The 115343-nt window shown below is 43.7% G+C and overlaps 1 protein-coding gene across 3 annotated transcripts; it reads left to right on the forward strand.

Annotated features, from left to right (window-relative positions):
- The first annotated feature begins 49504 nt into the window (after nucleotides 1-49504).
- nrp1a (neuropilin 1a) lies at nucleotides 49505-114024 on the forward strand. Of its 3 annotated transcripts, none has more exons than XM_080865835.1 (18): nucleotides 49505-50047; nucleotides 51283-51742; nucleotides 53010-53184; nucleotides 70460-70641; nucleotides 80003-80230; nucleotides 83688-83843; nucleotides 86375-86541; nucleotides 96183-96338; nucleotides 98372-98516; nucleotides 102215-102546; nucleotides 103828-103972; nucleotides 106985-107095; nucleotides 107801-107851; nucleotides 109723-109866; nucleotides 109959-110236; nucleotides 110319-110415; nucleotides 110540-110590; nucleotides 110690-114023. In XM_080865835.1, the coding sequence occupies exons 2-18, from the start codon at nucleotides 51676-51678 to the stop codon at nucleotides 110971-110973; spliced, it is 2769 nt and encodes a 922-aa protein (XP_080721961.1). In that variant the 5' UTR covers nucleotides 49505-50047; nucleotides 51283-51675; the 3' UTR covers nucleotides 110974-114023. The 3 variants fall into 3 exon arrangements, with proteins under 3 accessions (XP_080721961.1, XP_080721962.1, XP_080721963.1); XM_080865836.1 differs by having other exon boundaries at nucleotides 106985-107074; XM_080865837.1 differs by lacking the exons at nucleotides 49505-50047; nucleotides 51283-51742; nucleotides 53010-53184; nucleotides 70460-70641 and adding an exon at nucleotides 70820-71016 and having other exon boundaries at nucleotides 110690-114024.
- The last annotated feature ends 1319 nt before the right edge of the window (nucleotides 114025-115343 follow it).

The raw sequence follows: 115343 nt of genomic DNA on the forward strand, positions 1-115343 counted from the left end.
TATTATGTATTATGCTGCCTAAAAAAAAGTTTAAATTGTTTCTGCTACTTCAACACTAAACATTTGCATAGACCAGGCATAGAAATGTCAGGCTATTAATTGTAACTATCATGGCTGTTTCACATTTCCTATACCTGAGACCCGGCATGTCAGGGTAACTTTAATTGATTTTTCACTGGGTCACTGAGAAAGGCAAGCCAGATATGGGCCTGGGTGACATAATTGACATTTGAAGTTAAAAGTCAAGCACCGGAGGAAGCACATTCCACAGCGAAAAAGTTCATTCAGCCGGCACAACTGTGTGACATTATAAGTATTATGTGTTGGGAATGAGAAAACTGGCTGCCAGACTGTGATTCGTAAATAGCGTCCCTTTGGGAAATGCTGAAATAGCTGTCATTATATCAATTTATTAATTACAGAAAACAGATTTGGCAACAATTAGGCAGAAAAAAAGAAAGACTGGCTGCCAGTCTTTCTCTCTATTTTCTTTTCCTGTTGGTACTCCCTTCTTCCGCACACACCTGTGCCTACTGTCACATGTTTGTGTCCTTTCACTAAACCATCCCTCAGGTGTGTGTGAGTGTGTGGGTGTGTATATGTGCATGGTGCCTGGGAGCTAAGTGCCCATCTGTGGGCTTCCTCCTGAGACTCTTGAGAGGGCCACCAAGGCTTCTAATTATCCCTGACCTTCTGGCTCTCCCTCTCTCTGCCTCCCACTTCGGGCCCCTATGGCCATCTCGGGTCTCCTTTCTCCTCACACGCTGTTTCCTTGCTCTGTTTGCCCCTGCCGCACGTTCAAAATCACCCATCCACTTGGCTCCAGCAGCTAATTGCTGCCATTTGAGAGACAAAGACGGTGTTTGGTACGAGGCGGTCCCCGAAGGTCAGTCAAGGAGAAGGACTCCAATAACACCTGCACGTCTGTCTTAGGTGGGCAAGTGTTTGGAATCGCTTTGCTTTGACAGGCACAACTCTTTGTTCCAAGGTGCTCCATTTGTGAAGGAAATGAATGCTTCAAAACTGGTCGTTAACAGCTAGTGAGACAAGGATAATGTAGGCCCTGACAAGATTGCTTTTGCTGCTGAAAACTGATAATTATCAAGCTCTGTTGATTTTATTTGCATATTTAGGGGTAATTGTATGAAGACAATGCTTCAAAAAAATCTAATTAGAAAAAAATAAAAATATTATCATTCTTTATACCACATAACCATGGGCAACATCTCCTGTATCAAAATATGTACTAATATCACACCGGCAGTTTTAAAATGATAAAACAGGATCTCATTAATTCAGCCATCCGTCTTTTACTTGTCTAATTCAGGTTTGTGGTTGGTTGGGCAGGAGCCCATCCCACCTGAGGTGGGTTACCCACTGGATAGATCACCAATCTGTCACAGGGCTAACACAGAGAACTGCTCACACCTGTGGCCAATTTCGAATCACACTTTAACCTAAAACCTTTGGGATAAGGAAGGAAGCCCGAGGATCAACACAGGTAACATGAAAACTCACACACAGAAAGGTCACAGCTGGCCAGTGGATTCAAACCCAGGACCTGCTTGCTGTGAGGCAACAGTTCTGACCATCACACTGCCGTGCAACTGTCAATAATTAATTCACAGTTACGTCATATTCTGAGAAACGTTTTCTAAACATTTTGTAATCTGGCTGTAATCTGTAAAAGTTTTGCTTCACCCCCAATTTTGTTCCAGTGCTCATGGACCTATGTTAGCCCTGTGCAATGTTCACATTTGACACCATCAGTTAAGTAAGGCATTTTCTGATTATAGCATAGAGTAGCTTTCAACAGAAGCTCATGAGCCGATTTTTGTTTAAAAATAACATTTATATGGTGACCTAATGTGAATGCTCACTTCACAGCTGATAGCATCACAGGTTTCCCTCAGCATCCATGCCATGGCTAACTGACTAATGCAGCATTATACAAAGAGTGTAGATAGTCCCTGTTTGAAAGACAAAAAACAAAAAACAACAACAACAACAACAAAAATCCCAATTGGGTTTGGATAGATTTGCATCAAAACTCTGTTAGCTTAAAGAAAAAGTAGTAATTAACCATATATACTGGCAAAAGACGCATAAGGGGAATTCTGCAGACATTACTGCTGAAGAAATATTATCAAATTCAGTCCCAGTGTGTCATGGTACCATGCCATTCTGTCTTACAAGTACTCTTACATCAGAACGTTGCTGACCCATCTGCACCAGCTCTGCTTTGAATTCAGAGTCTATTTTAAGATTCTGGTTTTGACTTCTAGAGGTTTTTCATCCATACGTCCTCAGCAGGTCATGTGATCAGAGCCTACTGCCTTTGCATCATACAAGGCTAAAACCTAAAGGAGACAGAGCTGTTGCAATAGCCGCCCCAGACTTTGGAACTCTCTTAGCTTGAGATGTGTAGACTCAATGGGGGTGGCTGTAGCTCAGGGGGTAGAGCAGGTCATCTACTGATCGGAAGGTTGGTGGTTCCCCCTAGTCTGCATGCCAAATATCAAGATATTAACCCCAAGTTACTCTCTGATGCATCCATCGGAGTGTGAATGGTAGTTAGTAAGCCCTTGAAAGCACAGATGACAGTGCATGTGTGAGTGGGTGCATGTTCTAGTGCTTTGAGTACTCAGAGAGAGTAGAAAAGCGCTATATAAGAATCGGTCCATTTACTATTTTAAAAAAACTCTTCCTTTTCATACTTGTGTTTATTTGACTCTTTTTTTTTATGCTCTAGTATTTTGTTGTGAAGAACTTTGTGATCTTGAAAGGTGTAAGGTGGAACCAATGTGGCACCACAGTTTCCTAACTAAGCATTTATATATGACAAGCTGAAAGTGAGACCAGGCTTGCTATTACAGGAATCAGAACACTACAACCTGACTCCTACACTCCCAGCAGAGCTGATTGTGCCAACTAAAAACAATGCTGTGATTCTCCCAGATGAGTGGCAGTGCATGGGGCCCCAGAAGCTCTCTGCACCGCTTTGCTAACAATAGTGTAGAGTCAGTTTTTTTTAAAGAAAGTCCCGCCAAGAAGTACAAAGTGAATTTTGAGGCCATGGGGGATCTGGTCAATTTTCAAAATAAAAGCCATGTGCAACTTTGAAGCTGCGTGACCAAAACCATGCCAGAGACAGAACATCAAAGACACCCTGTGTTCCCGAGGTGATATCCTTGGGTGGGTATCTCTGAGACACCACGAGCTCTGGCAAAACATTAGCATTTACTGTATTGAAAACAAGAGCAGGCTAGCCAAACACGTGAAAGTGCTGAATTTCAAGCATATGGGTAAATTATTGTTACACTCACTGTCTTGTAGCTTCTAATTGTTAAACAAAGTTCATAAGGTGCTTACTAATGAAAGCGAACTAAGATTGCTGTGGTCTTGACAGCTCATGATGTATGGGGTTTGGGGACAAGGTGAACTCCATTTGTTTCTCCATGTATACCCTGGCCGCTCAGAGTGCTCATGTTCAGTTTATGGTCATGGATGAATGGAGAAAGTGAACATGGGCAGTAATTAAGGGCCCGGCTTATTGAATTTCACACTTTTCAAATTTAGATTTATCACCCAGTAGAAGGTGGCCTTGCCGCCTGCCTTACCTCATTGTGAGGACGTTGAACCAGCAAACACTGATTAGCACATAGAATAATTCTTCTAATTAGCCTTGAAGCATATTTTTGGAAATGAACTTCAACAGTATTAAAGCCCTTTCAAACCTGTATCTTTTTTAATGTTAACGTATAATATTTTCCACCTGCCACAGACCACAAACAACAAGGGATTTGTCACTGTTTCACTGTTTTTCATAATAGATAATTGCTGCATTCAAAAATGTCCAGTCAGTAACCCGACCAACTGCATCGCCATGGAGACTGCAATTATGTACATCCTGATGTGAGGGGTGGAAATAGACATGGAAGAAAGGGGATGACGCTGTCAGTGAATATCAGAGCTTGAGCCCTGCAGTAAATAATGACTCCACTGCCGCACTCTGTCTCCTGCTGAAACCTTGCTGGTCTCTCAGAGAGAGTTGCCAAGGAAACAGTGAATGAAATGAATCTACAGTTTCATGTCAGAAGGTTGAGGGAGACTTGAAGAAGCAAGGCAGGAGACCAGCTGAGTTTGCAGGGCAATTATTATTTGGATCTTCTAAATATTTGTGCCCGGCACACTCAGACTCAAGCGGAATAGTGACGGGTGACGATGGAGCTCAAAGAGAAGACAGTGCCTTTTCAGGAAAGTTGAAACAAAAGAAGTCAAAGAACAGCATCAAGAAATGTGAAGAAAAGCCCCTTTTCCCCTTGAAATTCCTCAAACAAATTAACAAGGCAGAGGTCTGAGAAACTGATCTTTTTGAGCGATATCAGCAAAACATGCAACCAAAAAGCCCGGCTGAAAACCGGCATCAACCTTGTTAGCATCTCATTTGTGTTCAGTCGGTGTATCTGTCAGTTATCTGCCTTGCGTTGTTTTACGTCCATGTTTCACATTGACAAGTTGAAAGCTGTTGCCCCCCCCCCCCCCCCCCCCCCCCCATCCCTAATCCTCCCCACCGGCATTAATTAAACATCCCTCCCCTCTTCTAATTAACGGAGCATTACTAGAACAACAAAATAAATCAGCACTCTGCATACATTCAGCTTGATGAAGTATTCCAAAGTATTTATCAGGCAACACAATTCTCTCTCTCCTGTGTAATTAGACAGTGATCAAAGTATTGCTTGATTTGATAAGATGCAAAATAGTTTAGTTTAGTGTATAAATTATCAGGAAAATAAGGTCTGGGATACAGTCTGATCACAAGTACAAGAGGAGCAAGGAAAAAATAATCCAAGCAAGTTTAAGATTAGGTTATAAAACCTTTCAGGGCTTGTTTTTGATGTGTTTTTGTGGTGATGCACAAAAGTATCTGAAGACGTTCACAAAACTGTTATTCTCTTGCTGGATTTTGAAGAATGGGTCTTTGTGGTCATCTGTTGCCACCGCGATCAAAGGAGGAAGCTCCTTCCATCCTTCACTGCAGTCATACTTCAGCCAGATCACATTTGCACTTTCAGCGTTTGCGTAGGTGGTTAGCTCTCAAACGCGAGGACAAACACTCCAAGGACTCTACCTTAACAGCTGCACATTTTGAGCTCCTAAGAAGTGTCACTTTTTGTCATCCACCCACCCTTTCGTGTGTCGAGTCTTGAGTGGTTGTTGCTCAGACCTCTGTAATGCTGAGAAATGATACTCAATTGTCTTGTCTGCAGTGATGTGTGTGCGTGTGTGTGTGTGTGTGTGTGTGTGTGTGTGTGTGTGTGTGTGTGTGTGTGTGTGTGTGTGTGTGTGTGTGTGTGTGTGTGTGTGTGTGTGTGTGTGTTTTTCAGGGCTTTACAATATGAATGCATGATTGCACCTTTGGCATGTGTTCAACTTGTATACATATTTGTTCTTTGTGCACCAGTGTTGCCACATTGCTTCCTTCAATTACTCGCTTACAACTTGCCAGCAAATTCCCAACTTCATCTATAATGGATCAAGGGATGTTCTGGCTCCTGGTACTGGAACACCTCAGTAAGCAGGCCTCAAACAGGCTGGCATGTCCTGGCGCTTGTCCCAGCACGAGGAACGGGGACCCCGATGACATAGATGGGGTACTCAAGCAGTGCCGAGCTGCTCAAATATTGATCAGTGGAGCTGTCTTTGAGCTGGTTAGTCTCAGCCAGCCAGTCACCCTTGGGAATTGGTGGTGGGTGGAAAAGGCTGCACAACAAAGAGAGAGAAAGAACTCGCAGGCTTGTCCACATTCTGCTGGCAGATGCCGCTGCTTATATCACAGCAGAGAGCAAGAGTGAAAGAAGAAGAGGAAGGAGAGCATCACCTTTGTATTGACATTCTGTTCAGCTCTGCCAGATGATGTGTCCCCAAGGATTGACCCGGGGTGGAGGGTTGATCAGTCGGGTTCAGTAGGCCACGCAAGAGCGTTTTGTCCAATTTCAGTGTTGCCATACACAATATGAAAGAGGAAGTGAATAAAAGACACAAAACCAATACAAGATGCACTGCATGAAAGAAACCTCAAAGCTCTCGTGAGCTCTGTTTCTTGTCCGCATGTGTGTTTTAATTTGAAGCTTGAAGGGAAACAGCAGAAAAGTAGAATGTGACACTTACTGAGATGGGTGTATCTTATACCCCCCAATCTTCACTGCAGATTGGGGGTAGTTGTTACATATCAGCAGGTTTTTTCCTCACCGCCAACCGGTCGCAGTGGCAGATGGCTCCACCTCCCTGAGCATGGTTTCCTCCTGCTAAAAAGGAGTTTTTCCTTCGCACTGTCACTAACTGCTTGCTCATAGAGGGTCGTCTGTTTGTGGGATGTAATCTCTTGTTTTTATCTTACAATATAAAGCTTGTTGTGATTTTGTTCTATATAATGGAACTGAAATATTACTGATCATTTTTGAATATTATATAATTTTATTTAACCTGCACAACGTCACAAAAATTGTAGCAGTATGGATAAAATTTATTTACGTCTTATATCTTCTATACTGATGTCTACTCATATGCAGTATACCTGTGAAATAATAAAGGAGAAAAGGGGGTGAAGAAAAAGAGTGGCATTGTCCTCATATGGAGCAATAATCTCCTGTATGAATCCAGGTCTATCCTTGTCTATCCCCACCAGACTCCACAGGATATACACAGATATAACGTGACAAATTCAATCGCAAATGTCATTTCATTTGAGAGGCAGCAGTAAAATGCCATGATATATCAGTTACCACTCCTTGATTAATTATACAACTGTATACACACTTTAGTACACCCACGCAAAACCAGTTGTTGAGTGGGAAACTCCTATAAGCTTGTTCTTTTCACTTTCATCTAAATCCCACCGGCATTCTAGCAATTCACCTCTCCAAATGCCTTCCTTCATGCTGAACAAAGTCATTTAAACCCTGCCAAATCACATCATTTCCCAGGTTTTGAGGCCTTTGTATCTGATAATATATGTGATATCAGAGGACTAACCAACAGATTCAGATCAATGCACAGATAGCACTTGGGGATAAATGACGACTAGCAGAGATAAGGAAAAGAAGCTTAGATGTTAAAGTCAACCCATGCTCTATGATGCTGAGTTTTCAAAATAATATGCCTTTGGCACTGAAACCCACCCAACCAAGTCTGCAATGAAACTGAACTTTTTGATGAGCTTTAAATTTCACCTCACCCAGGTAGGCCGTCCAGATGCCAAAGCCAATCTCATTTCGTCTCATGTCCATACTCTCAGATCCTGTTTGGATGACTGCCACTGATTCCCTCCACCAGCATCAGGTGCTTGCATTTTGACTCATCTCTTGCCCAGCATGAATTTTCATACTCTTGACTGCGGGCTTCTGAGTAGCAACGGCTGGCCGAACTTCACCGCCCTGCCAGAATCCTGACACAGGCTGCAGATGCACAGAGTGGCACAGGGTCCCCTCATTTCACTGGCATGGGTCCCTGCCTGGCCATCTGGTGTCTCCAAAGCAGGTGCCAGTCACTCATCACACCCGCCCTCATGCCTGCAAGACACGGGCCTCCACTGAGGGCTTTTTGGTGGCTTCTTCGATAGCCCTGCCCACACCTCCTCACCTACCCCTCGCTAACAGTAAGCTATCTGCTGCCCAGAACCAAACCCAAGGGGACAGCAAGGAGCCAGCACGCAGTTGTAATTGCTCAGAAGCAGTTCAGACACACTCACACAAACACGATGAGGAGCTTGTTAATTGGCAAGAACAAACTGGGATGCTGAGAATAAGTGATATGCACTTAGATAAACTGTCACACTGTCTGAGACAAAGAAGAGCATCATAGAAACAGTGACTTCATCTTGTCTGTTCCGAGCAAACTGTTGCAGAGGATGTGCCAGCAGCACAAGCCAGCTCATGCAGAAGCCCTCATCAATCAGTCCACTGTCAATCAATGCTGGACTCCTGGTTGAAGCAGCTGGGGGCAGGAGATGAAAAGGCTGATTTGACTGATGACATTTTGGTGGACATTAGCGCTTTAGCCGCTCCAGTACAGCCCATCAATGTGGCCGCCTCCTCCTTATAGACAGGCAGTACTTTTCTCCAGCCGTAACTCGTTCTGCCTTTCATTTCAATAACTCAGATGTTGGCTGAAATGAGCAGCTGTTATTTGCTTGTTTTGCTTGTTGACAAGCCTTTGACAGGGATGATATATTAGAGCGCCCATAATCTCCATCCATCTGAATCGCTTTATCACTTTATTTATTTATTCATTTTTTGACATGAGTTCCCACTAAATCCATAATTCCCACAGTTTGTCAATGACTCTGCAAATAAGCCAAAAAATAAGGTGAAATAAAAAAAAGGTGTAAACGAATATTTGAGTTACAAACAAGACACTCATATTTCAATTCCTGAGGGTCTCTTTGAAAGTCAATCACATGGTGTTCCACTTTTGCTTTTCTTTGAAGCGCTTTCATTAAAAAAAACAAATCAAAAGACATTTGCTTAGGAGTCTCACAGCCACATTGAAACTTCTAAGGAAACTTAGTTGAAGACAGTTTGTGAACCTGGGTTGTCTCTTACACTCGACGGTGTGTTCTGGGATTGCGGGGGATGTTGTTTGGGCTATGTAAATGCTGGAGTTGTTTATGGAGCGGGTAGGAAGCCATAATGATAAATGTGTGTCAGTAAGGCACGGGGTCTCTCACAGTGAAGTTTTAATCTCAAGCTAGAGCTTTGCTGAGTTGGGCTGTCTTCAAAGGGGCAAACCGTGCCCGACAGCACGTTTTGCAAACCACAGCAGCTCTTATCTGGGAAGCCCTAAGCGCTTCCAGAGGTCCTGTCTGCTTTATTGTGAAGAATTAATCAGAAACTGGTGAACATCCTTGTGGCTGACATTGATTTAAGCTCTAAATGAGTCCAAGTCTTCTGCTCAGGACTTCCACGTTTGCACTGCTACATTATTATACCATGTTTTTCTTTTTAAACCCAAACTTGGCAAACAAGTCTTTGAATGGCCTCACAGAGCACACGTCTACATCTACATCTACAGAGGTAGGAGCTTCCCCACCGTGCTCAGCAGCAAACCCAGTGAGATGTCAGCATTACAGCTTCCATTACTATCTTCTTCTTCTGCTGCTTTCTGACACCATGCGTGCATCCAAACCCACTCTTCAGAGATAAAGAGAAAGGGGCCATATTGCATTCGCACGCACGCTCACGTACCAACACGGCGATAAATGTCACAGCACTCCCTGTCCTCCTCCTCTTAGATAAAGGCAAGCACAGATGAAAGCCTGTAAGAAAATATAACAGGAGGACGCATTTGTTGTGTTTGATAACATCAGAATGAAGAGGACAATAGAGACACATGAGGAGGGCTCAAGAGGAGCATTCGCCACAAATGCATTAGTTCAGAAGGAGCACAAACACACCATTTGATTCACCACGCTGAAAACATCCGTGCCTCGAAGCTCTTAAGTCGAAGGGGGGAGGTTGTATTTATGTTGAGAAAATGCTCAATATACGTGCGTGATGTTCAACAGTCAGGGTGAATTACAGATTTTGCAGCTCGAGAAGTCGTTTCAAGTCAGATCCGATTTCGCTGTCTGACAAAGAGGTGTTTGAGAAGTTAGCATCACTTTCTCATTGGTTATGTGCGCAGTGTGATAAAAAGTCTGATTTAGCCGTGCACTCAGAAACCACCATACTCGTAGGCAAGGTCGAGACTATTTTCTCCATTTCTGTCACTTCTGGAAAAGCCAGGGAAGGAAACAAATTATAATCCTATGTAGTAACTTAAGCAATCATCCACTCTGCTATGCAGGTGGAGCTGGCAGGAGTTTTACTGTGTTCAATACTTAGAGGTGAGTGATTACTCTCCTAATAAAAGCTCTTAACGCAAAATCTGAAGGAAATAAGCAAAAAAGTGGAGGTTTGTGTAGCCGAAAGACTTCATGAATCACGCTGACGGAGAGCCCACTCCTACCTCTCCCACACCCGTAGGGATTTTAGTGAGTGTTAGGCTGCTGCACACAGTGGACACAATAAAGGGCAACATTTTTGTAAGTTGGCCAAGTTCTTATCTTATCAGATGTGATTTGTGTGTTTACGTCTGGCAGAATTTATTAAAAGCTCTGAAATTTTAATTAAAAGTAAGGAGCAAAATCTGAACAGAGATTGCAGGTGTGCACACGAGTGAATGCTGATTTTATTTTTACTAATTCATTTTTCTGCTGCTCCCTTTAGGGGTCAGCAAATCAGTTCACTGGCCTTCATCTCACCCTATCCCCACCATCCTCCTCTGTCACACCAACTTTCTGCACGTCCTCCTTCCCTATAGCCAAGACTCTTCTCTGCAGGCTCCCTCTTTTCCTCCCATCTGCAGCTCCATCCTCAGCATCCATTATAATTACTATCTCTCCTCCACACATGTCCCGACCATCACAGCCTCACCTCTTTGACTTTGTCTCCAAGCTGCTTTCTAATCCTATTGATTTCTGCTACGACAATCGGATGATCAGAATTTGGTGTAAAAGCAAGAAAGCATGAATCCATCTTACCATGATTGGTTCAGGATATTGTAATAGTGTAAACATCTGGAGGAGGATTTCTTAGTACACTTTCACAGTGTGGATCACTTGGTACCAGTTGAGCATTGTTTTAACTATCCGGGCGATCGTGGCTCAAGAGTTGGCAGTTCATCTTGTAATCGGAATGTTGCCGGTTCCGACAGTCTTGGTCGTTGTGTCCTTGGGCAAGTCACTTTACCCGTTGCCTACTGGTGGTAGTCAGAGGGACCAGTGTCCGGCAGCCTCGCCTCTGTCAGTGTGCCCCAGGGTGGCTGTGGCTACAATATAGCTTGCCATCACCAGTATGTGAATGGGTGGATGACTGAATGTGTAAAGGGCTTTGGGATCCTTAGGGACTAGTAAAGCGCTATACAAATATTTACCATTTTAAATGCTACAACCTACTTGTGCTTGCTGCTGACCATGTCCACGCCTTTGTGCCCACACTATACTCGTTTTCTGATGGCTGCTTCCAGCAGCTTAATACAACATATTCACTGTACTCAAATGTCTTCTACAGTCACCAGAACGTAATTGTATCTAACACCTTGGGATTGTCAGATTGGCATCCATGGACGCTCGTCCATCTATTTTCTTAACTGCTTGTGCGGGGAGTGGAGCATGTCCCAGAAAGACCCCACCAAGCCGCACAGCCTTCTTGCTGTGAGGTGATAGTGCTAACCACCATGTCAACCGTGAATGTAATAAATCTGCAGTTGACCTGTGATGCTGTCATCTCAGCCAGAATCACTGGGGAATCTTTGCAGCTCCAGTTTGAATCTGTACTGCAAAGAAATAAGGCAGCTCTGCAAGACAAAGGGGGTCTAATCCCTGCTTGGCTCCAATGCAGGCTGCCTCTTTCTTGCTTTAGCCCTGTCTGTCTGTCTTTCTCCCTCTCTAAGCATGAGTGTGCAGGTTTCACCTGTGAGATCCTTCCATAGACATGTCCTCCTGTCAGTTCCTGCTGGTTCTCTAGCTGGCCCATCTGCACTCCATCAACTAATTGTCCACCTGCAGTTCTCTGGGAGCAGTTCAGCCATCCACTGTCCAGTAAGTTGTTACAGCCATAAAATGACACCATATTCAGGATAATTCATGTGGCTAGCTTTGTCTTTGACCCCCCCAACCCAACCCCCCTACTCACCTGGACCTCTCTTTGCACCATAGACTCCTCCTGTGTGTGTGCCTGCAGACCAAACTATCTGAAATCTGTCAGTCTAAAAACTCACCACCGGGAGCCGTCCTCTTGGAATACTCACCTGCCTGCTCGCTGTTTGTTGCTCCTTGCCGCCACTACCTGACCATGGAGAAAGAACTCCAATGGTCCAGCAATCTCCCATAAACCTGCACTTTGAAGAGACCTCCTGTAGAAGCAGGTTTTTAAAGGGACGACCTCCTTCTGGGACCAATTGGAGATTGAAGGAAGCACAGAAACGCAAAGAGAGCTAAGATAAACAAACTACTGCAATATTTGTAGTTTAAATATAAATGCATGGCACGTTAATAACCAGTGTTGGGTAAGTTACTTTAAATTTAGTAACCTAGTTACATTACTAGGTACTGCTATCAAAAGTAACTCAGTTACTTCAAGTTACTCGTTACTTTCAAAGTAACTAGTTACTAGGGAAAGTAACTTTGGTTTTACTCAGAATTCCTCTTGTTAATGTGTTGCCATAAATCCTTTGAATGAAAACAAACGCTGTTGTGACAGTGATGTACACTGTCTTGTTGGTATATATGTATCAATCTATCAATCGTTTGTTGTAAGATTCAGATAATTATTTGTTAAAAGCTAGACATTTTAAATGAGAAAAAGAAAGAAAAGTATTTCTTTGTGCCCCCCTTTCCCTGTTAATGCCCTACCTGGCCCCCACGGCAAAACTTTGCTAGACTGATGAGTCAGTAAAGACATCTCCTGGTTTCATCTTGATGTTTCCCTCTCACCACATATCCATACCGATATCATGACCAGCAGCTTTTACAGCTGTGGCTCCAGCAAACATCCGCTGATACTAGAAAGTAATATTAAATAAATTCTAACAACAGCTGATCAAGCTTAAACGTGCTGCTGTTGTTTAACGCAACCTCCGCTGGGTTCCTCTTTCTGGCGCAAAGTGGGCGATAAACAAACAAGAAAGACGGGACTTGTGACAGAAAAGCCAATCAGCTGATCATTGATCAGTTTCATGATTGAAGTAGCAACAGGAGAGGGAGGGGGAGAGAATGAGAGAAGAAGAGACAGCTGCAGCGTAAAGACGCAGAATAACTCCAGCTTTGTGTCTTTTTTTTCATTGTAGTTGAAGTATGGGACAAATCACGTTCCTTTTCACCTCAATATGAACCGCGTAATATTTTCTCTGAATACAAGACGATTCCGTTTTTTACAGGACGGTTGGAAACTCTACTAACTAACTTTATGAATAAAATAAAGTTCAACATCAGTAACATCATAGCACCCGCCCAGCTGTATAGAAACTCCATCATGCTAGCTAGTATGCAGCACGAGTTATGAGTAACTGACTGTAAAAAGTCAGCACAACGAGAATAAACTACACCTAAACTTGGTTTATATCTGACCCAGATAGACTGCAGGTCATAACTTCTTACCTGAAGTTCAGTTCATCTGACACTCAGACCGGCTGCCGCCTCGGGTCTCTCCTCCTGCCTCCCGTTTCCCTCATCCACCTGCTGGCCTCCACCACTTGCTAATGTTACTGAATATGTGGAAGCGCCGCAATGACACCACCAAACAGTTGAGTTATTTTTTACACATCTGCCAGCATCTAGCCAATCCACCACCTTTCATTGTTTATACCGTTACGGAAAAAAAACAAAAAAAACATCGGCACATCAAAGCAAAAAAATCACCATCGGTCCACCAAGTCCAGCTATGGCTGCATATGTGTTTAGTAGTAATTTCTTTTAGGCGAGGGGTAGCAAAACAACCGTTTTCGATTTCCATTGCCATATTGGAATGCCGACTTCTCTGACGAGGCTAACCAGAACGCCGTTTACTCGAGTGTGACATCATTCCCAGGTCCGTGTTCCAATTTACGAGGTAAGTCGAATGCAACACACGAATTAACGAATAACGAGCCTATCTAAATCCCAGTAACGATTAACACATTCCTGATTTTGGCATAATAACTAGTTACCGTGCTCATTACCACAATAATAACGTAGTTACTGTAACGCGTTACTGTAACGCGTTACTTAATAACGCATTAGTCCCTACACTGTTAATAACGGTCCTTTTAATATTGAAATTTATGAATAGGGATGGGTATTGATAAGATTTTCACGATTCCGATTCCATTTTCGATTCTGTTTAACGATTCGATTCTTTATCGATTCTCTTATCGATTCTTATTTTTAAAAAAGGAGAACACTAAGGTCGATTAGCTTAGAACTTTGTTTTATATCTTCTCTTTGAACAAGACAGACATTTAGGAGTAACATGGCCTTACAAACCCAACAGTGAGATCTTAAGAGATCCACAGCCTACGGCTCTTCAATGGGGTGTCACAGGGCACGATCTGATATCGTCGTGTTGGTGTTGTTCCCAGATCAACATAGTAAATGTTGTTCCAGGATCAACATCGCAAGTGACCAATCAGAATGTTGTGACGTCATACTTTTGCGACTTTGGGAAAAACCGCCGTAAAACAAAAAACTGTACTTAAGCTGTGAGAAACCGCCTCTGTCCGCTAGATCAACGGACCCTGACCCTAAACCTTTAATAAACGGTAAGCAGAATTGATATGATTGTCCTTGCAACATTGGAATTTCATAAATGCACGAATGGCTTGGCGCGCCAAAGAATAACGTCACAACAATGTGATTGGTCACTTGCAATGTTGATCCTGGAACAACATAGTGAATGTTGTTCCAGGATCAACACTAACACGACGATATTAGATCATCCGTGTCACAGGGTCCCCAGGAAAAATTGTAAATGTAAAACAATAAAATAAATATTCTTCTGTAGCAATAACAAAGTATAACATAAATTTTTCTGTAGCAATTACACACGAATATTCAGTAATGTCCCTGCCTACAATTAAACACATTCACTTACTGAAAATCGGGGGCATCTGCTGTGGCAAATGGGTGCAAGCCTTTTACCACAAACAGTCACTGCTCGGTGACATTCGTCTATCCTGGCCTGAAAGGAGATGCTACCAGTAGACTGCAGTGAGAACTGCCAGCATCTGAGCCAGACTCTGTCTGTCTCTCTCATCATGGTCACCTAAATGGACAGTAATAGCAGGTTTTGTAATAAGGCAGATCGCGCTAACATAATATGCACTGTTAGTTGATTATTTATCTGCCACATTAACGGTAGAGGACAAACGTGCAAACCTTACTGCTGCTGCTGGGTTGAGATTCACGAGTCCGGAGCAGAATTAAAAACACGACATTCATTTAAGGTTATCGCGTGTTTTGTGAGCAAATGCTTTTGCATATTCGTAGTGTTTCCTCCCTTAAATGAAATATCTACTTTGCAAGTTGCCCTGTTGTCATCCGTTCTCGTAAAGTATAACCAAACTTTTGAGCGTTGAGCTTAGGCGCCGTGTTTCCTGCCTGGTAAGCGACGCTCCGCAACGTGGCGACGTCATTCGGGGCGACTGAAATCGATAAGGGAATCGTTTGTAAAAATGGCAAACAATTCCAAGGAATTGAAACAGTGGGAACCGGTTTTCAACAAGAACCGGGTTTCGATACCCATCCCTATTTATGAAGTTGTGTTATTAATGTGTCCACATTTTTTGCTACTACGTAGATTTAAAATTTTAGCTTAAAATAAAATTACCAGTTAATTTATTTTAATATTAACATCGCAATTCCCAAAAAGTTTGCATCTTAAGATTCATTTTACATTTGTGGTAGAGAATCTTTTGGACTTTTCCCATTTGGAAAATGCTCTCTTGACTGTATATGAATGTTAACGTATCTTTATCCCTGTATGTGACTGCCGAGGGGATAATAGCCTATGTGATTTCATATTTGTTTTAGAAGCTGTTGTGTGAGTTTGTGTTCTACACACTTTGTCATTCAAAGTGTCAGTCAGCTAAAGGAATATAGGACGAGCTCAAGATCACTGACTTCCATGACAGAAGCAAATACATTTTATCCTTTGTTTTTCAAAAACAGATTATTGTACTGGGGTTTAAAAATAGGTTTGCATCCATATTAACTTTGCTGCTTGTTCTCATTTTGTTCACTATAACCAGGCAGAGCACCGCAGACCACACTACAAAAATGATACAGTCATGGTTTTGTTTCCCTTTATCTCCACAATTGTAGTGGAATGTTGTAAGGCAATGACCACTGACCAGATAACCACATAAATACACTTAGTCATAGTCTCCCCACTACATTATCCTGGTCAGACATTTTAGTAATCATTATTCATGTGTACAGCTGGAAATTCCAAAGAAACCCCGCATTTGGACAGTAAGTTTTGCAGCACAGAACAATGTGAGAAAGAATAACAAAGTATCCAATGGCAGCAAAACTTTAGTTAGAAAACTGGAGGTTCCTGACACAATATTCTTAAATCAAAACGCTCTCACGAGCAGCTCTGATTTTAGGAACAGAAGCACCAAAAACAGACAACACAGACACACAAGAACACAAACAGATCAAACAGTTTGCTGAGCTTTTGATCTGTTTGATCTACTTGGCATCTCCTGGCTGTATATTTACACTTAAAGGCTAGATATCAACTTGGAATTGTCTGATCTAAGTCTCTGCAAGAAAGTGCAATATAGTGTGATTCCCCAAATACAGAACTAGTTTCTCTGGGGGATTTTTATTTTAGTCTGAGAGACTACGGTTTCTGAGATAAGGATACATCCAATCGTACGACCCCTGTGACTGCACATTTACAGCAAATGAGAACATTAAGGATCCAGTCACACTGGCCTAGAGACTAGTCAGCAACCATCTGGTTACCAGTGGTTGTAGGGGATTAATCTGTATCCCCCAACTAGTTTGTAAATATTTGCTAGCCGTCTCAAGTCAAAATTGGTCTCAAAGTGTAGCATTGTACTCTCCTAGCAGTAGTTAAACTGTGAAAAATACAACACAAACCAAAAACAGAGATGTTTGCCCTCAAACTAAGAGTTGTGCCTTTTGAAATGTGTTGGCTGAGGCACTAACAGACTAAGTCAGCATCTTCCATGCATTCTGTAGGTGACTGCAAAAGTCTATCAAAGCAATCATGAGGGGGGTTTTGGTACCGCACCCTCTTTGTGATTGATTTCACTTTGGGACAAGAGGTTGCCAAAATGGGCCCGAAAGTACAGTATTTAAGATTGTTGAAGTTTAAATACATGTTTGGTTTGTGTCACAGTGATTTCTTCTGACATTATCCTGGAAACCAGCCAGCACTGGTGAGATACTCATACAACAGCACTTTGTAGGAGAGTGAGTTAGTGTAACATCCAGTCAGCCAGCATGAAAAAAAGAAGTAGAAATCCCCAGTGGTTCTTCTGACCTGTTCTCAGTCATTCTGAAAAATATAATAATGTAATAATGCAAGTGAAACTGTAAATGCAGCAAGCAAGCAAGAAGGACAATTTGGACCTAGTTTGCAGACCACCATAAATTGATGGCACTTATTCTTCCTTATAAATCCCATCTACCCCCTATCTCCAACATTCTCCCATATTCTTGTCCCGTAGAGATAAGGAACTTTTGCAAAAGGAGCACAGTTCGAGCTCTGAAGAGGCCATGCACACATGAACACAACTCATTCTAGAGAGGTTTAGGTAACAACTTGGGTGATGTTAGGAAGCAAACATCAGAAGAAAGCACTGTCAGCTGTTGGAAGTACATCACAACACTGTACACGATTGTGATTGGGGGTGTAACAGCAATCAGCTAAGAGTCTTCTGAGTGTTGTGTTCTTCAAAATCAGCTAGCCTATCACTTAGGCTCCCTTTCATCCCTTCTATGCGAAACAATATCTGCAGAAAACACACTCAGCAATCAGCTTTTTAAAGCTTGATGTCTTAAATAGCCAATTTGCTCTTTGTTTTGCCTCTCCTGTATATCAGCCGAGACAGGAGTCATCCCGGTTTTGCATTTTGATCATAAGCGGCAGTCAAGAACACTCAATTGAGCGTGATGATTCATGATATTATGCTCCTATATTCCATGAATAAACATCAGTAGTAAACACAAAGAAGGTGGGCTCTCTGCTTGCTGGGTTCTGCCTCGTATTTAATTCGCACCTATTAAAATGCATAATCTCCTTTACCTCTTCACAATTGCGGAGAACAATTGCAGCCTGAGAGCCTTGTATTGTATCAACACTGTGATAGCGAGTAACAAAGGCCTAATTACTACCTGCTGGATATGATGAGGAATAATTAGCTCGATCGTGGAGAGCCACTGATGACAAGTTTGCAAGGAGCTCACTCGTGCCCCTTAATGGAGTGAAATCCATGTATTATCTCCGATGTTTGCACATGAGCAGTCAGTTGGATGTAATAAAAGCAAATATTATCGGTATAGTTTGTTTATTTCTCACATGTTGCCTCATTCAAATTGCTCAGAAGACAGTTGCATTCCTGCTGAAGCTGTTTGCTGAAGCAGATCTATTAGGGAAGTCAAAATGGAAATATTGTAGTAATGCATCTAGTTGCTGGAGCTCTTCAGTTGTAGCTGTGTTAAAAAGGTATAAATCTCACTGCCATATGGTAAGTCCAACTTGAGAGCTAACACTTGCCAATCTACCCACCACATTTACACTGAGTAAATTACGACCGATGCACAGCTAATAAGAGCTCTCTGTGCTATCACTGTGTTAAAAAATATCTCTGTTTCCCCTGGCCCGTTCAGGCCTTCCCTGGTCCTGGGGTTAACTCTCCTCACTGCCGGCCAGTTGATGCAGCATTCCTAGTTCTTGGACTGACCAAAGGTTACTGTGGACCATTAGCATTGAACAAAAGGAAGCAGACAAAAGAAGACGACAGGGAGAGGGGGCAGAGCAGAAGCAGGTGCCTTTTAATGATGGTGGCAGTCCATGTTTCTGTGTATCGGTGCGTGTACAATCCCTGAAAGACTCCAGTAATGACTCTGAGACACTGCTTAAGAAAAGAACTGTTCTCTTCCCAGATTCTGTCATAACCTGCTGACAGATGCCGTGCGGTTAAATGTCGGTGTGTGGCCAGCTATTTGTTTTCCATCTCTGCATGTGTGTGGCCACCTCTGTCTTTTCTTTGTCACCCAAAACATTGCGCAGAGCACCATAAATCAGCATTGGCTTTAACCCCCACCCCAACACACACACTCACACACACTGTAATTATATGTTAACATCCTTGCCTCTGTTCTTTATGGGAAACAGTGATTATTTCACTTGAATTTTCTAAAATAAGTTATTTTAACTTATAACTTCCACATTACTGCAAGAAAAGAAAAAAAAAACACAAAGCGTGGCTAAACTGTGAAGAGAGAGCAGCACTGGCAGATGAAATATGTTAATAAGCTGCCAAGGCATGAGCGCAACTTCTGGTTAATGGCACAACATTGCAATTTGGCCCTCCAGAGGAGACAGAGAGATGAGGCATCTTCATCACCGCAAGTCCCCCGTTTGAGAGAAGAAGGAGTCAAGCAGACAGGCAGCATTAAGCTGCCAACGAGGAAGACGGAGAGAGGCTGCACGTCTCCAGCTCCCATGCACATTATCCCTCCAACAAGAGGAAAAGGGAATCTGGGATAATTTCCTTAAAAGACCGTAATAAAGAGAACATGAAAGAAAGAAGAAAAGGAGTATAACAACCCTGGACAGGAAGAATGGAGTGTTGACGGGAGCAGTAGGGAGCCGGAGCGAAAGTGGCACATCAACGCGTGTCGGGGACCCCGGCCAACAGATCCCGTCCCTCTCAGCTTCACATGTTTTACCACACACACACACAAACAAAAATGTTGTGTTGTTGAAAGCCCATCAGCTGTTTGAAATCCGACAGCCAACACCTCAAAGATGTTTACAGTCGTCTCATTTCCAAACCGAGAGGCTGTTTTTGCTTTTTCTCTCCGTTCCATCAGAGACATTACTGATAGTGAATCTATGCGATTGGGTGTGACAGGCATCTGACATTAATATCCCAGCACTGTTATGGAATTATATCACACAAGTGGGTGGGCTGATTGGCCCGCTTGAGGGTGAATCCCGAGAAGGTGCACGGCAAGGTCACGGTGACAGCTCCAAGCGTGATGCAAATAAAGGAGGAAAAGTTCCATGGTGGAAATGCAATCAGCCGGGCCGTGTTGATTAAAACAACACATTTATTTTGTATAGGGGTTCCAGAGAATGGAATGGCCTCATTAAACTGGGGTCGGCGCAGAACTATCAGGGAGAGGGAGTAATAAGGGAGGAAAAAAAGGAAGAGAGACAAATTGACTACCATGTTCTAATGAAACATCTCAGAAGAGCGCAAGCGATTTGAGTGGCAGGCTGTTTGTCAATTCAAACACTCAGAGCATTCTCCAATGGAGAACAAATTGGTGAGATTTTGCCATTACATATATTGCTGCTATATTCAAGATCCAAAACAACAAAGAATCGATCCTGCTAACAAGCATTGCCTGTGGCGTATGATTATTCCAACGTGCCAAAAGACACCATTACCAATATGGACTGCTTATTTAATTACAAATTGCAAAATGCTCAGTAGTACATGTAAGTTTGTTATTATAAAACTGTAGTCTCTAACATATACATCCACCACTCATGTGTGAATGGCATTTGCTCCAAAACTACATTTCACACACACACACACACACACACACACACACACACACACACACACACACACACACACACACACACACACACACACACATTCTCATTTTGATATCTTGCTGAGGACATCTAATTGAAATAATGCTTTCCCTAGTTCTTACCCTAACCATTAAAAATGAATGCCTAATCCTAACCCTTAGCCTAAACCGAACCATAACCTAACTACCCTGACACTAAAACCACATTTTGAGCCTCAAAAATGCCTTCAAACTCGTGAGGACAGGCACTTTTGTCCTCATAAATGACCAGTGATGGGAATAACGGCATTACAAGTAACGGCGTTACTTTTTTCAGTAATGAGTAATCTAACTAATTACTATTCCTATCGTTACAACGCTGTTATCGTTACTAACAAGAAAATGCGCGTTACTATTTTTCAACAAACAGACGGTTGAAGCTGTCTTCAGCTTACTGCATCTTATATCAGTTGCGCGGAAGTAGCTGACTATGTAAGTAATCTGGGCGCTACAGCTTTAAGCAGCTGCGCGCACTCCTGCGGACAGCAATCACTTTCTGCCCAACGATCACTTTTTGGCACAACACCTGGAGCTAAGGGGGCAAAACAATCGCATGAGTGCTGCTGCTTGACTGAGGAAGAATAAAGTAGTCGTGGTAAGCCAATCACATGACCACTTTAAGACAAAGCAACAAGGTGATATATACCAGTTTTTAAATTGTGTTGATAGGCCACATACAACCAAATTCATGATAAACAATATATACCTGCCTGTTTTTTCCTCAATAGTTTTGTCACGTTTACTGTCTAAGGACAGCGCTAGCAAGCACTCTCTGCTTATGAGCAAAAAAAACCCTGCCCTTTCATGTTGGTGGAAAAATGCACCATGTCGACCAATTAAAAAATTATATGTCAACATGATATTTGGTTGTTTAGGAAGAGGGGGAAGTTTTAGGAGTGATGTGATGTCTTTTGTAGTTAGTGTGTAGTGTTGTGGATAGTTTTGTGTTGTGTGTCAGAACAATGAGATGAGTGATACACCTGCTGCTGTCAGACCTGCAGGTATCAGGCTTGTGATGTTGTTTGCAAAACTTGTGCATATAATTTTAAAATTGTCAATTTATATTTGCATTTAAAGTTATGAAATATGATTCATTAAACATGTTTAGTGGTTGTTACAGTAAAAGATATAACTTTTTCTACTCTGATTGTATGTTTTTGGTCTGATTTTAGATCAATTGTGTTAATACAGTATGTCAAAATGAAAACATAACTGTAAATTCAGACAGGTGAGGTCGTGCTGAAAAGAAGGCAAAGTAAATAGTTTTTAAAGGTGAAATGTAGGGGTCAAATCAAAAGTAGTTAAAAATGGCCAATTATACCCTGGACACCAGAGGGTTAAAAATTTCTTTTTAAAGTAACGCAATAGTTACTTTTCAAGTAATTAATTACTTCTAGAATATTGTAACTCAGTTACTAACTCATTTACTTTTTTGAAGAAGTAACAAGTAACTATAATTAATTACCTTTTCAAAGTAACTTGCCCAACACTGTAAATGACTATAGTAACATTTCAATTTTTGGTCTCCACAAAGATGTCTAAACAGGTACACACACACACACACACACACACACACACACACACACACACACACACATGCACCTCTATGATAAACTCTGTTTTAACACTGCAAGTTTTATTTTGGTGGTGCTGTTCTGAGAACTACAGGATGTTCAACCCATTGCAACCAAATTTAACCAACTAAGGTGAAGGTTCAACATGTAGGCTGCTATCTGTCATGGCCAAGACACAGTCTGCTCCTGTACCGCCATGTATACTGATCAGGCATAACAATATGATCACTGATAGGTGAATAAGACTGATTATCACTATATAGTGGGTGGATCTATCAGGGAGCAAGTGAACGTCCTTAAACTTGATGCGTTAGAAGCAGGAAAAAAGGGTAATGTGGGGATTTTTAGTGAGTTCAACAAGGACCAAACTGTGATGGCTAGAGGACTGGTCAGAGCGCCTGCAGCTCTTGTGGGCTGTTTCTGGTCTGCAGTGATCAGTATCTATCAAAAGTGGTCCAAAGAAAGAACAGCGGTGAACCAGATACTGGGTCATGAGCAGCCAAAGTTCACTGATACATGTGGGGAGTGAAAGCTGGCCTGTGTGAGCAGATCCAACAGACGAGCTACTGGGGAAAGTGAAATTTGTCAAGTAAGCATTCATATATACAGTTTTTGTGCTACATAGTTGTGAATGAGGCCTTAAATATCATGCCCTGACCGTCTGCATATAGGGAAGTTTAACATCTCACTATTGTTACACCTTTACAATACACTGCATGGTAACTGTATTTGTTTTGTGCAATATTGTCCTTGTTTTCCACATTAGAAAACAAAGACAAAAGCTAACTATGCACAAAGCACCACTGGTCTTTTTATTCTTTGTTGAAAGTAAGAAAAGTACAAAATAACACAGTTCAAATACTGGATTTTTGTTTAAAGACACAAAGTCTAAAGAAAACTTAAAACTCGCTAACTGCCACACAAACTGAAATCAACAAAGAAAGTTTTCATGCTTGCATGACTATAATTTTTGTTGTTTGCTGTCTACTTTGTTTTCTACATCCTGTTTGTATTTGCATTCTTTATTCATTTCACCTCACAGCTGCCCTCAGATTGCATACGGAAGTCTGTGTGCATGCCTTCTTTTTTTCTCATGCATATGTCACACGACACGGCATGACAACAAGGGTTTCTGTCTGTCTTTCTATTAGAGGCAGGTGATCATTTTGTCTTCCTCCTCCTCAAGACAGAAGAGGCGTACAAACAGACTGATGATACACGTTGAAGATTACAATTGCCCCGTGGATGCCTCTTTGTTCCTCCACGCTTGATGGATAAGGGATGTCACCTGTGTGTGTTTCAGTGTGCGTTTGTGCATGAGAGAGAAAGACGGAGACAGAGAGTGAAAGCCAAGGCAGTAAAATTTTAGGGCAAAGATGACATGGCTGTTTAGCAGCTAGCTGCATGTAATTACACTGCAAAATGTGTTTTGCATGCTCAAGAGTTGGCACCACTGACAGGCTTATTCCTCAACTGCACTCAGACGAGAACACGCACACACTCACACACATCCTGTTAATAGCATTTGTTAGCAAGCCAGTGTTGACAAGAAAATGTATCACAAGAGCGTTTACAATTCAGCCCTTTTTCATTTGCCTTAAGAATTACAAGGACATGTGAAATCCATGCACGGTCTATATTCTTTTCCTTAATAACATCTCATGTACATTTTCTGCACATAGTTTGGGAAGATGAAGGCAGTGCTCCTCTACAAACCCTGGCTAGCTAATCAAAAGATTGTAGCAGGCCCTGGAGTTGGGTACTCTACCCTGTGTTATGCTAGGTGGAATAGGGAAGTCTAATTATGTCCTGAGGGCTGAGAGGGGCTTCCATTTATCCACCCCCACTCCTTACAAACTTTTTTCCCTCCCAAATACAGATATATGCTAACTTTTGCTGGGATCTATCAGACATGTTAGGTCAGCTGCAGCTTGTTTATCATCCAGATCTTCTGACAGCTCCACTCCTCACACAGGAGCCCATTTGATAAGAAGCATCAAGGAGTGCTAACTGATAAGCTGGTGGACACTTTACATCCAGGGCTACAATGACGCCAACTTTTGTAAACACAGATAATCAGTGGCTCATTCAGCCCAGAGTCCCAGGACCTCTGTTGTTAAGTAAGGTTATCTCCAGCTGAAAGTGGAGTCTGAACCCCGCAGGCATGTGGACAGGATGCCAAGCTTGTGTGACCTTGTTAGCCTTTGTGTATGCAGAAACCTGAAAGCTGCCCCTGGTTAAAGGTTAACACACTGCATAGTAAAAAGGTTTTTGTAGTTGTTGACCTTCGAGCATGGATTGCATCACCCGTGTAAGTGTACAACTATACGCTCTATTTCCAAGAAACACAAGGTGAAGCTAAACGTGTGTTTACTTTTTTAAAGCCACCTAGTTCGCCAGTACATCTGTGACACTGAGAACAACTTCACAGTTACCTAGTATCAATAACATTTAATTTACATGCACTATCATTCCTGATCTATTGGAGCCATTAAAAAGTAACTGTTCTAGATTCACATATTGCAGTATACACATAGCTGTAGTGTGGAATACAGTACTGTAATAATCCATCTCGGCTATTTAGTGAAAGAGCAACCACCAATCTAATTTTTAGCAAGCTGTGGAAAAATGAGCACCAACAATAGTGACACCAGGGCTAGCTAGTAGCTATAAAGCTAGCTAGCAGCTATAAAGCTAACCAGTATTGGTGTTGCTAATGTTAGCATTTTTTTCTATGGAATGCTGCTTTTCTGATTACATTTCTGATTTTCTGTCTACTTGCAGGTCCATGGCTAGTTCTAGTTCTAGTCTACTTTCAGACAAAAAAAAACAGTCACAGGAAAAAAAAAACCAGGAAGAAAACGTCTTTATTTGGAAGAAATCTTGCTGGATAAATTAGATTTATCTCATTCATCAGCTCAATTCCGAGGCTGTGTTTCTTGGGACATATAGTGCAGAAAGCTCACAGCAACCTAGCTGAGTGTATTTCAACTCACTGGCTTAAAATTGACAAAACTCAGTCAATAAGGCCCAATGTGTGGCTCCAGACACATAGCAGGAGGCTTCTGGACTATGTGTGACCTGCTGGCATTTCAGCATGTTGCTCAACTCCCTTGACTTAGTTTATCTGCAGCGTTTCAATGAATGCTGGGTCCCACAAGCCAGGCTAACACTCTTTTCAGAGCTCTGAGTGAAATCGAGCACTCCAGATCCTATCTATTTGATTTCTCACAGTCCTAATATAACCTCTTCCACATGAGGCTTTTTATTACCGCTCAGGGAGACAAGCTTTATTTGCAAGCTGTTTGCTGTACCAAATCGTTATTGCTCCATGGCATTTCAATTGAATAAGATATCAACTTATTGTGTCATTCACTGGGCCCCAGACGTGACTCCAATAAGAAAAAAAGATATTGAAATAGGGAGTTTAATAAAAAGAGCTGACGATATGATTATATCTGAAGATGGTAGGAAATATCTAACAATAGTGCAAGAAGAATGGTATTCCCAAACTGATAGCTCTTAATCTTAAGTACTCAAAAAATCCACATAAAGACACAGTGATTTTGCTAAAAGCTCACAAAGTCATATTCCAGAATATTGTAAGATGTTTCTCTAATGCTGTTCTTCGTGTGTTTTTGCCCGTATAACACTGCAAACTTAAGGTAGAGGATAAAAGCACTGTTTAAAGGTTCAGTTCACCCAAGTCACACAATCAAATGCACACTCACACACACACACGGAGCCTCACTTACCCTTTTTTGGTATTTAGCTTCACATTTAGCTTTAACTTTTGGCTCCACTCCAGTACAATAGATGTGATTCAAATTTCATTTATGCTGCACAAAGCGCTGAAAATTGGATTTGAAAAATTAAACAGCTTTTCAAAGACCTTGGGCCTTTGTACCTCTCACTGTATAACTGCTAGAAAAGGATTTACTTTACGCTCAAGCAGATCACACAGACGTAAAAGAACCAATCATAATCAAAAGTTTTTCGCATGCAAAAATTTCAGCTTTTGAGAAGTATTAAACTACAAAGGACAAAGTAAAGTCTGACAAAAGCCACTTGAGTCGAATGTCTGACCAAACAAATCATGTTGATAGACTATGTAAAAGATGGACGTAACCACTCTGATGTCAACCATCAGCTTAATGACGACTGTTCAACTGCCATGAATCTGGACAGACTGTTTTTTTTATTCAATGCTTTTTTTTTTTTAAATTTCTTGTCCCTGTGCCTAGCAATTCAACTACTCCTGTTGAATTTAACACTTTGGGACAGATTTGTCAGCGCAAACTGTGTTTTGGCAAAAAAACCCTGCTGTCTGAAAATGTTGGGAATGATTCAATACGAACTAATAACAGGCCAGGTAGAGCAGGGCGATATGACCAAAAATATTTAACACGATATACATTTGAAAATTTGCAATCACGATGTAACTGACGATATATTTGACACTAGACAAAATACTTTACAACTCCACAACTTTATTAGTGCAAAAAAAAAAAAACCCACCAAACATCAATGTATTTTCACTTAAACAAGAAAAATGTAACAGTGCAAATGCAAATTCCTTGCTGACAGTTTGACCAAAAGGCATTTCCAGTGGAAACTGGCCAACATATCCTCTGCATAACCATGTATAATATCCACAGAAGAAAAAACCACACAAACGCAATACGGTAATATTATGTTAAAGCACACTACGTATCACTCCGCGAGGCGCCTGCCTACGATAGCCGCAATGCTCCGACAATCCATCAAGTGGTGCGGGTTTGTAGCTTAGCAAAGTCGTACTGAAACATTTGACAGATTTTCGAGTGCCGTGTACAACATAAAATCGTTTCGAGGTCAGTAAACACAACCAGAATTCATACATAAGGCACACGGGATTATAAGGGACACGGTCGATTTTCAGAAAAATCAAAGGATCAATTTCAAGTGCCCCGTATTTTCCAAAAAACACGATAATAACGACAGCCGCTAGCATGCTCTACCAAAAATAGTGCTTTGTTGTGTATCTGACGGATGAAAGCTAAAAAAAGTTCCACACCACTGAAGTTGCAGCATTTCTTACAAACCAGTTGTGGTTCATCTGTTTCATTCAACGATCCGCATTCGCCCTTCTCATTCTCCGTCTGTGCATATGAAAACAAAGGCACTGCCTCATGCGCGTTTTACCCGTATTCTATTGCGATATTTCATTTTCTTATCGTTGCCCAACATTATACCGGTATTACCATGAATGGTATGATATGCCCAGCCCTAAGGCCAGGAATGCCTATGCCGGTACATTTTACCTAAGAAGGCAGGTTTTAAAGGCGAGAGCAGTGTGCCATGACAATTGAATGACCACTATATCACTGTGATTTTTACTTTCCATAAAAATTAATCAACAAAACAAAACACAGCACAAAAAATGTGTTTTGACACTGAGTTTTTAGCAAACCTGTAATGTCAATGTGCTTGTCTTTAAAGCACTTTGGGTCACCTTCTGTTGTTTAAATGTGCTGTAGGCTAGAAATAATAATAAATAATAGTATTGATGTAATACCTATACCATTGGTATGAATGCTGTCAAATATTTGGATCTGCCCACCTCTGTTGCATATGTATTTCTGGAAGTTCCTTTCTTAAGGCGCTATATATAGATAGCAGAATATTTAAATCTACATGAGCAGATTCCACTATTCCTGATTTACAAAAATGTTTTTGTGGTTTGGATTTGTGAAGAACCCCTTGATGTGACCTGGTGGGTATAACATGGAAATTGGGGTGTCACCAAACCCCTGCACAATAAAAAATACACCCCTGGAAGCCCTGTTTGTGATCTATGTGATCTCGCTTGTGTTGCTTCCAGGGAAATATTTGACAAAATCACTGCAAAAAGGTGTTCACACTGTTCTGTGCGCAGCTAAAATGTTTGGACACATGCAGGCACTTTTCTTTATCGGCTCACTGTCGATTGTTGTGGGACACCCAGCATGACAACACACACAAGCTTGCATCAGGCAAATACAGACAAACACACAGAGCCTTTTGCTGTCCAACTGACAAACACCTCCGCACACACACGTACATGTATGCACGCACACCTTATCACTGCAGTAGGATGTGGTTCTGAAGCTGTGACAAACTGTCCAGCCAGCGGAGGCTATCCACTGAGTGCTTTTCTGTTCTGTTCTTTGATGCTGTTTTAGTAATTAACTCAGACAAAAGCTCTGGCATGTCTCTTCTGATGTGAACTTAACAGGCACTCACGGAAAGACACATTTCACATCCATCCTCCTTGATAAGATAAGATAAGATAAGATAGAATAGAACTTTATTAATCCCTCGGGTGGGTTCCTCTGGGAAATTCGATTTCCAAAAAAGCACAGCACCGACAGAAGTTACAGAGTTATACACACACACATATATATAAATACAGAGACAATATAAATAAAATATACGAAGGGGATAAATAGAATAAATAGGAATAAAAATAAAAATACAAGTGAATTGCACATTTCAAGTATTGAGTCTATTGCACCGTTGACTATTTACAAAAGTATTGCACAAAAGGTATTGCACAGTGAGGTGAAGAGGCACTACAGCTTAGTTGTTCCCTCCTTTGTCCTCCTGTTTCCCCTCCCTCTCCCCTCCAGAGAGGAGTTAAACAGTCTGATGGCGTGTGGGACAAAGGAGTTTTTAAGTCTGTTAGTTCTTGTCTTTGGGAGAAGCAACCTGTCACTGAACAGACTCTTCTGGTTGTTAATGGCCGTGTGCAGAGGATGCCTGGCATTGTCCATAATGTCCATCAGTTTCTTTAATGTCCTTTTCTCTGCCACTGTCACCAGAGTGTCCAGCTTCATGCCGACCACAGAGCTAGCCCTCCTGATCAGTTTCTCCAGCCTGGATGAGTCCTTCTTTGCTGTGCTGCTCCCCCAGCACACCACAGCATAGAAAAGTACTCCAGCAACCACCGACTGGTAAAACATCCTCAGGAGCTTCCTGCAGATGTTAAAAGACCTCAGCCTCCTGAGGAAGTACAGTCGGCTTTGGGCTTTTTTATACAGGTACTCTGTGTTGCATGACCAGTCCAGTTTATTGTCCACCCACAGCCCGAGGTACTTGTACTTGTTGACCACCTCCACCTCCTCCCCCTCTATCTGAACCGGCAGTGGACCTTCTCTGGACCTCCCGAAGTCCACAACCAGTTCCTTAGTCTTTGAGGTGTTGAGTTGCAGGTGGTTTGTGTGACTCCATGCGACAAAGTTCCTCACCAGACTTCTGTACTCCTCTTCCTGATCATCCCAGATACACCCCATGATGGCTGTGTCGTCTGCAAACTTCTGAATGTGGCATAATTCAGAGTTGTAGCAGAAGTCAGAGGTGTACAGGGTGAAGAGAAGAGGGGACAGCACAGTTCCCTGTGGTGCTCCTGTGCTGCTGACCACTGTGTCAGACGTGATGTCCTTCAGCCTGACGTACTGTGGTCTGTCGGTGAGGTAGTCGGAGATCCAAGCCACCAGGCAGGGGTCCACCTCCATCCTGTTCAGTTTTTCTTGAAGCATACAGGGCCGGATGGTATTAAAGGCACTGGAAAAGTCAAGAAACAGGATCCTGACCGTGCCTTTTCCCCCATCCAGGTGTGAGTGGGCTCTGTGTAGGAGGTACAGGATGGCATCCTCCACTCCGACACCCGCCTTGTATGCAAACTGTAGTGGGTCCTGGGCATGTTGTACCTGTGGTCGGAGGAGGTTGAGGAAGAGCCGCTCTAGAGTCTTCATAAGATGTGACGTCAGTGCCACCGGTCGGAAGTCATTCAGCTCATTGGGCCGGTTCTTTTTGGGGACCGGGACGATGCAGGATGTCTTCCATAGGGCGGGCACTCTCCCCAGTCGCAGACTGAGGTTGAAGACTCGTTGTAGCGGCTCCCCAAGTTCAGCAGCACACGCCTTTAGCATCCTAGGACACACCTTGTCTGGGCCTGCTGCCTTTCTGGGGCGAAGCTTCCTCAGTTGTCTCCTGACCTGATCCACTGTGACACTGGGAGATGTTTGGGAAGAGGGGAGGGGGGGGAGATGTCTTGCTGCTGAGAGAGGGATTGGAGGAGGGGGGTGTCATGGTGTCAGGAAGGGGGGGAAGCGAGGGAGGTAGGAGAGTGGGGATTGGACTCTGTAGTGAAGGTGAGGGTGGGGGGGTTGTGGGCTGGTCAAACCTGTTGAAGAAGTTGTTGAGTTCGTTTGCCTTCTCCACAGTCCCCCCCACTGTGCTTTTCTTGGTGTTGTGGCCTGTGATGGTTTTCACACCATTCCAGACCTCCCTCATATTGTTCCTCTCCAACTTCTGCTCCACCTTCCTCCTGTAGGTGTCCTTTGCTTCCCTCAGGCAGCGTTTCACCTCCCGCTGTGCTGCCTTCATCTCCTCCTTCACTTTGCTCCTGAAAGCCTTCTTCTTCATGTTGAGGACAGCTTTGACTTCCTGTGTTACCCACGGTTTGTTATTAGGATAACACCGTACCGTCTTAGCAGGGGCGACCGTGTCCACACAAAAGTTGAGGTAGTCTGTAAGGCAGTGTGTCGCCCCCTCTATGACACAGGCTGAATGTGTCAACATTCAGAAATAGCTTGAAAATGAGCCAGCGGGGTATCTGTAGGAATGTCTGTCTGTGGATGAATCGGAGAACGTGTGATATTTCCATCATATACAACCCTAAACACTTGCCTGATATCCTCCTGGAACGAGGATCACGTGGGATTAATTGGGGTTTTCTGCAACATCAACGTGTCAGCATATGACAAACGACTGTAAACTGTTAAAAGTGATACTAATGGTGAAAAACAGCTAAAAAACATATCTATATACAATATAAAGCAACAAGAGAAGAATGCTAAAAGAGTCCTATCAGACACGTGACTTAATTTAATTACAATAAACAAAGGGGAACCTGATGAGATCATCTGGCCAACTACACGTTCCCCAAGCAACAAGCTGCTGCAGTCTAGTTCCTGATTACACCAGATGAATACATACAAACTTGCACAGTATTGGTCTCTTCTTTTTGAAAACAAACACCACCAATGGCTGACTTTTTTGATCTTTTTAACAGACCATTATAGTATTTACAGAAGCCCCGCAGAGACATATAAACTTGTACTTTTCAAACTTCAAACCAGAGCACTGCAAAGTATTTATTTAAATCTGTGCTCCCCTGTTGTCTCGAGGGTTTGGTGGAACACGGGCTCTGCTTTCATGTTTGGAAAAAGGGTTTCCTGGGCAAATGTGAGCCACTCCTCTGACGAATTCGAGGAACGGGAATGTTGTTCCTTGGTTTAGTTGTTTTTGTCCTCTTCTGGTTTCATGTATTTGCTTTTAGATTTACAGCAGTTTTCAAATATTTACATTCAAAGTTTCTTGTAAAGTTATGTCTTGTCTACAGTTTAGCATTGCCTTTTGTGGGTACCTTAGCCATGAAATCTTTTTAACTACCCTGAATGTGGGTAGCGAGAAAGAAGCCCTTTGAGTCCTGTGTTAAACACACAGTGAAAGATCCAAGTATGAGCAAGTTTCCGCAAAACATCTCACTGAATCGTCCAATTTCCGAGCTAAACCCTCAAAACCCACCTGGGGCTCTCAGCTGAGCTTCAAAATGCCCTCGCTCACAAAACCATCGCCCACCCTGAAAACCCAAATAAATTCCAAGCATTGTATTGTGTTACTGAGCCAAGTGAAACATTCCACATGTTTTGATATCAGAGGAGCTTTGGGAGGGTTCAGCTTTGCAGACTGTCAGAGCCATTTCCAAAGCAGCATCATATCTAAGTGAGGTCATTTTGTTGAATCACCCCCTGAAGCAAACTGCCTACCAAGCCTCTAATAACTTTATTACCACATATATCATGGCCAGGCTTTGGTCTTTTTGCTTGACTTTGTGGGGGACTTGGAAGCCATCTGCAAGCCGCTGTGCTGCTCTTCTGCTCTCTCCTCATTCATCTGACCTGCAGTCATCGCCGCCATTGTTTTATTTTTTTCTCACCCCCCCCCCTTCCTCTTTGTTTCCCTGCCTGTCTTCATTAAACTTGTCAAGTTCCTGCCGCAGCTATGCCAGCCCTGTATTATGCTCTGCTGTTCTCATCACCGTGCCCTTCAGTTGCCTGGAAACTGCCGAAGAGATGTGAAGAGGCAGAGAACACCTTCTGACACAAAGTAAACACTGAAGCTTGTTATATAAAGTATATGGAAAGTTTTCAAGTCAAAGTAAAGTGCAATTTGTTTTTCAGGGTGTGGTCTTTAGCTGTTAATGTCAAATAAAAATAGGGACAGTCCTCTTTTTCTGAAAATGAAGAGCCTCTTCTTTTCTTCCTTCTTGCAAGAAGTTAGCACTAACGAAAGTAAGACAATAAGTTAATAATAATATTATTTGCATCCTTTCATTTTTCTTGCATTGTCAATTTTATTCCTTACAAAATGCGGACATTGTGCTTACAGTTGGGTTCATAAGTGTTTGGACTGTGAGACAGTTTTCTGTAATGTTGTCTCTGAAATCCAATCAAGAAAAAGCTGCGATTGAAGTGCAGACTTTCAGGGCTTAAACAAAAACTGATTAGGAATTATAATCCCCCATTTTTTGAGATTCAATAGTAATTAAACTAAAATGATTTCAAATATAACAACTATTTTGATCAATCAATGACTCCTTCGGCCACCTTCAGTTGCTGCTTCTTTATGGGTATCTGTATGTTCAGTTTTGTCTTCACTAGGTGATTTATAGTATGTTTCCTGACTGGGAAGTTAAGGATTTACCACCAGCACATCCTCACACGATGGCAGCTGTTTCCAAACGATAACTACAGCATGCTCTAGAAGCGGAGTTAAACCAGAACAGAAACTTGTACGTGTTTATCAGCAGTAGTGGTCAAAGGTGACTGATATCAGGTAGAAATCCTCTTTTGAAATCAAATTGGTGAAAGCGGTAAAGCTATTTCACTCCAACCTTAAACCTGGGGAAAAAAATCAGAAAGTGGAATTTTTTTTTTTTTTTTGTGCCCTTCTACTGAAAACAATTTTACCGCATTATGTTTCGCTATGGACTGGGCTACCTACAGGGCCACCCCTGTAGGAGTGGAAGTCCTTAGAAATTATGTGGTGATGTCATGGACTGAGCTACTGTCGTGAGATTTTTATTGTCATGGTTACAGTTAAGTTATACACTTAAGGGACAAAACTGTGTTCATGTCTAAAATATAAAGCTCCCTCGAGGCTGAAAACAGGACATAAACAGTAGTCTCCCACGTTCTAGAAATTTGGTTCACCCATCAATCCACCCAACCCCCCTCCCTGTACAGACGTAATCATGTGAAAGTTGGAAACGCTTGCTCCTCCTGCTGCATCTGCTCTGTGTGGATCTGAGTGAGGGTGGTGGACATACCTGGCATGTGATCTAAACTCCACCTACTTGCTGCCTTGGCCTGTGTTGGTGTCTGTGCCGTCATAGGTGATGATGGTGATGGCAGGCTCTGGTTTAAATGGTAAGGTCACAGATGGTTGTTGGGAGTGGGATGTTGTTGGGGATCTTGCCCACCAATGTCAAAAGAAAAAAAGAGGGGGAGGCTAATGATGTATCAGAAAAATGCACAGTGATGGATGTCTGGCACATGTGACATTTCAGTTTGCTACCAGTTTCACCTACTGGGGTGGGGTTGAGGTCAGTTTAGTTTAAACTGAATAAGGGTGTTTTATAGAAGAGCTGGTTTTATCTACAGAAGCTTTGTCATGCTGGAACAGGAAAGGGTCTTCCCCAAACTGCTGACACAACGTTGAAAGCATAAGGTGCTTTCAAATGTGCCTCATTTAGGCTTGTTGTATATGAGTAACAGATCTTGGCCACAAATCAAGGAATTATAAATCGTTTGTGGTGAAAATATGAAAATGTTCAAAACTATGGTTGGAGCAGTAAATGTCCTTCATTGGAACTAAGCTGCCTGGACTAAATCACAGCTCACAAGCATCCTGGTGTAGGTAAACCTACTTTTAGCTGTGCATGGATCATCTTTGACACTGAGGTACCTAAAAGCTCCTTAAACTGTAAAGATGAGTATTATTCATGCACAGAATAAGAATGATTTTCAGAAAAGTATCGTCTAGTGTTTTTCAGAGATGACAAAATAGTTGAAGAGGCAGATTTTTGTGTCTTGTAGGGTGATGGGAGAACTTATAGCTAAGTTTATGGCTGTTTCATTATTTATATATCAGAAAGCCCACTTAAATAAAACACTGTGCAACTATTCAGAAGTTATAAACAGCAATTTACTGTAAGAATCTACTCACATTTACTAATATGCTATCAGGGACCACTCAGTGTATTATGCCCATGGCAGTAAAGCCATTTGTGTTTGGGATGAAAGGCCTGACATAAATAAATTCATTCATCCATCTGGGGTGCTGTAAAGCAGCCACACTGACAGGACCAGGCGGTGGACAGCTGAAGTAGCTGGACGGCCACAAATGCCTAATTGACTTATTATTCCAAAAAAAGCAAGCAATTTTGGTAAAATGGGATAGCACAGCACATAAAGTATCACACAAAATGACATTAATGAATGTGACAATAATGAAAAAATTGACACTGAAGAAAAAAAAAACAAATTACTTACTGCGGCTACTGATAGCTATTAGTCACTTAAAATCAATTTTTTAAAAATGTGTCCTCACTAGCCCCGCTGAAAGGATCCGCCTGTTTTTGTGGTTCACAACAAAGCAGTCAGTCACCGCATCAGTTTGACGACACATTTATCCATCTGGGAAAGCTGCTGACACTTAATTAATGCAGTAAAAGTGCTGCTCTTTATGGTAAACAAAAAAGAAGAGGGTTTTGGATCTAATATTTTAAGGTCATTTTATGAATGAAATTACTCATTTTACAAAGTGATCAGGTCACCTTCTATTTGAAAAAGTTTTATCTATTAGTATTAAGATAATACTGGGGGGGATTGGCCTGTTTCTAGAGCAAACTGAAGCATCCTCATAGGACCATTTTCACGTTGTCTGTGATCATAAGAAATTTTTAAGAAGTCTCAAAAACACACTCTCATGTATCATATATTATACACTTGGCTTTAAAGAGTTGAACACAAAATCTCTGTAATCCTCATATAATTATGTTGCTGTAAATTCAAAGTGATGACTGAAGGCACAGTTTTACATAAACTGTCATTCACAAAAGGTATATATGACAGAACGTAGGAGTTTGAGCACATACAGTTCTCAGAAAACTGGGCCAAAATGAAATGTTTTGTTATTTTTAGGGAAATTATTTAATAGCCATTGCACAATTTATCAGTTCAACAGTCATGAAATGTGTGATAACAAGATTAGAAGCAGGATCAGCGGACACACAGGATTTCCTGCCTTTTATGAATTCAGGCAGCCCTCCATTAGTTCATCATCTCAGACAGCCAGCCTGCCATATGTGTTAACTTTTCAAAGCAGTGAAGGCACATCATATCAAATGCCATCAGTCCTACTTGTCATCCCCCTGCCCATTTTATCTTGTCAATGTGTGACATACATTACATCGCTATATCCCATCAGTTTTCCTAAAACCAAAAACAAGGGCGGCCAATTCGTGCATCACTGCCACGCGGCAGCTGACATTAAATCGATACGAGGGGCATGTGTTGGTGGGTTGCACAGTGGCTGCAGCGCTAATGACAAAACAAGACAAATTAAGTGTCTGCTTAGGCACACTTCCTCAGCTTGACAGGATGATGGGGGCGGCGTAATGGGAAAAAGAGAGGACAAGGAGAGAAGAGACCAAAAGGCCAAGAAGAAAAATTCACTTTCATATATATATATATATATATATATGCTTGTGCCCACAATATGATGTGGCACTGATTGCCACTGACATTTCAAAGCATGATAACCTCTATATGGATGTGTCATGCTTGGTATATATGTGTTTCTGTGCAGGCGCGTGTGTGTGCTCAGAGCAGGACTGATAAAACAGACAGAAGCATATCTCTACATCAGATGCCTGCAGTGGAACAAGTAGGGTCAGAGTTCAATATCATCACAATGTCAGTCCCAGTCTGCAGTTGGTATGGCTGTTAGCACTGAAACAGGGGAGCTGATAAACCAAACCCCAGAGCCGACACAGTATTGTAACAGAGCCACAGGATGGTACTGTAGCTCACAGTCTGCCATTTGATTCATATCAGCGAGCAGGGTGGGGAAGGAGGGCTGAAAAATCAGCAGAGCCTGAAATGATTGCGTGTCCAATTGCAAATTAAAGTAACAGTTAACAAGAATGCAACGTGTTGGGGACAAGCCTGTTGTTTGTGTTGTTGTGTTCTCATGCCAGGCCTCCGTTTTTTTGTTTTTTTTCTTTTTTCTTTTTTGTTTGTTTTTTTCTTTTTTCTAAAGCGTGTGCTGAAACCTTGTGGTGATTACACCCAGCCATATGTCTAGTCTGTGAACACTGTAGCTTCACAGCAATCCCATCCATTTGGCCTTTTAAAAACAGCCACTCGCATCAAACGCTTTATAATTAACCATAAAATATGACTGGAGGAGCTGTGGTGAGCTGCTGCTTTTGTTCGCTGTCCAAAAACTGGGCCTGGCTTCCTCTTGGAGGATGATTTCATGATTCTTTATTGAAAATTTAAACAGGGTAAGGGAAGCCCTGTGCCACTCTCTGTGTGTTTATTTTCCATCTGATACTATCCATTTGTCTGTCTTGACAAAATTGAAATATTAGAAAGCCATTGAAAAAAAACCTCTAGTTTAACACCAGACTGCAGTGCACTGAATATATATATAAATGGTTTTTGTGTGTTTTTAACCCACTCTACTCAGCTCTAATGCTCTTTTAAAGACCACTGAGAAACTATTTAGTAACCACTGTGACATGTGTTGTAGGTCTGTACCAATAAACATGTACTTTGCCAGACTGTGTGTCTCAGAGTGCTGATGTTCAGTGGGGATCGGGTTGGTTTTTCTTTTGGATAACAGTCTTTTGCGATTAAAAAGCAACTAAATCTGTGGAAGCAGTAGAGGTTTCAGTATTGCAGGGTTTCACACTGCCTGCTTCTCTCTATTTGTATGTCAGCCTTTCTCGACCACCAGAGAGGTTTATTGTTGTTCTTATTTTTAAAAATATTTTTCATCTTGACAAGAAAATGCCAAAAAATAAATAAATAGAACCTAATTTTCCAAAACGTTGGGATGAGGAGGAAATTACGAATGTTATATATACTCATATACACATACACACTCACATACAAGTGCATGTGAGCATACTCAGTTAGGACAGGGGCATGTTTGCCACTATGTTGCATCAACCTCTTCTTTTGACAACACTGTGTGTTTGGGAACTGAAAAGAACAACTGCTGCAGTTTTTCAAAGTGAAATGTTTTCCTATCATTCCTTGATATTGGATTTCAGCTGCTCAACACTTCAGAGCCTCCTTTGTTGTATTTTATTTTATTTATTTATAATACATCAAATTGTTTCAGCAGGTGACAGTACTGCAGTAAGACCTGTTTTGCACATATTGCCTTTGTAATATGTACTGTACCTTAACAGGGTATGGCATAGTCTTAATAACCAGCACCTTCACTGTAAAAGACATCAACTAAATGATATAGCAACACATTTTGCTCCTAAGCGTGTATAAACCGATCAGGTTTATGACCACCAAGCCTGATATAATGTTGGTTCTTCTTTTTTCTGCTAAATCAGCCCTGACCCAACGAGGCAGGGACTCCACTACACCCCGTAAGGTGTCCTCTGGCATCTGCACCAAGATGTTAGCAACAGATCCTTTATATATTTTTCTGTTGCCCCATAAAAAAAAATATAATAGTGCCCCAGAAACCAACGAGTCTCTGGAGAATATGAAGACCCTGTTAGACACTTTCCACATGTATGTGCCAAGTAAGTACTCCATCAATCTGTACCCTAAGTATTTGTTTGACATAGCCTGTCTAATGCCATGGCCATATAGTAATTGGGGTCTGATCTGGGATCAGTAATCATTTTTTCAGTTTTCTGTACATTAGGTGATGCTCATCACAGCAGTTCGCAAGCATATCCACTCCACTCTACTCCATAATGGTTGCCTCGCTGTGTAAGACTAGTGACCTGTATACTCTGCCTCTCACGCTGTGACAGCTGGGATAGCCTCCAGTCTACCCTGAACTGGATAAGCAGAAGGAGATGGATGGATGAAAACTTTCTTCCTTGCATGAAATTCCAGATTAGCATAAATTAAGGAACAGATGAATGCATTCTCAGTTTGATCATTTCAAGTGTAGTCTTTGTACTATTTTCAGTTACATTTAGGAAATGTATTGTTAGCCAAGTGTCCCATTGTTTTGGAAACGAGTACGATTTCAATAGCTCCCAATATTCTGCACCACACTTTTGTGTAATTAATTTTCACCTATTATAATGAAGTTTACAAAGACGATAATAAATTATAATCTCCCGATTCACTCCACTCTTTCTCTCTACTTGACTCTGTTGCTTGGTTTCGCTGTCTGCATCCAATTACATTTGTCTCTCTCCTTGTCAACCTCCATTTCTCTCTCCTTATCTTTCTGTCTGCATCCAGCTCCAAATCTCTTTCTCTCTCGCTCCCCCTTCCTAGTTTCCTCTCTGCTGCGCACAATTTCGTGTCTCTCTCTACATCGAGTTCCATCTCTCATTCTTGATGTATATACATTTCTCACTCACTGTCCCTTTCCTCTGCGTTCTGGCTCCACATATTTCTCCTCCTTTCCCTTTCTACTCCTGCCTCCATTTGTCTATTCCTGTCTCTTCTCCCTCTCGGACTCTGTCCTGCTGCATCTCTTTCTCTTGCTGTCTGTCTCTATTTGTCTTGGTGGACAGGTTGGTTTCTCTGAGGGCTGCACTCTGACATGGTGAAATGGAGTTAGTTTGTTCCTGCAGTGACGGAGGCACTTTGCAGTCAGGATAACAGCTCCAGATATTGACAGTGAGGAGGAAGAGGACTTCAGGGGTCACCGAGAGCTGGCAGGAAGAAGCGGTAAAGCTTCAAACCACTGCAGACATTAGCTGTAGGTACAGTTGCAGGTAAACACAGAAGCCCACAAGACAGTCTGAGGTTAAGATAAGGCTGTTCTTAGAATAATAATTATTGCTGAGTAGTTTACATCGTGACATTATTAAGATTCTTGATTGCAGAATCAATCAGTTGTGACCAATCATAGATGTCCCTGTTAGTACTAAACAGCATGCACTGTGAACTCCTCTGTTATGGGGTTAATACTGCTTAGCTTACATATGCACTTCCTGAAAAGTAGACATCTAGACCACAGCATACACATTGTGTGGAGAGCCATAAAACTGTGCCTAGGTTTGGGCATAGTGTGTTTATAATGCTGGACAACAAAAAAGCAAAAACTTAAAAATAGCTAAAGTTTTTTCACACAAAGCCATCTCCACTGCAAATATTCTACTCAACTTTCACTCAGTACCAGCCACTTATTAGCTGAAAACACAAGCAAAATATAATAATGGATTCCATTTATATAGCGCTTTTCAGGACCCCTCAAAGCGCTTTACAATACCACTATTCATTCACTCTCACATACAGCTGCCCTGGGGCAGACTGACAGAAGCGAGGCTGCCATATTGTGCCATCGGCCCCTCTGGCCATCACCAGTAGGTGAAGTGTCTTGCCCAAGGACACAACGACCGAGACTGTCTGAGCCTCGAACCAGCAACCTTCCGATTACAAGACGAACTGCCAACTCTTTGAGCCACAATCGCCCTACAAAGCGGTTTCAGTTAAACATGTATATGCATTGCCGCCACTGCTCATATTGTAAGGTGTTCAGAATGTTAGTGTAGGAGCAGCATTGCAAAAACAGTCATATACAGTTATATTTTCTTTATATATACATCACATATCACACTTCTCTAACTGGCATCTTGCAGGAGAAGCGTTGCTGTGTGTCAAATCTATCTTTGTGCTCTCATCTGGTCTGTTCTCCGTTTATTATTCTAAATCAAGGTCAAGCAGTGTAAAAACAGTTAGTTGTCTAATGATGCAGAGCAATTTAGCTCTGCAATGAAAAAAACCTCCTCAGATAACCTATACTGCATTTGCATCTGTGTCACTGAAGATGAATGTTGAAAGTTTATGACAGTAATGGGACACAAATAAGCTCATGAGAACATGTTGAAGGAATAACAAACTAGAAGGCTAATTTAGGCAGAGTTTCACTTCCCAGTACTGTAGCTGCTCTCAGGCCAGTCTGTGGCCAGTGCATCTGAAATGAGGCCAGCATACTGGTTGGGATTCAGGTGTACTGTGAGTCTGGCAACACTGAGTGCTGGAGTTGGGCTGCCATTGTGTTGAGACACTGAAAAGAGAAACTGAAACTCTAAATCACGAGGAGCCACTAAAACCACAACAGGACATCATGGTCATCATGGTCAAGAGAAAAAGGTTTTCCCAAAGTTCACAAATGGGTTCTTTGTTAAGTGTTATTACCTGTCTATAAAGAGGAAAGGGTGTTATCCGAAACTGAAACTGAAAAACATGCTCCTCTCTGGTGCTACACCTTAAAATCCCATTAAGAGATGATGGGGAGGTGGAGAGCCTATTAGTTTTTTCGGGTGAAAGCCAGATTCATTTCGAAGAATTAATATCCAGAAGTCTTGTCCAAGCACGGCCCGAGGATGATGATATATATCCTAAGCAGTGTGGAATGTGAAATGTTGTGCTTCATTTTGCTGCCAGATGAATTTCATTCCTATTAATGACTCTATCCTTCACAGTGATTGCTTTTTTTGTGGCATTTTAATTTTGCACCTTCTTGTTAGAGTCGAAATAAGTGGACATATCTGACAGAAAAATGCATTTAGGTCTTTGCTTAGGACTTGGTTACATGCTGCCAGATGACACACAACAAAAAGTTAGCTGCAGTAATGTCTTAAAAGGAGTGGATGACCTCTTAATTGCTTCTTTTATATTCAGATAAAACTGAAGTTGGCTCTAAAAATGTTGGAAACATGGTGTCAAACCAGATACTTACTGTGGGTGGCCGTGGCCTCCAATAACACTGTGAGGAATCTTAGAGTTGGTTTGTATTTACGCAATATCTCTAAAAATAGAAACATCCTGTTTCAGGGTGAAACTGAAAAACTAGTAATGCATTTATTACTTTTAGGCTGGACTGTTGTAATTCACTGTTATCAGGCGGCTCTAAAAAACTCTTTGAGTATCCCATATTGGCTTTTCTTCATTGGCTCACTGTTAAATCTAGAATCAAACTAGATCAAATTACATAAAAGGTCTAAAAGGCCTTGCATAATTAGACCCCATCTCATCTTCAAAACCTCACAATATAGAGCACTTTGCTCTCAGCAGGGAGCCATATTTTTCAAGTAACCTACATTGGACAACAGCATAATAAAACTGGAATTTCTGGTTTTAGTGTGCCACCCCAATATTTTAGTGAACTTAGGGCCACCCCTATGAAAACATTCTGGAGGTGCCCCTGGCTCAAAGTAGAATGGGAGGCAGAGCCTTCAGCTTTCAGACCCGCCTTCTGTGTAACCAGCTCCCAGTTTGAATTGAGAAGATAGACACACTTTTTACTTTTAAGGTTAAACTTAAAACTTTCCTTTTTAAGCTTATGAGTCATTCCACCATTTCCATCCCCTGGAAATTCTATTTATAAAATCTCATGAAGATTAACTGTAAAATACATTTTCTTATTAAGCAGTATTTGTCACCTGCCCTCACTCTATAACATTACACAATACAATAAAACATAATGAATAAAATCCTAAAAATATTTTGCATTTTTCGGTGACGGCTTATGCCATCTATGCCCTACATAAATTTCTTTTAAAAGAAATCTGTAATATTTTGTTAAAATAAACACCTAAAAAAATTGGAACATTAGAGAAGTCACATGCACAACAGCAAGTTGATCAGTTGGATCTTCTAAAAGACACAGGAAGACAAAATCTAAGTACATTTCACCTGATCCAGCCCTAACTGATCAGGTGACCCTGAATCGTCCCTTAGTTGGGGGCTTCCCATGATGCACTGAGTGTTTCTTCTTCACTCACTTCTATGCTGACTTACGCTGCCAGAGGAAGATTCTTGTTAAAATTGAGTTTTTTCTTCCCACTATCGCCAAGTGCTTGTTCATAGGGCATAGTCTGATTGTTGGGGTTCTCTGTTCTCTGTATTATTACCTTACAATATAAAGCTTCTTGAGGTGTAAAATTCAGATAAAATTGAAAGTGAAATAAACTGCAAATACATTTGCAGTGAAAGGTCCCTGCTATTATTCTCTGCTTTGAAGAAAACAAAACTTTTGTCTGGAAAGTACCTAAGTTCAGCAAAAACATCTTTTTCTTTTTTTATTGCATGTGACCATCTTTGGACGTTTAGGGGAAATGCAGTCTTGTGATATATCTGCCACTGTGTGCATGAGTTATCAGAACACAAACATTACTTCCAGTGCCAAACCACAGGTTTTTCCTCTGATCGTGTCTCAGCATCTAGTCACATCCTTTCAGTCTTCAGTGAATAATGCAAGAATAAATCACCAGTTCTGTCACATGATACAGTGTTGTGTCAGACCACAATCAAACCTTGTGGCAGAGACAGAAACAGCCACGTAAAATGTGCTATGTAAGGATGACAGCACACATTCTTTACACACAAACGCTGAAACTGATAGAGGTGTACTCCCTCCCCTCCAGCATCTCACACACATACACTTGTGTACAAAGGCAGGCATCTCATCTTCCTACTCTGTATCATCACAGGGCGAGCCGCCATTGTTGAGATTTCCTCTTCTTAATTACTAGGACACTGAGCATTGTTCTTACCGCCCTGCTGTTTCGGGCTCCATTTCTAACTCAGTTGTGTGTGTGTCTTTAACCCCACTGTTAGTCTTGAAGGCCAGAGGGCAGCTAGGTTTACCACCTGTTGAGGCAATTACTAACTGAACAAAGCGGAAAGGGCAGGGAGGGGCTAGGGTTCACATGTCAGCAATTTCCATCTCTTTCTGGAAAACCGTCGATTGTTTTTAATCAAAAGGTCGCTGCCTTCATTGGATTTATATTTAAAGTCCTCCTCTCCGACACGTCTGCCTGAGAGGCAAGCCAAAATTTGATACGATTTTATACTGCTGCTGACAAGAAAACACCATCCCCACAAACTAATGGTTCAATACAAAGTACATAAACAACATGGAGTAAGTGCTTCAAAAATGGGAACAATGACTGAATCACTCCACCTCCACCCTTTGCCAGCTCAAAGAAAAAGCCTTCTGAAGAAATGAATGGGTAGTTTAATGGTGTCATGTTACAAGACGTCTTAACAGAAGCTTTGTGAAAGTCATGAAGCCTCCATTGGTTTCAATGAAATATTGGCCTTTTATTTGTTTGCTCAGAGTAAAAGGCGTCATTATTTTTACTCATGAGACTTTTTTTTAAAGCGTCAGCTTTTGTTTTGAAATGTCTGAAACTCTAAATTAATATATGACACGGTTAAACCGACTTGACCTTCATAGGATTTCATTTTTCTGATATTGAAGACCTTTTCCTTATACCGTCCACCGTCCAGAGCACCACTGTTTGCTTCTTTAGTGCACCCCTAATGGAAAATCCACAAAGAATGCACTCTCTTGTATCATTAAACATATAAATAATATACAGCAATGCAAATTTGTATGTCCTGAACTGGAGGAAGACTCTTACTTCCTGTTCATTGATTTTAATATTACTTTTTGATCTCAGCATTCTTCTTCATTTTCTTGAGCTTGACAGAGACCAGAATTAAGACCTGTTAACAGCTCTTGTCGCAGCTTACAGGAAGTCCTTCACTTAGTTTGGACAACCACTAAGAAGGATGTAGACACAGGTTTTAAGGCATGTAGTTCACGAGATAATGTGTGAGAGACCAGGATTAGTTTTCCACTCACAGATGTGCAGTTTTTGTAAATCATATCCACAGCCTTTGTCTGAGCTTAACTGGACAGTATTCTCCTTAAGCACAGTTTTGGAACTGAGTATTAAAATACAGTACTGTGCAAAAGTCATGAGCCTAATGTTTTTCTCCTAAGGAACCAGATTTTTTATTTATTTATTTATTAAAGCAGTCTTGAGCAATAACTCTGGAGGCTTTCTGGAGGTTTTTTGTTGGACATTGGTTGCTTTTTCACTAACCGTGACCCTGACCATTATCTCAGGAATTCTTTTTTGGTTTTCTAAGCAGCTTAAAACTGAATAACTGAACCATAAAAAGGCATCTAACTCATGGGATGAACCAATGTTGTGTCTACACATAAAACACAACTTAGAAAAGAACCATTTTCAGGCATCTTCTTATTAGCAACCTGTTGGGGAAAAAAGTCAAACAATTTATTCCCCTTTCTTTGGTTGATTTACAAAACAGCCAAAGATAACCCACTGTGACAGGAATAAAATTGTATTTTTGCACCAACAAGACAATTCCCAAGAGCTATTAGCTGAAAACATGGTATATATGTGGGTGTGCAGTGTGTAATTAAAAGTTTTAAGTGAACTTGACAAGTGGAGGACAAATTAAGACGTAGCAAGCCTAAAAAAACTATCTACAGCAGAAGAACAGTATCTGAAAGCCACATCCTTAAAAAAATCTAGCAACGACCTGATACAGGACCTGGAAGAAGTATCTGGCCCTTGAGTTGATCAGCTATTTGCCAAAGCCTCATCACAAGTAAGGAAAGTTTATTCATATAGTGCTTTTCAGGAACAAAAGGCACAAATTAAAGTATGTCCAGCACATGTCCAATAAACCACTGTACCTGTTTGTTATTTTCCTAGCTAAACATAGGCCTTTGTACAATACTGTATAAGAAGTTTCCAGTATCAACATTCCTGTCAGGTGATGGGTTGCTTCTGTAATGATGAGCATTGCTTTCAGTTCTGCAAAATGAAGCCAGGAGGAAGTGACTACTCTACAAAAATTCTCAGCTGAATACAACTGGACATCACTAACCAATGGGTGACAGTAGCTCCTTTTCAGTAAAGTCTGTAGGTTTACCATGCAAAGTAGTAATGTGTGTCAGTTTGAAAAGTAAGTCCAGGTAAACTGATTGAGCGGAAGTCTGAAGGAACCCCCGCGTTACAGACGCTGTTTGATGAAGGTTTCTTTAAAGAATCTGGACAGATCTAAAGTAGGTAGAGTAATGATCTCAAGGTACAGATCCCCCTGAGAGGAGAGGGTTCCTACGGCAGTCACTGAGGTGATTTTAGGTAGGGTAATCTCTCATAATTCAAGTCAGATGGATTCACCGGAAATCAAATCAGCTTCCCAGACTGTGAGCTGAGGAGGCAATATCCCAGTGCAATTCTTCATTGACCTACATAGCATTTCTTCCTGACAGTTCCCTCCCGCTCTTACCCATCCCTCCCCTCCATTGGCCTGATCTCTGGGGCTTCTCCCTGCGTTTTTGATGATGAGCTGCACAATATTCATCATCTCAGGCTCCAAAGTGGAGAAGAAGAAAAAACAAGTGGAGAATCGAAAATTACCCGACCTGAATAGAAAAAAAAAACATATCTACCCCAAAAATTGAAATTTGCCGGGAGGTTTGCTCTTTAGCTTTCCAGAAATGTAATTAAGCATCAGAGACAATTGCAAATCTGTGTGTCTCCCCCCAAAAAATGATCGCTTGATTAGGTATCTAGGAATGGGTAATTTCCATCAGTGATGATGTGAAATTGGGGTGTTGCAAGAGTGAGTTGGATGTGTGTGTCTGTGTGTCCTAACTTCAAACACACAGACATACACATTTGCAACTAAATGCTGTCACATGTGCAGACACTCATACAGACGTACACACACACACAGAGACAGACAGTAGGCTCCCTCATCATTAATTCAGGAGCCATCACTCTCACCCTCCTTCTGCCCCTGAGAAGCTCTCAATGCTTCCCGGCAACATTATGCATATTTATTCATACATCCTGCCCGCTTTACTAAATGTCACTGTAAATGTTTCTACATCTAATAAAACCATTTCTTTATGTTTTTGTTCTGTTCCCCCTGTACCACCTTCCTCCTCTGTTCCCTTCCCTCCAGCTTCTGTTTAAATGACAAATATCCCCAAACATGTTTTGGGTTTTTTGTTTCTTTCTTGAAGGTCTCGAAACTTCAGAAGTGCTCGATTCTGCTAATTCCTCTCACGCTTAGTTTCATCTCCAGCAAAAGCCCCAGAGGAGAAACGCTGCCTTTGTAGCAATTACACCAGACCTTGATCTGACTGAGCCTGCACCACCACCACCACCACTGCAAACTCACCCCTCAAATGTCAGCATGGATTTTTCTGGGTCTCCTCGGTTTCCTGTGTCCTCACAAAGCTGACTTTGGTTCCTGTTTATCTCTGTTTGCTTTGTTTTTGAATTCTTTCACCTGGTTCTTTCCCACCGCTGCCTCGCACAAACATGCACACGCGTGTTCAACATTGCCCCCTTTCACAAAAAGAAAAAAGCCCCACAGCATTAGACACATTTTGAAGGTATGTCATTTATTCCAGCAAGCCTGTTTGAGAGTGTGTGAAAGATTCTTTGGCAAGTAATTATCAGCAGCTCCCAAAAGTGTGAAACAGGTACAGAAACTTCTATAGTGTCAGAGCTGTATGCCCCTTATTCACATGCACATTAACCTTTCAGCTTGAGGCTGCCTTTGGAAGCAGTTGCCATGGAGGTGAAACTGGAACACTGTATGATTAGTAGGTAACAAAGTCTTTGAAAAAGTTCAGGCTGTGTCTCTAATCCGGTCTGTACTGTGGTAAGGTGGGAACATGCATTTATGCTTTCCTATTGCTGAGGTAAATACCGTATCTGTCATCTCATACTGAACTTAAAAGACCAAAGTGTGCACCGCAGTGATATCCCCTCTGACAGTCTGAGTACTTGTTGTTTTCTTACTAAGAAAATACTTTTACTTTTTTGACTTTTTATTGAATGAATCCAAAAGTCTCGATGTTCTGCGTCATGGCATTAAGCAAGACCCACAGTCCATCTGATATCAGTGCAAGATGCATTGAAGATATGACATCAGGACAAGCATTGTGCAACCAGTTATTTAGGGCGGCAAGGAAACATCAATCCTGGCTGTGCAGCTGAAATCGGAAAATGCAGAAAGTCAGCATGTTAGGCTAAATCAGATGGCTAGGATAGTGGTCAGTTAAGTTGACATAGGAGTTCAGACCTGCTAGACCTCGTTTCCATGTCATCATGTTCACTTTGCTCATTGGTTAAGTGCATATGTAGCCAGTGTGAGGAAGCAGAAAGGTCTTGAAAATTCGAATGGATGAATTGCACTGCTCTGTGATGCCAATGTCGGGCATCATGGGAAGAGATGTGCTAATTATGCTGAGAGATGGAAAGTAAGCAACACTGGCTTCCTCTCTCTAACCGAGTTTGACATATTTCATTTTCCAGTCTCTTAAACTACTATGTATTAATCACTCATCAAAAATATTCACTCAGAGCTTGTTCTTGACATGGACACACTACTTATTCATTTTATTTATTCATTTAATTATTGAATCATTCCTTTATGTCTATAACCCCTCCCACCCCCACCTGAAATATCACAAAAAGTATGAAACCATGTCCAAATTCTCAAGCTAATCTTAACAGGTGACTTTTCAATCAGACACTGAGGTAGAGTGCTCGCTCTGACGTTGTGCCAGACGCTTTGAGTCTGTACATTTCACTTGGACTCACTCACTTTGGTGAATAAAGGGCAGGCTAATGAAATCAAGTCCACTACTCACAGGAGCCATAAGATGTCTGCTTTTGTACCCGAGCTAATTATTCATCGAGGTTGTACTAAAGATTAGTGAGGATATATATGAAGAAGCAAATCCTTTAAATTGCTCTTTTATTGTTCCTTTACAATCCCCCAGCTCATTTTAGATATGGCACTCACAGGCACCCTTGTGAAATGACTCTAAGCCATTGTTCCTTGTGTTATCCTGGAGACACGAAAGGCTAGTTAGTGCTGCCTTTGATACAGATGCCCGGCACCGTTTTAGCATTTGTGTTATCAGGAAGACAGAGAATTACTGAGGCCGGGGTGGGAATAAAGCCACTTGTTCCTCCTGCTGTGTCTCTCTCTAGGAATAAGAAATAATAACGGACAAGGTTTGCGAGCTTATTGTGCTGAATTGTTCCACAGAAACTTTTCAAACAGGAAACATCTTAATACAGTTTGTATAGCTGCACATCAGGTTTCTGAAGCAACAAAGTGCTGCTTGTGTTTCTCATAGAACAAGCAGAATATAATATACACCATATTAAGATTCTTGTGCTGCCACTAATGCTAGGAAGAAAAAAGAGAGAGCAACTTTAATGCTGACGCATGGTAAGCTGAATTTATAGTGAATGGAATGATTAAGTCTGCAAAATCCTTGAATCAGTGCGCTCTGGTTATAAACACAGCTGTGCAATCTCAAAGGCGCACAGTGAGGTGAGCCTGAGGAGCAATGGGTTGCTCTCTCTGAGCTGCTCGCCTGCTTTGTTGCCCCCTACAGGGCAGAAAACTGCCAGCCACGGACCTGCGCACGGAAACCTCCGCTTATTGCAGTTAATTGAGCAAAAAACAGCAGAGAGAGCTCCAGTGAAAGCCCGTTTGCAAGGCTTCGGGGGCAAAAGAAGCAGAATGCAGGAAGTTTAATCTGTGTGAAACAATGAAACTTTGCTTTGAGTTCCTCTTTCTGGAAAGTTGCACAATTGAATAGACCACTGATGTTTTGACAAAACTAAGTGATGAAATGTCATTAGAGGAGTTCCTTTCAATGACTTCACAACCTCATTCATGAGGAAAACCTTTGCTGTCACTCCGCTCTCCGCTAAACAATCTGTTGATCTGGAAAAGTCTCGCTTCTCATGAATTATAAGTGAATAATAAAAATAAAGGGATGAAGAAATGAAGGGACTGTATTGTCCATGATTAGTCAACTTGATCTCCCTTGTCAGTGTTGCTTCTTACATCCCTAATGTCTTTCACGACCAGCTCACAGCTTCTTTGATCACAGCAGCACAACTTCGTCGAGCCTCTATAAGCTTCCAGAAACTGTACAGGACCACACAGTGTCTATATTGTGTTAAAGCGACATTGCTATGTGGATTATAAGTTCATCATCAAGCTGGTTAACATTTTCAGGAACGAATAAATGAATGAATAAATAAATAAATATATTATAATAATAATAATAATAATAATAATAATAATAATAAAACCCCTTTTTTCATGATGGCTCACGTGCGCAGAGACGTTGTCGGTTCAGTATTTCACTTGTAATGTGACATCCCGAAGGGGCCAAGGAAGCCCACGGGCAGGTAGAGAAAGGCAGTTGAATGAAATCTGCATAAGCGTTGCAGAGACACCGACACGCGCACGCACGCGCGCTCCTCTCTCGTAAAGGGGCGTGTGTGTGTGGCTAGCAAGGGACTCAAACCCTCTGCATTTGCATCAGTGGAGGAGCCGAGAGCGGTGGCGCACGGAGAGAGACGGACGGGAAACAAGTTGAATTAAACCAATAAGGACTTTTATTTTTATTCTGTAGATTTTTTTTTATCCCACCTCTCTCACTGAAGAATTTTCAACACTGTTCCTCCACACGCTGGTCGTATTGCAGTTTGGACCGCGCGTGAATGAGAGCTAAACAGCCCGGGAGACCCAGAGACATCCGCGGCGAAGGGACCGTCTGTACGCGGAGAGGGGAGAGTGTCTCCGGGTGTCGGCTGTGCGCCTTTGCGCGGTTTGGATTGGACTGCGGTGCGATTCTTCCACGGCGTGTAGCCCAGGGAGGAGTTTTTTTTTCTTTTTTCGTGGGGGGAGGATACGTTGGCTTGCTTCTTTTGGAAGCTCGGGAGAAGATTTGGTGTCATTTTAATAGGATTTGGGGGAAGCCTATCGGATCCTACACTCCGCTCCACTCGTGTTGAAAGTGGAGAGGGGAGGGTTGGATGCCTGCAGGTTTGCGAGTCCTGAAGAAGCAGGTGAATGCAGGTTTTTTTTCTTTTCTTTTTTTTGTAAATGTATTTAACTTGTGTGAGAGACTGAAAGGAATCTTCTGCTTTGAGTCCACTTAATGTAATACAGTTTTTACACATTTGGCTGATATGACCATCTTATTATCTTACCGTCGATTTTATTGTTATTCATACACTGGCTTGCTTTCTTTTAATGCAGGAATTTAGAGTAGAGCATGCTGTGTTTGCTGAGGTTCGTTCCTTTTTGTGCAGTGTGACCCAGTAAGGGCAGCCTTGAGTAACCGACTCGAGGCTACACCGTAATTTATGCTTTAATTGATTTCTTTTTAAATTTTCAGGGTGCCAGCTAAATGGTGTCACTGATGTGGGGTGGTTATTAAGAACAGTAGCGTTACATAGCTCCTGGTGGATAAAAGGCATGCAAATAAAATAATAATAATAAAATCAAAATAAAAGAAAGATGGAAACACTTTGTAGAGAGAAAAAATAGGCCCACGATAAGCACTTCGATGTAAATTGGCTTACATCTGAGCTCTGTTTTCTGTGTTTTTTAGGACTTGCACCCACAAAGGGGAACTTGGGATGAAAAGATCAGGTTTATCCGTTGGTTTATCACATAAAGGCATCGGTCCCACACACAAGCTAATGACCACATCCCGGGGAAATGCCCTCTACAATACAGCCTAAAATCCAGGCTTGAGTGGTAGCTTGTCCTCCAGGAGTAGCATTCTGCTGCTGCTGCTGCTGCTGTTGTTTATGGCGAGATCTCAGATAGTTGCGGGGGGGGGGGGGGGGGGGGGGGGGGTAGTGTTGTGTCGCTACGTTTTGCATTAATGTCAGACTGCTTGTTGTCACAGAGAGCGGAAGAGAGCGTGAGTGAGTAAAAGGGAGAGAGAGAGCAAGAGAGAGAGAGTAGTGTCACTTAACGGACCGCTGGTGCTCTGACACTCAGTGTGCCGCTCTCCTTACTTATAAAGACGCGACGCCTCTCAGACATAGGTTGGCTATTTGTAATCAAGCCAATCACCAACCTCTCCCATTCTCTACTCTAAGCCTATTGAAGCAAAGCGGGTCACAATTTGGGGGAAAGGGGTGTACCCGTGCCTTCGGAGTCTTAATTGTGTCAGATAAGGCGCTTTTAGACACTTTTGGGGAATGTCCAGTGAGCACGGAGGCGACACGCTTTCATAGTCTGCTCACCTCTCACGTTTGTGCTGTTTTGTTTTTTGTGCACTCCACAGACAAGGATTACATCCTGCCCGGGCACCTTCTGAAGGGCCAAGGACGCAAAAGACAGGGTTGGAGTGGCTGATTCTTCGTCCGCCTTGCGCTCTGGCTTCTTTTGGAGAGGATATGGCAAGGTCGGCACTGGAGAGTGGAGAGCAGACGGCGCAGGCGAGAGGAAACCGGAGCTGAATGACAGGATGCCAGCGACCTGAGCCCGCACTCAGATCACTCCTAACTTCGTTAAGAGACACTTCAGCTTTATTTGTTGGACAGAGTGGAGAGAAGAATACTTTCCCTTGAGGAAAAGAACATCTTCTGGAGGAGTTTATTTTCAGAGGATTTTTGTTTTTGTTTTTTATATCTATATACACGTAATTTTATTTTTTTTTCCTGGTGATAAAACAAGGATGCATTGTGGATTAGTCTTTATCCTGTTTATGGGAATCCTCTCGGTGGCCAAGGCTTTCAAAAACGGTAAGTGTGACATCTGATCTCTCTATAAATACAGATTTTATGTACACTGCAAAGCTACTAATCCCGGTGTTTTTTCTAAAGATTAGCCCTCGCTGATCTCCGGGCAAACTCACAAGGCGCTCACCTGCTCATTCTACCAACGCCTAAAGAAAACCCCTCTGATATTATTTCCACACAGACTTAGTAAAGTGACTTCACTGACACTTATCTGTAGCCTTCGTTAAAACCGTTTTTACTGCTATATGATTTCACTTGTATTTATGGGATCTCTTTGATATTCCTGTTGTCCAGCGCGTTAGGGTTGTTACCTTGTTTCCGTTCAAATATTTTCTACCAAATTCCATTAAAATACTCCTGAATACTTGCTTTCTTTGCAGATATTTTTTAAAAGACTTAATTCCAACAATTAAGCAGTTTTTAAACCAATTCAACTACTTTTTTTAGGGCACCCGGGTTCTTGTGCTCCTGGTAAAGAATTTCTAAGTCAGGATGAAGTTCAAAAAGTCAGCCCAAACGCTCGGCTTGCACAACTTTCCCGGTTTCTATTCTCGGAGGTTCTGTTTCACTTCAGCTTTTATTTTCCGCTGTGAAAGACTTCGGAGGGGGAATGCGTTAGGAAAGCACACATGAGCTTTTATAACACAGAAATAAAAGCAAAAGGAACTTTGTTTTTTAACGAGGGGGTACTTTTATATGCAAGATTAAAGGAGAATGACTGCAAATAATAAAAATAAATAAACAGTAAATAATAAAAGGGCGTCTTCTTGTTCGGTCCTTTGTGTTATATGGATCAGTCAGCAAAGGCTTATCATTTTCCCCTCGTAATGTGTGGCAGTGTAATTTAAGCGTGTGCATGTCACAGCATGAAATTAACGACTAAGTGAATTTCACTCGCTCGTTACTGATAATTTTCCATCACTGCGTTATTCTGCTGTTGACTAACCCTCACTGCAGAGTCGCAATCTGGTAAAAGATGATCATTTTTTCCACTCTACAGATAGATAAGCATGTTTGCAACATCTCGCAGAGCAGCGGTCTGGTTTTGTGGAACAACATTTTCGCTCCACGCTTACACCAAAACGTTATTTATAAGAAGAAGATGATTTGTCTACAGTGTGTTGTGTGTGAAAGAAATGGTCTTGTAAAGCTCGCTGTAGTAGTCCAAACTATTGTGTCTCTCTGAGCTGCCAGTGATGTATCACTCTCGTTTGTTTCCGTATCCTTTAAGAACTTTTCTCTTTTATTTTCTCTCCCCTCCCCGCTCCAGATAAATGTGGAGGCAACATCAGAATCTCAACCGCCAACTACCTCACTTCGCCAGGATACCCCACGTCTTATCCCCCTTCTCAGAGATGCGTGTGGGTGATCTCGGCGCCTGGTCCTCACCAGCGGATCCTCATCAACTTCAATCCGCATTTTGATCTGGAGGACAGGGAGTGCAAGTACGTGCACCGCGCTTCTTCTCTATGAAAAACACATGTGCAAATACAAACGCTCGTTCATTCAGGCAGATTTTGTCCCCGGGGGCCCCAATTTGATCGAAAGATAGGGAATTAAAAAAAAAAAAAACAGTGAGACCTCTGCCAAAAACAGTAAATGTGTGCTTTCATTCTGTTGGCGGTGGAAGAAGCACCTACAGATTTATGTTTATTTATATTTGATGTACAGGCACTGTTACAGTGCTGTCTATAACGCCAGTCTGAATCCCACTCCTCCTCTCCCCTCGTCTATTGCTCATGAAACTGCGCCATCTAGTGTCGGAGGTGGGTTCAGTGAAAACTGTGTTATTGTAATCCAGGTCTGGCACTACATAGGGGAGTAGGAATGTCTCGCTCCTGCCATTTGGTTTTGGAATGTCCTTGATTTTCATCTTTGTGGAGTGAAGTCACCAGCATTTAATACTGATTTGAACTGCTGTGTTTCTGCAGAAGACAGAGCGAGGGGAAGGGGGAAGTGGAGGGGATTGAAGAGGCCAAAACCTCAGCAGAGGCATTTAATTGCGGCTACTTTCTGCACTGCATGAAAAAAAGAATGTCTATTAAAAGTGTCTGAGCAGTAAACCAGTGACTCGAAATCCAATTACTTTCTAAACAAAGAAAGAAAAAGAAGCGATTGCATTAAAAACAGCTTGTTTTAATTAGACAACCACTTTAATAAAGTCAGAACAAAGTGAAATTATCTGGCTGACATGGGATTTTTTAAAATTTACTTTCACTAGTGCCCCTCCACCTCACCCCAAACTTACTGAAAGCACTCTTTTAAGGTGGCGCTCTCAGCGACGGTTACTTACCGATCCTTATTTGACCTGTAAGCTGTGAGCTGTTGCATCCAGCAAAAAGGCTAAGCTGTTTTCAGATAGATAGTTTAAGCCGATGAAACCAGAGACAGACAGTAATGTGATGAGCCGGTGTCAGTGTGGGTGCCCTGAGGTGAGCCTTGCCTGGGCAGACTGCCTCAGTCTGATTGTGTGTGATGTGGTGTTTTGTGTGTATGTGTGTGTGTGTGTGCACGTGTGTCGGTGCCTCTGCCCTGTCTCTGTCTCAGCTGTTTGTTTACGCTGCAGGGCTCCAGAGAGTAGAGGGCTTTGCTGGATCCTGTTACTGTATCTGCGCTCCACCCAAAACCTGGACCCTACACTTTCTTTTGTGCTCCTTGAATTGGCCCCAGTGTATACGCTTGCAGGCTTCTTTTATTTATTTATTTATTTTAATCCCAGATTTAAATCCCACTTTAGCCTTTCTTTACTGCTGACAGGGGTTTAGTGCAGATGCTGGTGTCCTTTGGAGTGTGGGTGCTCCTTTGACACTTCTTTTGGGTTCGATTTCAGCACCAGGGAGGCCATTAAGCTGTCTGAGGTCCTTAGTTAGAAACTGAGAGTGAGGAAGGGACTGGAGTAGGAGTAGGGGCAGCAGTGACAATGCTTATGTTAATCAAATTAGTCAGGAATGAATTTCCTGTGTCTAAACACATGCAGCAAGGAGAATAGAGTTGCTGTGGGAGCAAGGAAGGTTTTTTTTTTTTGAAAGGAGGGAGGACATTGAGCTTAGTGAGCCACTGATGTGTCATTTGCAAATTAGCACTGCTCTTTCATTTAGCAGCCACAAATTTGGTGGTTTCCAGTTAACCGGTCGCTCATACATTTGTCAGCAAATGAATGTTGTGCAGTGGGTGTCAGGAGCGCCTCGTTGCTGCTTCTGATTTTCTTTTGCTTCTCATTACGTTTGAAGAAGACTCAGTCTGCAGTGGTTAGGAGGCTATAACCTGCTTGTCCTGAGGAGAAAGAAAAAATTAACAGATGACTTGAGTCATTCTCTGATTCATGTGGGCCTCACAGAGATTGCACCTGAAAATGGGGTCAGCCTAACCCACAGCTTTTTTCCTATTTTTAACCCGGTGTGCCGTTTCATTTTTAATGCTGTTAATGGAGTGGTTTTCATGGGACTTTGCTTCTACTTCGTAACATATTCTACACAGACACACACACACACACACACTCCACTCCACCCTCCTTAATTTCAAAACTATGGCACTGTGCAACGTGAAGGCTGATTGCTGGCCTAATAGCTGACATGGCAATGTCCATGGGTAACTTGATTATAAGTGAGGGAACATAAGTGACTCATGTATCTGCAGACAGTAGTTGGGTTGGGTGCGATTTGTGTTGAGCCATCAGAGCCCCTCTTGGAGCCCCACTCACCAAGTCAACCCTTTACATAATGGAAACTGATGAGAGCCCAGAATGGCTTCCTTATCTGATGGACCTGCAGAGTGGGTGGAGGTGGAGGCGGTGGGGTTACAATGCATGCTTCAGTGCACTGCCTTGCAATCTAATTAGTGGGCAAATGGAACACACATGCACCACATGTTCTCCAACATGGGTCTTATCAGCAAACTAAACAAGAAGCACTCAAAGTGGTGCTCCTGGAAAAGAAAAGAAAAACAGCCTTCCCTGTGAGTGGAGCCTGGCTGCCGTGCTGCTGCTGCTGTTGTTGCACGTGCTCGCTCCCCTTGACAGGTTTGTTTGGGGAAGTGCAGGGGCCTGTATCCTGCGAGCTGGAGGAGGAAAACACTTCATCACGGAGATAAGGCGACTAAGTGAGCCCTGCGATTCTGAATGCAGAACGTGTTTACCTTTCACGCACCGTTGTAGACTTTCACAGAGTGGAGTTTTTCATGGGGGCGGGGGTTGGGGGGAGCTGGAGCTGCCCTCACTTGCCTCACGCAGCTAATGAAGTTTGAGGCAAAGGCGCAGCCCGCATCAAGGCAAATATTTGAAGTCAATTCGATCTGAAAGTCGTCGGAATGAGCGAGCTTAGCCGGAGTGAAAAGCTGGAGTAAACAGATATGCTTTCGCTCCGCGCACCTATTCTCTCTCTTTATTCACGGTTATCTGATAAGGCCTGTCAGGCTCATCTGGCTCCACTAGCTCTGTCGTGGGGAGGTATAAGTGGAGATGGATCTAAAGAAGCGATGGGAAGGTTTTATATTTGATTAACAGACTCGTGTCATCATCATCATCATTATTATTATTATTTTGTGAGATTCAAGTAAATCTGGTGAATGTTTCTAGTTTTAAACTCATCTAAACCAAGACCTAGAAATATTTCATCTGAAGCTGGAGGCTGTTCTTTCCACCTCCTCCTCTTCCTCCTCCTCCTACTTTCTTGCTGAGTCGAGGAGGGGAGCCAACTTTCTCGAGATATGATGTACTCCTGACAACATTATGAATCATTGATAGCATTGGATTTTCTGACCAAACCAAAAAAAAGCAAGAAAACAAACCCCCTCCAAAAAAGCTCTTCTGTCTTCAGCTCACTGAGAGCTCCCTTGCAGTTTGTAAGCTAGTCGAAGTCATGCTAGAACAGAGAGAGGGATAAAAACGAGAAGGAGACACAGCCTCCTCTTTCTTTGCCTTTCCCTGGTATTTTCCTGAGACCTTGCTGAAATTCCAACGTGCAGAGTAGCATGAGGAGGAGTTCAGATGACACGTATTACAGGATGGTACTAAGCGGAGGAGATATTCAAGGAATGCCTTCTCGAGCAGCTCTTTGTGCGTGAGATCGAAAACATCCCACCTCAACACAAAGTTCAAAAGTCATCGAGCTCCCCCTCAAATCTTCAGGTGCCTGTAAGCTTGGAAAAGTTTCCTTTTTTAATTATAATTTTCTCCTTTTTCTGTCCTTATGCCCCTTTGCTGCAGTCTCCTACTGAGTCCCCCCCAGCCCAGCCCACCCCTGACAACACACACACACACACACACACACACACACACACACACACACACACACACACACACACACACACACAGAGCTGCTTGGCCTGCTGGGAAGACAAACATTCTCTGTTATGTCCCTTTTATAATAGGCATCCTACCCCTTGTGGCATGGGGACCAAGTCAGAGCTCCAGAGGTGACAGGAACTTGGGGAAGTGGGGGGTGGGGGTATTAACTGACCCTGTAACCATGGCTCTTTCTTTGTCATGTGGAATCCCACTAACTCCACTCAACATGGGCACAGTGTCCAACAAAGGTGACTGCCACCTGTTTCTAGGAAGTGAGAGTGGAGGACAGAAGGGGATTTAGGGACAAGATCCTCTTGGCCACTTTCCCTAATTCCCTTGTTACCATTCCAGCCTTAATAGCACACAGCAGCTACAGTATAAAGACCAGCAGAGCTTCACGGCTGGTGGTGGTGGGGGACAAGGGCTCCTCCCTTAATCTTAGCTGCTGCTTGCTTGTTTTGATTACCCACCTCACAATCACTCTGTAACTTATCTTGCAGCTGCAGGCGAGGCGCAAAAAATGGATGTGGCATATGCCAAGGCACAAGCCTGCACAGAGGGCCACTACATGAGAGGAATGCTTCTATTTTCTATACAAGTTGTACTATGATTTCCTCATTAAAAAACAAACAAACATAACATTTACTAGATTCGTACTTAATTCTGATGCTCACATGAAAATGGATGGAAAAAATACAAAGTTATCATAGCACGAAAAATCAAATCTTATGAGATCCAAAACACACATGCATTGCTTTTCCCCGCGTGGTCTCTGGAAGAGGGCTGCAACACCTTGAAACAACCAGCCCTTGTGTTGGTGCTTGAGTGTCGCAGTCCCTGAAGCTGTTCTGCTGTTTTTCCAGCATTGTTGCTTTCATTTTCCCCTGAGCACCAGTGTCTTTTGTGCAGGGAAAGACTTCAGTTAAGCAAATACAAAAAGTTAGTTAAAAAAAACAACAACAAAACGCTGCTCTGACACTACAGCTCATACGTGCAACAAGTGTTGCTTATTCTTCTCAAAACTGGCTGTGCAAGGTAACTGCAGGCAAAGGACCACAGGTGGACTGTTTGTTTAGTAGCCGTCAGAGGAAAATAATTAAAACGGGAAAAAAAAACAGGAATGCAACAGAAATGTTCTGTTGGCAGGTGGTGATGTGGTGGTGGCGGTGGTAACTCTGAAAGGAGGCGCTGTGATCCACAGTGCTGCCAGTTGGGTCTCTAAATTGACATGGATTATTAGAGATACTTACAGCCTGTTAGAGGGCATTTATTTCTGCTGTCACTCTGTTCTTTATGTGTGTTTTTTTTAAGTGCATGTCACTGAAGCATCCATGCTGGGGTGGGGTGGGGGTAGGGGAGGTCAAATTGGCACCGTGAAATCGGTGCTGCAAAATGGAGTGCGTAGGGCGACACCGCTTCTTTTAACTAGCGGCTTTGACAAAGGCAGCTCAAATTGTGCACCTGATATTCTCTGCAGCAACAGACTCCTACAGCTCATAACAATGGAAATCAAATCAGAGGCGAAATTACATTGAAACACTGCGCCTTAGGAAAAAAAAAAAAAAGCTTGTCAGCAGCATCTCAAAGAGCAGGCAATCCACTTTGAATGTGTCTTGTTTGGACTTCACTGTAATTATACGGAGCCTTATTTTGCCAGCAAGGATTCAAAAAAAGAACTTCCCCAGACGAGTGTTCTCGGTGCAAAAAACGCAACTCTTAATGAGGCAGGTGAGCCTTTAAAGCAAAAAGCAAATGAAAGCCGCAGTTAATTAACAGGAGGGCAGAGCAGAACAGACAGCAGACAGAGATGTTGCATCAGAAAACCACTGACCTTCACTCTCATTACTCTCTTTCTTCCCCTTCTTCATCTCTCTTAAACATGGAGGGCTTACTCCCCAGCTAATGAGCGGGATTAAAGTAGGTCTGGGCACATGTGTGCTCGCACATGTATGCGTGTGCGAGCGAGTGAGAGTGACCGTGGGGTTCAGGGTCTTTTTTTTCATCCACCGGTGAAGTGTTTCACCTTGGCAGCAGCTTGGAAGGGCAGTCTGATTGAAAAGCTTTCTGGCCGTGGCATCTGCCATCCTCCCTGCTGCTCTGTCACCACGTTGATTCATGCACAACAACCTAACCACAACCGGGAGGTGAGCCACTCTGCCTCACAGCAGGAGGCAGGTCCACTTCACGGCAGAGGAGAAGGGGAGAAAGGAGGGATGAGGGAAGGAGGGAGGGAAGGGAAAGAGGGGGGGGGGGGGGGGGGGAAGGGAGACGACAAGCTCCGGGCTCATGAACAAACCTCCAGATTTCAAGTCAGCAGTCACATATCTGTGACAGCACAAAAGCATCAGCGTCTCACATGTCTGCCCGTTTTGTTTGTCATCTCAGTGTGGGAGTGAGCTCCTTGTGTTTGCCAGGGTCTACTATCCCTAAGCTGCTCCTGGCACACTGCTCAGCTCTTTCTTTCTTCTTTCCAACCCAGTACAAGCTTCCCCTATATGGAAGTTTCTTGTGGAGTGGAGCTGCGGCCCACACAGCTTAGATATGTCAGCCTTATGCTTTTTTTTCAACCTCTTTATCCAAAACAGATTGTAAGAAAAAAAGGGAGCCGAATAGAGCGACTCCTGATTACAGGAGAACATTTGGTAATCTCGGCTCTCTACATCTATTAACTGTAAGAAAATGTAAGAAAAAGAGGAGAAAAGGAAGGAGAGGAGGCCCTTTAGTTGAATAGACGAGGGACTTCTAGACGCTTTAATGCTGCGTGGCCGGGCTTGTCAGACACGTTTCACTCAGTGGTCTAACCTTGAAAGGGGGCCCGTGATTTTGATTGATGTGGCCTGCTCAGCTTGTTTGTTGTCCTAACGCCACGGTGCGTACAGATCCACAAGGAGCAGCAGGTGGGAGGGGGTGGTCTCGGCGACCACAGGGCTCTCTATTCAGACAATCAAGCCAAAGTCTCCAGAGGGGGTTCTCTTAAGGTAAAGTTTGTTTGCAGTGGGTGAGAGGGTAGGTAGGTAGGTAGGTAGGAAATAGGAAGCCAAGGGCCCCCAGATAGATCCCTGGGGTCATTTTCGGTCACTGTGTTTGCGCCACAGCGGGTTGTTGGCTCTCTGGTGGTTCTTCACCACTCAACTCAGCGTGATTCAGCGAGGGCAGCAAGCAGACAGTGATTGATGGGGCGGTACCCCACTGCTCCCTGATTGAGTTAGAGCCACTCACAATCCCTCGCTTTGTTTGCTCTTTGCTTGATCTCCCCTCACTAAATTGGCAAGAGTAGTTGTGGTCTTTCTTTCTTTTTTTTATTATGACCACTATTACATTTTTTTCCTCACAAGTGTATTTCTTTTGTTAGCTGGTGGTAATTGTAAAAACGGCCTTTATATCTGGCCTAGCAGCAATCATTTGTGGTGTTATCTCAGTAGGGTAGCACTATAAGTAATATAAGTAGCTGGGGTGTCTGGCGCCAGCATGACCCTCGCTCATGAGGGGATAACCAACCAGGAGGCCCCTCTCTTATACGTATGTCTATCACCCGCAGGCTTTACCAGAAAGCAGGGGGAAATAATGCAGCTAATCCAGCTCGACGGTAACGTTCAATTGTCAGGCAAGTAAATGGAGGACTCACCTTGCCCTCCAAATGTTGGCAGAAGCTGGCCGGTCATCAGCACTTAAATCAGCTCTGCAATGCCAAGAATTCAGCCTCTCTGCCCATCGCCACGTAAGAGATGCACTGCTTGGCGTGTGGCCCTCACAGCACGGCCCGGTTGGCTTTCAGAGTGCTGCATCGTTGGAAAATCTGACTTCTTTGCACAATCTGGGAACAATGCAGTTGTCAAAGTGAAATAAAGTACGAGGATTTAAACATTAGCTTTTCCATCCAAGGGCTGGTTTACATTAAAAGGAAACTGCCCCGAATCTGGCATCGCCTGATCTCCTCACTGTGCAAACATATGTCCCAACCGTAGAAACACTTCCCTCATTTATTTTCTTCCTCTTCTCACTTCCTTCCTCTTCCTGTTAACATTCAGAAATTCAGGTTGTGCTGTCTCGAGTCTGAGGTCAGGTGTAGTTTGTTCTTTTTTTAATCGGTCGCTCATACCGAAGAGGACACAGTCCCAGTCCTCCACGGGGGAGGGGGAATGTTCACATGTTCACAGTTCTGTCCTGCTCCCAGCCAAGTGACTAGATGTCCAGCCAGATGACCGGGTCATGAAGTACCCTGCCCAGACTGCTCTCTGACCCACTCCAGGGAGGACAGAGAATGGGAAGAGGAGGGAGATTGTCAGTGGGGATGGATGGGCTATTTAATTGAATAATTCCCGGTGCAGTTATTATTACCATTGCCCTCAAGCATCCTAAGCATTGCTGAGCCATGTGTAAGAACTCACGCCACTGACCTTTTTACTGGATTCGTGCTGGCACCTGTATCAGCTGTTTGCATGCTTTGCTTTTCTCTTTTCTGGCTTGTCCTCCACTCCCTCTATCACCAACTGAACTTCTCTATCTCCCCTCAGCTGTTTCCTCTTAACACAACCAACACCTTCACCCCACCCACGCCGCACTCTTTCTCCCCTTCCTGTCCATTGTGGAGAGGCAAGAGAGTTTTGAACAGCACCCGAAGGCTTTACCTCTAGCTGACCTCAAACTCAGCTCCCCTCCTCCCTTCCTTTCCTCCTTTTTTTAACTCTCCTTGTCAGGTTCCTCCTGCCTCTTCTTTGAAAGCAGCATGCTCATTACTCGACAGGGAGCGCTGCTATAAGCAGATAGATGATTACCTCTGTAGATGCTGCTGGATGTTGGTTCTGCTTCTGTTTTTTTCTTGTCAGGCCATAAAAGCTGAAGCAAAGAAGAGCTCACATAGCTGATTTTTGTCCTATGTGAAGTTCAGTGGGTCACTAGCACAAAGTTGTTTACAATTATCTCCTTCTTTTTTTGAATGCTCTTCTTTTCACATGGTTCCAGCAAGCCTGACCCCAATCATGTACTGTACATCCTACACATCCAGTCATGAACAGGATATCTAGTAATACTTTGTCCTCTAACAAGCACCCTAACCCATACCCCAAACCACACACACACACACACACACACACACACACACACACACACACACACACACACACACACACACACACACACACACACACACACACACACACACACACAAATGCACACACCCTTTTGCGACATGAATAAACAGGATATTGTTCTTTGACCCTTCGGATCAGTGTCATGGTTATAGTCTCTCCTGCATTGTGCAAACACCAGTGTCAGTCATTAGAAAGTCATATTCTGAGTAGCGGTGTACCACCATACCACGTACCACTCTCAAAAGGTATGTTTTTAATTCAAAGTGTTTGTCCATAACTGTACTTAGTTAGCTACAAGCACAATGACACAAGATAAGAAACAAATGATCGCAAGGGTGTAGTCATTTTTAGCATTGTTAGATCAGACGGAATCGGGCATTTTTCATTGTGTCTGCATGAAATTTTTCAACACAAGCAGAGGCGTACAGTCTTGGGATTTTCCAAGCATGCTTACAACAATGAAGTGTTTTGCATATTGAAACATTCATATGCAATAAACGGCATGTTTCCGTGTTTCAAGCGCATTGAACCGCGAGTCTTTGTGCTCTTAAATTAAATTGTGTTTAGAGATGATTCGAATACCCACACTTGAACAACATATTTGACCCCTGCTTATAGCCATATAAAGAGATGAAATGTTAAACCAGCATATATCCTGTCAGCTGAGGGTTATGGATTTTCGAGTCTTCATTACAGGTTCAAATAAAGGGCCCATTTGCTCCCTCCTTCCCAGCAGGGTGCACGTGTACTTATGTCACCGAGGTGCTCCGTGGGGTAGAGCAGGAGACAAGAAGAAGGGCAGGGATAGCACACTTAAAAAAAGACAGTATCCAAGTCGGCCCTGCTGTGCCACATCACCCCTTTCTCCCGATGCCCTGTTATTTTTACCCTTGACTTCTCATTGTTGTAACAGCGGCGTATCATCTGAGCCGTGCCACAGACCCCTGTGGAGGACTCTCTCCTCGCTCACCTCTGCCTGCCCCTCTCTCATGTGTAATCAGAGATCCTCTCAAATGTCAAGGTGGGACAAATGGGAGTCATTCCCTCCTGTAATGGCCCCAGAAATGGACTGGAGTGCTCCTCTCCCCTCTCTCACTCGGTCTTTCTCTCTGCTATCTTTAAGAAATCACACACCTTTTTCATCCTTTGTATTTTTTTTTTTTGGTTGCTCTCTTTTCATACTTAAAAAAAAAATGTTATACTAATTTCCTGCCGGCCTTTTTTGGTTCCTTTGTAAATGATATCACACAGTTTCTAACTGTGTTTTGTCCATGTTAAACCTTTTCAGGAGCCGGTGTATCGCTGACATAGTTCTTCATAATAGCTCCAAGTCAAGCTGACTACATAATAAGGCCGTAACAGATATAGCTACTTTACTTCCAAGAAATGTTTCAAGAAATTACCCCAAAGGCTTGGTCGCTTCATTTGGAAACGCATACATTCAGCGTGTGAACGCTCCGATCTGCACTCAGAAGCATGTATGCTGTATTTGCTGTATGCAAAACAGATTCATTTCCCAAGCATACTAAGTAGGGGGGGGGGGGGGGGGGGTTGTGCTAAATGTGTGTTCCCATTTTGCCATGGGCAGTTTTCTAATTGATTGTAGTTACTCATTCCCACAATATTCATTATAACAAAATGTGTACTATGAAAGGAAATATTGGCAGCACCGCTCACAGCATTATTGCATCCTGATAAAAAATGTAACATTTAAAAAAAGTTTCATTTTTATTGAGAATATTTGAAAATAGTTGAGTTATATGTGGGAAAAAGCCCAGCTCATTCTTATTTTAATACTTTACTTAAGGGAAAGTCATCAGGGTTTTGTTTTTTTTTTTGCATTTCATCCACATTTTTCTTCTCATTGAGTTGTCTTGGAGCAGGACTTAACTTTCAGATGCATTAAAACCAAATCTTGTTGAGTGCATTACTTAAAAAGAACCACCTGTTTTACTTTTGGTTCAATAATACCTTAAAAGGCCTAAACCTCCAAATTAGCAGTATCACACTAGTACAAGGAACTACAAGGTAACTACTGACAGATAGTCAGTAGTTATGACCGTTTGGTCATGCTTCATTGCTCCAGTAAGGGAATAAAGTCCAAGTGTGTCCATGGAGAATTACTGGAAATATGCACAACTCTGTTTTGGCCTTGAAGGCACGTCAGTGGCTCATAGGAGCAGAAAGCGAATCAGCTGAACATACTTCCCCAGGGTTCAAAGTGCAGTGGGCCTCACTTGTGAGGTGAGCACAGGCAATTCAGACAGCCTGCTAACAGTGGGAGCTTTTGTGGTCAGTTTTATTTCCCCCACTTGTTTCTTGTCTCCTCCCATCATCCCTTAAGTTCACATTAGTGTGAGCCTGCTCTGTGCTAAGCGGGGAAGGAGCCCCCCCCGGGGGCAGAAATCTCCCTCCTGTCAGTCTGGGTGCTCATATTTCTGAATAAGGGATTATTGTGCTTGTTGCAGAAGGGGTGGGGAGGTGGGGATGTGCAATAATTGAGTCTAAACAGCCAAATTCATTAATTTGATTGTTGGCGATGGCAGATCTCTCGACAGTGTAATTAGGAGAGCTAATGGATGGAATCATGCTAAATCCATCAATGCTAATGATAATTGCAGTTTAGGAAAGCGAATATGCTTACGAACGTGTGGCCAGGGCCGCTGCAAAATCCGAAACAGCTACAGCGTCTAAAAATACGTCTAACCGTGTGGGGGTGACACCCAGAGAGGCCCATTGATGGTTGCAGCTGGGCCATCTGGGTGGGGAATATCCAACTTTTCATCCATCTTTTTTATCTCCATCCATCTATACAGAAGCATGGTTGGCGAGTTAACCAATCATGCCCTCCGCCCCTCGCAAGTGAGAACCACTTCTGAAGCCGTCGGCCCTGATTGGCTGGTGGTTTATTCCACTGGGTGTGCTGGCATGCTCCAAGAACCTAAACTCGTGCAATAATTTTCTGTGGTTTGAGAAGTTAAGATTAGCTTAAAACAACCCCGTGGTTTTTTATTTTTTTCCTGTTTAAATAATTAGATATCTCCCTCCAATCGAAATCTTGAAGTCAGAAAGTTCATTAAGGTTAATGTTTTGAGCTGCGAACATTAAGACGTAAGCTTCATTTACGGCCTCATTCTTTCTTCCTTACTTCCTTACAAGCTGACACAAGGGTCATTAAAGCTGGACTGGTGCCCAAGGAAAAATGGAACCTGTTATTCTAGGCTTAGGTTAATGAATGTCACATGCAATGGGGATGCAGTGAGGGATGGAAAGTGGAGAACGACAGATCATTTTATTTGAGCGAGGCATGTCCCGCCCCCAGGCTCGGAAAAAGTAACTCAGAGATCAACTGATCTTTGCCCTCCCCCGCTCACTTATTCAAACCTTAACAATGTTTTACCAAAACCCCAAGTGGCAGTTTGTTCGACAAGTCTCATTAATACATTGAGTCCCTGGGCCTGGAATTTTCTGACAGCCTACAACAAGGTCCGTTTTCCTGTTAAGTCTCCCCGGGTCCTGCAGAGCCGTCCCAGGTCTGCTTTTTAGCCAGTTCCACTTATGTTCCCCAGAGCTGTTTTTACATGTTATAGGTGACATGTTTTCATGTCAGCTTGCAGACAGAGAAATGCTTGAGAAAGGAGGTCAGGCATTTGTTCTTTATGCAGTTGAAGCAAGGGGCGATAGCAAAGAAAGAGCTCTTGTTCTGAGGGGGGGTTCCCGCAACAAGCATGAGCTTATAAATGGTCTGATTAAGAAATCTAACCAATTGTGTGAGCCTTATACAGTCTGTCATAGTGTTATTGCATTGCCTTAGATTGCATTGTTTTTGTAGAACCATATCAAGCAGACATTTATAGAGGGAGGACAGATTATTTCCATGGGAAAGCTTCAGGCAATATAACTGTTATATTGTTAGGCCGGTGGTTTGTCGCCTTCTCTTTAGCTTTGTGAGGAGGGCTAATGTTCTCGTTTGACACTAGCGGATTGCTTTCTCTCTGTGCCTGAAGAAAGAAGGCAGGCTAATATATTTGAGTCGGTGAAGCGAAGGTCGTTGAGAATTACATTGCCCCCCTACCACCACCACCTCCGCACCCACCCACCGCTTCTTTCCCTCTCTTTTTTCCTTTAATTTCCCCACTGGATTGGCAAACCGTTTTCACTATTAGCACTGTGGTAGGCAGCTAACTGTGTGTGTGTGTAATTATCTGTGTGTGTTGTGGTGTGCTAGCAGGCCCACCCAGGCCCAAAGCAGACTAGACAGATAAATAGGTGCACAGCTCAACTAGATTGCATTGTCATGGGGAATAACAACAAGAGCAGCAGTGATGCAGCATAAAAGGTCATCGCAAAGGCTCCTGGGAGGAGGAATCTGGGTTTAGCTCGACAGGTCAGTGGGACGCAGACAAGCGGCAAACCCCCCAAAACTATGGGGAGGTTTATAAGTAGGCCATGTTCATGTGCTGCCTTTAATATCTAAAATCAAAGTTGTTAACTGTCCTCTGTCCCCCCCCCCCCTCAGGATTCTTAGCCCCTAGAGGTGAGCACCCACAGGTGTTTAGAGTAGCAGATTAGAGCTGCATTTAACACAGCTGGCAACAGGAGTGACTTCTGAAGGCGTCAAAGTGCTCGGCCAAGCGTTTCCCGTAATGTCTTCCAGATGATAAGGGCCCGGATGGATTCTCTGTTAGAGAAGCGGAGCATGTAGGACCCGGTGGCGCAGAACCGCTGGAGTTCTGGCTGATGCACCAGTCATTTAGGAACAAATAGAGACATTTTGGAGTAGGAGGTCTCCTCTCGCGTTCTCTTCCACAGCGAGGACCCCCCGGGGCGTGTTCTCTCTTCCATCTGCAGTCTCGCTCCCGCTGCGCCGTCTTCACGAGGGCCATCCAAGCTGATGATGATGATGTGCCAGGGTGGAAATGCAGTAAACAGCTTTTCTCGGTGTGATCGGAATCAAAATAGAAGTCCAAAACAAGCTTTTTCCTCTCTTTGCTTGGAGGGGTGAGAAGGCAGTCTGTGAGGGCTGATGAGATGAAAACATTAGTTAGTTAGTTGTCTAGCTTCTTTTCACACGCCTAATGCTGAGCTTGCACACGTGTGTGTGTGTGTGTGTGTGTGTGTGTGTGTGTGTGTGTGTGTGTGTGTGTGTGTGTGTGTGTGTGTGTGTGTGTGTATGCGTGTGCATGCATGCATGCATGCAAACACAGAAACTCAATCAGTTGCAGAAAATCGGCTGTACTGCAGCTTGCTCTTCTTTCGTTCTTCATCGCAGTGATGCATCTCTGCATCAATTTTTTAGGCATCTGGCAATGCTCAGCTTTTGGCAGTTGTGGGGGAGGGAGGTGGGGGGGGATAGCTGCAGAGACAGAGGCTCTGAGGTGAATTATAAGTCTGCTGATAGAACAGAGCAGGGCCATGGGAAGATTGATGTTCTCTTTTGTGAGCTGGGAACCAAGAGGAGAGGACAGGAGAGTAGAGGAGAGAAGAAATTGATTGTGTGTAGACTCGAAACAAAGTGGGAAGAAATCTTATTGTTGCAGCTTTCTGTCAAGAGTTAAACTCAAATGAAGAAAATGCCTATGCCAGTAAGACTTTTGAAAATAAACTCTGTTTTCTCAGGTGACTCAATCAGTTTAGAATCTATTCAGTTTTATTCATATAGTGCCAAATCAGTCACCTCAAGGTGCTTTATTTTGTAAGGCAAAGACAACAGTACAGAGAAAACCCCATCAATCAGTTGACCCCTTACAAGCAAGCACTTGGTGACAATGGGAAGGAAAAACTCCCTTTAACAGGAAGCAACGTTCAGCAGAACCACGCTAAGGGAGGGGCAGCCATGTGCCAACCTCTCTGGACCACACCCATCCTCAGAAATATTATAGAGCCACAGGGTGTTATAAATACAATACATATCAAAAATACATGAAGTGAACCCAATCTTTTCAGTCAGATTTTGATGGCAGTTGTAATGCAGTGACGTCGCCTGTGTGTGGGGTCATTCTGAAAAAAGATTTCGAGTGTAAACATCTGGCTATCCAAGGCTGTTGGCAGGCAGACAGCTGCTTTCTTGGTATCAAACCTTTAACCTGACACGCTAAAGACTTAAAGCAGCGGTCCCCAACCCCCGGGCCACGGACCGGTACCGGTCCGTGAGTCATTTGGTGCCGGGCCGCGAGAGTGAGACTCGGGTGTGAAATGTATGGTTTTCAGGGTTTTTATCAGTTTTTAGCGTTATTTTGTTATCTTTTTTTTTTCGTTAACTCGGTTTTCCTGGGTCTTTTCACGTTTGTTTTGAATAGATCTTCTTTTTTTTCTGTACCGGTACTAGCTTTATTTTGTTGTATTTATCCGCGACACCTGGTCCGTGAAAATATTGTCGGGCACAAACCGGTCCGTGGCGCAAAAAAGGTTGGGGACCGCTGATTTAAAGGAAAGAAGAAGAACAAGGCTCAGTGTGTCTTGACAGCTCCATATCACCCCAGATCACCCCATCTGAGCCGAAAGACAAGTGAAGCCATCCATCCACCGCGCTGCCTCAGGAGACCTAATTTGTAGCGCTGACACTTCTGTCCAGCTCCACAGTTAGTTACCCTCTGTCCTCGCCTCTCACATGCCAGTCCCTCTTGCTCGCCTTAATGTTTTGCATATGAAAACCCGGCGGGCACTCCCCTTCCCACTTAATCCCAAACCACCGCTGGTAATTCAATTCCTGTTTTACAAAAACATTTTTAAAAATTTGAGGCAGGTGAAGTAAACCATTTAGCAGAAAAAGGTGTCAAAGGGTACATGTTGATACATGTGAGGTCTCACCTGAGGGATTTGGTCCACCCTCGCCATCATTCAAAGTGTAAATCGCCTTTTTGTGTAAAATCCCACGCATTAAGGGAGTTTGGAATCACTAAGGAGCCCTGGTGTTTTGACAGTAATTTGGGAATCAAGGAAAACTATGAAAAGAGTTCCTGCTCGCCAGAAGGCACATATTTTCTTCTAAGGAGACAGACAGAGCATGTGCACAACTGATTGTGACCACACACTCGCTGCGCCTTGCACACACATATATCAATTTTTTTGTTTTATTTTAAATGTACTATGTGTGAATTATATTTTATTCGTCTGGTTCCTGATTAAGATGGAGGAACTGTGCCACAGGCCCTTGTGGTTTGGGTATGGATATCCACAGTAAGTGGCCTGGAGAGCGGAAAACTTGGCAGGATATTCGTGTTCTGGGCAATTAGGAATGTTGGAAACCTGAACTGAAATCTGCTTTTGGAGGAGCACTCAATCTGTCACTCACAGTCAAAACACAGCACGGAAAACTCATCCCTGCACATCGTTCAAACTTGCACACACACACACACACACACACACACACACACACACACACACACACACACACACACACACACACACACAAACACATATATGCAGGCACTAGAGTGAAAACCGCAACTCAAATGCTTTTAATGTACACCTTTAACAAGTGCCTGAAAATACTCGCACCCACAGATAACCAGGGGCTAGTTAGACCACCCCCGATTGCCAAGCACTCTGATTTCTCCTCTACCAACTTAAGTTTCACATGCTAGAATCTGTGTGTGTGTGTGTGTGTGTGTGTGTGTGTGTGTGTGTGTGTGTGTGTGTGTGTGTGTGTGTGTGTGTGTGTGTCCTATTTCAAAGCTGTTTTCCTCTTCGACTCCTAAACTCTGCGCTGACTCAATTAAGTGGCTGCTCCCTTCAATAGCCGTGGGTCTGAAATTCCATTTGAATGTGATGTTCAAGTGTGTGTACATGTGTGTGTCTCTCTGAGTGTGTGTGTTTTAATAGCTTTAGCACCTGCTCGTTCTATACACCAATCTAAGCCAAAGGCCAAAATATAATTACGTTGGAGTCCCGTTTTATTCTGTTATAGAACAGGCTCACTGTGGCTGTTATCCTGTGGTTAAACAGCAGATAGACAACTGTTCAGCTCAAGTTCACCAGTTAAAGCAGTTACATAAATCTGACCCCGGTGCTGCTGGGAGCAGAAAAACCTCTGCAGTGTGTGCGCGCGTTTGTGTGTGTGTGTGTGCTCATTGAACACCGATATAATGAAAGCAAACTCTGCCCACCTGTTCTCCGAGTTTTAACCTGAGACCTCATTAGCACACAGTGTGTTATTTCCACTACATAACCTGCACAGTATGTTGTGTTGCTCTGTGGTCCTCTGAGAATGTGTGCACATGCACATAATAGCAGTAATAGTCTGATTTTCAACCTTATTACCTAAACACTAGACTCAAAAAAGAATATGATTCATATACAACATTGTGGGACTGACACTCCCGCCCTTGTGTCCTCTCTGTTCAGATATGACTATGTGGAGGTACGAGATGGCACCGATGAGAGCGGTCAGTTGGTGGGGAAGTACTGTGGAAAGATTGCCCCTTCTCCAGTCGTCTCTTCTGGAAACCAGCTTTTCATCAAATTTGTGTCCGACTACGAGACCCACGGAGCAGGCTTCTCTATCCGATACGAGATCTTCAAGACAGGTAGGTGACAGTTATCTTTTGCACAATAGCAATATTTTTCACATTCATCCATCCATCCATTCGCTTATCCTTTTCAGGGTCGCGGGGGGCGCTGGAGCCTATCCCAGCTGTCATAGGGCGAAAGGCGGGGTACACCCTGGACAGGTCGCCAGTCTGTCGCAGGGCTAACACATAGGGACAGACAACCATTCACACTCACACCTAGTGGCAATTTGGATTATCCAATTAACCTATCCCCACAAGCTGCATGTCTTTGGACGGTGGGAGGAAGCCAGAGTACCCGGAGAGAACCCACGCAAACACGGGGAGAACATGCAAACTCCACACAGAAAGACCCCGGCCTGATGGTGGAATTGAACTCAGGACCTTCTTGCTGTGAGGCAACAGTGCTGGCAACAGTGCTAACCACAGTGCCACCGTGCTGCCCTTTTCACATTCATGTTAAAAATATATTTATCTTGTATTCTACATTTAAAAATTGCTATCTTGCATATTTTACATCAGCAATATCAAATTGTGCATGCTGTTATTCAAGGATGGAGGAAATCATTTCTCCTTTGTTCTTTTTAACAAAAAGAAAAGGGGATGCTGCAGAGTAACAAACAGAAATGCAACTGACAAAACTTACCTCAAAGCAAATTTAGTAGCTCTTCTTGAACACAGACTGTATATTAAAGATTTACAGAGCTGCTGTGATGTCACCAGTTGTATTGTTTGCTTGTTTTTTGGAGCCAGAAGGGGCCATTTTTCAGTGAGTTATTATTACCAAATATTAGCTAGCTTAGTTAGCACCTTTCTGGGAATTTAACTCACTGAAATTCCTCTTGGACGATTTGTTAGTACAATAATGAAACCATAAGCAATATCACTTGTCACATAATTGCGCACAAAATTCTCCAAAAGACGATTAACAGCACAAAAACTGTCAAGGGGCCTCGTTCTGTGGATTCAATTAGCTGAGGTAATACCTCACTAGACAGCTAGCAGTTATAACCACTGCTGTTATAACCACGGGATCGTGGCTCAAAGAGTTGGCAGTTCATCTTGTAACCGGAAGGTTGCCGGTTCGAGACCCGACTCGGACTGTCGCGGTCGTTGTGTCCTTGGGCAAGACACTTCACCTACCGACTACTGGTGATGGCTAGAGGGGCCGATGGCACGATATGGCAGCCTCGCTTCTGTCAGTCTGCCCCAGGGCAGCTGCGGCTACAACTGTAGCTTGCCTCCGCCAGTGTGTGAATGTGAGAGTGAATGAATAGTGGAATTGTACAGCGCTTTGAGGGCCCCGAAAAGCACGATATAATAATGCAATCCATTATTATTATTACACCTGTCACTTGAACTGCAGATGTTCTCAATCATACAGTGCTTTAAGCCCTGAAACATTTTAAATGGATGGGTAAGAAAAAAAAACAACGTCCACCCTTGTTAATCATAAACTTTGCATTAGAGATCCAAAATGTTTTTTGGCTGTTGACATGCCTATTTCTTCTCTTACCTTTGAGATTTTATCACTGATGTATGAGGCTCGCTTTTTGAAGACAACCTCAAGTGGCCATTATTGGAACTGCAGTTTGAAGCACTTTTTGCATCAGCTGTGGTTCGCTAAACCATTGGAAACTTAGTTGCCCGGAATTCAAAGTTGTGTTTTCCTCCTTTTTCGAGCAAGCTTACTCTGTGATGATCTTTCTTTTGTTCTTATTTGCATTGGTATTACATTTAAAATGTCTGAGCTGACACCTTAAAGTAATTGTTGACATCTTGCTTTAAGTTGAGGGAACGCTGTCCCAGTCCCCTAATTTGTCAAATCTATCAAACGCGGTGCAACACGCTATAAAAGCTGGAGGAATAATTCTGATAATGAAGCAAGAAAGAGCCCCTCCATCTAATTTCATGGTTTGTTTGTGATTTAGTCAAGGCATTAGAGCATCAAATTATGCAAATGCAATATGGCAAGCAATATGCTTCATTCAAAACCAATGAATCATAGTCCCATATGTTCCATAATTGTAGCAGTTTTCATCTGGTGTGAATTATTAGACAATAAGCATGGGCATAATTTTCTAAGCGCTGATTTAACAAATGTTGTTTCAAGTGTTGGTTTATTGTCAGATGGCAATCCACAGCAAGGGTATGAACCAGCTATTATAACCTCTGATGTGCTAGTTGTGGAGAAAATTATTTCAATCCACTTAGCAGGGCTCTAGCTGAGGAAACACTTTCAGCACCACAGTAGTATGCAGTTAGTCATGTTCCTCCCTTAATACTTAAAAATAGGACCTCTGGGTAATTTTAGGTGAGAGCCCAGTATGTTAAATCAAAAATATTATCAGGGGATGTCTGTCTTATCAGACCGAAGCATAGCAAGAAAGAGAATTTCCTGTTGGGTTGCTGCCTTCCTTTGTTTAGACTGGAAGAAGGCAGAGGAGAACAGCATATCTAGAGAGTGAGTAGTGGCCAGGTAGGTGCGACAGACTCCTTTTATTAATTAACCCTAGCAGCAGTCTATGGGACAGCCCCCCGTGACCCCAGGAGACATGATAAATAGCCCAGCAAGGTTCCTCCTTGCTTTTAATCTGAGCGAGTGTGTGTTTGTGCTTGTATGTCTGGGTTTGTGCGTGTCACCATCACAGTAGGGCAGCTGGTGGAGTGTGGGTCCATTTACGAGATCAAAGCGACACACCTCGACATACGCAAACCGGTCCACACGCACACACACATTCCCCCCTGATAGGCTAGTTAAATCTGCTACATTCTTTCCACGATTAGCTTGGTATTTCCCAGTCTCATCTATTAGCCAGGACTGATTATAAATGAGGCGTGTTAGGGGCCCTTTGGCGATAGGGAAGAACTGCTGAACACTCACAGGGAATCTAGCAAGAAACATGAGTCTAAGCGTGGACAGAGAGCAAATCGGGGCCAGGGTCGAACTTTTTCATATGAATATTTTTCACCCAGTGCTATCCCCCCCTGCAGAGAAGAGCACCGTGGGTGCGCCATCACTTTCTTAGTGGATCCAGACCATCATTAAGCTTTGAATTCACTCTGTGTTTTGACTACTGTGGTGCTGGCTCCTTCCAAGAATGGGCTCTGAGATCAATTAGCAGCTCTGTTTGTTGGAGTGAGAGAGAGTGAGAGAGAGAGGACCGAGCAGAAAGAGAGATACAAAGCTAGCTGATTAGCGCAGCTTATCAACACGCACGGCATTAGTTGGGAAAACATTGTGTTGGCTAACACATGTAACGTTAATGATGATACACAGATGCTCCGATAACGGACGGGGAAACGGGAGACTCACGCCCGTGCATGTCAATGAAGGGAAATGCAAAGAATGCAGGCTGTTTATCACTGTGATTATAGGCCCCGGCTCACTGGAAGTCAACCTTGGGGGCTGCCGCTGCCTTTCATCCTGGGTTTAACAGAAGCAAAGGTCGTGTGCAAGATAAATATGCTCACAAGGCAAACATATTCAAATGCACAGCCCCCCTTTGGGATCATATGCCAACTTTTACAAGTATGTTTATATGTGCAGGTTCACTCACGTCAGCTGTAAGCTGTGTAGTTACAAATTCAGAAACACTTGAAAAATCCTGGCATCTGTACCCCTGGCTTTCATCAGCGGCATGCCTGCAAAGTGTCTAATTGGTAGAGAACAGGTTGTTTTGCAGGCTCTCTATGGCCGCTTCTGCATCAGTCTCTACCCCCTCTCCACTCCTCAGTCCCATCCAACCATCTTAATTAGCATGGGCTATTTATTTTATAGCCCACAAATTGGCAGCCTCGCTCTGCTGGCTGAGGTCTGGCGAGAGGCGGGAAGAGCTAGATGGTGGTGAAGAAAGAGATAGACAAGAGGGATAAGTCGGAGAGGGAGGAGTGTTTGGCCCAAAGGGAGCAGTTCAGCAAGCTGCTAGTGTTTGTGCGTCTCTACAGAGGCATTTGACGCCCAGATAAAAATAAAATGTCGATTAAAAAGAATGTGCTGGGAAAACAATGGCCTCGACTTGCAAAAATCGAGCAACAATGAGAGTGAAAAGCAGTAATGCGTCCCCCCCCTCAGTGTAAAATGACTTGATGTTGGATTACCCACCAATGAAATCCGGCTGCTTTTGTAAGAAGAAGATCCGTGTTTGTCCTGTCATCTGAAAGAACCGTCCTCTTTAAGTGAACGCGTGTGCGCACACGCGCAACATATGTTTTCTTTTAGCAGCTCCTCAGTTTGCTTAGAGCTGCTCCAAGGCTGGCCGAGCTCCCATTGAAGTGGGAGAGCAGGCAGAGATAGTGCCACTGGTAGCCCCCACCCCACTCACACACACACACACACACACACACGCACACAGCTCATCCTAATTGCTCGGCAGAATGACTAAGCCTGGAGTGAGGCCTACCATGCCACACTAAAATATATATGTTCTCATGCAAAGGCCCTGTTTATCATGTCATGGAGATGTGGTTGCTTTTACTCTGAGCACACACCTGTGAAAACACTTTGAAGGTGTGTGCGTGTGCTGAGTGGGACCTAATGGGAGGGTGGCTTTTGTGGACGACACACACTGATGCCTGATGGCAGAGGTCACATCTGGAGACGCACTGTCATTGTACACACGCACACACACACACATGCAAGGCCCTCATGGAAACTCGAGACAACAAATTTCTTTCAGGGGAGCCCGAGGGATACTGTGTCCCCAGCCCACCCCCATCCTATCAGTGCAGTGTCATCCATCCCTGTAAGTGGGGAAGGCAGGGTGATGTCATAGGCGCATGCTAAATACCACGTCAGTTGTGCAGAGCCTCAGGATGTGTGTGTGAGTGTGTGGGGGTAAATGCAAACCTGCCTCTTCCATCTGTTTCAATGACAGACACTCCACAGGCTCCAGGTTAATGTTTGATTTAGTGTGGAAGGAGTTAATTCTCCACCGGCAATTAACCCTTCTGTCAGTGTGGCATGAGAACAAAATGGGAAGGGGTGGGGGCGGGCGTGAAGGCGGTGGGGGGCATTAATGGCGCAGGGGGGCAGAACTGGGATAATAATCAGCCGGAGAGCGACATAGAACACAAACAGTGGTGATTTACTTAACAGCCTAAGAACAACACCTTCAGCTTCTATGGCTCCAGCCAACCCACCCTGACTTGGGTGGGTTGGTGGGGGGCAGTGATGATTAGATGCAAAGAAAAAAAGTTTGAAGTGTTAAAGGAGCAGAAAGAAAAAGAGGGGGACAGCAGGAAAATAGCAAGAGGCTGTCACATTTGACACCCGTTCCCTGGTTGTTCTAATGATTAACGCACAGTCTCCGGTTTTCTCTCAGCACTCAGAGCAACACAGAGCACAAGCAATCAGGGGAGACTTAAGAGTTGAAAGGCGCACCACTGCCTTAATGTCCAGACCACATTTATTTAGCATTCATTATGAATCTCTCACTCTAGCAAAGATTGAAATCAAATCCCCATTAGATATCGTTTTGCCAGCTACAACTTGCCCTGTTAAACAAATTCAAATCATTCAGGAAGCAAGTTGCCAGTGACATCTGTTTACTCCTCCATCCAGAGAAGGACTCCATATAAATGAGAGTTAACAGAAGTCATTACTGCCAGCGGTAAACAGTGGAGTGTCTGGTTGGAGGCTGCCACTAAATGCTGTGCGCTCAAGGTTGCTTCTTCCTTTCTTTGTCCCGTCCTTCTGCTTTAAGTTTAAAAGCTGCAGTTTGCGCGTGCTTGCTCAGTCACACTTTTTCATGTTTGCAAACCTGTTTTTTAACCTTTCCTGTTTTTAAGAAATCTACGAGGAGAGACACCCACAACTGCAGCAGTAAAACAGCACAGGGAGAGACAGGGAGTAACTGAGGTGCAGGGTGTTAGCCTTTGGTTGACAGCTGGATATATTTGTCTCCTGAAGCTCCTTGTCAAGACACACGCAGCGCATGTAGGGGCGATGCGACAGGAAAGCGTGACTGCTTTTCTGTTTGCCTCTCGCTCGCATCAGCACAAAACATCCTGGGCGTAGTGAGAGGAGCTGGGGACAGAAGCCCTCCCATGTGGAGACGGCAGATAAAAGAGATCTGTTGGGTGATTATCTCACCGGTGGGAGCAACCAGAGTGCTCTGTCTCTCTCGCTCCTCTTTTTTCATTTGGAGGGAGTTGCATGCAGCCAGGAACAAAAAAGCTGACAGTATAAGAAGGTTTGTCCTTGCTTTCGCCTCAGTTATGACAGTTCAGAAAGAACATAGCAACAGAAATGTTGACGGTGAGGTTGGTTCAGTTTGGGGACAGTATCTCTGGTTAATGCCTTTTAGCACTCAGAGGAGAAGTCTGGTGTGGGGGACCTTGGTAACTATTCAATTCAATTTTATTTATATAGCGCCAAATCACAACATAAGTCGCCTCAAGGCGCTTCATAGATACAGAGAAAAATCCAACAATCATATGACCCCCTATGAGCAAGCACTTTGGCAACAGTGGGAAGGAAAAACTCCCTTTTAACAGGAAGAAACCTCCGGCAGAACCAGGCTCAGGGAGGGGCGGGGCCATCTGCTGCGACCGGTTGGGGTGAGAGAAGGAAGACAGGATAAAGACATGCTGTGGAAGAGAGACAGAGGTTAATAATAGATATGATTCAATGCAGAGAGGTCTGTTAATACATAGTGAGTGAGAAAGGTGACTGGAAAGGAAAAACTCAATGCATCATGGGAATCCCCCGGCAGCCTACGTCTATTGCAGCATAACTAAAGGAGGATTCAGGGTCACCTGGTCCAGCCCTAACTATATGCTTTAGCAAAGAGGAAAGTTTTAAGCCTAATCTTGAAAGTAGAGATAGTGTCTGTCTCCCGAATCCAAACTGGAAGCTGGTTCCACAGAAGAGGGGCCTGAAAACTGAAGGCTCTCCCTCCCATTCTACTTTTAAATACTCTAGGAACAACAAGTAGGCCTGCAGAGCGAGAGCGAAGTGCTCTAATAGGGTGATATGGTCCTACAAGGTCACTAAGATAAGATGGGGCCTGATTATTTAAGACCTTGTATGTGAGGAGAAGGATTTTGAATTCAATTCTGGATTTAACAGGAAGCCAAAACAGGAGAAATATGCTCTCTCTTTCTAGTCCCTGTCAGGACTCTTGCTGCAGCATTTTGGATTAGCTGAAGGCTTTTCAGTGAGTTTTTTGGACATCCTGAAAATAATGAATTACAGTAGTTCAGCCTGGAAGTAATAAATGCATGAACTAGTTTTTCAGCGTCACTCTGAGACAGGATATTTCTAATTTTAGAGATGTTGCACAAATGGAAGAACACAGTCTTACATATTTGTTTAATATGTGCATTGAAGGACATGTCCTGGTCAAAAATGACTCCAAGGTTCCTCACAGCGTTACTGGAGGCCAAGGTAATGCCATCCAGAGTAAGAATCTGGTTAGATACCATATTTCTAAGCTTTTCAGGGCCGAGTACAATAACCTCAGTTTTATCTGAATTAAGAAGCAGAAAGTTAGCGGCCATCCAGGTCTTTATGTCTTTAAGACATTCCTGCAGTTTAACTAATTGGTGTGTGTTATCTGGCTTCATGGACAGATAGAGCTGGGTGTCATCTGCATAGCAGTGAAAATGTATGCTATGTCTTCTAATGATAAGGGAAGCATGTACCAGTGTTTAGCCGAGATAATCAGAAACCAGTAGAAATGATACTGTAAGAGCTGTAGTTTTACTAACAAAAATTTGTAGTGGTACTGTGCTCTTTGACTGCCAGCCTACTGCTTGGATTTCGACAGTTTTTCAGCGTGAACCATTTCCAAACTTTAAATCTGTTCTGGTCAACTGCTGAGCTGAGATAAGGGTCACGGTAGAAGCTGATGAAATGGATGGAGAGTGGAGCTCGGAGCCAATATCCACACGAAATTCAACACATTGACCTGAATAGCACTCTGGATGCTACAGCTGTCTAGAACACTCACCACAGAAAGAACTGGCTTGCATCTATAGTTTTACCCCCCCACCCCCAGAACTGCGTGACATTAATATCAAATGTGGCAAAGTGCAAATCTCCAGCATCCAACAACCCTCTCATCCCGGGGAGCACTCTCCCTGAACAAAAATCAATCCGAATTTTTCCTGGGGTAAATACGAAGGGGGAAGCTGAGAAATTAATGGCGCCCACTGTTCGCGAAAGCCACACTTTATCCGCCGCACTAAATGTCAACTCTTTTTGGAGTCAAAGCGCCGGCTCGCTGTGGCTTTCAGCTTGGGACGAGGGGAGAAAATCAACGTGGCTCTCCGTCCCTTCACTCAAAGCACCGGTGGACAGGCTCAAGTGGGGTTGATGGTCTTCAATTAGGGGCCCAGCAAGGTGCTTGAGTGGCGATGGAAAAAATGCAGTTTGCCACATTCATTTAAGCTGCAGTGACTGCGGCACAGTGGCTCTGTCTAATGATAACTCCCTGCAATTTTGGTTTCGATTGGCCCCACCTGCACCCATCACGCCAGCTGCCAGACAGGCATGAAAATGATGTTATCCTGGGTACATTTCTACAACTAATGGCTCAAAATAATAACAGTAATTCTGTTTTTTTTTTTTCTGATTTTCTATCTCTGTGTATATGTTTGTATAAAACAGGTGCTTTCTAACACTTGGGACTGATGCTTGAGTCTGCATAGTGAACGCATCCTAATGTCTGTCACATACATTTAAACATTTTCAAGCAGCTGCTAGTCTCAGTTTGTTTTTGTTTTTTTGACTCACATGTCAATCATTCTTAAATCATAATTTTGTGCTTGTGAGAAGTGTCTGCCATGGGAAATGCGTTAATACTCCTCATCAGCTGAAAGGTAGCTCTCCGGGGAGCTGTGCATAAATATTTTGACTTTTCCTGGTGTAAAACTGTGTGTTTAGGTGTGCGTGCGTGCGTGTTGATGAATGCGCAGTCATTCACTTTGCCTTCCATCACTGACGCTGTAATTTTGCTCGAGCACCTCTCATATGTTTCGCAGACATGAGAACATCAGAACAAATCAAGCTCTTTATTCATCATTCCCCCGATTCTGGTGATTGAGGCCTTTCACTAATGTTTACACTTTCAGCCCAGATGTTCCTCCAGTTTTAACACACATACAGTGATGGAGTGTGATGCTCAAAAGCTCTGAGCTTTTGAACATCCAGATGTAGAGATCCAGATGTGAAAACAAGAACTACTGAGGTGGTCTTGCACCTATGGGCCGTAAACTGTCCTCCCCTCAGTAGGGCAGCTGGAAGGCTGAGCTTCTAAAACTTACTTTAACACCTAAGCAACTCACTTAAGCAATAGTCATTCAAATGTCTTCCTTTGTCCCCCATTCATCTTCTCACTTCTCATCTCACTTTTTCCTGTCATCCTTCCTGCAGGTCCAGAATGCTCCAGGAACTTCACCTCCAACAGCGGCATCATTAAGTCACCTGGGTTCCCCGAGAAATACCCCAACAACCTGGACTGCACTTTCATGATCTTTGCCCCGAAAATGTCGGAAATCATCTTGGAGTTCGAGAGCTTTGAGCTGGAGCCCGACCCAACACCCCCTACTGGTGTGTTCTGCCGCTATGACCGGCTGGAGATCTGGGATGGGTTCCCTGGAGGTGAGTGAATGGGAAGAACAGAGAATTGAATACAATTTAATGTGAAAGTGTGAGGCATTGCAGCAATGCATCATTTAACAATTTAGGGCATCACTCCTACCTGCTGGGCAGCGTTAGATCACTTAATATACACAGATCAGGCATAACATTATGGCCACCTGCCTAATATTGTGTTGGTCCCCCTTTTGTTACCAAAACAGCCCTGACCCATCGAGGCATGGGCTCCACTAGATCCCTGAAGGTGTGCTGTGGTATCTGCACCAAGATGTTAGCAACAGATCCTTTAAGACCTGTAAGTTGTGAGGTGGGGCCTCATTGGATCTGACTTTTATGTCCAGCAGATCCCACAGATGCTTGATTGGATTGAGATCTGCAGAATTTGGAGGCCAAGTCAGACAAGCTCAAACTGACTGTGAAACTCAAACTATTCTTGAAAACCTGTTAACCTGTGGTGGGAGCGTGAGAATGCGGGTGAGTGGAGTGATAAGTTTCAGCTTCGCTGCTCACTGTTTTTCCAAAAGGAAAGGAGCAACTTTAAACAATAAGATGACATTCTTTGGGCAAGAAGGCTAACTACCTTAACCATACTTGGAAGTGGTCTAACAGAATGCTTTGTCTTTGCCAAATGCTGAACACTTCCTGTCACAATCCTCCCATACTTCCTTTTTCAGTCACAGACCGTATGCCTAGTGCCTGTACATTTGGGAGTTCAATGTCCAATCTAGGCTGTAATGTTTAAATTGATGCTTTTCAGGGTGCTGACATGTGGAGAACACAGTCTGATCTTGCAGGAAATTGCTCCAAAAAGAATTTCCTTTGCAGGATTCTTTGTGTTTCTCACCAGAAGTGCTTATTAGAGTGAAACAGCACTCCGTGGGACGTCTGCTGCTCTTGGTTTACCACAGGCCACAACGTTCACGTGGATCCAGGCACACAATCAAAATATTCCCCCATAAAATGGCGTTCTAAAATCCATCTATCTAAAAATAAATAAATAAATAAATCAGCAGGTGAGCGACGGAGCGAGAGCAAGCAAGCAACGTTCAAAGCAAGGCTTCCATTGCTCTGGGATGATGCTTTGAACTCGGCAAGTGAAATCACCTCTTGAAGTTTTCAGTTTTTCTCCTGGCTATTCCAACACAGGGTGCAGACAAGATGAAAGCTTCTCTTAGCCATCAGTGGCAGAAAATTGAAAGAATTTTATCTTGTTGCGTTCAGCACAGTGCACATCAGTATTCTCTGCTTTCACGTCGGAGGTGATAAGGTTGAAGCGCAAATCGCGGCGCCTTTTCAAGTAAGTTTACTTAAAGCTCAGTTTTCTTTGAGCCCCTGTGTCTGTAGATGTTAACTTTTGCCAAGCTGACCTTTGATTCCACAAAATATTTCCACAACTCATTTGTGCAACCCCTCCTCCCTGCCAGAGGTGACGCATGTCTAATTTTCAAGACTGGTGTTGATTAAGTCGATTCTCAAAGACTCTGGGAGCTGAGAATATGTCACATTATTAGCACCTTTTAGTACATATTTTTACAGAAGACACTGGGGGTCTAGAAAAAGTAACGTTTCCGGCACTGCTTGATGATTAAGATTCAGATCTGTCTCAGTTCATCATTGCATACAGGAAGCTTTGATGAGAGCAGGAACTGGAAAATGCCATTTTGAACTGATGTAGCGTCACGTCACTCAAGTGTTGCCACGTGTGATCCACAGTCCTGTATAAAAATAAGCCAGGGGAGGAAAGCAGCATGTCGGCTTCTGCCAGGTGGTTCCTGTGGTGCGTGCAGGATCGATAATTATGCATTAGCACGGAAGACTGGAGGCAGAGGTGGGAGACGTTTGGGCAGGCGCAGGTCTTTGTGAAGCAGCAGGGGGAGGAGGATCTGTGCTACTCCTTACCCCTATTCTTAAAGTGCACCTCGCTCAACAGGTGTGTCGTGGAACCTCAGCGAGCCATTTCCCTGGGAAAGGCTGGAGAAAAGGCAGCAAGGTTCTTGAAAATATCATAGTGCTGGGGACTCATGCAGATAATCCAGGAGATGTTTTTTCAGCTCAGGTTCAAAAGCAAACATACAGTAGAGTTGCACATTTGTTCACCAGGCACCTGGTCTGTGAAGATTAATTTGAGCCGTCACATTGCTCCCGCCCCCCCCGCCCCCGAGCCCCAGCAGTCTGGCCTTTGCCTTTCATGTAGGAGCCGGGCTGGAAGTGGCATGTTTTGGATGACAGGAGGCCACGGGGAGGCAGGACTGTCACTCGCTGCTGATCACAGCATTACTAATCACAGATAAGCTCCAGCTCCCCCAACAGGAACGCACACTCACCAGTGTATCCTGCGGGACCAACATCACCCTGCGCGCCACCTTTTCCATCTGCTGCCCTCAGGGAGAAGGTACAGGTCTATACAGGCCAGAACATCCAGACTGGCCAACAGCCTGTATCCACAGGCTGTGAGGCTCCTGAACTCTCTGCCCCCCTCTCACGGACAATAACCATATCCAACTTCTTACTAGCAATGAACTGGTCTGCATTGGTGCATCATATCTTTATTCTCTTCCCCCTCCTGCCCCCCCCCCCCCCCTCTTTCTTAAATAGATAACTATCATATCTGATATCATATCTCACAGTACAATAATATTGAATGGGTTGCATTGTTGTATTTTGTCATGTTTCTCAGGTCTTTGTCTGAATTTCTACGAACATTATTGCTAAGGATTGTCTTATTGCATTGGAGTCACACTGGGTTAAATATGTACACTTGGGTTTTAAGGGGTATTTATTATTTTCTTCTTTTTTTGGGTTGTATGGAAGCCCCAAACGCAATTTCATTGTTCTTGACAATGACAATAAATAAATAAATACTAAATACTAAATACAGTGCGCACGGATCACAGCACACATCAGAGACGCAGGGCAAGGTCATTGTGCTCCCGCGCTCACCCTCTCTCTCTCCCTCCCTCATCACCCCCATCGTTCGCACTCTCCCTGCATTTCTCCACCTCCAACCTTTCATCCATCCTGTTTTCCCATTCTGCTCAGTCTGCCCGGCCGAACACATCGCTCTCCCACTTTTATTGCTTTCCGACTTTTAATGCTTCCCCATTGTCTCGCTCCAGCCTTTACTTGTTTGGCCTCGCTGGGCCACGGCTGTGTCTGCCTCAGGTCTAAGAAAACAATTGTGGGTACAGGAGGTTTGTGGTATTTACAGCCAGCAAATAGAGACCATGACCCCCCCCCCCCCCCCCCCCGCACGCCACAGGTTGCGCTTGCTTTTTTTTTTTGCCCCTGTGGCAGGCAAACGAACAGTCTTTTCTCGCTCTTCTTTATTGGGTCGATTGACACACCAGGTTTCACACCTCCACGGTGGGGGTGAGGGGCTAGTTAAAAGCTATGTGTGACCAAGTCTAACTCGAGGAACATATTATATGTTTGCACTTATTCCCTCTTTTTCTCTCTCCAGTTGGCCCACATGTCGGAAGGTACTGCGGGCAGAACACCCCGGGCAGGATCATCTCTTACACAGGCATCCTGGCCCTGACAATCAACACCGACAGCGCCATTGCAAAGGAAGGCTTCTCTGCCAACTTCACCGTCATCGAAAGAACTGTTCCAGAGGGTGAGCTGGCATACACTCCAAACCCCCCCCCCCCCCCCCAGAAAAAAGCACTTAAAATCAGACAGATGGGGATGTCAGGGAGGCTGAATCACAGGTAGACAAAGAACATTGGTACACAAGTGGGATGACTGAGGCAGAAATGTAAATTTGTTTAGTGAAAGAAAACTTTAAAAGTTACTAGCTGTAAAAGAATTAGAGGGCAAGAATGTAACCAGCCGGAGAATATTACACAAAGAAGCAGATGTTGTCTGCTACTTTCAGTGGGTCCTGTTGTGACAAGTTCCCACTTGTTAAGCAGAACTCATAAGAGTTATTAAATAAACACCTCCTGCCTCTTCATTTGGGGAATGTGTTACTGGTTACAAGTCTGCCTCCTGTGGTTTACAAGGCTTACATTTATACACCATGAGCCCAGACGGGCTCCAAAAGACGGCTTCCTCACCAGTAACAACCCTGGACGCACACTTACACACATCCCTGGGGCTTTCACATTCAGTGTCCCTGTCACGGCGCCTGACCCCCTGACCCCGTTTTGCAAAACTTTCCATCTAAACATTTCATCAAGGAGGAAAAGTCCTGGTAGGAGTCATAAATCTGTCCAGAGGCAAGACCACCCCCTACACACATACCCACACCCACACATTTGGTCTTTGAATAGCAGCAGAGATGGATGAAATCCAGCCAATCTACTAATCATCTCCAAAGAGCGTTTTATCTCACCCAAAGGGGAAGGCACACTTTGCTGTTGTACACATGCTGCAAATGAAAACAAGGCCACCTCGCAGCAACGAGAAGAGCTGTGACTGTTTATGTCACTTCTCTTTAGTTTACTCCGAGTCACTCGGGCTATTTTAATCACGCGTCCAAGATCAGATTACGCGGAGCAGCTTTTCACATTCGCCCTTAAGAGGCCCAGTGAAATATCTGACCTGTGATCAGCGCACACCTTCATTTAGAAGTCAGTTGCTTGGGATACGTCACCAACTCAAACAAATCCGAGATGAAAATAAAAATCTCCAGACCCTGTCTTTGCTTTTCCAGGCTTGTACTGCTTGAATCATTCATAATCCCCTTATGCATAATACACGGTGGATTTTCTCGCTTCTCCGTGGCGAGGGGATGGGTACGCTCCAGCTGAAAGCTACTGATGAAAGGTGATAAGGCGCTGAAAAGAGGCCTTGTCTTTTGTTCTTTCTCATACACTCATCCCCTCTATCAACTGTCGCCATTTTCCTCAGCTATCAAACCCCGCTTTGGTCGCTAATCCACGTGATCAGATACCACCTTTGAAAGCGAACAGACAACCTCCTTGTGTTTTTTCGTTGATCGCGGTCTGTATTCTAGGTGACGTAGGTCCCAGTACAAAAGTCTGGCAAGAACGGCCTTCAAAGAAAGGCGACAATGAATGCGGGAGGTGCGAGACAGTTTTCTCGGCCTCACACGGAGACTCCGGCATACCTTTGTGCACGAACACATGCGTATACAGCCACACGTCGACACTGTAAAGCACAAGGATGCACGCTGACCCACTGACTGAGGCATGTGAGCAGGCCAGCAGATGGGGAGACCATCTGTGTTAGCTTTTAGGCAGCAGCCACACAGCAGTTCCACACTACTCTCCATCCTGAGCCCTCTGAATCTGTGCATGTGTGTCTGCATATAAGCAAATGACTGTATTTTTTTGGTCATAAGCTTTTACATTTATGCTAACATGCTGCTTGAAGGATTGCCAGTTTGCTTTATGACCAATTTCCCCATTGGGGGAAAAAAAAGGAAGTAAATAAACAAGAGCTGCTTACATGAGTGGCTGTAAGTGTGCCTTCGCATACCTCTGTGTTGTTGTGGTGAACTTAATGAAAAACTGCCCGGATCAAAAGGTCATTTTCTTCATCACTCTACAGCAGGGTCAGTATGTCCAGCCAACTGAGGTTAGAGGGGCTGACCCCAATCTGACCCAGCGGAGTCTTTTCGTTTACGGAGCCCCGGATACCACAAATCAGCTGCCCAGAGTTAACACTAACAAGTGAAGCACCTCCTCCCATGGGGCTGACCACTGAGTGTGATGTATGGTCCCCAAATACAGACACTAAACACACCTAAACTCCCACAAGAGACCAAATAAGGGAGAAAATGGGGAGAAAGGTTAAAAAAAAAAAAGATAAACTGCCCACAGGGAAGTGAAGGGAAACTGATCCAGTCAGTGGAAAAAAAAAATTACTGGAGGGAAAGTCACTCTAACGCGTAATACCAGCCTACACTGAATGTTTTATGAGGACATTTTTACGTCTTAATGCGGAACGCTTCCATCCTTCTTCCATTAAAAAGTAGAGGGAGAGACGCGGGAAGGATTTACCGAGGCACTGCTGATGTGCTCCTCTTTCCCGGCCGGCAGTGCTGAGTGGCTGTCGTGCGGTGGCCTCCTCCCTTGAGATAAGCTCTGATTCTGTAGCGGGGGTGGGGGGCACTGAAAAGACATTGCTGTGTCGCATTTTGACTCAGAAATAAACATTGTTTACATTTTCCCTTTGCAGACTTTGACTGTAGCGACCCTTTAGGCATGGAATCGGGAGAGATAACGTCAGATCAGATCATGGTTTCATCCCAGTACAATCCTAGCTGGTCCCCAGAGCGCTCCAGACTCAACTACTATGAAAATGCATGGACACCAGCAGAGGATTCCAACAAAGAGTGGATACAGGTAACCTACTAACAGGAAGATAACAGCACATCACTGATAACATTTAAATTTTTAACAGGAAGTTCAATCAAAAGGCAGCGTGGAACAATTCTCCAGCTGTCTGTGGTCTGTCTTTCTGGAAGTGCGTCACAGTCTAAGGGTGTGTTGTGTATTTGACGCGACCGCTGCCTGCTCGAGCACAGTCAGTGTGCTCCGTGTTTGTTCTTCGGCCTCTGGAGGTGCAGCTTCTCCATAACACCCAACAGTTCCGATGATGAATGTCAGCTGTCCTGATGGACCTCTGGGGTGGTTAAGTTCACGCCTTACAAAAATTGCGAGTCCACTCTCTCTATCACTGTCTACCTACCTGCCTATCTCTCTCTCCCTCCCTCTGTCTTCTTGTCCTATCTGATAACTTTTCCTTCTCCGTGATAACAGAGACCGCCTCTGGGGGATGCTGGGATTTATTCCAGGCGTCCTGCCTGGCTTCACACACACACAGACACTCTCAAACACACAAACAGGCTCCGTCATATTTTTTTCTGACTGTCAGCTTATCTGCACAAAATGATCATCACCCACCAAGGGAACTTTATGTGGGAAGATTAAGGATTTAGTTCTTCCATCCCTAGACTGGGATAAGTCACATATTCCAAGTCCACTCACAGCACAACCCCCCCCTCCAGTGACATACCCACTGAGGCACTACCTAGATGCATTCGGAGCTTGTTTGATTTATTAACCGAAAGCCTCCAGGCCTCGTAAATGCCCAGACTGTTTGTCTTTTTCGACTCTTTTCTACAGTCTTTGCTTCACTGCTGAAAACTTTGGCTCCGGCATATTCCTCGGGGGATGAATAATAGAGCTGACCCAAAGCCAAATATTTGCTTGGGGAGGGCCATAAGCAAGCTTTTCCTTTATTATTGCAATGAAAATATTGTCCTGGGGGCCCCTGTTGCTCCTTCAGACTAATTTAATCAGTGTGTGTACGTGCGCCGGTTTACGCGCACTCTCCCATGCTTGTGTGTGTCCGTGCGTTCATACTTGAGTTTGTGGATGAGTGGGACTGTCTGGCAGGGTCCATATTGTCCTGCAGAGGAACTCAGCATGTGTCAGAGTGGAACAAGGCACGGGCTCCTTTACCACTTCCTCCAGCGGTTGGATGGTCTGTTGCATTACAGCATTTGTCTTTCTAAAAGGAAAGTCCATTGTTCACAGCCCGATAAGTGTAACAGCTTAGACTTGAAGGCTGCGCCGCTCTGGTTCTCTTCCATGTCATGTTGTGAGTTATCACAATGATTTCTTGCCACTCCAGCCTCCCCCTGTTTTAGTATTGATCATATTGAGGATTTGATTTGGCAGTAAAATCTGCATTTTTAAAAGGAGGGATGTGGTCTAATGAGCATGCTGATTTCCCAATACTAATCAGATGAAAACACAGAATGAGACTTGTCTAATTTCAGACTCTGTGAAAGAGCCAAGTCTGCGCTTGCCACGTAATTTATGTTTTGGTTTTTTTTCCGAGGATGTACTTGTGCCGAGCGCTCCGAGCAGAAGTCCAATTATCACAAGTGGTATTAAAAGACTAGAATTCTTCATTCCTCTTTCATTAAGCCTGTCCGTGGTGTTGCAACAAGCTCAGTCCCCCCTCGCGGCACGTACAAATCATCTCAGTGCGCAGTCAGATGCATAGTAATCAATTCATTATTTATTTCATTATCATCCCCTGACTGCAGTTTGAGGCAGACAGTTTTATTATTCATGACAGCCCGGCCTTTGATTCCTGGGCATTTTCTTTTGCTCTGCTTTGCCTCTTCTTTGCCGAACATAATCCAGATTTGTCATCCATTTTAATACTGCCTCATTCTGATGCATGGAAAGGAGGAGGGCGAGATGCTGGAGTCTGTGCGCTCTCCGCTGGGTAATTAGATTGGTGTGGTGGGTACAGCATTGAGTGCTGGGTTAGCCAGGTCATTAATCAGCCCCTTTGGTCTACACGGAGATGGACAGATGTCCTTTGAGGAGGTTTACAGGGGAGGGAAGAGGGAGGAAAGGAAGGAACAATAATCCCTCAAAACAGGTCTTTCTTTTTTCATGCTTGAAAATTTTAGGCTTACAAATCTACATCAAGGTAGAAAGAGATTTGTACGAATTACCCTGCTGCGCGACGTGTGTCTTTTTCAGATGCTTAGCAGTGGGGTTCTCTGGAGCAGGTTGAGGTATTAAAAAAATAATAAATGAGGATACACCACAAGTTTTCACACAGCACCAGTGAGGAAATGTCCGCATCTGTACAACACATTTAACTCTGAAGGGGAGGTATAGTCTATGGATTGGTGTAATGGTTCCTCGGGGAGCGTGATTAGGGAAATTGCTGAGAAGCTCACATAGTGTACAATGGCTTTGTCAAGGATGTCAGAGGAAGGATCTGATGGCCACCAAGAGTCAGTAAAGCATCTGAAGGACTCAATAAAAGACACTCCAAGACTGAATCTCTGTGAGACGGCTGCCATTGATTGCACATACACACAACATGAATAATTTAGACTGTCTTGGAGAGAACCCAACTGTCAATACCTGAAAGCCTCTTTATTGAGCATCTCATAATGGCAATATACAGTACACGCTATCCCATACAGCTGGGGCTTTTAATTTTTATTTTTTTATGCTCATGAGCTTGAGCTTGTCTCCATATCTATAATTTAGCTGGAACGGATCCTGCCATTATCTTCAATCTTCTTGTCAGGATGCATTATCCCTGACTACTTTGTCAGTATTTATGTATTTTTTATGTGTCTCTGATAAGCTAAATTGTTTAATCATAAATGGAGATAATGAGTCCCTTTACTCTTGTCATGCGTGCTTTAATCTCACCTTTGTTGCAGACATCAAAGGTTCAGAAGCATATCGGTGTTTTGTTGACACAATATGCCTCTTTATCTCCCACATGCAATATTAATCTCATGGTAAAGTCAACCGTTTGCGGGGGATATTGTCACAGGTTTAAGTTGCAATTTGAAACACGGGGGGGCACAGCCCTTCCTGGGTGTATTTGCCCAGGCAAAGCCATACAGCAAACTGTGCTTTGAATCTGAGGCCAGATAAACCTTCACCAATCAAACACTTGCAGAGAGCCTTGATAATGGTGCAATTCCTTCCACCAATCAGATAAGAATGAACGCTAAATCCATGTGGTCTGCCCACAGGCTGTATATAATAAATGGACAAAGGTATGGTTATGTCAGATTAGATTGTAAAGTCTCACTTTGAAGCCTCAAGTTAACATTATGGGCAACTGCTTCTAGTTCGTTTGTTTATTTTCTTTTACAGCCAGAACTAACCATATATGCTAATGCTAGTAAGAAAAAGATTTCATAGACATCATATGTGTATGACACAGACATAATTTCCCACTAATAAGTGCTAAATTACAATACTATACTTTCCGTTCCTAAGAGTTGAGCTTGCTAATTTTATAGAAAATGCTCCAAAAATCACCAATACCCCAAAAAGCATTCAGGCTTATCTTTACCTGACGGCTATGCTAACACGGGGAGCCATAACCAACAGCTGGTCAACTATGTGGTGCAGACCATCCAAGAGGTTCGTGCATCAGTTTTAGTGAGTCAAATTCTTGTGTCTTACTCATTTGTTAATTTGCGCTGATGGGCAGATGTGCAAACTGTGGATGCTAGCTTTAGCCGATAATTTATTAATCTACTCGCTTATCCAAATGTTGCTATTTCTGGTTTGGAAAGGCCAATATGTCACCTGCAAAAAATCTAACACTTGAAAATGAGGAGACCAGAAACCACTGCATGATGTCATAATGTCTATATCGTTAGTTTTAGCTAGATACTGTGGCATTGGCTTTTTTTTTTTAGCTCTCTTGCAGCTTGGATCTGACACACCCTATTTTCCATCATCTAAAAATGTTCTCTAAACCCTAGATCAATGATTTGTGAAAATGTCTCCTTCATTGCTATTGTCTGCTTCTTTACCTCAGCCTCTGTTTGGGCTTACTTCCCATACCAAGTGATAAGTAATTAGAATATGGAGTAGTAATTAACAGCAGATTCTCAGTTGATGAAGTCTAGTGAGAGCCGAGGAGCGGAGGCTGGCATGCAGCTGCTGGTGAGATCATCATCGTGCCTTACAAATGGAAACAATGGATGCTGTCTGTGCCTCGCTCCTTCTAGGCCTTGCGCTCAATTGGAAAATCAATGAGAGAATAGAGACCCACACTCGACTGGAGCGGCCCAAAAGTCAGACTAGAAATCGAAACATGAGGGATAGCATGATGTAATTAAATGAAACAGTACTGCATCAGTACTCTGAGACAAAACCTCAGCTCAACCATAATCAGCTTCATTTTCAGTGCCTGAAAGTCCCGTAGCCGGTCATCATCTCCAAGCGATCACGTGCAGCTGCGTATCCTGAGATCAGATCATGCAGCCACTTCCAGACGTGACATACCTTCAGGTCTGCCCTGCTTCCCATCCCTATCACTGTTTCTGGGTTTCATAATCATTACTCAGCACGTTAGTCATGTGTGTGGCATGGCTGGGAATGACCCTGGAGTTAGTGTGATAATGATGATTCACAAAGGAAAAACTTGAAGCCAGACTGTTATCCTCCCTCTCCAATCACGCAACAGTGCATATGTTTAAGCTCACCCCCACCTCACGCATGACAAACCAGGCAACCTTTAACTTAACTATCGCTGTCATCCAGCCTGTACATCCCTCTTTGTCAAGAAAACAGATGATCAGCGCATGGGAAGACCTGCATAATTCAGTGCCACCAAAGAGGTGCCGTGGTGCTAAAAATAAACTGTAATCCTGTCAGGTGAACACTGTGATAAATGGAAGTTCGTGAGAGGAGCTCATAGGTCCCGGAGCATTTGAGTAATACAATTTTCATGAAAGAACAAATTAATTACAGTTTCCAGGTAACTGAGCTATTCCTACAAAGCTCCTGCTACACCAAAAGTGACTGTGGAAGAAATTAGTGAAGAGATTGCCAAAAGCTGGTTTAGAAATACTGCATCTGGGAATGGAAGCGTGTCTCTTTAGCTTCGTGGCGAGGTATCTTTGCGAATGTCAGCTTCACCGAAATGTCAGCCTCCTCTCATTACCATACAAAGAAGATTGTAATCAGATTTTGTATGCAAAAAAAAAAAAGAAAGTGACTCGAGACTCTCCGCCTGCTTCATCACTTCTGACTATACTACCCTTTGAGATCCATAAAGCATGTCCAGGGGTTGTTTCCTTGACCGGGGCTTCTAACTGTGTCTACCAGCTGCTCGTTGACTTTGGAACTCAGAGGAGCTCTCCTTTCTCTCTCACCCTGGGCATTTCTCTTGTTGTTGTTTTTTGGTGAGGGAAAACGAATAAACTTGTTCCCTAGAGGCCTTGGTTATTCAGTCAGCAGCCCACACAGATAGGAAGCTATTCCCCCCCCCCCCCCCCCCCCCCCCCCCTGTTGGGCAAGCAGAGAAATGGATTTCAAAGAAAAGTACTTCTTCTCGCAGAGTACGGATTGCTCTATGCAACTCCTTGGCAACTCAATTATAAGCCAATCAAGCAGCGAGAGATAGAGCTTTTGAGTCTTTGCCGTTTCTTTAAAGCTCCCCCCCCCCTTCCCCGCCAACTCTCACACACACACCCCTCCTTCCCTCCCAGGCCTTATAAACCACGTCTTCTTTCTACACCTACATAAAACTGACAAGGCTTTAGCCTCGAAATACATATCATGTGGCCTTGCTGCACATCTGAGTCATGCAGAGACAATACACCTAATGATCACGCCTACAGCTCCTACTGCCAATGAGGTATAATTAGAAAACTTCAAACTAAGCCACACTTGCGCAAACAGATACAGAAATACAACGTCTATCTGAACACATGCAGTGCATCCGAAAAGTCTTCACAGCGCTTCACTTGTTCTTCACATGGATTAAATTCATCTTTTTTGTAAGAATTTCCCAATACTTTTTTCACTTCGTGATTATGAGGCATTGTGTGTAGAATTTTGAGGTGAGAAATTGAATTTAAGGCTGTAACATGACAAAATGTGAAGCAAGTGAATATTTTCCACACCCCCAAACTTACACACCAAATCAGATGTAATCAAATCAGACCATCCAGACGCCTTCTGTTGATTTCAGTGTGTCGGCCTGATTGCATTCACACCAGGCTTTAACTGGCTGATGTTACAAGCCCGAGCCCACGACTGATTCTCTTTCTGCCTTTCTGCTTCCATTACATTGCGGAACCACCGGAGCTGCGCGCACTGGCATTTGTGGGGCATAGGGCTTTTGACTCATCAGTTTGCCTCATAACAGGAAGGGAGAAAACATCTCAGGCGCACGCACACTCAGAGAGAAAGTCACACATATTCTGGACTGTGCCGGAGCAGGAAAAACTCGTGGGAGACAAGGACACACTGAAGCCTTGCCCAGATATCAGCCTGCCACTGCTTTATGGAAAGATTGTGGGTGATTTCTTACCCCGCCTGGCATGTTTATGGCTCAGGTTGTGTGTCCCACCAGATATGAGTTACTGTGCACCGGCATGTCCCAGAATGTGTGTTGTCATTTATCTATAGGTGGGCTCGAGTCCAAACACTTATGCAAGGGGAAAGAATAACAATATGGCAAATGCGCAGCAGATACAAGCTTTCGTTCTGTTTGATCAGCAGAGTCTGGAAACGCAGAGCCTCCCTTTAGGCCTGCGATTAGGAGTCATAATTCACACCTTCCTCGCAGTCATTACATCACCCATTAGACATGACTCAGCCTTTCATCTGCAGATGACAAACGGCTTATCATCTGTGAGTGATCTATTTACCCAAGCTCCGCTGTGCACTCACTTTCTAAATGTTGGCTATCGGTTTATGTATATAGGTCAGCAAGTTCTGTCCTGTGCTCTGGGCTAAAAGGAGTCCCACTAGTAATCATTATCTGGGCCTGTTTGTTTTCACTGCGGTCTCTGCGGCGTAGGATGGACTCTGCTTTGCATCCAAGCGCCCTGGCAGCCCGCCTTCTCTCCATGACCCGTGCAACCCCGGTCTGTTAGCGCAGCCTCAGCACCGTTCTTCTGCTTCTAACAAGCAGCCATTAATAAATCATGCTTTGCTCATTACCCAGGCCCTGTTATCAGGCTGTGTCTGTGAAATTGATCTAGTCTGTGCACTTCTTCGCGGGAGACTCTGCACTCGTGTCCCTCACATCTTGCGAGGCATCGCTGTCAGCCACTTGTCCCTCCCCTCCTAACCTTCTCCTCGCCCTTCACCTCTCCTCTTTCCCTTTTTTTTTTTTTTTTTTTACCTCAATTCCACTGTTGGACTTACTTTCATTACAGCATTACAGCGATTTGGTTATGCCCACCACCGTGATAGTTTGTAGGAGTTTAAAACAAATGAGCGTAAGGTGATTAAAGTATGTAAAACTGGGAAGCGAGATTGCACAATCACGAACGCTCATTTTTACCCACCGACAAAACGTCTCTGCTAATCAGAAATATTTTGGCACGCACATGTCCTGAGATTGTCTGAGTCTGAGCACCCACGAGTGTTCCCAATTAGCCCCGCCACTCATTTCGTTCCCAGAGGCTCTTCTCCTCCATTAAACTTAATGAGATCCATTCAGAGAAAACAACCCCAAGGCCAAGTCTTCCTATTAGAGCATTTTCAGTGAAGCCTTTACAGTAAACTGCTTTGCTATTGGTCCAGGCTGAAAATATGTCAGACTGGCCATTTGAATGCAGATGTTAAAGACCTGCCTTGGCTAATGCACTAAACGCCAGCACAGACCCAGCTTCCTCCATCCACTACTGGCACATGCAGCCGTTTTAGCCAGCAGAGAGGAAGTAAGTTCCTTTGTTATTAAATGGGAACTGGCTGAAGCTGACAGGATTTGATTTTGTTTCTATTTGCAGACCAAAAGAAATCAGGGGGACTTACTGTAAAAGCCCCTTGAGCCTGTAGACAGGAACAAAAGTATTCTGTCTCCGTATTTGACTGTCTTTTTTGTTAGTCTTCATCCATCCACATCCTTTGGGCGGCCAGGACAGAGTGAGAGAATAGCAGAGTGGAACCTCATTTATTGCTCCCATCTGTTTATGTCTTTATATTTCTGGAGCGGGATTGACCGGCATTCTGTGGCATGCAGATATTCCTTCCCTGCTCTTCGCTCTGAATCATTAAGGGAAGCACACTACTGTATATAATGTTGGCAGGCAAAGTAGGTAGATTCTGTGTGGCTTTAGTCTCAGCAGAGCTGGAGCCCTGCTAAGATAACCCTGGCTCTGATTGCCTAAAAAATGCACACGCTAAAGTCTGCTCACACTCCCATAAAGGATTTGACTGTTGTCGCACATGCTCAAGCCGACTATCTCCTCTGAGTCGATGCAGTAATCTGCTCGAGAGTCTGGTCGCCATCCGTCGGGGCTCGAGCCCATCTCACGTCAACATCAAAGGCTTCGTCTTTCCCCGTGATCTTGGAAATCTGTTCCACCAACGCCCAAGCTTCTTGCATTTCTCTTGTTTTTCAGGGGGGGGGGGTTAAACGGTGTCCGCACGCAATACCATTACTCCTCATTACCGTCAGCTCAGCCTGTCAAAAGACGGTGTTAGTGCTTGTTAAAATTAAGCACGCTACTTTTACACCGAGGGCTTGGGATTCTTTGAAAGTTTTGCAGGTCGACACCACACCCACTCTTTTTCTTTGCCTCTGCTGTGGATGATGGGATGATAGGTGAGGTCCAAGGAGCCTCTGCAGTGGTCAGAGCGAGCTCATTTATTATTGCTGGTGGCTGAAAAATTATACCTTTATCCCGCTGGTAAACGAATCAACGGGATCAAAGCAAGTTTTGAAGGCCGTTCCTGCCGCAGACACAGAAGCCGCGGGGACATATATATATGTAAGGACGAGGATTCTGTCTTTCCTGGCAGTGATGGTGATGGTTTTAAACAGGCATGATGGCTGGCAGACACAGACTGCGCTCCCTTTTCCAGGTCTGATGGAAACCAGCCCCACTTTCTGTCCAGCATCATCTCTGAGTGCAGCACCCATGCACTGAGCAAAATATACGTACACACAGACATTCACTCCTCCACCTCTCTGACCCTGCTACCTCTGGCTGTCTCCTTGTGAAAATATAATAGCCCTGCAGTAATGTACTGCAGTTCATGATTACTTTATAAAGCCCTGCATATTTTAAAGACACATCATTTGATATTCAGTCTGTATCTTTCTTTCCCGCTCACAGGTTCTGATGATGTGATTGCAGACCCTGTTTTATTCACTTCTATCCAATGAGCTCTCGCGTCCCTTCGCTGGAAATTAAGTTGTCGTCCTGTCTCTGCTTCATTAATGCGAATATCATTTTATTGCTGTTTATTAAATTCCAGGTAGCTGCTGATGAGGCTATGACCGGAGGTGAATCAGATAGCGGGGACTCATTTTTAACTCTCCAACTTGTCTTGTGTATTATTAATATAGGCTGTGCGCTGAAAGCCGTCTTTACAAAAGTTGTCAGGCAAAGAGCTTTACATTGTAGCACTTTTTGCCCAGGCTAATCAGCGAAACACTAAAGGAGAAAGTAAAGTGATGGGCAAACTCACTGTAAACTTGTCTCTCCTCTCTTCACCCTTTTCAGGTGGACCTTGGGTTCCTGCGGTTCGTCTCGGCCATCGGCACCCAGGGCGCCATTTCCCAGGAGACCCAGAGGGTTTACTTTGTCAAGTCCTACAAAGTGGATGTCAGCTCTAATGGAGAGGACTGGATCACTTTGAAAGAAGGCTCCAAACAGAAGGTATATTCCTCAAGAATTAAAAGTTTATTTTGAGCCACGAGTGGTGTACCGGCACCACCTCTGTGTTATGAACTATTTTTGCAGTGAAAAAGCTTTATTTATTCAGATAAATGAACAGAACCCAGAGCAGTTCAGGCACCAGTGATCACAATGTGAGATTGATCAGTTCAGATGCAGCATGAAAGAAGGAGCCGAGGTGAAGGAGGTTTATGGTCAGCTTCCACAACTGCTGCAACTATGCCCTCGTTAAAGAAGCTTTAATAGCGTGTCCTACAGGCTGGGATTACAACTAAGCTTAACTCCATGACCTGTCTGAACTAATGTTGTGCTCACTTTCTGATAGTGTTTCTAGATGCTTTGGCTGTAGCTCTTCATAAGACTGTTTTGGAAGAAACTAAATCATCAAAATAGCTGACGTTCACTCCTCCTTGACCAGTGACTGTGTCATGAAAAACCACCCATGCACATGTGCTACACTTGGAATATCCCGTCCAAACAGCACATCTAGCTGATTTAAATTGCAGTCTTTTCAAAGTTGCTTACGAACTCAACTAAAGGGGAAATACCGGGCTGTATGTACTTAAACCACATTCTCCCAACATGTAATTATACACTTTAAATCAGTAGGGTAATATACCCACTCTCCGTGTAAGCGCATGACATTTACAGCAAAAACGACGGCAATAAAGTCCCTGCAAGGAGGACCGTGCTGGAATGTTGCCTCTGTTTTATGTCAGGGACCTGTCAATTTTTCATTTAAGAAGCAGGGAAAAACAAAGACTTGACAGACAAGAGATAAAGAGGAGCGGGAGCGATGGTTGTCGTGTTTGAGCAGCTGGCAGAGAGGGACAAGAAAATGAAGGAAGAGAGGGATAGTATGCTTGACCGGAGTGAGACAGGCGATGACCACTGATTGCAGATCAGCCTGTCAAACAGGTTTTTGTCCATCTGGAAGCCTCTCTGTGGGTGTCCAGAGGGCAAGGGAAGAATGTGTGTGTCCATGTAAATACCACAATTTCCAATCAAGAGTGTGAGGCTACCACTCATATCAAGACGTTTTCAAAGGCAACAGAGCATCCAAGAACGATTGTTTGTGCTGCTGTGTACATGTCCCCCAAGCCCTCTCCAAAGTTCACTGTCACTTCTATAAAGTGGCAGCTTAAAGGTACCGTGGTAAACTCAGCCTGCGTTTTCCAGGCTCTAAAGTGCTTTTGTGCAGAGGGGCACCATTTGGTACATGCTGAGACTGCAGTTTGGCATCTTAGCGCAGCTCCGGAAAAAGCCACTTTACAGTTAGCGAGTGGAGACTCAGCATGACTTTTGAGAGAGTGGAAGGTTTTCTTACAGGTTCCCCTTAGTGATGTCCCTGTACTCAAGGAGTGCATGGCAAGCAGTTGGACACAGCTGCATGAACTACTCTTAGTTTTTTACTTTAGAGTTGATTAGCCAAACTACCAAACTTACTGCCTTTCTATCTCTTTTCCATCCTGCTTACTTCAGCTGGGTTCCTCTTTGCCTCATTGCCGCTAAGTCACGGAGGTCAGGAGGTCATGTGGTCACTGCTGTGATTCAATTACCCGGAATGAACTGTGACGGACTGCGGGGAGTTGTTTGGCTGGGTGGCCAGCCTACTCATATGATGCCAGTAAACTGTCAACAGACCTAAGGGGGGGACAGTGACGTCTGTGACCTTTCAACAAGACACTGCAGTAAAACCTCCAACTGATCAGGAAACAGAGGACAGTGAAAGAGCATCTTGAGCCAATCTGGTATATCTCGTCTCAGGTTTCATAGTCACATTACCCAGCCTGTGGGGGCTGCTACATATGGAGAAAGAGGAAACATTTAAACCATCTCATTAAAAAAGTGGCCATAAAGCTTGCCTTCCAATGCTACATCTTGTGTAAACTTAATGCAGATGAAGGCCGATCTCTGAGCTCCAGTGAATTCCGTCTCCGTCTCGTAGAAATTCTGCATCTCAGCAGCTCAGCATATTCTATTGATAACTTACTTCCCTCCTGCATCTTTCACAGGTTTTCCAAGGCAACACCAACCCAACTGACGTTGCCAAGACGAAGCTTCCCAAGCCCACGCTGACGCGCTTCGTTCGGATACGTCCCGTTACCTGGGAAACAGGCATCGCACTGCGCTTCGAGGTGTACGGCTGTAAGATATCAGGTTGGTTGCTGCTGAGATCACATACACATTCATACAGTGACTCCATATTCCATTTTCATATGCCTAATCAGCTTACACCACAGACTCTAGTCAGAATTTCTGCTCTCTTGCGGCAACCTAGTTGATATTTCCCATCCAGGCCTCACTGGTGCAAACACCTCCCTCCTTATCTGCTTCCTTTAAGGCTAAAGCAAGCTGTTGCATAATAGAGAAGTGGTGCATGAAGGAGGATTGCCTATTTATGTCTCCCCATGTTTAGATGTACCTCATCCAATATATATGAAGCCAACAGCTTGCAGGCAGAGTGAGCTGAAGCCGGGTGGGCTCTGTTTGGGCCCATCCCTCCTGCAGATCTTTCCTCAGCCTCCTCTTTAGTCTGGCTTTGCTTTTAAAGCTTTGATTTTGTTTGTCTCATCTTTGCCTTTTTTTTTTGTTGATGTTATTTTAATGTGTGGTATGTGCATGTGTGTGCGGCTCCCTTTCGTATGGTTTTTAGCACATCTGCCTGACTCTCTGCGGGATTATGAACATGTGTATTGAATTCTAATTAGCACTTGGATGTGTGTTTTGTTCCCCTGCACTTACAAATGAAGTGGACAGGGACAAAATATATGAAAGTAAGCCTCTTGTATTTTTTCCAATGTTGTGAGCGCCCAGGATTAAAATTAGGGGTGGAATTATTTGCAGCCAGCTAAATGTGAGCCGGTCGAGTGTTGTTTTTTAAAAAAAACTTTTAATGGAGCTTTGTAGCTCTCTGGTACATATGCAGAGCACTGTGGGTACAGCAGGGTTACAGATGGGGCGTGTGTTTTGGGGCGCACGACCAGACCGCTGCGCAGAGCATAAACACATCACAGGATCGAAGTCACCACAGGGCCTCGGGAATGACGTCAGCACCCCTGGGTGCTCTGAAGACACTGCCAGCTTCACTGCATGCTAGCAGAGAACGAGAAGCTCTGAGGCTCTTGAGGGCTGCATAAACTCAGTGACTCACTCCGTTCTACACTTAGTTACAAATCCTTGATACAAGATCTTGAGTAACTAGTGCTTTTAAAGTGCTCTTAAAGTTCATCGCTGCTTTTCTCACCAATAAAGGACTTTTCAAATCTGCATTTTTTCCAAGTTTTCCCCTTCCAGTTTTTCTTTAAAGCCATAACTTAGGCATCACAGGAGAGGAGGAGTAAAATCCCAGAATGCGGCAAGATGTTCTCCCTTAAATCATCATGGTCGCGTGCCGATCTAAACAGCTACTCATTAATGAACAAGATCCGCCACCCTGTTGTTAGTAAATATGCCGCGGTGTATAAATATCACTGATAAACCACCGATGCTCCACCCAAACCCTGTGCATGGCCCACATAGCCGCGTATCACCTTGTGCTTGCTCCCCTGGGTGTGCCGCTGCGTGCATGGCATCGCAGCTGAAGTCAATTAACAGCTCCAGATGACCCAGGCACTCGGGCAGAGCGTCTAAGCTCAGATCAGTGTCTCTCACACGCACTATCACACATGTGTACCTTTCTCTGTATCCTCCCACTTCAAAGGGGGTTCAGTATGCCTTTGCTCTGCCAGGGCCCAGCTCACTGATCGCTCTCAAACAGATTCTGGCCAAAGATGAAAGAAAGTGGGAGAAAAATAAAACAGTCGAGGAGCATTCGCACAGCCAGCATTTGTTACATGAGCTCCAATTTGGACCTTTTCGAGAATGCGGGAGCAGAGATTTGTCCCACGGGTTCTCACAGGAGCCGGTTTAGATAACTGGAGACAGAGAAAAACAGAGAGAAAGACAAGTCTGAACGGGGCCTTGTTTTCTCCAAGTTTTCGCTGACTTTTCCCAGACGCAGCTACGCTATTGATTCCTGCTGCGGTACAGTGCACGCTCTGTCTCATACAGACACAGAAGATGTAATAATGCTGGGATTTATCCCTCCGTGGGAGCCAGATAGTAAATATATTATTGCTTAGCACAGGTCTCTGACTCAGTGTCTTGGGATTAAGTGCTGGAGGAAAGATAGGACGAGACACACAGGAAGATTTAAGCCCAATAAAAGCTGCTAATACAAGTGTCAGACTTCGAGTGGCAGCTCGTGGAAAAGTTTTGTGGACTCCTGTGGATTCTTTCTAGCTATGCAAAGAAGAATTTCTGAAGTATATAATATTTACTGCAGTCTCTCTATCGCGCTGCAGTTCAACCTTCTGTTTGGGTGGGGCAGCCAATTAAAGGACATATAGCTTTAAGTAAAGGTGACCTCTCACTTTAAGAGAGAGGAGAGCTAAAATGGCTTGTTTCAGACATAATGTGGACTGAGGCCCAGCAAACATTGGGATTATTTTTAATTATGAATCATGCAAAGTTACTCTAGTAGAGAATGTAAATGCAAAGCTGGAAGAGAGTGTAATCACTCTCCTTTACAGTGTTTACAGCATAAGTAAGTTGTTGTGCATGACTTTTACAACATCTCAAAAAGACAATCCCGTCTTGGGTTCAGAACTATTGTGTCCTTATCAATCACTCGCATGGTACAAAATTACTTCACAGATTTCACAAAACATTTGATAAAAGAATATGAACATAATTATGTCTATCTACAGATAAAGCATAACTTTCTCCTTAGGTCAGTTCATACAGCTAAAAATTACAGTAATCCTAAATTCAGAGCAGCCCACCAGTGTGACAGAGCTTTAAAAACTTATTATCTGAGACAAATTTGTTTTTATTTTCACATGTAGTGTTAGAGTTTGCTGGGTTTTGACTGTTGTTGCTGGGTTTTGACTGTTCTAACCAGAAATTTCTACATCCATGTACAGTCAATAAGTTTTCATTGGAATTATATCTGGCCACCTTTCGTGTAATATCAAGGCAAAAACATGAAAATGGACAAAAAAAAGTTTAAGGTTAAAGCATTCAGATGTTTCTACAAGCAGTAGCGATGAATTGGTGCCCTTCGACTTCATTATACAAGGGGATGTCACTGGAAACAAGGCTTGAGAAAATAAAATAAAAAAAAAAACCAGCTTTCTCTCTTTTAAACAAACTGGAGATGGAATCAAAGATCATAAAATATACAAAAAGTTAAGCTAGAGATGATCACAGAGGTAGAATAAAAAAAATAATACAATGAAAGAGGAGAAAAAAGTTTGGAACTTTGGACAGGAAACAACAAGGTGTTCAAAGATGCAGCCCCACAGATGTTAACAGCTGCGGAGCAGAAGGTAGACGAGTGCAGCAGCAGCAGCAGATAAAACACAAAGAGAATGTGTTTTTGTGTGTATATGAGTCTATAGAGGGAGGGGCAGAGAGATGAAAAGAAAAACTGCTCCCAGAATGCAGGAGATGGAAACACCAACAGAGAGGAGGGTTTTAATTGGCTGCCTGGAGACAACCGCCTCAGGCAGAAGAATTAGTATGCATGAGATCTGCAGGCAGAGAGACACAGAGAAAGAGAATAGAGGCAGAGATCACAGTAACATCACAACGAGTTTGGGGAATAGTTGTCCTCACTTTGACTTTGACTATCCATGACGATGCCCCTGTATGAACTCAAATTCACTGAAGCAGAGCCGTGGCAAGCCTGATGCTGAACCTCAAGCCTTTGGATGCAGATCGCATGTTTTATTTTTCCATCTATCCGCTCTCTAGGTTTTCTTTTGTTTGTGTCAAAAAGCTAAGCACCTTTTGCTTTCCCATTTGCCTTTCAGAGTACCCGTGTTCAGGCATGCTGGGCATGGTATCAGGCTTGATTAATGACAACCAGATCACCGCGTCCTCCCATACAGACCGGAGCTGGGTACCAGAGAATGCTCGCTTGCTAACAAGTAGGACAGGATGGACCCTGCTGCCCCAGCCACAGCCCTTCACTAACGAGTGGCTGCAGGTGGATCTCGGCGAGGAGAAGCTAGTGAGGGGCTTGATCATCCAGGGAGGGAAGCACCGAGAAAACAAGGTGTTCATGAAGAAGTTCCGCCTGGGCTACAGCAACAATGGCTCGGACTGGAGGATGGTGCTCGACACCAGTGCAAACAGGCCGAAGGTGGGTTTTTCTCTCTTACCTTGCACAGTGCCCAACAATACTTGGGTATGTGTTCAGTTCTGCTATCAAATCAGAAGATTAGTCTTAATCAAAGCTCTCTTGTATCATTTTTCAATTCATGCACCCAGGACTTTTTTTTTTTCAAGAGCAAGGATTGGAATTGACGTTTTGATTTAACAGAGGTTTTACCTTCAGCACTGTGGAAAATGATTTGAATACCAACTTCTAAAAATGTCTCTTAGACACGTCAGAGCATCGATTGTGATTATGACGCATTTAGTCAATTTTCACCCGACTACGCGCCGGGCAGTTGTGAGTCATTGAACAGTCATTGTGAGTCAATTTTAGGAGTGCTTTGAATCACATTAGGATAAGCATCTTGAGTCTCTCAGAGTCCTTCCCCCTGTTCTCTCCTCCTGCTTTGTATTCTGCATGACACACACACACACCGTTCAACCCTTTCAATGGATAGTGAAACCTCTCCAGAGAGGAAGGAGGGGTGAAAGGGAGTCAGAGGGATGAGAGAGGAAAGAACGGGCAACAGTCGAGAAGTGACCAGAGATTTATCTCCCAGTGGCACTGCCTTGCGCTGAAGGCATACTTGCCAACACTTTGCTCGATGCATGCACACACTTACACACAAAGTATGTAAGTGTGTGCATACTCACGGATGCAGGCACACACACCTCCGAGAAGAGCTGCAACAGCTCGTCCCCAATTACAAGTGTCCCTGACAGGGCATAAATCTGATCCAGATGGGCTGATGGTTGATTTATGAAGGTAGTGAGGAGGATCCATATCCCGGCTGTCCTAGTTAGTGTCCTTTCTCCTCTTGCCTAAGAGTTTCCCAGCATCTAAGGCTCACCAGCCGTCTTCACGTGATCAAACCCATTAATCCGCTTCCGTCATTCCTCTCTCTCTTTCTTGGCTTGCTTCTCCCACACTGCCTCCTCTTTTCCTTCGTTTATACCTTCCCACATGGAGGACCGGAGAAAGAGTTAAAGGAGCAGAAAGTTACCCTTGTCAGAGGTGTGAGTCATGCTGTCTTTGCCACTGGACTCCTGTGTCACTCACCTAGTCTGTGCTTTGGATATCAGCAAGATTACACATCTGGTCAGCTTATTTATTTATTTTACTTTTCATCTGTCCACCTACCCAAAACAACCAACCCTCTGTATCCATTTTCAGAACGTAGGAGTAATTTTGCTGTAGGGTACCTGCATTTGGGGGGCTGTAGCAGTCAATACTAATCTTTATCACTCTTGCCCTTTTCCCTGCCAGATATTTGAAGGCAACAGCAATTATGACACTCCTGAACTGAGGACCGTGGAGCCTCTGCTGACCCGTTTTGTCAGGATTTACCCAGAGAGGGCCACTCCTGCTGGGATGGGCCTGCGGCTGGAGCTGCTGGGCTGCGAGATTGAAGGTAAAGCTCAAAAACATGTAGGACTTTCAATAAAATCGATTGCATTGTGTGTCCTCTGTCTAAAATGCTCCTTTCTGTTTTGATGCACAAAACTATAAAAGAAATAGAGTAGTATTTCTATTGACGCTGGTGACATTTCCACCCGTGGTGCTCATTTCTCCACCAGCAACAATTATGTGTTTACCAGTGGTGGCAAAGTTACTCCCCCAGAGTGAAACCTTTCTTCGAGCAGTTGACATTTTCAGCTATAGTGATGTTTTTAGTCACGAAAATGACATTTTCACTCCCGTAGTTGACGCCAAGACTGTCTTCGATTGTGTTTCATTTTCTCCCCGTGATGATAACCTTAGTGGGCACACCTAGACCTCTCAGACTACATGCTCACATCTGACGTGTGTTGACTCACACGCAGGTGAGCAGTCTATCATCCTAGCTAATGGCATGGCTGTGAGGAGCTAGCGCGTCATGTCTTTGCCACAGTCCTGTTTATTTAAAGACGTGCATGAGCGCTCCCTATGTCGAGCCCACAGCTGTCCAGCTCCTGCTCTTTATCCTTACAAGGGATAGTTGTCTTGTCTCCCTGTAACATCAAAGCTGCCCCCAATAGCTAGCCACTTCTACAGGGGATCAAATGAAAGCCCACCTGGCCCACTAGGATTATTGCATCCTGGCCCTCATCGCACTCTTCCCAACCTCGGCACGTCTTTCTTCTTTCAAAGGACTGCGCCCACTTTGCTATCTTTAAAATTACCATTATTTTTTTCCAGCTCTTTATCTGCCTCTCTCAAAGCTGATGTAGCACAAAAAACGCTCAGCAATATAAGCACACGGAGCATCCTAGCCCTAAGTGGATTTGCATATTGGATTTCAGGGAGGCCCATTCTCTTGTAAGCCTCATGGACTCCCACCGGGAGCTTTAGTCAGATGATAATGCTTGTTTTCGCTGTTAATGCCAAATACACACAAACTCGCACAGATTTATGCACACAGACCAACCGCAATCACCTTGCCAAACATGTGGTTACAGTAAACTGTACACAGTCGGGTGAGTGCACAGGCAGGTGCATCTCCTAGTGTGTACAAATGTGTTTGTGTGTGTATGTGTGTAGCAAGTCGTAGCAGGAGGCCGAAATCCTCATTTCTATGAGAGGCTCCCCTGACGCAGCGCTGACCCCATCCCTGACCTTCCCCACCCTGAATCTGACAGGAGCTGATCTGCCTCATATTTCATCTAGCAGAGAGAGCGAGCAAGAGCATTGGCTCACACACATGCACAAACACACTCAATCGCTCTCACGCACAACTACAGATATTGTACACATTTTTCAAGATGCTTGCCCCTGTCTGTCTTCGCCTCCCTTTTGTCGCCTCTCTCCTCATTCCTTCTCCTCGGCCTGCACTGAGGAAGCCAGTTTAATCCTCAGACAGTGCAAACACTTATGAAAGGTTTGGACTACAGGAAGTGTTTTGTAGCTCCTATAACTATTGGAGGAAATACACTTTTTTGTGCGGCCATACAGTGCAGGAAGAAGGACTATCAAAAGTTCTTGGAACCCTTTGATAGCGTTTCAAAGCTGCATACAAACTGGAAGGAATTTGTGGTGACATAGTGACCAGAGACCAGAGGCTGTAGTCGGGACCCACAATAAACTTTCAAGCAAGTGAAACTACCAAAGACAGTGAAGAATACTGTTGATTTACAGAGAGTCACCAAGGCAACCTGAGCCTGAAATACCAGCAAGAGACAAGCTGGCAGTTTCAAACTGATGCGCAATGAGCAAATCGTTTCCAGTGCTCCTACTTCAGGGTTTGGACTCTCCAAGCACAGGAAGTGATGTCAGTGACATGAATGAATGTGGGTTAGTTTAGATGTAAGCATACTTCGTTGCAGATACTGGCTGATATAAATTTAAAATCATCCAACAATATATGTCATGTCAGCTGTGTAGGGAAGAGCTGTAAAGTTGAAACAAAGCATGTAAAAACAGAACAACGGTGAAGTCCAAGCTTTTTTAAGACTATGTGTGACGGGGGGAAAATGCAACACAATGTTCGCTCGTCAAAGCAAAACTGTCCTCCCACATTTCCTCTCACCTTGAGCTTCTCCACACAGTGAAGCAGTGACTGATGAGAAGAAAGTAAAAAATCCCCAAAGCTCTGTGTGTGTAAAAACTTGTCCTGACAAATGGCTATTTTGTCTGCGCCACACAGTTATACCCTGCTTTTACAACTCTGTTGTAATCCTGACACTTACAACACAACAAACACACGCTCAGTCTTGTTTTGTTTGCAGATGTTTCTTTGTCAGCTGCTAGCTTGCTATCACACCATTAGCGGCCCTACAGAAGTGGGAAAGCATATAAAAAAGACCTTAGAAGACATGTAGTTGTTGGGGAAGTTCCTCAGTGTGCAGATACCCTCAAGGAGTCCTGAGAAATATTGGGTCTGAAATCTCCAAAAGGCACACCGCTGTGTGGCACTGGACCATGGAGCGGATTTTGGGCCTTTCCCACATCCAAGTGAAGCAGGGCCATAATGATAGACTGGAATGGCCCTGCTTATATCCAGTCCCAAGTCCTGTTACTCCACCTTCTAGTTTCAAAGCCTTACGCACCATGTATTCGCTTCAGCTCTATTTATACACCCACACCTCCACAGCTTGATGAAAGGATGGATACTAATAGCTCAGTTCTACACTAACGCTCAGCATGGAACTGTGAGCACAGCAATCGAGCTTACAGAAATATATTTCACTGTTTCTTCTTCTTTTCTTTCCTTTTCTGTTTTTGTTTAAACTATATGCTTAAAATCGTAGGCTTGAAAAGAAGGATTTCAGACAATTAACAAAAAGAAATGCGATGCTATTCAATAGATACTGGCCTTAAAAACAAAGGAAAACACTGTAACCTTTTTTTTTTAAGTAGTCGAAAAATCCCTTAAGCTAAAATCAGTGCACTTTCCATGTTTAACCTGTAATCTAACCTGTATTGTTTCCTCTCTCTCCCTCTCCAGCTCCTACACTCCCGCCAACCACCGCAATCCCGAGCACCACCCCGTCTGACGAGTGTGATGACGACCAGGCGAGCTGCCACAGTGGCACAGGTGATGACTACGACGTGACAGGTGCTAACATCGCCTTCATGAGACTGCGACCAGCCCCTTCCCCTAAACCCTCCCTTCCCTAATTTCCCCTTGCTTTTGCTGTGGCTGGCGCTCGATCGTCTCCCTCGATTCTGCGCCATCACAGCTTCTGTAGCATCGCTGCCGCAGTCAGATTTTGATACCAAACCCAGTCTTCCATGTACTGTACCCTGCACACTGGCAAGCATGCATGCACCCTCGTGTGTCCTGGCAGCCACACAACTCTAATTTGCTGCGCCCCCGTTGCTACCACCTCCTCCTCTTCAGTCTACCACTTCTTACCTTAAGCTCTGAGCGCTCACCAGAAAGCATTGTTGCATTTGCACCTGAAATCAATTCACCCACATCTGTTCTCTATCATTTCATCTCTCACTTGCTTTTTGCTCTGGCTCCCCCCCCCCCTCTACTCACTCCTAGCTTACTTTTCCTTCTAACCAGTCAACTATCTCAGCCTGCACCCCCCATTAACCAGCAGTCTCCAATGATGAGCATGGCACCGTCTCAGTCATGTGTATTGTATAAGTTCTTCCTGCTAGGAATACCAGAAAAAAGGCATTCATAAGAAAGAAGCCAGAGACAAGGCATGCGTTGATACGCCAAGTTTAGTTAGCATGGGTACTTATTTAAAATGAAACTTAGCTCATTGCAAACCTAGGCTAACTGTGCTAACATTCTGTATTGTGACAGGTGGTAACATGATGCCAGAGAGCACTACTGCTGAAATGGATACCATCCCAGGTGCGCAAAAGATACCATATATACATATTTTTTAAGGTCAGTGCTTTCAAAGTTTGCACATCAGAGCGATGAAACATACAGCGGGGCAAATGTTTAACTGCTCATGGTTTGTTCTGAATTAATTTCATGAATTCATCAAGAGACACACCTGAGATAATGATTGCCAGCCTCTCTCCTCTGATGTGTGTCTGTTATTAAAGCTGATGATATGGCCCTGAGAGGCTCCCGCTGACAGGGTAAAGGGAGGCTACGTGATGCAAGGCTAGCCGATGATTAGCACTGGTGCTCTGCTGCTGCCTTCTCAGCATAATCACTAATCACCAGGCTGACACTGACACACACACAGAGCGCGCACAGACCTGTAAAAGCCAGATGCAAATGACTGGAGGAAGTTAGGTGCACTTTGGGGCCCACATGCATGGACAGACACACATAGCCAGTGTCTCCTACAGCGGGCTGATGAGGCAGCAGTCAAGAAGCAGTGCCCCAGCCTGACCTTGGCTAATGGGCCGTAGGCTCCACCCAACCCCCTTTCTCTCAGTCAGCTGGCTCTGCGGTCTGTCTTCGATTTGGGGCACGAGCGATATTATTAGAGTAGCTCTAAGATGCAAATGTGTGTATGCATTTATGCACATTTTTGTGTGTGTATGTCTGTATGAGTCTAATGAAGTACAGGTAAATGCCTATCTATTTGACTTTTCATCTCAAGACTCTCAAACCATGCATGTTAATAAGCTGTGTGTGTGTGTCCATGTGAATGTGTGTGTGTGTCATGCACCATGCATCTCAGGGGATATAGTTTCCACTCACATTCATGGAGAAATAAATATATATACATACATAATGGCCAAGTGAGTCACAGGCTCCTCATAATGGAAAAAAAAGCCAAAGTCGTTTTAATTGGGAATGAAGTTTCTATGGGGAAAATGGTGGCTTGGACCCTGAAATGTGGTTGATATGTGATGGGAATTCCATCCTTTGTGTTTAATGGGTAAATAGCGTCATTGCCTGCAGAAGTTAGTTAAATCCTTCCCATTTTTTAAGGGAATATTAGCTCATAGATTCTGTCATTCAGAGAGTGGTATCTCTAAAGGCATTTCATGTTGGAGAATAAAGCTATGGCTGGCCTCCCAAACATCTCGTTTCCCCAGTGTTCCTTGAAGTCTTTCTTTATCTAATTTGGAAAACACTAAAGCCCGAGCTCCCACACATTTTCTGGCCTCGATGAAGGCTTCTTCGACACGGCGTGTGTCCACAGGGGATGGCATTGTTGGAGTGGGGCCCCGGCGCTGTTACCATAGCTGTCTTCGAATCCCATGTCCCTGCTCTCATTAAAATCGTCAGTTCGCAGCGGGTTGCTATGAATGTTTCCTTTCCCAACTGGGCACGGTGTCCAGGCATCTGTCTTCCTGTCCCTGCCATTGGGGGTTTTGACTCTTCTCAGTGTTCCCGTTTAATGCATTCTTTACATACCCTGTTGCATTCATTAGAAGAGATCATTAAATACAGCCAAGACACAAGGACTGCATGAGGTCTGTGCCATTGGTTCACACTCTTTCTCATGTCAGAACTGTAATTTACCTTTTGTCCGACTCCTGCTTCTCCTTCATGAGTTAGCTGCTTGTATCACCCCCACCTGTAGGACTGTAGGCTTATGTCCCACAGTTATCTGCTGCCCTCTAGTGGTCTGTTCCAGAGCAGAATAAGAGAAGGAAGCTCCAAAGTGTAGCCTGTAGTTATACCATGACAGGCCCTGCGGTCATTGTTCGGATAGAGCCCAGGGCTACAGGCAGCTTCTCCTTTTGTAATAAGCAGAATGATTAAGGTTTTTTTTCTCCTGTGACACATGATCTTGATCTTTCTTCACACAGCTTTTCTCTGGTTTGCCTGCGACTTTGGCCGAGCCAATGATCCGTCCTTCTGCAGCTGGACATCGGAGGACACGGGATCTAGGTGGCAGATCCAGTCCAGCGGCACACCTACCCTCAACATCGGACCCAACATGGACCACACAGGTAAGTACCTCAGATGATAGACTCACAACATCTGACACAGTACATGTGGCATTTTACCTCTGTGTTGCTGATACAAGGGCTTTACATTACAGGTGAACCGGGGAATTTCATCTACACCTTAGCAACCAACCCCCAAGAGACAGAGGTGGCTCGACTCGTCAGCCCCGTGGTCAGCTCCCCGGACTCGGACCTCTGTGTGTCATTCTGGTACCACATGTTTGGGCCACACATCGGCACACTACACATCAAGCAGCGCAAGCAAACGGAGAAGGGACCTGCAGATGTCCTACTGTGGACAGTCAGCGGCCACCAAGGCAACCGCTGGAGGGAAGGTCGTGTCCTCGTGCCACGCACCAACAAGCCTTATCAGGTAACTGACCCACCTTTTAATTTACCTGTGCTTTTTGTGTGTGTGCTGTCACTCTAGAGGCTCACTTATTTTTTTTGCCAAGGTGGTGATCGAAAGTCTAGTGGAGAGAAAGAGCTGGGGAGATATTGCTGTGGATGACATTAAGGTTCTCGATGGGATCACACTGCTAGACTGTAAAGGTGAAGCTTTGTGCATAGTTTCAGTGACTTCCTTCAGTTTTCGAACTAAAACAGCACTTTGGCACACAGCTCTGACTGCATTTTGTCATTTAGCTCTGCTTTTAATATGAATTTCTCTTTAAAGATCCCGACGTGCCCACTGAGCCAATATTGCCGGAGGATATTAATGAAATCAGTAAGTCCTTTCACACATCAGGTTTGTTGTGCATTCTAACCTTTTATAGTTTATTTTCTCACTTTTCTTTTTCTCTTCTGCTCCTTGCTTCCTCTCTAGTTCCGGAAAACACAGAATATCCAGACTTTGTGGATAACAACCAGATCCCTGAAGGCAGCATGCTAAAGACGCTTGACCCCATCCTGATCACCATCATCGCCATGTCTGCCCTCGGGGTCTTCCTGGGGGCCATCTGCGGCGTGGTCTTGTACTGCGCCTGCTCACACGGAGGCATGTCGGACAGGAACTTGTCAGCTCTGGAGAACTACAACTTTGAGCTCGTGGACGGCGTCAAGCTAAAGAAAGACAAACTCAACGTACAGAGCTCGTACTCGGAGGCGTGATTCAGGACAGAGCGCATTCATGTGACTGTGTGCGATGGGCCGGGCTCTCGCACGAGACTGTCTGCAGGCATATAATCCCGCCTGTCTGCAAGCAGACGGGCTGCCGATGCCCTCGAATCTCTGGACGAGGGACAGGTTCAGGAACCAACAGGAGGTCTGGACTGATCCATGCTTTTCTCAGGAGCTGCAGTTAAAAAAAAAAAACAGAGCCTACCAGTAAAGGGGGAGGGACACTGTGTACAAATAAAATACAGGAAAAAAAATATGTACAGATGATATTTTAATTTTCTATTTTGATTTTCATTCATTTTTACAATCGGATGCTGGTGTTGAGACCAATTTATTAATGATGTTTAAAGTATTTATCGTTTTCTGGAAAAAAAAAAAGAAACGTCTTTTTATTATTACCATCAGTTGGTAACGGCTGTTTTCACCTTTTAGAAAGAGACGTATTGACATCCTAAGTGAACCATATCCGGTAAAAACTGTAGATTCGCCCCATGGCGTGGCAAACAGAGTGTGCCGTGAGACATGTACCCTTTCCTCCCCTTTGACCCCTATCACTCTAAAGTAAGGGTCCCATTCATGGCAATGTATGGTTCTGACAGTGCCTTTAATACGTTTTTGTTGGAATCCTCTGTTGATATCGGTGTTTTTTACTGTACTTGGCTTAAGCTATAATGACAGGAAACAGGGGCACATGACCTTAGAAATACCTGCAAAACAGGACAAGAGTTTATCACAGGTTTTTTTTGTTGTTGTATTTGTTTGTTTGTTTTCTGTCCAAAACAAAAACACACACACTGTAAATAAGTTTTAATATATTTTATTGTCCTTTTTTTAAAGAAAGTAAAAAGTAAAAGGAAAAAAAAAGCTACAGTATCCCTTTTGTCATGGGTTTTTGCGTGTGCGTGTGTGTAAATACAATCTCCTGGACTGTTTCGTGGAAGGTGCAGTGTTTCATTTTCAGTCGCTCAGCTGAGCATGATTCGCCCGCTCGCTGACGCTCCAGCGATTTCAATGTGCATTCAAGCCATCTGTCACCGAAACATCCACTTGTCAAAAAGAGCCCCAAGGATGAATGAATCGAGAGGTAGCAAACGCACAAAAACAAAACAAAAAAAAGAGATGAACTCTCAGCACTCTTCTTCTTCTGATCACTCATGACCACGCCATATCTCTGCTGTGAGCTGAACTGGTCACTGTGATGTTTTCCAGAACTTTAAACACACTCGTGACAATTTCAGAGGAGGTGGTAAAATATATCAAATATTTGGCAAAAACAAACAAACACCAATCCTCGTTGCTTTGCTTTATCTAAATCCCTTACTGTCTTGTCACTGTGGATTGTTCACCCAGGCAGTGCTATCTGGACAATGCAGCTTGAATGCACTTTGTTTTGCGAGCCCCTCGTGGTAGAAACCTGTAAAAAAGAGGGGTTAACACACTAACTGACGAATGGTGCTATCAGTAATTTAGCCAGACACATGTGTCTCATGATGAAAAAATTTTTTTTAAATAAAAAAGCCCAGTTTGTATTGTCCACATGCTGTAGTGTAGCTCAAGCGCCCCGACCTCCTCCTCTTGGGGGGCTGTGAAGAGTTTTTAACGTGTTTCACGTGTAGCAGCCATAATGTTGTGATGTCAGAGCTGATGTCAAAAAGGACAGGACGCTGGTACAGTGGGTTGGAGTGGGGGTGAGGTGGGGTTGGGGGTGGGAATCGAGCATCGTCTGGGATGCTTTACCAAAGGATGGTTGCCCCCTTATACATACGGTTGGAGGGCTGGAGGGGGAGGAGGGGTTCCTCGCCAACACAAAATACCGTGAGACCACAGTCCCTCCTCTCCACACCCTTCCCCATGAAAAAATCAAAAAAAGGGGGTAGCCTATGGCAGGACACTCACAGAGAACAGCAACGTGTTTGTTTTTTCTATCTCTTTTTAAGCTTAAAAGAAGTAAAACGTCGCCCAGGTGTGAACTCTTCAATCCCAGGGTGGTGGTGCCCCCCCCCCCCCCCCCCCCCCTCCACGAGGCTGCTGGGGCCCCTGAACTCAGTGGGGGGGTTTTGTGCCACAGTCAAAACAATCCAAAAAAAAAATCAATCCTGGGAGGCGTGGAGTCTTTTTACATGGATGTGCTTTGTATGTTGTGCCGTGGTGAACACACGTTCTCAGCTTGTTCATTTTATTTTCAGGACCGGGCGACCCTCTCTCCCCTCAGCTTTTACACCGCCCCCTGCCCCTCCCCCACCTGTGCTTTCAGCTGTAGAGCACTGTAGCTGCAGCAGCTAAGGAGAAAGGATACTGTAGCGTGGACTCAAAAGAAATAATGTTGCACTGACAAATATATTTAAGAGGTTTATGTGTTTCTAGCATTCATTTGCAAAAAAAAGAAAAGAAACTGAAGAAAATCAAAAACTGTTTTCTTTTTCTGTTCTTTTTATATATACATGCATATATATATATAGTTTCAGATTATGTGACATAATTCTGAAATGTAAAAATAATGAGATGTTTTCATTATTGAAAAGGCAGAAGAGATTTTTTTTCCTCCCAGCAGTAATGTCCCTCCCCCGTACATTTACATGGCATATTAACCCTTCGTTTTGTACTGTCATTCAGACTTTTGTGCAGATTTTCTTTCTTTCTTTCTTTCTTTTTTTTTTACAATAACAAGGAATTAAGATTTTTATTTTCAGTACTGCTTCTGTAATTTACTGTTGTTAAGGGCGGGAGGGGAAAGGAATAAACAGCAAAGGCCTTAAAAAATTGGAAAGGGAATTTGTGAGTTGTAATTCAGGCTTTGAAATGTTTTTTTTCTTTCTTTTTCTGCTCCAGTCGGACATCCAAACCACGGCCCTGCTGTGAAGGGTTAAACCAGCAGCTTCATAAGCAAGCAGCTCTTTGAAACAGCATCTTTTTTGTTGTTGTTGTTTTTGCTTGAGAGTGATGTGAAAGCACTATCAAGGCAACGCAGTGATGTTAAAAGAGAACTTTTTTGTCTGGTCTCTGTCTCATTGCCACCGCTTTCCAAAGATACAATAAAAAAAAAAAGCGTCTCCACACGAAGGAGGATGAACTTTTCTTTGCTGAGGAGTTTTGCTTTTTTTCTGCATTTAATAAAAGAGAAACAACTCACCGGCTCGATTGGCCTGACACTGAGCAATGACAGGTGAAAATTAACCTCCTGATCCCAGATCAGAACTCTGCTAATGTGAGTTTCCACCTTACTGAAGTAGTTAACAGTGGTGAAACTGATGGCATAAAGTAAAGGGCGGGTGGTGACCACTAATGAGAAGCTGATGTGAGCTGGGATCAGTCACTCAGCTGGATTTTGATCCTGGTCTATCATTAGTTCAAACTGCATTTTCACTGATTTTTTTCTTCTTCTAAATTTACAGGGGTCATATCGTTTTGCCACTTATTTTGGCAGGCCAGGAAATGAGACAGAAAGTATCACCACAGAGATTTTTAAAATCTCTGGTTTCAGTGTCAGTTTCAATTTAGAGCGTGAGATACAGCATGTAAGCAGCTCATTGAGGAATGCTTATACACACATCTTGAAAGACATAGCAGGACCCTCATCATCGTTAGCAAGCAAATTAGAGTCCTAACATCTTTCAGCTGCTATATCCTTCACACGCTATTGACTACATGAGAGCTTAGAGCATGCAAACCCAACTTCATCGTTGTTTTATCTCTCCTCAGACTGCTGAAAACTAATAATCTTGCAAAACTATGCTCAACATTAATTAATGATTAATTAATTAGTCATTAACACACAGAGTATCATCAGTCATTTATCTGTGTGGCACGATTGATGGAGAATTGTAGCTTGATATACACCACAATTAGAAAGTGTATGATATGGATACTTTATTTAGCAGTACTTCTTTGGGTTTTAAAGTCTTCTTTTCCAAAGGCTTTAAAGTGCTGCTTCTTTGTGAATATGTTATCTACTAATTCTAAAGATTAGTCTTTAATTATTAATTTTGGGGATAATGAAAAATCCCTTTTGTGTTTAGCTTTTCTATTCTATACCAGTGCAGTCGCTCTTATTAAAATCTGCAGAAGTCATTATTGAATCACCTCCTTAAAAGGCTATTAGTTTATCACTTATTAAGAATCAGTCAGTGCTGTAGCTACAATATCAGTAAAAAAAAAAAATCTCTTTCTCCAGGTCAAACGTAACATGGAGCCAAAAAATCAAAGCCACAGTCGCACTGTGAGGAGAATCACTCACATTGTTTTTTGTCACAACTAGAAATTTGAAAATGTTTGACTTACTAGTTTGTAAAGGCTTTTTAGCTTTGCAGGAAAGAAGTTATAGCAGCATAACCACAGCACTAGTAACGTCCCGGACAGGCTCG

This window comes from Rhamphochromis sp. 'chilingali' (assembly GCF_963969265.1).
Source record: "Rhamphochromis sp. 'chilingali' genome assembly, chromosome: 18".
Classification (NCBI taxonomy): domain Eukaryota; kingdom Metazoa; phylum Chordata; class Actinopteri; order Cichliformes; family Cichlidae; genus Rhamphochromis; species Rhamphochromis sp. 'chilingali'.

Excerpts from the sequence above, each read along its gene's own strand:
- nrp1a (XM_080865835.1), top strand. The coding sequence starts at position 51,676 with ATGCATTGTGGATTAGTCTTTATCCTGTTTATGGGAATCCTCTCGGTG. Across the intron at positions 83,844-86,374 it reads CGAAAGAACTGTTCCAGAGG|ACTTTGACTGTAGCGACCCT; the intron begins GTGAGCTGGCAT and ends TTCCCTTTGCAG. Across the intron at positions 103,973-106,984 it reads GCTGGGCTGCGAGATTGAAG|CTCCTACACTCCCGCCAACC; the intron begins GTAAAGCTCAAA and ends CTCCCTCTCCAG.